This window comes from Tamandua tetradactyla, chromosome 4 (genome assembly GCF_023851605.1).
Source record: "Tamandua tetradactyla isolate mTamTet1 chromosome 4, mTamTet1.pri, whole genome shotgun sequence".
Taxonomy (NCBI): domain Eukaryota; kingdom Metazoa; phylum Chordata; class Mammalia; order Pilosa; family Myrmecophagidae; genus Tamandua; species Tamandua tetradactyla.
Genome location: NC_135330.1, coordinates 38,396,823 through 38,524,137, shown reverse-complemented (window position 1 = coordinate 38,524,137; position 127,315 = coordinate 38,396,823). Strand labels below are relative to the sequence as shown.

The 127,315-nt window shown below is 38.8% G+C and overlaps 2 protein-coding genes across 2 annotated transcripts; one reads left to right on the top strand and one right to left on the bottom strand.

Annotated features, from left to right (window-relative positions):
• Window positions 1-6,690: 6,690 nt before the first annotated feature.
• Window positions 6,691-35,351, top strand: NCF2 (neutrophil cytosolic factor 2). The gene is made up of 15 exons (XM_077157201.1): window positions 6,691-7,088; window positions 9,017-9,099; window positions 15,500-15,608; window positions 19,887-20,021; window positions 20,870-20,977; window positions 21,807-21,866; window positions 23,266-23,309; window positions 24,769-24,910; window positions 25,123-25,191; window positions 26,184-26,259; window positions 27,944-27,969; window positions 28,398-28,549; window positions 28,675-28,786; window positions 32,443-32,620; window positions 34,856-35,351. The coding sequence occupies exons 1-15, from the start codon at window positions 6,915-6,917 to the stop codon at window positions 34,966-34,968; spliced, it is 1,581 nt and encodes a 526-aa protein (XP_077013316.1). The 5' UTR covers window positions 6,691-6,914; the 3' UTR covers window positions 34,969-35,351.
• Window positions 35,352-37,709: 2,358 nt separating this feature from the next.
• SMG7 (SMG7 nonsense mediated mRNA decay factor) lies at window positions 37,710-86,980 on the bottom strand. The gene is given in 24 exon segments (XM_077157200.1): window positions 37,710-38,975; window positions 39,584-39,729; window positions 39,847-40,017; window positions 40,650-40,809; window positions 41,313-41,393; window positions 45,360-45,509; window positions 46,495-46,866; window positions 47,536-47,918; window positions 48,373-48,517; window positions 50,255-50,681; window positions 51,644-51,763; window positions 56,347-56,407; window positions 57,471-57,541; window positions 60,357-60,513; window positions 60,861-61,023; window positions 63,367-63,502; window positions 64,845-64,995; window positions 65,865-65,936; window positions 67,141-67,312; window positions 69,959-70,091; window positions 71,882-71,999; window positions 77,474-77,505; window positions 86,864-86,958; window positions 86,960-86,980. Coding segments are annotated over 24 exon segments (3,651 nt in total). The 3' UTR covers window positions 37,710-38,861.
• Between the last annotated feature and the right edge of the window lie 40,335 nt (window positions 86,981-127,315).

Sequence of the window (127,315 nt, the reverse complement as noted above, 5' to 3'; positions counted from 1 at the left end):
TAAAAGGCTCCAGTAAGCAACCCCACCTTGAATGGGTTCAGACACATCTCCATGCAAACCATCTAATCAAAAGTTACCATCCATAACTGGGTAGGTCACATCTCCATGGAAACAATTAGAAACATCCTACCCAGCAATATCAAATGAGGATTAAAGAACATGGCTTTTTGGTGGTACATAATAACTTCCAACTGGCAAACAGGGCACATATGAAAAATCCGCAGGTGACATCAGACTTAACGGTGAAATATTGAAAGCTTTCCCTCAGGAACAACAACAACAAAATATCTACTCACCACTGCTATTCAACTTTGTACTGGAAATTGGAGCCACAGCAATTAGGTAAGTGAAAGAAATAAAAGTTGTCCAAATTGGAAAGGAACAAATGACGCTTCACTCATTTTTTGATGATTTTAGACGATGTGATTCAATATTGAAAATCCTGAGAAATCCACAACGAAGCTACTAGAACTAATAAATGAATTCAGCAAAGTGACAAGATCAATGTACAAAAATCAATAATGTTTCTATACAAGAGTAATGAATAATCTAAAGAGGAAGTCAAGAAAAAACAGTCCATTTACAATAACAAGTAAAAGAATCAAATATCTAGGAATACATTTAACCAAAGATGTAAAGGACTTGTACACAGAAAACTACAAAACCTTACTAAAGGAAAACACAGAAGACCTAAATAAATGGAATGGCATTACATGTTCATCGATTAGAAGACTAAATATTGTCAAGATGTCAAGCCTACCCCAAGCAATTTACAGTTTCAATGCAATCACAATCCAAATTCCAACATCCTTCTTTGCAAAAATAGGAAGGCCAATCGTAAAATGCATATGAAGGGTAAGGGGCCCCAAAAACATCTCAAAAAAAAGAACAAGTTTGGAGGACACACATTTCCAAATTTTAAAACTTATTACAAAGCTAGAGTAATCAAAATAGCATGGTAGTGACAAAAGGACAGACCTACAACCAATGGAATTCAGTTTGAGAGGTCAGAAACAAACTTTCATATCCATGGCCAATTAATTTTTTGATAAGTGGGCCAATTCCACCGAAAGGGGGAATTCTGGTATTTAACAAATCGTCCTGGGAAAACTGGGTATCCACATGCAAAAGAATGAAGGCGGCCTCATACCTCACACCATATACAAAAAGTTATTCAAAATGGATCAAAGACCTATATATAAGAGCCAAAACTATAAAACTCCTAGAAGAAAATATAGGGGAGAATCTTCGGGACCTTGGGGTAGGCAATAGTTTAATAGACTTCACATCAAAAGTATAAGAAACAAAAGCCAAAAACAGATAAATGTATCTTCATCAAAATTAAAAACTTTTGCACATCAAAGGACTTCATCATGAAATTTGAAAGATCACCTAAAGATTGGGAGAAAATATTTGGAAACCACATATGTGAAAAAATTTTAAATATACAGAATATATAAAGAAATCCTACAATTCAACAACAAACAAACAACCAGTTAAAAATGGACAAGAAAACTTGATAGATATTTCACAGAAAAAGGTATACAAATGGCTAATAAGCACATGAAAAGTTGCTCTGCATCATCAGCTATTAGGGAAATGCAAATCAAAGCCACGGTGACATACCATTTCACATTCATAGAATGGCTGTTTTAAAAATAGGAAATGACAAGTGTTGAAGAGGATGTGGAGAAATGGAAACACTCATTCATTGTTGGGGAGAACATTAAATGATGCAGCTGCTATAGAAACAGTTTGGTGGTTTCTCAGAAAGTTAGGTATAGAATTATCATATAATGCAGTAATCACACCCAAAAGAACTGAAAGCAGGGACTCGATCAGATATTTTCACAGGGATTTTCAGAGTAGCATTATTCACAATTGCCAACACATGGAAGCAACCCAAGTGCCTAACAACAGTTGAATAGATAAACAAAACGTGGTATAGACATACAATGGAATACTATTCAGCGATAAAAAGGAATGAAATTCTGATGCATGAGACAACATGGATGAACCTCGAAGACATCATGTTGAGTTTAACAAGCTAGCACAAAAGGACAAATATTGCATGATTTCACTGATATGAAATAAACAGAATAAACAAATTCATAGAATCAGAAACTAGAATACAGGTTACTAGGGGCTGGGGTAGGGGTAGGGAATGGAGTAAGAATGCTTAATTGGTACAGAAGCTTAATTAGGGTGATGGAAAAATTTTTATAATAGATGGTGATGGTAGCACAAATTATGCTGTACTTAAGACCACTGGATTACATATCTCAATGTGATTAAAAGCGGGAAATTTTAGTTGTACATATGTTACTAGAATAAATTTTTTTTTAAAAAAGCCCACAGGACTGTCCAACACAAACAGTAAACTCTGATGTGAACTATGGACTATAGCTAACAGTACAAATGTAACACTATTCTTTCATCAATTGTAACAAAGCTGCTACATTAATGCAAAGTGGCAATAATGAGAGGAGCATATGAGAATTCTATTTTCTGCATAATTTTTCGGTAAACCTACAACTTCTCTAATGAAAAAGAAGTGTGTGCTGTTTTAGGTGGTTTGCTATACTGCAATGGGAAATGAATATAATGAAAATTCGATAGGGCTAATTTAGGATATCTTCTTGGAGAAGGAAAACTTTTAGCACTGAGGCTTCCAACCAGCATTCTTTAGCAAAATGATCCATGTTGATTTTTCTCTATCCTCTATGTGAAATCCAGGCCTCTTTTATATATAACAAATGAGGTCTCCCTGCCCACCTACTAAGGGAGTCTGTCACATACTCAATACAAGCATCAACCCGATGTTAGAGTTGTGAGCACAGAAAGTGTATATTTTTCCCTTTTATAAATAAAACTTACTTTCTGTAGCCAATGTGATACTGGAAAACTGTATAAAAGTTCATTTTTTCAAGTAGGATTCAATTTTCTCATTCTCTGATTCGTTTAATCCATCAGCACCTGCCACGTGCTTAGAATTATGTTAAAAGTGGTGAAAGACCATAATACGTGGAACCTTGAGTAGGGCATGAGGTTTTGTAGGTTTGTCCAGAGTGATGCCTCGATAAATCCCAGAGTGATCTGAACAGTGAATGAAAAAGTATTTGCAAAGTCCCCTTGGGGGAATGGTGAGAAAGGGGGAAAATTCAACTTCCCCAAGTGCAGAATTCCTGATAGTCTCACTAGCAGTGGGGACAGCCAAAGCAGTAGGCTGAGTCCCCAATCTTGGGGTCTGTTCACATGAAACTTAACCCAGCAAAGGATAGGCTAAGCCTACTTAAAATTAGGCCTAAAAATCACCCCCTTTGTTGCTCAGATGTGGTCTCTCTCTCTCAGCCAACACAACAAGCAAACTCACTGCCCTCCCCCTCTCTATGTGGGACATGACTCCCAGGGGTGTGGACCTTCCTGGCAACATGGGACAGAAATCCTGGAGTGAAGGGATTGAGAGAATCTTCTCAACCAAAAGGGGTGAGAGCGAAATAAGACAAAATAAAGTGTCAATGGCTGAGAGATTCCAAACAGAGTCAAGAAGTTATCCTGGAGGTTATTCTTACGCGTTAAGTAGTTATCACCTTTTCAGTTAAGGTGTAATGGAGAGGCTGGAGGGAACTGCCTGAAAATGTGGAGCTGTGTTCCAGTAGCCATGTTTCTTGATGGTGATTGTATAATGATATAGCTTTCACAGTGTGATTGTGTGATTGTGAAAACCTTGTGTCTGATGCTCCTTTTGTCTACCTTATCAACAGACGAGTGGAACATATGGATTGGAAATGGATACATAATGAGGGGAACAAATGTTAAAGAAAAAGAGTGGGCTAGAAAGATCAAAGGTGATGGTGGAGTTATACAGAGAAGGTAGGGTTAACAAATGAGTATGAGTGCTGAATCATTATACTGATATTTCTTTTAGTCTCTAGTACCTTAGAGCAGCTAGAAGTAAAAACTTAAAATTGTGGAATTATTATAACCCTTACCAAACTCTGAAATCTATTCTACAACTAATTGTTGTGCTGTACTTTGAAATTTATTGCTGTTTTTCTATATAGATGTTATTTTTCACACACACAAAAAAGAAATCAATTGTGATGAAAAAAATATATTTATTCCTTCTAGCCTCCTATATTCTGGAGCATCTAGAAGGAAAACTCTGAGAGGGGAAGGGCAGTGAGTAGCCCATAACAAACTCTGGGATCTGTCCTATAACTACTTGTTGAAGAGTGCTTTGAAAACTATTGCTTTTTTTCTTTCTTTGCTTTATATATATGTTATATTATACAATTTAAAAGTTTTTAAAAAATGGTGAAAGACTGAAGGAAGATTAAAACATGGATTCTATCCTTTGAGGCGCTTGAGAGAAAAGCCTCACGTACTAGAAAAAATAAAGAACAATGAAATGCTAAACTCTGATAGTTGGGATGAGGCTGAAGTTGCTGAGTGCCAAGGAATAATGAATTTTATTATTATTATTATTTTTGCCAGTTCCTTCCTCAGAGAAAAATAAGATACTGGGAATGTTCTTAGTTTCCAGCTGAGTGAATACATGCAAGGGGAGTTTGTGACCCATTATCCAGGATGCTGTAAACCCATTACCTGGTGCGCTTATTCAGGTTTTGTCATACTTCAGAAGAGCCGAAGATGAAACTTTGAGTTATCCAACCAATAGTTAAACAAAGTTTTATTAACATTATATAACAAATACTGTGTATTGAATATATATCAAGCACTGTGCTAGGAACTGAGAATATAAATGGCGTGTCTTTCAGGATGTTTTAAACTATAAATAACAGAAAACCTTATTCAAGTGGCTTACACAATAAACAGAGTGATCTCACCAAACAACTTCTGAGGCAGATCAGCTCCAAAGATTGGTTAATATAGGAGCTCATCAACATAATTAAGGATCCAGCTTCTTTTTATTTTTCGATTCTCTTTTCCTCAGGATGATGGGTTGCTCTTTGTTAATACCCCTTATGCTCACAAATGGCTGCCGTTGTTCCAGGCACCACATTTCACAATACTGTCTAGTGAAGAAATAAATACTGTTTCTTCCCATGTGTGTGTGTTTTATATCAGTAAAGAAAAATATCTTTCCCAGAAATCTTCAGTCTAAAAGGAAATCCTAAAATTCCTTATAACATCTCAACCAGAATTATCTCATGCTCATGCCTAAAGCACTGAAGCTTTTTCCAAAATGATTCCCTCTTAAAGGACTCTTCTAAGTGTCACCTTGAATGGGTGGAGACTCATCTCCATAGAAACCATCTAATCCAAAGATCCCACCCTAAAAAAACTGAATCAGGATTAAAGAACATGGCTTTTCTGGGGCAGACAACAATTTCAAACCAGCACAGATAATAATATAAGCAAGAGGGCAAAAAAGGTTTAAATAAAATCTAGCTTAACTGCAACATCACGTGATTTTCCTAGGAGAAATTAATATGTGAATCAAATTTTGATTATTTAGTCAATGAATGGAATTGCAATACCTCTTCTTGGCATCAATGCTACCTGTATGTTGTTTGCCAATGATTTCTAACTTTTTTTTGGAATGCATCCCTTCATCATTTATTGAATATTGATGCTGGGGATTCAAGAATGAAAAGGCATGTTTCCAGCTTTCAAAGGGCTTAAGAGTTAAGCAGATTAAGACAAGATGAATTGCAAGAAAATATAATGTCATATTTGGGAAGAGGTGATAAAGAAGTAGAAATACTATGAAGTATGAGGCTAAATTTTGTAGAGGTGGTGACGTTTAAATTGGGCTTTGAAGGATGTTCAAATAGGAGTTTGCCAGGCAAAAGAGTGAAAGGGTCTGTGCAAAGACATGTGCACAGCTTCTCGATTTTCATACCTTCAAGCCCTGTAGATGTACATTTTTAGCTTTTATTGTCAGGTTTTAAGGGAAGCTTGATTTCTTTCACATGCTATAGAAAGAGAGTTGACAGTTCCTACCCTGGGTATTGGAACATAATCAGCATGCATTCATACCTAATATTAACAAGTCAGGGTTTTAATAAGTCAAATTGGATATACTCCCTAGCCTGAATTATCTTTCAGGGAGGTTTTACTGATATTAATTTTCCAAGGGCAGCAAGGAAAGGAATCTTAAATCTGTTTTGTAAAGACAGGTAAATTCAGTCATCAGGGCAGGTCCCTCATCGACTTTTCACAGAAGGACAGGGACTTCATGGCTCGCAGTCATAAATGGTTCCCAATTTCGGTATTGGTGGGAAATTGGTCCCCTCCAAACTTCCTCAGTGTTCACAAAGTTATTCAGTCCCAGATGGACACCCCAAGACATCCTGTCTCAGAAATGTGTTCATTGCTAATTGTAGCTCGAGATAAAAACTAACATAGCAAGACAGTGTAGGAGGTTATGAGAGGGTGAGAAAGCAACCTTGAATGAAGAAGCATGGAAAGATGGAAAGAACTGTCCTCTCACCCAACACCTGCATTGCACAGAAGCATGGAAATGAGGCCCTGGGAGGGGCAGCGAACTGCCAAGATCGCCCTGGGCCTGGGGGCAGAGGGCTGGCCAGAAGCCACCCCAGAAGGGGGGAGAGGGAGGAGGAGGAGCCGCATGACAGAGCAGAAACGTTTTGGGGAACTGAGCCATGGCAGGCAGCATCTGATGTACTTCCTCTCTCGCACTCCGCCCCTGCTTGCCCTCTCTCTCAATCTCTTTCCCTTTCTCTCTCTTGGTCAGGTTGTGCGTCAGTTACCAAAAGGTGGGGACATTTCCTGATGCATTTGCAACACTGAGCAGTTGTCTTGAGGGAGACTGGACGCCATTCTGAGCCCCAGGCCAGGGAAGTTAAGACCAGGGGCGGCCCTGCTGGGGGAGCCGGTCCTCCCTGTCCTGTCCCTGCCTGCCCGGCCCCCGCTGCTTCCGAATCATGTCCCTGGCTGAGGCCATCAGCCTCTGGAATGAAGGGGTGGTGGCGGCCGACAAGAAGGACTGGAGGGGGGCTCTGCGTGCCTTCACCGCCGTCCAGGACCCCCACTCCAGGATCTGCTTCAACATCGGCTGCGTGCACACGATCCTGGAAAACATGCCGGAGGCGGAGAAGGTGAGTGGAGAGCCCTCCCCGCCGGCCCCCTCAAGGCCTTCGTTTAATGAGTGGTTCTCAGCCCTGGCCGCACTTTAGAACCAACCCCACCCCCACCCCCGTGCCCACACCCCATGAGTTTCAAAGTAAAACAAGAGGCCCAGCTCCCACCCCAGGAGATTGGGGTTTCATTGGTCTGGGGTGGGGCCTGAGCATCACAGTTTTGAAAAGCTCCCCAGGTGGTTGCAAAGGGCAGGCAGGGTTGCGAATCACTGGGGGCCGCTCCTTTCTTCTCCACCTACTAAATACAAATAGTTATTTCGTAGTTCTTTCACCCCTTCCCAAAGCCTCCCCTGGTTACATTTCCTTCTATGAGCTGTCGGGTGCAGGGTTCTCCATCCCAGCACTTAGCCCTGATTATAAGATGCCTCTTAGGGTTTTCGGAAAATTTCATGCGTATCTGTCTTGCCTTTCCAAGAGACTGAGGGGAAGCACTTCTGAAAAATAGGCTTTCTCTCATGTGGTGATTCTGATCAATAGTTTGAAGGATCCTGAGCCTGGCAGAAGGAAACCACTGTGACTGATGAGTGTTCTCTGCCAAGGGCATTGTATGCAGTGTCTAACCATCTTTTTCAAATATTTTTATCCCTCAAATTCCCTGGAATGGGGTTGAGCATTCTCAAGAATCCCTGTTTAAGAAAATTGGCCATGAGTTGGAATTATTGAATCCAGGTAATGGGTAACATGAGTTCATGTCTCTCTACATTTTTATATGTTTGAAATTTTCAATAATTTATTTTTAAAAATGACACCCTAGAAGAATATCTAATGACACTGAACAATGTCCACATTATACAATTTAGTGAAAATGTAGGTATGCCGCTTTTGTAAAATAAACCAAATTTGTAGAAGAGAAACATACAAATATATATAGAAAAGACTGCAAGGACTTACCCTAAATGACAAATGGTCCTATTTATGTTACAGATTGTTTCAATTTTGTTCTTTGTGTTATTATTCTTTATATTCTAGTTTTTCAATATGAATATGTTCTATTTTCACAGGGAGACAAAAAATTAAATGTTATTGGATAAGTGACTTTAAAGCAATGAAAATTAAATCACTTTTTGGACTGGCCACGGGACAGAGGAAAAGGCACAGAGTTTAGAAGCAGAAACATCTATGGTCATTCATCCCAGCTCTGCTTCTCCCTGGACCTTGGGCCTTAGGCAGGTTGCATAAACTTCTGGCCCTTAGTCTCTTTGGGGGTTAAATATGAAGATTAAGTGAGGCACCAACTATTAAAGTGCTGTGTGACCTGCCATCACTGTATAAACTTTGCCCTTTTACTACCAGTCACTGCAAGACAGCGTGGACAGGCGGCTTCCCCACGCCCGCACGGTTAAGTGCCCCCCCAGCCGGACAAGTAGATCACAGGTTGCGGCCAGCAACAAACCAGAAGGAGTATGTGAGGCCCCCACCCTCAAGGGGCCTGCCGGGGGGCTGAGCAAACAGCAGATCCTGAAGGGTGAGGGAGACGGAAGTGTCCAGGAGAGGAGACTAGTGAAGGGAGCTGCTAGTCTGGGAGCACCTTGCACTCTTCAGCTTCGGGACTTCTCTCTGCCCTTCTCTGTTTTCCTGCTTGAGCTCTGACGACCAGAACTTTATATGCATTGTCTCATTAATTTTAATCCCGCCAGGCACATATCAATATCCCCACTTAACAGAGGGGAAAACTGAGGTGCAAGGACGGTAGATCACTTGACGTCTGCCTTATAGTTAGGAAGCAGCAAGGCAGGGAGTTCAGGCCCTGTCCCTCTGATCGCTGAGTTTCCTGTCGCCTGCAAGACATCGCGTTCTCATGGCCCCTGCCTGGCCCTGGGGTGCATCTGATGACTCCTCACTGCCTCGCTCCAAGGTCTTGCTATGGCCCCTTCTTCTCTCCGCAGGCCTTTACCAAAAGCATTAACCGAGACAAGCACTTGGCGGTGGCCTACTTCCAACGAGGGATGCTCCACTACCAGATGGAGAAGTAAGTAGCCCAATGTCGCACAAGCTGGGAACGTTGCAGCAAGTCCCTGAGGGGCGCCAGAGCTGGGGGCTCAGGGCTGGAGAAGGAGCGTCCCAGGCTCAGTCAGGAAACAACAAATCAGCCCCAGGTGGATGCTTCACTGGTGAGGGGAGGCAGGCCTGTTGCACCGACTGGAAGTCAGCTGTGTGTCGGCTCACAAGGAGCCTAGGGAAACACCGCAGGCCTGGGTGCAGCCGGCCCACGCCCCCCAGCAGGGCCCTGCCCACGGTGCTGGCCGTAAAACTATGGGCTCCCCGTGGGCACACCGACACGTGTGCAGGCCGCTTCTGCCAGACAGCAAGCTGGGACAGAAAGAGGACTATCGTGAAATCACGCGAAAACCTCTGCTTAATTCCAGGAAGGCGTATTTTCAAAAGCTTGGTTTAATCCATTCAATGAAACAGAGCTCAGTCTCAAAAATGATAATAAGAACTATTGACATTGTATGTATAAGAACATATTAACACAGGTAAATAATTAGCATATATATCCACAGACAAAAATTCACAATAGATGTTACATTTTAAAAACTGATTTGGAAATGGCATGTATAGCACAATCCCATTTATGTTTTACAGAAAGAAGTCTGGGAGGCCACAGTGGTTCTCTCTTGGTGGTGGGATTACAGGGATTGCCATTTTCTTCTATCAGCCTAGTTGTATTTTTTATTCTATTTGCAAACAACATGAATCATTTGTAAAAAGATAAACACAGGGCGGGGCCACGGTGGCTCAGTGGCAGAGTTCTCGCCTGCCATGCTGGAGACCCGGGTTCGATTCCTGGTGCCTGACCATGCAAAAAAAAAAAAAAAGAGAAGATGAACACAAAATGAAAGATAATCTCAATCTCTACTCTCCCTCCTCTTCAAATACCCCAATATCAAATATACAATAAAACAATAAAATGTTTTAGGGAAAGGCAAACCAGCCCTTTGTAGAAATTGGCCTATTAGTGTGCAGAAGTTCAGGTGTTAGAGAAGGGCGGGGCTCTGATCTGTGCAAGCTTGAAAGACTTTGATCTTACTGTTGGGTCAGAAACAGAGTCTGTAAAAGGCTGTTGCTAGGGGCAACCACAAAAAGTTCAGAGGAGTTAACAAGATGTAGATGCAAAAAAATTCAATTGCCTGAACATGTAAGACTAGAATGGTCTTCCAGATAAAAAGCAACCCCCATAGATGCAATTTGGGCAGAGAAATACTGTGATTGGAGACAAGATACATGGGCATTTACACTTTAGCAGCTCCGTGCCTCTGTCTAACTGCCTCTCTCCCCTTTTTCACACCCTTTTTCTCACTCCCCCACTTCCTTCATCCCCTATTGTTTTAGTCTACCAAAGCTGCCAGAATGCAACACACCAAAGACAGATTGGCTTTTAAAAACATATAGTTCTTCAGAGGAAAGGCAGCTAACTTTCAACTGAGGTTCTTTCTTACATGGGAAGGCACAGCATAGTCTCTGCTGGTCTTCTCTCCAGGCCTCTGGGTTCCAGCAACTTTCCCTGGGGTGATTCCTTTCTGCATCTCCAAAGGCCTGGGCTGAGCTGCGAGTGCTGAGATGAGGTATGCCGAGCTGCTTGGGCTGTGCTACATTGAACACTCTCATTTAAGCACCAGCCAATTAAGTCAAACATCATTCATTGCAGCAGGCACGCTTCCTAGCCCACTGCAGATGTAATCAGCAACAGATGAGGTTCATGTACCATTGGCTCGTGTCACAAAATAAGGCACCTTCTCCTGGCCAAGTTGACCAGTAGTTAGGCTGAACCTAACTACCACACCTATGTTCTGCAGCTGTACAGAAGATTCAGGGAGACCAGAACACAAATCCTCCAGCTGACCTTAAATCTCAAACAACAAACGCTAAGGCCACCCCTTGAATAAGTGCTAACAACCCATAATGATAAGGAAGAACTGATAAAAGAGGGGAGGTTTCCCAGAGGAGGTTCCCCCTGAAAATGCTCAGAACTCGTAGTCTGGAAGGGCTCGGATTTTGGATGAGTTAGAATGAAGCTTTCCCTCAAGGTGTAGGAATAAGACCCAAGATTCAATTAATCGAAGATTGATAATGGTTGAACCCGAGGGAAATTTCTACCAAATTTTATCTTCAATTTGACAATTATCTACTGAGGAAATACTATAAGTGAGATCTTATTCTTGACTCCTTTTCTTTTGCCCAATCCACCGGCATTGGCATTACCCCCAAGATTTTGTTCATTCTTGACCCTTTTCCCCTCTTATCGCCACAGCAGTGGTTGTTAAATGGCGAAAAATTTATGGGCTCTCTCCCCAGAAACACACACACAAGCTCACATAGGTTTATATACAATTTCAGTGGGTTCAGTGTCCCCTGAAAATCTGTACGTGTACCCTTAGGGATCGATTCCTGGAAAGCTCGCCCTCTATTCCTCTGGCTCCACCCGTAGCTTGCCAGCTCCTAAGTCTGTGTCTGGGATCAACCTAAAGTTTCTCACACCCTAAACCCTATCAAGTTCACCTCTCAAATAGCTCTTAAATCTATCTAGCTCTCTCCATCCACACTAGCACTGCCCTGGTCCAGGCCCTCGTTTTTCACCTACACTGTGTACTCACTTCCTAACTGATTTCCCAGCCAGCAGTCTTGTCTCTTCCACCCCATATTCCTGAGAGCTCTTCTTAATAAATAAGAGCTTATAAATGAATAAATAAGGCCTGCTTAGGAACTTTCAGTGGTTCCTTAGGACTGAAGGATAAAGTCCAAATTCCCTTGCTGGACCCTGTGAGGTCCAGCTGCTGCTTGCCCCCTCGCTCATGCTCCATGCGTTTGTCCAGCCACACTCAACCCAGGAGGGCACCGCTCACTCTTGGGTGCCTCTCCACTCTAGGGCAGAGAATGTGTTTATTTATTTGTCTCTTCCACCACTCTGTTTCTTGAGAGAGGAAATCTTTGCTTACTTTTTTATTTTAGTATCTGGCACAGAACTCAATAAATGCTTGTTGAATCAAGTGAAAGTGAACACAACATAGTGACTGCTTTAAGGAACTTATACATTTAAAGGGGAAACAAGTCATGGACTCCAGTAAATGTAAGGCAGAAGGGGGAAAGCGCTATACAAGATATTTTTTAAAAAGGGCCATGGGGATCTTGAGAAATTAAGTCTTAGGGTGGGAACTTCCTCAGATTACAATGGGGCTTGTTTTAGGGTGATAATCTTATAGATTATGTTTTCCTCTATTTTCCGTTCTCATGTTGCCATTCTGTCTTTATAAAGTTCTGACCCAGCAAAGTCAGAGGGCATTTCTGAGCAGGCAGGTGGTGTCTCAGTGGTGACCATGGCCAAGCTGTCTCATCTCTCTGGCTGAACCCGGTCATCAGAAAGGGGAAGGGCTCTAAATTTGTTGAGAAGCCTGTGCCTTATGAATTGTAGGGCAGGATAATAATGGTGAGACTCAGGCTGTGCCTCTAGATGGAACAGGCCTAAAGGGGCAAGCAGCAAACTTCTCCCTGCTGACCTTGAACCAGGAAAGGGTGTGGACCTGAGCCCTTGCAGGCAACTGCAACATCCCGAAGGGGTCTGGCATTCTGACCCCTTTCAAGAGGCTTGCTGCAAAGCTCCATTACCCTGGATACAAGCATATGGACGGCAGGACTCCAGACTGCACGGAGTATTGTTGGGAACCTCAGTGGTTACCAAGAAGCCTTTTTTCAGGAAGTATTTTAAAAATGCTGGTTATAAAACCTCTCAAACTTAGAGTTTGTGAAAGCCAAGCCAAGGGCGCCGCTGGGGCTGGCGAACTCGTGCTTGGGGGTGAGGGGGCCGAGGATCCCGCGCGGTCAGGGCGCCCCCGCGGGGAGGCATTTGCGGGGATTCGGGAAGAAAGCACGCGCTCCGCCCCCACCCGGCAGGACCCTGCACGGAGCCGCCAGCCCCTCGGCCATCTCCTAGGGCGTGCAGCCGTGCCCAAGGCCACTGGAGAGGACTTTTTTTTGCAGAAATCGGGCGGGAGGGCTGCTAGGAGACCTGCAGCAGGAAAGCGCCCCGCGCAGGGCCTGAATGGTGTTTTGGAATTTTCGTTGTTGTTGTTACGCTTATTTATGCCCTCCACAGCAGGAAATAGGGATGCGGGTCAAAGTGGGCTCCCCCGTGGGGGCGGCTTGGGGTAAACGTGGAGAGGCTGAAGAGAGGCATGCAGCAGGTAGTGAGGGAGGCTGGGCCACCCGGCAGTTTTTACGTCCTACCGATTCTAAGCATTATATTTATCTTTATTACAAACTTTTTAAACTTAAAAATACCCTGTACCTTCAGGCAGCAACGCCCCCCTCCCTCATCAGCTGGGTAGAAGGTTTTTAGTCTTATTTTTTAAACGAGTTTAAAAATGGGACTTTGGCAGGGGTACCCCCACCGCATTTTTTAGCACAAAGATTGCACGTTAAATCATTTATCGGTTCTTTCCTGTTGCTGCCCCCGGGGCTCAGATCATTAGACATCTCGATGTGCTGGAGAATTAGGTGGAGGATTTTGCTGGGCTTATGAGCTATCACAGTACTGTGCTGGAACCTGGGACAAGCGGTGCCACTGCCCGGCTGAAATTCATCTGCTTCGCCAGCCAGCCCTGGTCAGAAGGTGTATTTGTGGATTCACGCTGAGGGCACTTAGCATGCGCCTTCAGGGGAACTTCAGCCATCTCAGGGTACCTGCATTTCGGCCTGCCAAACAGGGTACCTGCATTTCTGTCTGCCCCTGCGTCTTGGCTCAGCGAATCTGAGCCAGTCACCCAAACTTCCCACTTAAACAAAAGAAGGGCAGTGGTGCTTACCTTCTCCCCTTCGCAGTGGCAGACTGGACAGATCTGACCCCAGCCTCCTGGCCCCTGGGGTACATTTCCTCTACGACGCCACCTCTTGAGGAAACCCACCAAATTCCAAGTTCTTCTCCAGTAGAAGTCCAGGTTGGCAGCTCTGCATTGGGCACTGGCCTAAGGCCTTTTTTTTTTTTTTTTTAATATTTTTATTGTAAACAATGAGTCGACATACCAACATTCTTGACATATGAACATTCTTGACATGGTTACAATCAGTGGCTCACAATATCATCACATAGTTGTATATTCATCACCATAATCATTTTTTTGAACATTTGCATCATTCCAGAAAAAGAAAGGAAAAAGAAAGAACTCATACATGCCATACGCCTTACCACTGCCTTTCATTGACCCCTAATATTTCAATCTACTCAATTTCAAACTTTGTTTCCCCCATTATTTGTTTATTTTTAATCCATATGTTTTGCTCATCAGTCCATACTGTAGATAAAAGGAGCATCAGATACGAGGTTTTCACACGCACACGGTCACATTGCAAAAGCTATTATCATTATACAGCCATCTTCAAGAAACATGGCTACCGGAACACAGCTCCACAGTTTCATGGCCTAGGGACTTTTGATTTAGTTACCCAGATAGGAGCCACACCAGGCAGCCAAATTTGTTCTGTCAGGTGGGGGGTACAGGGCAAGAGGTGGCTTGTTTTCTGCTGCTCCCTCTGCCTGCAGCCCGACAATGGCTCACTGCCACCTGGCCCTGTGGAGGTGGGGCAGGACAAGGCCTGAGCTGGCTTCCTCAGCAGCGCGTGTCCTGGCTCTGTCTACGCCGCCCTGGGCCCAGTTCTCTGCCGCGAATCCAATGACAACAGTCCTGACACCCTTGAGCCAGTCGGCAGATGTTCCCCCAGCAAAGCGCAGGGCAGTGCCCGCAGCGGAATTAGAAAGGCTGTGTGTCTTTAGAGGTAGTTTCTCCCCACCCCATCCCACCCTTCAAAGTGGCAGGGATGGGGGCAGGATGGAGGTTAGGGGTGGGTCTAAGAAGAACAAACACCAAGAAGAAAATTGGACTCAAAAGATGCCAGATGAGGAGGCTCTGGGCAGGAGGGTGATGTCAGCAGCAGCTGTGAGAAGGGGCCCCTCAGAGCTGTGTCAGGCTGGCCTGGCCTGACACTGGAGACCCAGGTAGGGACGTGGCTGGGTTGGGAGCACGGGGAGCGCGGCCGCTGGCTCTGCTGGGAGCGCTAAAGAGAGAATAAGGGGCTCCATTTGAAAGTGGCAAGCCGGGCTTTCAGAAAGGTGGGATTTGTGTGTGCGGTCAGCAGGGAGGGCAATACTTACCCGGGGACCACCTGGCACTGAGGGGTTCGGGATTGCTGCGATGCAAAACTCCAGGGGGCACCGTTTGCACTCAGTTCTATAGAATACCGGGCTCAGTGCTGGTGGAAAACTAGAGCAGGTCAAGGGGACTTGGCAAAGCACCTGACCCAGCTCGATGGATGGGAAGGGAGAAGCAGACCCGCATTCACTTCCGCGGACGAGTGTGTGTTCTCCCTCTGCCCTGTAGGTACGACTCGGCTCTGAAAGACCTTAAGGAGGCCTTGACTCAGCTCCGTGGCAACCAGCTGATAGACTACAAGATCCTGGGGCTGCAGTTCAAGCTGTTTGCCTGCGAGGTAAGGGACAGCACGGCCTGGCAGGAGAGGGTAAAGGCTGGCCAGGCACTGGCAGCTCAGATGCACTGCTACCAACTCCCATCCTGCGCCTTTGGGCTCAGACGCTCCCTCACGAAGACACTTAGGGTAGAATTCTTCAGGCTCATCCTGGAGAGACGTCAGTTACCCGAGGGCATGCATTTTATGAGAGCCAGGCCCAAAGGACCAAGGGAAAAGGAGCCCATGGGGCTCCTAGGAAGGCAGGCTAGTCAAGCATATGCTGGCCTATGAAATATCCATAATAATTTGCCTTTTTTCTTTAGCAATCATGTTGACAAGATATTCGCTCAGCCTTATACTAACAAATCCAAAATTATGGGTTCACTATTATTCAGGAACTGCTGCAAACTTGTTCAGTTCCCAAGTTAGGGGCCACCATCGGCCACTAATTATTCTCGTCCTTTGTAGTTGGTTGAAACCCAAAGGAAGAGGTTAATTTAACACAGATCTACCCCTTCTTACTCAAAGAGCAACTCAAAGTGCAAATTTAGGTAAAGGTTTCCATAGAAGGATAACAAACTTATTTTCTGAGTTACCAAAGGGAGAAACAAAATTGATTTTGACTTAGCAGGTTCATGCACTTTTCCCAACTCGACCTCCCCTCACTGTCTCCCACCCATAAATACACATCAGTAGCTTTAAAAAGGAAAATCCCTATAAATATGGTAGATCTTTATTTAGAAGACTCTCATGAAAAAGTCTCCTTACTTTAGTTTCTCAGGCACGAGAAGCCAAGTGTTCCCAGAGTTACTTGGGGCTAATAATAGAATCTGCAGCTGCCTGGGCCCCTGGGGACACACGTCCCCGTCCCAGCCCCGTGGCAGGCTGAGCAGCTTACTTCAGTTCTCACAGCCCAGGGAGATGAGGCTTTGTGGTGGGAATTAGCTGGCAGTTGACCAGCTTCGAGAGCCTGCTTTCTCAACCTCTGCACTGTTGGCAATGGCCCAGGTCATTCTTTGCTCTGGGAAGCTGCTCTGTGCTTTGTAGGAAATTTGGCAGCATCCTGGCTTCTACCCACTGGGTGCCAGTATCATTTGTAACGACCAAAATATCTCCACACCTTGCCATTCCTCCCTGCTTGGGGACCACTTGTACGGATTAAAGGGCTGAGGGAACTGAAGGCTCTAGAGATGGGATCATGCCACGCAGCATGAAGGCAAAACACCATGGGAAGGACTTTCTCTCTGTAGCTGGGGATCAAAGTGACATAGGGCAGGAACTGTCAGCTGTATGGCCCGCTCTGCAAGTGAGACTGGGTTTTTCGGGTCTAAGCCCCTCTCAGCCTTCAGAGAAGGGACTCTCCCGTCATTTGCCTACCTAATTTTGTACGTCCCTTCCCTTTTATATCTGTGGTTTCTGAGAAATCATATTAGCCTTTTTTTTTTTTTAAAGCCTCAGGCTTTTCCAGTCATGGAGTCATACAAATCTTTGTTCCCTTTGTTGTGGGAAAGATCTTAAGAGAAGGTGGCTGGGTTTCAAAGGACTTTGGGTTCTTCTGTTTCCCTGTGCACATGTGTAGGGGCAGGTGGGAGCTCACCGGAGGCCCAGAAACAGGCCTGCAAGTGAGTCTAGACCTCCAATGCCGTGGGTTGCTCCCAGGCACCACTGTCCCCCCACCTGCTCCAACCCATATTCCAGCACCATCCACTAACCTCCAAGGAAACCCCAGTCCTGCCGCCCATCCACACTTGCCTTGATAAACTGTCTCTTTAATTTAATTTGGATATAGCCCGGGCCAAATCATGATATGGTTGGTAGACTGCCATAGGGGAGAAGGGATTTAGTTATCTATTGCTGCATAACAAATTACCTCCCCAAACAATAAGTAGTTATTATCTCACAGTTTTTGTGGGCCAGGATCTCTCATGAGGATCAGCCAAGATGTCAGCTGGGGCTGCAGTCAACTGAAGACTTGAGTAGGCCTGGGGGGTCCACTTCTGTATCTCATAAATTGAGAGTACCTGCTGGGGTCAGGTCGTAGAGGTCCTGTGGTCCCTGAGACATGGTTTCAGCTCCCAGAAGCTCAAGGTCATGTGTAACATGAAATGGTAGGGTTAGAATAAGAAACGTGCATGAGTGTGGGAGCACCCAGGAGAGACGCCTAGCTCCTGTGGCAGTTGATGCTTAGAGATAATACAGATAAACTGTCAGTCTTGTAACAGGCAGTCAGTAAATGGTATGTCTGATGATGAGTGTGATGAGGAGACTGCCTCCAACAGGCAGCACTGGTCTCCTGGAGCCCCAAGTGTTTCACACATTTTACCCTGTGCTTATAAATACAAGAATCCCCACCCAATCACCTTCCCCCAAACTATGAGGCATCATTACTTTTCCTGGAAAGGTGAACAGGATCTTGGGGGGTTGATCACCCTTCTGGGCTCAGCCTCCCCGTGGATCCCAAGATAGAACAGCAAGTAATTCTAATAATAGTGTGCTGGCTTGAAATGGTGTACCCCAGAGAAGCCATGTTCTTCTAATCCAGTCTTGTGGGTACAGATCTACTGTGGGTGGGACCTCCTGATTAGGCTGTTTCCATGGAGATCCTTTTGATTAGATGGAGTTGTGACCCTGCCTATTCAAGGTGGGTCTTCCTCTACTTACTGGAGTCCTTTATGAGAGGTACATTTTGGAGATGACACAGATGTTTGGAAATACAGACAGAAACGCTCCCATGAGATGTTAAGCTAAGAAATGAAATCCAGAGTTTGCCCCAGAGAAGCTAAGAAAGGACCCATAGATGCTTAGAGAGAGAAAGCCACTGGAATCAGAAACCAGAAGCAATGCCAGGAGCAAGCTGATGTTAGCCACACGCCTTCCCAGTTGATAGAGGCGTTCCTGATGCAGGCTGCCTTTCTTCCCAGAAGGTATCCTCTTGTTGGTGCCTTAATTTGGACATTTTCATGGCCTTACAGTTGAAGCTTGAACTTAATAAATCCCCTTATAAAAGGCAACCCATTTCTGGTATATTGCATTCCAGCAGCTTTAGCAAATAGAAATAGTATTGGATATTTATTGAGGACCCATAATATGTCAAGCCATTGAACTCAGTGCTCTATGTGAATTATTTCATTTATTTCTTGCAACAATCCTGAGGTAAGAAACATTATAGTCACCATTTCAAAGAGGATAAAACTGAGGCCTCACAGCTACCAAACAGCCTGGGAAGCCTGTACTCTTCTTAATCTCTGCACTGTCCTGCCTTCATGTGTAACAGCTCGGAAAGATGACCAACCGCCTCTCTAGCCAAGCCTTACTTGACTGTCTGTATCTCCTGTACAAGGGCCCTCGTGGCATTGCCCACCCCATCCCACGGCATCAGGCTGTGACTCCACTATCTACCGTGAAAATCCTGCAGCGGTTGATTTTCTTGCCGGCTGCCTTAGTCCATTCTCCATTCATGGTGAGGGGGAGCATAAAAACTGTGGTTAGGGAGGAAGAAAGCAACCCCCTTTTGTTAGTTGACATTTTGGTTTTCTGTTCTTCTCTATTGCTTGTCCATCTTTTCTTGAGTCTATTTAATTTCTTTCAGTCAAGTGGCTTTGGTTTTCATCTTACTGATGTATATAAAAAGTTATTTGATTATATATGTAAGTTATAAAGTAATAATAAAGCAAACATTACCACCCAACTCCAGACCTGGAACATTACAATGACCATTGAACTTGTGACACCCTCCCTGCCCAGGTGAAGCACTCACCTGTGTTCATGCTGCATTTCCAACTCAATTGGACTTTGCCCAAAGAGCTTCCTCATGCCTGTTGCTCTGTTACGGTCTTGTTAAGCCCATGTCCTAGGTGGGGTTCTGTCGGAAGAGGTCAGGACAGTGCAGGTGGAATCCTTTCTCCATGCCCTGAATCTGCCCAGTGTCTCACTAGGCTCAGGGGCAGGAGATGGATGGGAGGCTTCAGAGCTGTATTTTATTGCTGCTTTGTCTCTTCCTCTTCAAGGGACCTGGAGTAAGTTCCCTGTCTTCATACTAACTCAATGCAATAATTTTTATCCCGTCCTGATGCACATGATTGCTGAAAGAATGTACATGATACTGGATTTATGCCTTTCATACTGCTTAACATAACTCTGAGGCAAGAATAATTATACTATAATTTAGAAATTCCTAAGACAGTCAGGAAGGGAAGAGATGCCGCCAGGCAGTATTCCAGAAGTATACCGATCAGCTCTTCCCTGGTACCTAGATTTGGAGTAGTCCCAAATTTTATGTTGTGCCCTGTACTTTTTTAGGTGTTGTATAACATTGGTTTCATGTATGCCAAGAAGGAGGAATGGAAAAAGGCTGAAGAAAACTTAGCATTGGCGATGAGCATGAAGTCTGAGCCCAGGCACTCCAAAATCGACAAAGCCATGGAATGTGTCTGGGTTAGTATCTTGGTCGTGCAGGGTGCTGAGAGGGTGTCATTGGATTTTTTTTTTTTTCCGTGTATATCATGCAGATTAAGAAACAATAAAATTGTTGCTTTTAAGTTCTCTGCCTTCTGGGTAACACTGACCTTTGATATAAGATTGAGGATCTTGAGTCTGTAAAGTCTGAGAAGCTGAGCCTGTGCATTGCCCCCATCTCAGAATAGAGCTCTGTGGAAGCCCAGGGCAGGGATGGAGGACAGGATGCTGGAAGCTGGGGTAACCCTGAGTATACTCTAAGCACTGTAAAGGCAGAGATCATGTCTGTTTGCTCACTATTGAGTTAGGCACCTAAAGTCACTCAACAATGCTGTACTGATCATCTGAATGAGTGAAAATTATTCATGGCTTGTCTGAGTGGGTTTGGGAATGAAGTTAGTTTTTAACCAAGTTTTTTAAATACCAGGAAAAGGGGGTCAAGTTGGTCTCTCCAAGCCTGTGCACATCAGAAAACACCAATCCCAAGAGTGCACTGTCATAGACCTTGCTTGGGTCCCGGACAGCCCCACCTGAGCTAGGTGGAATGGCAGAGGAGTGGTTCCCCAGGGAAAAGGGGGTGCTGGACAAATAACACCAACAGATGCCCACACAGCATCTCAGCATAGTGTAATACTGAAACCAACTGTTCCTACCTTAGATGCCTTAGAATAATGATAACAAAATCAACCTTTACAAATTATAAAAAAAAAAAGTGCTTTTGTGAGGCTCTCTCTCTTGATCCTTGCAGCCATTCAGAGAGGGAGGCAGGTTAAGTATCTTTACCCCCATTTGACAGATGAGGAAATACTGCATCTTCTCTGTTACAGAAACAGAAGCTGTATGAGCCAGTGGTGATCCCCGTGGGCAGGCTTTTTCGACCAAATGAAAGACAAGTGGCTCAGTTGGCCAAGAAGGATTACCTAGGCAAGGCTACGGTAGGTGGGAGCATTCGGCTTCCCCCAAGTGCCCTGTGATATCAGCCCTGGGGAACAAGACAGGATAGACTCTTGGGCAGAGAGTCATCCCGTGATTCTGCTCCTGTGATGGCAGAAAGAGACCTGTTTACAGTGTGGAGGTCCTGCTGAAAAACAGGCAAACATAGCTGGTTAGTTCATTTTCTCCAAGCTCCTCTCATCCCTTCTCTCCAGTGAAAGCTGAGGGTTACCCACTGGACTCAGAGTCCTCGGGACTGACTCAATGGAAAAGAAAACACAGCTATAAGAGGCTCACTAAATGTGGAGAGAACATGTCAGGGAAAGGGACTAGCCTGGCATCCTTTAGTCTTGAAGCTCCTTAAAGTTTACTCTGACTGTTCTGGGGAGTCTCTCCACACCACTATGGCCCAGGGATTAGAATCCCTCTTACTTTGAATTTTTTCTGAAACCAGGTCTTAAATCCTTCCAGATGTGGCACAAAGTGAGTCAGCAGCCAGGGATATCTTTTTGGAAACTGCACTTGACTTTAACACATGGGAGGTTTAATGTCACCCACTGGCTGAGCATCTGGTTCAGGCAGGGTAGCTGAAATCAAGAGAGCCTAGCATGGGTTAGCAGGGAGGGTGAGTAGGCACTTGTTTCTTCAATTTCTGGAATTTTTAACCCAGAGGATTAGTAATCCAATCCTTAGCCACTGTCTACTTCAGGAACAAGACAGAAGTGAGAATTGACACAGGGTATGATAAAGAACAGAAGCTTGAGGAAAAACACAGAAGGGTGGGAAAATTATGCTGCAAGAGCCCTCACATACTTCCTTCCTTGATTTCAGGTTGTGGCATCTGTGGTGGATCAAGACAGCTTCTCTGGGTTTGCCCCTCTGCAACCACAGGTGAGGTAGTCTTGACCTTCTCCCTGTACCAGTTACCAGCACTCTCCATGGAGCATCTGAGCAGGACAGAATATTTGCACTGAGCTGCCTTAATTGAAGGATCCTTCAACTGACCTTTCAGTGCTTTTGAGGGCTTCTGCCTGCCCATTCTCAGCCACAAGTTCTATGACTGGCAGAGGAATAAGGCTGTTTCAGGTTTAACCTCAAGTGCTCTGAAAACAACTTCCTGCTTCCCCAAAACGTTAGTCTTCACTTCTCTATGTTCCACAGAATTGTCTGTTTACTAGCTTTCCTGAAGCATTCTCCCAGAACATTGAATGCAAGCTATGGAAAGCTTTGTAACAAAGCCTCTTATCTGGCAAAGGGGCTAGTGGGGAATCCCTTGTGTCCTGAGCTGTGGGGCCCCTGACTCCACTCATCTGCTGGACTTTGCAGGTGATTCCATCGGTGACACAGGCAGGGCACCCAGAGTGAACCCTTTTCCTTCCCAAGCCAGTGGTCCCGGATGGGCTGGATAATAGTGGGTCTAGAAATTGAAGACAGAGCTTCCTGTGAAGAGAGCAGGGCCAGAGTCTGAGAAAAGTACAAGCTCTGTCCCAGGAGAAGCAAGCACATTGGTCAGCAGCAGGAGAGTTTTCTGACCATGTTTTCTAACACACACTCTGGTCTGCACACTCACTTCTCACTCCTCCAGAGGACACTAACTACTTGCTAGTTTTCTCCAGTTGCTGCTGGTTAGAATATGGCCAACCCTGGGGATCTGGTGGGGTGGGGGGAGATCAAAGAGGAATAGAAGGAGAGCCAGCAAGAGTCTTTGGTCTGTTTCTTCACAATAAGGTTGAAGAAAGCCTGGCTGAGGACACTTGGGCTTCAGTGCAGCCAGGGGACTGTGAGAGGGGAAACCAGTCCAGATAACTGGACCCCAAATATTCATTGTAGAACAGGGAGCATGCATTGGAAAGGAGATTTTTGCTGGGTCAGTGGATTCTGAGTACATTTTAAACATCCAGAAGTATCATGTGATCCAGCAGACATTAATTATAGAACAGAGCTTTTGGAAACTGTCCTGAAAAGGAACAGCTCTCAAGGTCAAAAGCACCCCTGTGACGCCATGTTGCTCTGTGACGCCTAAACGTCTTCAGAAACCCAGTCTGGCTCAAGATTAATTGCTGTGCTGGTAAAACCTGTACCCAGGGAGCTGGTGGGAGGTGTCATTTTCCCGTGTTTAGTCAGGGTACACTGTGCCCTCTCCCTAGGCAGCCTTCTGATCAAGCCAGAAATGCATTCTTTGATTTTCTGGTTTGGAACAAAGCTCAAATTACCATTAACAGCCTGTTCTTCTCCTCTCCCCCCTCCGTCATTGTTTTTCCCTTCTTCATTTCTCCTGAATGTATAATAGGCAGCTGAGCCTCCACCCAGACCCAAAACCCCAGAGATCTTCAGGTAAGTTGGATCCAATATGCAGAAAGTCCATGTTCCAAGTCTGAACTGATGGCAGTAATGGAGGTGAAGAAGACTAAGCTGCAGTCAGGGTCTAAGTCCCACAGGATTTTCCTGGATGCTGGGCTCTTTCTGTTTTCCAGGTTAGAACAGAGTGATCTAGTAGGGATGGGAGTCTTGACTGGGTGGGCCTGGGCCCCCGGGCCCGGCTACAGTTACCTAATGACCCTGACTGTCCAGATCAAAATGCACAGCCACCCACAGAGTGAGCTACAGCTGAAGGGCGCGGTGTCCCATGGAGCCCAGCGGTCTCCGGAGGCAACTAGTCCTGAGCCCATCTTGAGTCTCTGTGATCTAAGGATCAGAGATCAATTCTGTGTATCAGTTCTGCAGCCGCTTCTGAAGAGGGGGAGGCTAGGGCTCTGGGTGTCAGGGGGGCAGAGAGTGAGAAGCTAGAATGGCATCCCCTTTCCTGTGTGGGTAGTTTTCACTCCTTATTGGCACATGTTTTCTGCAGAAGAGGAAGGACATTAGAAAAGGAAGTCATTCTTCTGTAAGACGAGAAGCAAAGAATGACATAACCTATAGCCTTCTTAAGAAGTCGCTCTAAATAAGCAGGCCTATCTCCCCCACCCAAAAAAGGAGGTTCTTTTTTTTTTTTTTTTTTTATAAGTGAAAGAAGTTCCAAAGCAACTAAAAAAAAATGAGGGGTTGGATGAGCTCATTCCTAAACTCTGTCAGCTGGAGGAATCTGTGTTCCATACATATTTAGACATGGTGTTTGGAAGCTAAAGGAAGAGCTGAGGGGAAAATAAGAGTGGGAAGAAGCGAGCCCACACTGAATGGACGGAGGGTGGGACCTGAATGCACCCTGAAGCTAGGCTTTCACCTTGCAAAGTTGATGTTGGGTGCCCAGAGCCTTGACGTGGCACAGGGGAGATGGCATTACATAACACACAGCAGGGCATCCTCATAATCCCCTCACACCTCTTCCTCTCATAGTCACAGCTCACCTCTCTCGCTCTTCCCCCCTCCCCTTCCCTGGCCTCACACAGGTGCTCCTCTTTCTGCTCCCACGTTGTGCTGGTCTCCTTCCACCCCCCACCTGACCCAGCCCATCCCAGGCTTGGGAGCTGGCCAGGCATGCCCAGGAAACTTCCTCTCTGCAAGGGAAGGGAGGGACAAGGATGCCAGCCTTCTTCATCTGCATTGCTTTTTGTTTTGTTTCTTTATTTCTTATCCTACGTGCATCTATGGTAATGGAGCACATTTACCTGCAGTTTCTTACCTAGTCCCCTCAGGAGCCCGGGCAGGCAAGGACCCTGCTCTGGGTCACATAGGCAGCTGGATAGCTTAGAGCGAGTCTCCAGGTTCCAAGTTCATCTCACTTGTTCCATAGCATGGGGCATGGGGACAGTTGAGGCTAAACAGTGGATCGGCCCCTGTGTCTTCCCCCCTGCAGGGCTCTGGAAGGGGAGGCTCACCGTGTATTGTTTGGGTTTGTGCCTGAGACATCAGAGGAGCTCCAGGTCATGCCAGGGAACATCGTCTTTGTCTTAAAGAAGGGGAATGATAACTGGGCCACGGTCATGTTCAACGGGCAGGTACTCAGAGGGTCGGGACTGGTGCTATGGGCAGTTCCTGGCAGCAAATGGCGGAACTCTCTGCAAAGCAGTACCTGCTACTTCGCACATCGTCAAGTTCTGCTTTGGTCTGCACTCCCATTGCTCCCCAGTGACTCCTGGCTGCTTTCAGTGCGCCTGCTGCTGAGTGCATCTTTATTTTCCCCCTCTGATTCTTTGATATTGTACTGCAGAAGGGGCTTGTTCCCTGCAACTACCTGGAACCTGTGGAGCTGCGGATCCATCCTCAGCAGCAGCTCCAGGTAAGGAAGTACCAAGGCCTGACCCATCCCCGGCCCACCCCCTGATTGACAGATGTGTCCCAGGAGGGGAGGAGAGTAATACGAAAGAAGCACTGTCACAACCACTGAACAAAGACTAGTCCTGAGCCCACCTTCAGCCGGCTGTCCAAACTGAACCCATCCTAGGCCCTCTCACCTGTGGGACTCCTCCTGGTCAGGGGGCACTTGGGATCCAAAGCCTATAGGATATGAGGACTAAGTTTTTCCAGATGTGTTTTCTCTACCTGGAAGAACAGTCAGTGTGTTTCCTGGTGCAGTGCCATTTGAGAGAGAGAGAGAGAGAGAGAGAGAGAGAGAGAAACTTGCTTTAGAGCATTGAATCAGAGTGGTCCTTGACAGTCAATGCCTCTGCAGCTTCTATGACACTCCACTGACCCTCGAAGGCCTGCCTGCCCCCACCCCACCCCCACCGACTGGTGCATGGCCTTTGTTTGATGTGAGCAGCCATGTAATTAATTTAATTGGAGTGAAGTCTGTCTCTCTCTGGACTGGGTAATGAGTTGTCCTCTGTGAAATAGGCCTGGCCTTCCCTGGTCAGAGTCATTTTATCCAGATGCCTTGAGAATTTTAAAATTCCATGAAAATGGGAGGTGACATTATTCCTTCAAAAGGGCAAGAGCTGTGCCCTCTGCAGCTTAGACAATATCTCTGTGCCCTATCCCATCTCCATCAGATTTCCAGTATTCCTGAAAGGGGTGACAATGTAGAAAGAAGACTTTAAGGTGGGGTTTTAGCATTCTGATGCACCGCAATTTTTGTTTTCACCAGGCTGATTCTACTTCTGCCTTTAACCAACATTTTCCTTAGCCTTCCCTGATGGTCACTACCACTCCAACTTTTAGGGAAGCATTTTTATCTGGCTCCTTTCCAAGGAGTCAAGGGTCTCTTTCCCCAGCACCACACTTGCCTGAGAACTTAGTTTGAATAAAAGTTCTGGCTGTCTTCACTCTTAGGAGGAGACCTCTCCGGAGCCTGACATCCCTGCTCCTCCCAGCTCCAGTGCTCCTGGAAAACCCCAATTGTCACCAGGTTAGTGGCCCTGAAGCATCATCCTAGGCCTGGGGTGCAGGAGCACTCCACGCTGCTTCTTGACTGAGAAGAGCTCTCCAGTCTTCCAGGAGATTCCCACTCCCTCTCATCCTGGCATGCCACTCAGCCAATGACCACAAGACCCAAAGCCCCCCTCCCCTGTGCCAGTCACCCCCTGAAACATATTCAATAGATGCTCTCCTCCCTTCCCTGCCCTAGATCACCCTCGCCATCAGGGCTTGGGTGAATGTAGCTGGTGCACTGGGTGCTGGTTTTTGAGGGGACAGTGAGTGCATCAACCTACCAGACTCCTTAGCAACATCCCTCAGTTGTTAAGTGCTGATAGGACATCCCAGGAAGTAAGGGTGAAGTAACTGCATATGTTTACCTAGAGGGGGATGGAGGGGCTGCTTTCCGATGCCTGAGGAGGATATCTGGAAAAGAAGCTGCTCTGCAGAGTCCTGAGGGATGACCAGAAGACCCATGGGCAGAGGTGATAGGGAGATTTTCTCTCTGATAAGGATTTATCCTAATGTGGCAGTAATGGGTTCTTGGTTACCAGTGCAGTTTAAGCACATTCGGTGGCTGACTTACTGTAGAGATGAAATTAAGAGTTGGTCTGTCTGGATTCTAGAGCAGTGATTGCCATGACCACTTGATCATCAGAGTCACCTAGATCACTCCGTCCTCCCCCATTTTTTTTATTTTGAAAAAATGTCAAACTTACAGAAAAGTTGAAAGTATCGTGTAAAAGACACCAGAACTTTTCACCTAAATTTGCCAGTTGTTAACATTTTGCACCATGTGCTTGTCCTGCTCACCTCTCTGTACATAGGGTTTTCTTTTCCTGAGACACTTGAAAGCAAGTTGCAAACTCAAGTCACTTTACCCCAGACATGTCAGCATGTATCTCCTAAGAATAGTAACATTCTCCGGGATAACCACAATACAGTTGTCATATCTGGCATATTTAATATTAATATGATAATAACATGTATAAATTTAAGTTGCTCCTCAAAAAGTCTGTGATAGTTTAATTTTTTTAATCCTTTCAGTCTAGGGACCAACCAAGGATCACAGATTAACCTAGGAAGATTTTAAGAATACTGATTCCTAGGCCTAAGATTTTGATGTTTTAGGCTGGCATGGGCCTTGGGGATCTGTATTTTTAGAAAAAACTTCCCAAGAGATCCATGCTCATCTGGGTTTGATATAGTGGTCTTTTTTGATCATGAACCCCCTCTACTGTATCTTTAAGAAATATAAACTAGATGTACACTACTATTTATATTAGGACACGTACACAAAAGTAAAGGATGAGGTAAAAATAAGTGGTTCTGCTCTCTCTTGTGGCCCCCTGGATCATCTTTCACACTTGCTCTTTATTGCCTTGGGGCACACTGACCAAACTGTCCCTGGGGATCCCCTGCACCCGCCTGGACTGGTGATGGCACGATGGTCCTTTGATAATTACCTAGAAACAGAGACTGCATTTGTGCACGCGTTCCTGGTTTTGCCCTTCGTGTTTCCTCCACGGAGCATTAAAGTTAATAATCATCCCAGAGATTAAAGGGGAAAACTGAGTCCCCAGCTCTAAGAGGTTTCATTCAGCATATGGTGGGGGCTGGCCTAGAGTGCTGAATCACCATTTTCTTTTATCTAACTCCTTATCTTCTCTGTTTAGGTCAGAAACAAAGAGAAGAGCCACAGGTAACATTCTTTTCTGGTACTGTGTCAAGTAGTAAGGGATGGAGGCAGGGCTCTCCACCGTGCACATGTTTCTCTGGGTTACAGAGTCTCTGAGGGAGGGGGGAGAGCCAGTCGCCACCATACACAGAGAGCACATGGGTTGGGACCCCCTCAACTCCCTCCCCCTCATCCCCCCTTCCATGCACACATTTCCTGCTGGTCCACAGCTGATGGGCTGAATCTTGCTCAGCCAGAATTCCTGCTCAAGCAAGAGTTTGGCTAAAGGACCTCTGAAGGGCCTTCCTGATATTACAAAGCCAGTTACTTATGCCTCTCTCTTCCTACATAGGGTACGCCCTGTGCCACACATAAAAAGCTATTGTGGTCCAGGAGATGTTGCCTAGAGGAAGCCTCAGACATTCATGAGTTCCCTTTGCTTCTTCTTGCAGGAAGTAAAGCTCAGTGTCCCCGTGCTCTGCATGCTGAAGGTGCACTACAAGTTCACGGTGATGATGGAGACTCGGCCAGGCCTCCCCTATATCCAGGTCCGAGACATGGTATCTAAGAAACTGGAGCTCCTGCCGGAACACACGAAGCTGAGGTGAGCTCCATGATGGCAGCAGTTAAGGGGGCAGGCAGCTAGGGACCTGGTACTGACTGGAGGACAGAGAAGAAGGAAGTTCTTTTGTGCTGATGTTTCTTGACTTGGTTCTTATACCTTCCCAGCTATCGACCTCCTGACAGCAATGAGCTGGTGCCCCTTTCAGACGAAAGCATGAAGGCTGCCTGGGGTCAAATGAAAAGCTACTGTCTGACTCTGTGGTGTGAGAACACAGTGGTGAGTGCAGGTGGGCCCAGGGCCACTTAAGGTCATGTTTCCACTGTGCCACTTATTCAGCAACACTTCAACATTTATCAAGCACCTTCTGTGTGTGCCAGGCATTCGGTACTGGGGACAAGATGGGTAATTAAACACAGTTCTGCCTCTCTTTCCTCTGCATCCTTACTCAAGCTGCAGCAGGAAGAGGGTTTCTCCAAAGAGAAAATTATGCCCAGGAGGCCCGAGAACCCAGAGAAAGTCTCCAGCCCCTTCCATTTGCTGCCATACCTGATGGTTTCATGGTTCATCCCCATCGTCAAAAGAGGTTGGAATGAAGTAACAACTTGAGGGGAAGCTCATAGCCATTCTTCACCTTTTCTTCCCATGGGGAAAACCATTTAGGGGTGGAAGACAATAGTGAGCATTCACTTCACAAAGACACGATTCTGGTAACAAATTCCTACCAATAGGAGAATTTCCCATGCGGAAGTTACCCTGCTAAATGCATTCTATGTATTAATTCTTATGATCCCAGAACTCTACAAGGTAGGTGTTATCCCCATTTTATAATTCAGGAAACAAAGATGAAGCTATGTCAAGCAACCTGAACAAGATTATACAGCTGGTCAGTAGCGGAGCCAGGATTTAGATGGCATTTGGACTCCAGAGTCTGCCTATATTCTTAACCAAGGACAGTAAAAGGACAGGCGCTCTTATTAGCCCTGATGTCTAGGAAAGAGTTACTGACTTTCCAGTAAGAATTAAGGGAGTAAGGAACAAAATCAAGGTCCAGAAGTACTAGCTGACACTCTTAACTTTGCCCATTAGTCTGCAGGGAAAAAGTAGATGTTCCTTTTTGTTGTGATGCTTTTAATCCCTTCCTCCTGCTTCCAGTTCCAAAACCCACCTGTCCGTTTTCTCTCACCACACGTTTGCCTTTTCTGAAATTTCATGTAAGTGGCTAGTACACTAGTCTTTTGCATTTCAGTATTCCTTTTTGCATTCCATTGTATGAATATATCACAATTTGTTTACCCATTCACTTGTTGATGGACATTTGTGTTGAAGTTTCCAGTGTTGGTTATTGACATTTAATCTTCGACAAATATTTGCCCAGCACCTACTGCTCTGTAGATAGGCCTTGGAGATAAAAAAAAAAAAAAAAAAAAAAAACCTAAGATGACACAGGCCTTTCTTAGGGGGAAAGATATGAACAAACAAATACTTACAAAACATCTGTTAAGTGTACTGAGATATACAAATGACATACTGTGCCGTGGAAGTCACATGGGAGGGCACCTAACGCAAAAATTATGGACTTGGGCAAGTCAGAATAGTCTTCCTGGAGAAATTCCTAAATCAAGTTTGTTGCTTAAGCCTTAAAAGGGTAAACATAAATTAGCCAGGTGGGGGAGGTCAGGATGTATTATATAGATGGAGAAAACAGAGGGGTAACAGCATAACGATCAACGTAGGGAGTGAAGGGCTCAGTGTTACTGGACATGAGGAGTGTGGGAGACAAAGTTGGAGAGACAAACAGGGGCCAGATCATGGAAGGCCTGTTTACTGCTGAACTTGGATGTGAGTGGGGGAGAAAAAAAGGCAGGTCTTGCTTTGATGATTCATGGGACATAAGAACAAGACAGGGAGATCAGCTAGAGTAGCCAATGGGCTGCTTCTCTGTGTAATCAGCTCTGCTTCCACAGTGCTGAGGTTGGAGAGAGCCCTTGATGGTCTGTAAATGAGACCAGTCTCCAGTGGACAGATGCTGTTGTTAATAGGGGATTCCCATTCGTTTCAGTTCTCTACTCACCTATTGTCTGCCTTAGCATTTTGTGGCAATTGCAGTAACATCAGTGTAAGGTGTATAAAATGAACCACTTCATACATGAATCCTTTAGAGAGCTGCTGTTTTTCACTTGCAAGGGGATTTTGAGAAATGGAAATTTCTCAAAAAAGTGGAAGTGCAAGGGGTCCCCTGAAAGTTTGAAATGTCACTCTAGGTTGACCAGGCAGGAAAGCTATTCCAGTTCTCCAGGTCTTGGGGCCACGGTAGAGATGAGAGTCCCTTCTGCAAGCCTTCCTTCCCACAGCTGGGCAGGGGTTTCTGCTTAGTTAGGGGAAGGGCTTTTTTGGTAGACTCACCCAAATCAGAGACAAATGCTTGCCGGAAAAAAAATGAGTGGGAGAGTAAAAATTAAAGAGGATAGTTTTTGCAAAGTGTTTAGAAAATTGCCTTCAGGAAGTAGAATCACTGGGGCTAAGATTCCCTCGTGCCTGAAATAAAAAGGGTCCAGGATCCTGTAAATAAAAGTGGAAGTGCAAGGGGTCCCCTGAAAGTTTGAAATGTCACTCTAGGTTTTCCAGTTGTCTTTTGGCTAATCCCTTCAAATCATTTTGATAGGATTCTGCCTAATTTTGCTCTAACGTAACCTGATTCACTTAAAAAGTGTTTTATTTTATTAAAAGTTATTTTTTTTTTTCTTTTTATGAGAGTTTCAATCTATCCAGAGGCTATTCATGGATAATCCTCCTCAAATTTCCAACACAGTCCTTTTGGAACTGTCAGCATTCACTATTGAACTCTTTTTAGTACTATCCCTTACCTTAGGAGGCAGCTAGTCAGGTAACTTTCATTCACACACTGGAAGAGAAGGAAAATGAACCAGCATTTTCTGAGCATCTGCTCTTTGGAAGAAACTCTTGTCATTAACTATGTTGAAATATTCATATATATTTAGAATAGTACTGTCTGAGTAAGTGCTCAATAAATGCCAACTATTATTCTTCTGTCATCTCACTTAATTCTTCTAGCTTCAATTTCAGGTAAGGAAACTGAGGTTCAGAGAGGTTACAGTGCTTGTTCAGGGACACACAGCTGGTAAGCAGTGGAGTTGGTTTACAGACTGGGTCTTTGTATTTCTTTGGGTCACTTCTACCTCACTGTACTGCCTGTCAATAAAAAGGATATGCCAAGATGGAGCAAACAGAACCAGGAAACTAGAACTTTTAACAGTATAGCATATTAGTATAGTGTTGTTTCTAGTTACTCGTTGAATCCTATGATTCACTTCTCTAGAAAATGCATATAGATATCACTTATCCAAGAAAAGTGGAATTTTTCATGGCCTTACACATAGTATGGTGCTGTGCAGTGGTTCTTGAACTTTACTGAGAATTAGAATTACCTAAAGAGTTTGTTAAAACAGCGGACTGTGCCCCACTTATCAGGGAATTTCTGATTCAGTAGTTAGGAGATGGTGCTGAAAATCTGCATTTCAACAAGGTCCCCTGTGTTGTGCTTCGGAAAGGGTGTTGGATTTGGAAGAAATCAGGTTTTGAATTTGGGCTCTGCCACTCACTTGTGACTAACATTTTCCACCGTATAAAAAAGAAGAATCAACAATGCCTAGTCTACCCCATTCAGGATTATTTCAAGGTTTCAGTAAATTAAAGACTATATTTGGTCCTGCTGCCCTTTTGGTTTCATTTATCTGACCATCCAATATTAATATAGTACATGCTAGGTTTATGCTACGCACCAATCACAAACTTGCTTTTTTGAGTTTATATCCCAGGTGCTTTGCTGACATTTCATTAACTGCTTCCTTTAGTGATGTACAAGGTTCACTGGCTAGGAATTTAGGAAAACTAATGGCCCTTTATTATTTCAGGGTGACCAAGGCTTTCCAGATGAACTCAAGGAAAGTGAAAAATACGATGTTAATAACCAGACAAGAGAACCTCATTTTAAGGAAGGGAGCCAAGTGATAGCACTTTTCAGTTACGAGGCTATTCAACCAGAGGACCTGGATTTTCTGGAAGGAGATAGAATCCTGGTGCTGTCAGAGGGTAAGTGCTACTCCAGGGTTATGAAATCTAACTTAAATGTCCCCAGAAACAAGATCAAGGATAGAGAGAAGAAAACAATAACCTACGGATGATATTTTAGTCAGTGGTTTCAATCTCCTTCCTAGCTTTCAGCTGGAGGGAGCAAAGCTTGGCCATTCTCTGTCTGTTGGTCTAATGGTCAAAGCAGCAACAAGTGGCCTAGTTAGATGGCTTCTTGATTACTAAAGATGGCTATGCTTTGGAAACCATGGATTCACATTCCCAGAGTTAATGTTTGAAGGTGGCTGGAATCATTTTGCTTTTGCACCAAGCCAGGTGATGCTTACCTTCTGCAAAAAGTTCTTTGAATTGATCCACTTTTCAAAGAAAAGGGAAAAGGTAAGATTTAAGAGCAAGTATTCATAATTGCTCTGTGTCTGTGGTGACTATCCTGATTATAGGACTTGACACATTTCGACACATTAAAAATCAAAACAGGAAGTTGAGAGTTCTGACTCAGCACTTCTCAAACTTCAGTATGCCTAAGCATCACTTGGGAAATTTTAGATACCTTGGTCAAAATCAGGTCTGGGCAGGCACAAAAATTTGCAGTTCTAACAAGCTGTGGGGTGATGCATGCTGATCAACTGACCACTCTGAGAAGCATCATTCTAACTCATGATTTGACGTGGTCTTATTTCTCTATGTTGAAACAGAAGATCACCATCACAAAAGCCTTGTCCACATGGCTGAAATGCTGTACATCAGCAATGCAAAGTAGTGGAAACTAATACTATTATCCATTTTAACAGAAAATCCAATGAATTAAGAAATGAGAGTGGGAGATTTTAAAGTTAACGGGTAGGAGTGTATAAGGTGTGGCAATTACCTCAAAACATGGGTAGTAAAAAATAGAAGATGCACTACTCATGTATATGTTCTAACAAGGGAGAATGTAAACATAACGGTAAGAATTGGGTTCATTAACTCCTAGTGACATTTTCTGTGTGTCAATATCAACCAACTGCCTAAACTGTCCAGTTTCTGGGGGGTGGGGTGGGGGAAGGGTAGGGAAGAGATAAAGGTGAGAGAACACAAAGGAAAAAAAAACCTTCTGCATAGATATGGAGAGAAGGCAGTGTGCTCCTACTATGATATGTACAAAAGTCTAAGTTTAACTCAGACTATCCCTGTAATACACTGAGACTTTATTGTAATGCTTAAACAACAGAATTCAACAATGGTGTGGGGTTGGGGGCGCGTCAACCACAGTCAATAGCCAAGATAATTTCATCCACAATGTATTTCTCCACCTTCAACGTGCATGTGAATCACCTGGGGACCTTGCTAAAACGCATTCCAATTACGGTCTGGGGCCAGCCGTGAAATTCTCCATTTGTGATTTGTTCCAGGAACCCAGAACAAGTAAATGCTTCTGCTTGGTCCATTACCCTCACAGTAAGTAGGAAGGATCAAGACAGTTAGTTCTTAATTAGAATTACCTAGGAACCAATAAAAAAATAAAAAATTTCTGATACACAGGCCACACCCTACAGAACTTCTAGGAGTGGGATTTAGGCACCGGTGATATCTGATCTAGGAATCATTACCCAGAAATTAGCATTATAATGAACTCCTGAACTTGGTTTTGTGCAATCTAGGCTTTGGCGTAGGGCATACTTTAGTAGTCTGATATTGGCAGAATGACTCTGAAATAAGTTATTAATCTCTCTGGGCCTCCTTTTCCTTAGTAGAATGGGGAGCTACATCTAAGCTACCATTAAGTTTGAGTGTATAAATATCCTAGCACAGTATCTATACTTTATTAAAGGCTCAAACTAGGAGCTATTAAAATCCTTATATTTTACAAACATATACTAAACCCACCCTCACCTCCAATTCTACCATGATTCATCTCTCTTTGATGAATCACAATGGCATGTCCTTTTCCTCTAGTCAAAATTAAGATCCTAATAAAGCTCACTTAAAACTCTCCTTTCTGTTAAAAAATACCTAAAGATTCATTGTTCAATTTTTTCCCTCAAGATTAGAATTCATTCTTTTGCCATTTATGCTTCCATTATCATATCTGAGCCTGAATCTGGTAAGATGGCTAATACCTCAAATCACTTTCTGACTTTTCCCTGTTATCACATTTGGAGGTAACTGAAGCACTGACAGATGTCTGAAATACCCAGATAGGAAAATTCTCCCATAACCTGTTTTAGAACTGATGTGTACTTTTTCTCTCATCAGTGAATGAAGAATGGCTGGAAGGTGAGTGCAAAGGGAAGGTCGGCATTTTCCCCAAAGCTTTTGTTGAAGAATATGCAACTGAAGATTTGGAAAGAACTCCCCGAGATGTCTAAGATGTTTCACAATCTATACATTAGAAGAAAAGGAAGCACTGTCATTTGTTTGCAAGATTTAGCATTCTTCTGCCATAAACTGTACTGAGACATTACAGTTTGGAAAAGTATTAACCTGCTTTTCCCTGTTAATGTAATTAGATGACAATGATGGTAGTGATGTAAAAACTCACCAGGATAATGGTTAACTTGGGGCGGGGGGGAATGTCTGGAAGGGGAATGAGGGATCTTATAGGGTGCTAGTGATCTGTTTCTTGCTCTGGATCTTGGCTTAACATAGGTGTGTTCACTTTGAGAACATTTCACTGAGTTGCACACTTAAGACTGGTACAGTTTTCTGTGATAACCTTAATAAAAAATTTGCCTTACAAAAATAAAACAAAGCACCGGGAGTCCAGGACCAAGAGCTAAGTATAAACCTTGGTGTTCCCATACCATTACTTTCAGAGTCTCTCAGGGTGTGAAGTAACCTTATAGGTAATTCAGAAGGCACATAACACAATTAACTTGTTTTCTCTTTACATGACAAGTTCCACTGCTTAAAAAGAACCTTCAGTATGTTAGGTTCCCATGCAAATACACAGCATTAAATTGCACAGAGAATTAAACACTAGAACTACATCCCTTTATGCCTTCTCAGAGAGGAATGGTTTTTAAGAGTTTAATAGTGAATATATGCCACTAGCACTTAAGCAATGAAAAGCTGAGTTCAGGGAGCCAGATGGTTAGTAGTATCCTATTAGTTAACACTGTATAATGTGTACTTTTACTAATATACATAATGGAATGCTAAGGTTTTATTTTGGCTATCATTTAACCAAATGGTCCACTTTTTCACTGTTGAGTGAAGGATTCCATAAACACTAGACCTCAGGACCCAGGCTTAAGCTCGCCACCCACCCCCCTACTTCTTGTATAGCATGTGTATCTTTTGCTAACAATTTCACAAATGTGTAGGTGTGTTTATAGAAAGCAGAGTTAGGAAATGAACTGTGGGTGGAATCAGTACAACGTCCCTAAGCGGAGCCCAGATAGCTCAACACCTAGAGGCAGAGCTAGCTGGTGAGTATAAAAACATACATCAGTACTATGAGACAATGCCCGTATACACTGAATGGAATATGTGGTATGTGAAGGTATCTCAATAAAATCTGCAGATTAAATAAAAACAAAAACAATGCACACACCTAGGGTAAGTTATGGCACTGGTTTCCAGAATGCTGCTGAGGGTCTAACAGGCTACCACTGGGCAATCTGGATACAACCTGAAGCAGAACAACCTCACAGCTCAGAACAATGATTACTGTCATTGCCAAACACACTTTGTGATTTTTATAGGCCAAAGGATACACTATTTCTGACTTACATAAGTAACAGCTATAATGAGAATAATAGTGGTGAGCTGTTAACTTCTTTACAGAAGCCATTCTTTCTTTCCTTCTTAAATAAAAAAATTTTGACAACCAGTTTCTTTCTGTCCATCTCTTTTTACAATAATGTATTGCTTTAGAATGCTACTGAAAGCAAATATAACCCTGAAGCGGTCTTCCTTTTTTCAAATTAGATTTTCTTTAATACTGTATTTTTTAGGAGAGGAAAGAAACAAACTATACTCAAGTCTGGTTGGAGAAAACATGGTTTAATTAAAGGCAAAGCTGATTTCAACAGCTGCAGGTCTTGCACAGACAGACCAAAACAAAACAAAACAAAAACAGGAAAACAAAACAAAAACACAAAAGAAAAGTTGACTACACAAAAGCAATTTCTGATGAAGATTTCCTCCCCCTCCCTCCTCATTACTCCACAGTGAGGATAAGGCGAGGAACCCCGCCCCAAGAGTCAGAAAACATTCCAAACACCAAATTCTCATGCAGAAATGGGGCTGTAGATGGGACCTGGGTACTATTGGGAGTGAGCTGGTGAACCTGGTTAGCTTGTCTAGGGTGCAAGAATCAGTGACAGTTCAAACACTGGAATGTTGCAGCTGCCTGACTGCAGAGCTCAAACACACAAAGTAGGTAAAGGTAGTAGAGGAGGAGGCTTTGGAAGGAGGGAATAGGAAAAAGGTGGACACAAGGAAGGGCTGGAGAGAAGCACAAACAGTTTCATATTGCCATTGGGGGTAGGGGGGCTTCACCCATTCAGAACTTTGAAAAACAAAAACAAAAAACCTCAAACACCATGTGAAATTAAAAGAGCAATAATATAAGCATACAGGGGCTCCAATCACTCTCAGAAGAGCAATGAGCATTTACCCCACCCCTTTTAATTGCTGGGGTTGCACAGACTCCAGTGACAACCTGGGTTCCTGGATGTGCTTTGCTCTGCAGCTGTTTTCCAGCTCTGAAGTCCCAAACTAATTCCACTCACTCACACACACAGTCCTTCCCACCTCCAGGAGAGCAGATGGGCATGTGTGCACACACAACCTCTCACACATAAACAAAAATGGAAAAACCTCCCAGAAAAAAACTCTACACTAGCACAGCAATTGGACATTTAGATTGTTTCCATAATTTCCCCTTAAAATATTATTTTTCCAGGAAATGACTAACAGAAATGTTGTCCTTCTGTTCCTACACAAGAAAATTTTCAGTCCTCTTTCCTCCTAATAAATATCAAATAAAAAGTTTATTTTTCTTCTTCAGCCTTTTCCATAATGGACCTCGTTGTGTTTTCTTCTGTGCATGACATGCACATGTCCATGCTGCCCTGAATTCCACTCTGAAAATGGAGGTTGGGAGGCTGCAGCTGGGCAGAGGCCTGGCCCCTGTGTGGGCTATGTAGACACTGCTGCTTCCTTCCTCTTCAGACTGTCTTTTAGGCCCCAACTCCTGGACCCCATGCTGTAACTTCTTGGTGAGATGTATACATTAGGAATAAAAACAATTACCAGCATACAGCACAGGGTAAGAAAGGGATGGAGGCAGGGGCAGGAGGTGGGCAGGGAGTAGGATGGGAGCACAAAAACCAACCAAACAAAAAATAACCACACTGAAAGCTTCTACCTATTAAAATGTATTAGGCCATGAATGGAACAGCCTGCTTTCTGAGGGACTGCCTGCTATGCTACCGTAAAATGTACAGGAATCAAAACGTTAATTTAAAATCCTACAGCAGTCACCTGCTAGTCCAGCCCAGCACCACTACCCACACTGCATCCTCGACTGGGGCTAGAGCACCTACAGAGTGAAAGGCCTATCTTGCTGGAGTCTGCAGACCAGGGGAGGGCCTACCAGAACTTTCTGAGTGAAAGGTGAGACCTTGTACTCTCCCTTATGGAACTCTTCCACTGGCTGAAGTTTCCTCAACCTGCCACCACCATCCTCTCATAGGAGCAGTGAACGGGGCTTTCCTTGCTACACACTGACTAGAAGCCCATCTGTGTATGGAAGAATTCAGTGTGATATATTACTACTGAGAATAATAACAATAATAAAAGATGTTTGGAAAAATTTCAACTACATTCTCAGTCAGCAAAGCAATCATTAATGGATTCCTATTTTATTCCCCAATGAGGAAAAAAGGACTGAGAAGTTCCCACTGGCTTCACCCATCTGCCTTTCCTTCTCAGCTTTCACTTCCCATGTGGCTGGGGACATGCACGATGGAGAAGGTGAGAGGCGGTAATATCAGGTAACTGAGTGAGACAAACAGCAGTTCCTCTCTCCCTCCGGAACACCGGGGGGACGGAGAGTTCCTGATGGTTTTTTCTTTTTGTTGCACTGCGGACATTTCGTGCACACTCAGCGGGCTGGTGGAACACTTACACCCTCTTAACAGCGAGAAAGAAAAGAGGGCTGCCACCTGCAGCGGACTGTGTGGGCCAGTCCTGCAAACCCAACATGCCATGGTTTTATGGAGCCTTCATTCCCAGGGTTGCCACTTTGGCCTCAGTGCGGAGGGTTCATGGTGCCTTGTCCCCGCTGCTGTTTTTGCTTCTGCTGCATTAACAGCTGCTCCAGAGCGGAAGGTCCAGGATGCATCATGGAACTGGACCAGATAGACTGAAAAACAGCCCAGATCTTGTCAGCAGAGGTCAAATGCCTGGTTGTCTGAAAGGGATTTGTTCTTCAATCCCAGCCAAGTATGTCCCCCAAAACCCACCCTAAACCTTAAATTCAGCTATCAGAAAAATCCATGAGAGACTGTCTTTAAGAATATTCGGTTCCCATTAAGATTATTTTAAAATAGAAAAAGTGAAATTACATTTTATATAAAGTCTTTTAACTAAAACTCAGTTCCATGTGGTTCCATAGGGTGTTTGCTATTATGGATTTTAGGCAAACAAAGTATTTCTAAAGTTAGGTACCTCTTGACTTGGTACAGAAGAGGCTTAAACATTCCAAGATGAATTCAAATTTTCTTAACCTTAGACCAAAACTAAAACCTTTATTTATGTTTCTGTTCCCATGAAGACTCCATTTTATCACCACTGAGTTAATACAATACAAAAATCGCATTCAGGAATTTTATAAGGCAAACCATGTTTTAGGACTTTTCTGTGCTATGCATCAATCAGTTCTAAGGCCTTAAGGAATAAGCATAACCATTTATGTGAGTGAAAGTGGAGGCATCTTTGTAGCTGTGGTTCTTGCTCCTCAAATGCACTCACCTTTAGGCTTTCCATGAGGACAGCAGAAGAATCCTCCATTGAGGGGCCATGACCTGCCCAGGTGGCACTTGGAGTGCCGGCCTGATGCCAACTGCTCTCAGAAGATGATGTTGATGAGAGATAATCAATGCCAAACCCACCCATGGCTAAAGGATAAAAAGAGATAAGTTTAGAAGAAGATGTTCAATCACTGCCAAAGTGCTAAATCCCAGGGAAGGATAAAGTTATTTCACTTGTGCTAGGTGATGAAACCCAGATCTCACCTGGCTTATCTGTTTTCCACCGGTCTGCAATCCTCCTATCCCTGTTATCTGGAGTCCCAATGGGTCCAAAATTGGAGAATGGAACAGAATTATGGTTGTGTGTTGGAGGAGAGCTTGGCAGGCTGCTTGGGTTAGAGGAATGAGGAGATTGGCTGGCTGGTGTTGAATGATCTATTAAATAGTAACATAGGAAATTAAATTAATGTTTCACAAACATATCAAGAACTAAGATTCTCTGTAGATATGACCACTAAGATTCAACTGAATATAACCGAGGGCTTTGGAGGAAAGGACCACCAAATGGAACACCTGCCAGATAAATTACTTTGTCTTATCATACATAATTCTTTGCCTAAAACACAAACCAAAAAACCAGTAGGCAATTTTGTCAACTGCATACACGGCCTGGCATGTCCATTTCGGGCCTTCTCTAACAGAAATGGAAGAGCCTAACTCTGAGAATTACTATAAATTAGACTTCTGAGACATGCTATCTTAAAAATTTCTATTTTAAAAAGTGCAACTTTCTATACAAATAATGAATGTCTACAAATAAAATAAAAAGAGCTGAAACCAAATACCAAGTAAGCTGAAACCCTACTTTTCTCCTTTACAAGTGTGTTGGTTAAGGAAGATATAAAGTTTTTAAAGTAGCATCTATTACATGAACCAGTTCACCAGGCTTTCTAACTTCATTCAGAAGCTATGTTAAAAATCGAATATATTTATACTTAGAAGCATACTAACTCAATCAATCTGAGTGCACAAGAAATGCAAGTTTTATATAGCTGATTAGTTAATACCTGAACTGGCAGGAAGTGAAGGAGACCACGGAGTCCCTTCAAAAAGAGAGTAGAGTGACGTTTCTTGGGGAGCCACTGAGGGATTGAGTTCTGCTTTGGAGCTGGATGTCAAGTTTTTCCCATATACCTCATTGAACACACTGTTATTTGGGTATCTTTCCTGAAAGACAATGGATAGGTAAGTTATAAACATTATTAAGAAAATACATTGATCATGGTCATGGATGTTTGATACACCTTAAGGAAACTTCTGAAGGCTTTTTCTTTTCTTTTTTTTAATTTTCCTGTCAATTCATTTTCTCTTTTGCTTTCTTTCCCCCACTCTTTATTTTCTTCTACGTAAACCACCCAGGTTAAATAAAATGTAAATTATTTCTCTGTCTGAACAACAAAGCCCTAAGGATTTCAATATTAATGAGAAGTTCAAGGGTTCAAACTCACAATGTAAGTCTCTGGTTTGTTCTAATCAGACAAAGGAGATAAAATCAAATATTGGGGAAACACCAATACGAAAAATTAAAAAAACAGAAAAATAAACATACTGAAATAGAATGGTAAAGAAAATAATTTAATTTCAAATGTGATAAGACAATTAGAATTCTCTCCCTGTTTTCTATAGCCTACAATAAAACCACAAAGCAGGATTCTTTACTGATTACCTACCTGATTTAGAGAGAATCCAGTGAGGGACAGGAAAGAGGATGAATGTGACATGAGCTCTGAGGGCTTCTCTAATAAGGATTTCTTCACAGTTGAAAAAAAAAAAAAAAGTAAATTATGCCTTCCATTGTCCTAATATTAATAATTTTAAGATACTACAGAATCAAAATAAAAAGCTACTATTTAAGCACAGTTGTGCTCATGAGGGTCCACTGTGTAAAACATAAGGCTTAGAAGATACGAATTCAAATCTGTTAATACCATGACACCAGCTATGTGCCATTTGCTATAGGTGAGTCAGAGAGAGCCCTCTTTATCTAATTTATCAGAGGTCCTAGCGGGGACCACAGATCGTGGAAAACAGCAGTTCTAGGAATTTGCTGGACAGGAACCTCAGGAACCCCCTCATTACTGGTAACATTTAAAATACTCTCAAAACAAGATGCTGAACTGTTTGGCACTGTTTTAGCCCCTGGAATCCGCCCCCCCCCTCAAAATCCCTCTCATTTTTCATTAAATGTTATTTATATTATCATGTAATAGGTTTCTTATCAAGATCTTTAAATAAATTGATTAAACATGTTAAACATTTCTCAATTTTAACTTGTATAATAAATACTGATATAAACCACAGGACTCTAATAGCATAAAACTTTCAGAGGCAAGCATAAAAATCTCAATATATTTGCTGTGATACAACATTTTACTCATTTATTCACTCTATACTGGTTTGATAAGTTGCTAGTCATTCTATTTATATCCTCTTTTTAACATGAAAGATCCACTATATTTTCCACTCTACTGTTAACATCCATTTCCCTGTACTCAAATCACATCTGTATTTCCCATTATTAAAAAATGTCTGCTACTTCCCCTAACAAACTACAATGTTTAGCAGTTTCAAATCTAAACTAGTATTAGACTCTTCCTTAGCATAAGCTTTCTAATTTAGCACTGACATATTTCCAGTACATCCTTAACTTAACTACACACTTAACTACACACACAGACATGCAAGCATGCGCTCATACCCTCCCTCACCAAGTTTCATCGCATACTACATCTTTCTCTAAATAAATATCAGTCCCAGTTCATCTGCTGATTACTGGGGTCTTTTGAAATGTAAATTCCTCATATGGGACATGAGAACGACACTCTTTATACATTTGCAGATATTTCCATATCCTCACAAATCCTTCCTTTGACTCAGCTGATAAATGGTATCTTGGTTGAGGATGAGATCTTAGGCCACTATCTTCTTTCAGAAGTTTGGACATGCTATGAAATTTTTTGTTCTTTTTAAGTAACTTATTCTTTCTGTCAGGGAACTTGTAATATTTATCTTTATCTGTAAGAGTTCAGGCATTATACCAGGATGTGCCTAGGCATATGTGTGCCTTTTCTCATCAATTCAGCCTGGAACTTGGTAAACACTCTAAAGCAGCAAATACAAGTTCCTTTTCAGCTAAGGGAAACATTCTTCTATTATTTAGTCTCTTCTCCATCTGTTCCTGCTTTTCCTTTGGGACTCTATCATTTACATGTTAAGTCTTCTGGATCTAACCTCCAAGTTTCTTAAATTTTCCCTCATAATTTTTTTTATCTTTAAACTTTTTTCTGTGCTTTAAGTATTTATTGCACTTGATGTCAGAATACAAATTTAGATCTGAATTCATCTACTTTTGATATGTTAAATTGTGGAATCATTTCTCTCTCTCTTTTTTTTTAAGATCTAGAATGTCTTATATAGGCGCTCTCCTTGAATTTCCTTAAGTACTTTTATTATTTTTTTGTATTCAAGTTATGGTCATTCTCCTCTAGCAGTTCTGTTTTGCTGAGTATGTGTGTTGTTGGCTGACACATCTTTCTCTGGTGGTAGGACCCCTTAGATAGTTTAGTGTTTTTCTTCAATGGCTCTTTGGGCAGGCTCAGCTTTGATTACTGAAGTACACAGGATATACTGACATTTTTTTCACAACTAGAAATCAAAACCTTATATTTTTGATAAACTTTAATCAGATCTAACATCTTACTACTCTATAAAAAATCATTAGAGGTCTTCCTGATTTCCTCATAATGGTCAATCATTTCCATACTTTCAAGCAGTATGTTCAATTTCTCATGTAGAAAGAGAAAGACATCACTAAGACATCACTGACAAAGTGTAAATTTTCCAGTGTGCTCTTTGTTGTTCTCTGCCATGGAAAGTTGCAATGTCAAAAGCATGGAGTCTGTACCACATGCAGTAGTTCTCTTAGAGTTACAAAGAGTGTGCCTGGTGCTTCTGAACTCTTTAATCGTGTTCAGGAGAGACTTCAGATAAAGCAGTCATCCTCTTCCATTAAGTTCTGAAGAGTCAGTGAGACACTGAATATGCAAACACTGAATGGCAGGCTGCAATGGCTGGGGGAGAAACTCCAGAGGTGTAGACTCTACAGAGGAGAGGTCGTGTCCGCTTACCCCCCACTTCACTCATATTTTAAACCACTGACATTAATGACTTCAAAAAGTCTTTCAAATCCAAATGGTTTTATGTTTCCTAAGCAGCTCTATTTGTGGAATTTATTAAAATACTTGTTAAAAGTCAAGCTTACATTTATCGGCCCTAAGAAAGTTGTTTGGAAAAAAAAAAGCTAAATTTCTAATGCTGTTATTGAACAGTTAGTCAACAAAGCATTTATTAAACATCTACTACATGCAACACACTTTCATATACATAAAATCATTAACAATGGAAGGCTAAAGTCAAGAGTTTTTTGTTTCATTTTTTCCCCTTCACTGTTTTTTAAATATGCAACAAAATAGACTGGGGAAAATAAAACACTTCTTCCACCATCAATTTCATTTCCAACAGAAAGGGCTGGAGCAACAGAAACTAGTGGACAGGGAGGTACTATAATCAGTTCCTCAAATTACCCAGCAGAAAAGCAGCAAACAAGGCGAACATGTAGAGGTAACAGTATAGCAGCTGGGTTTCTACAGCCCTTCTATCTCAGTCAAAACTATCATTTTAAAGTTTCTAGGAGACCTTTTAGTTCTACTAACTTGGGGGGAAAGTATGGGAGGCCTTTCCTGACACTCACCCAGGCCATTTATTAAGGGAGCTTCAAACTGCTAAGAGCAGCAGCCACTATCATGACAGCCACTAATCTTTTATTTCTTCCAATACCAAAAATAATGTATTTTAATCTTACGAATGTTTTCTTGCCCTTTCGTTTATGGGAAAAGAAATAGTAAGAAAGTAAAACTAAGAATAGTTTTCTGTGCTTTATTAAGATGGTGTGAGAGAGGAAGGAAAACCACAGAGGATACATCTCTTTTTTTCACCATCTTGTATACTCCACCATCCTCTTCCTTAGTAAAATGTAATCACTGATGAGTATATAGAATGACATTCTTTGAAATGCAGGCAAGATTTCAGAAGGTTATTTTTTTTTAAGATACTACTAATAAATTCTTAGGTTTTATTTTATGTCATCCTATTTATCTTTGTGATAGGAATTTATCACTCATTTTTAGCACTCAAACATGTTTATAAATATAATCTTCTTCATGTTTTATTGTTTGTGAACCAGGTTCTAAATTTAGAACAGGGCTCTTCCTGAGGTCAGTTAAGCAAAATGAAGAGTCACATACCGTTTAATAGCATCAGTAAAAAATCCAGAACACATTTCCTTTCATATTCTGAGTATATCTCAGGAAAAATCTTGCTATTTCTTAGCAAGATTATACAATCCTTGAAATTCTAGAGTGCAGATGGAAATCCACTTAAAAATTAAGTTACCTTGCCAGCAAAGTCATATCCTGCATATGACCAGTTAACCCATGCAACCAGGTTGTGACTTTAAAATCTGTGGGAGCTATGAAATCAGAAATGTTTTGCCACGTTTTACTTCCATTTTTGGGTCACTGTGGCCCATAGGTAATGTGTCTCATAATTCTACAAATATAGAAAGCCTTAGAAAGAAGAAATCATCTATTCTATTTACTATAAAATCTCAGAAAAGAAGTTGGAGTTAGAGCGAGAAGCACATTATGTCAAATACATACAAAAAGGCTTCTTCCAGGAAGAGAGGCGAGAGGCCCCAGCAGAGCTGGGTAAAGATCAGGAGGGTTAGAAAAAATCAGCTCTTCCTCTTCCTCCAAGGCAGCCAGACTCTTTAACAGGTCCGGAGGAAGCAGAGGGGAGCTCTTGGGGTCCTAGTGACAGAAAGGATTAGAGTGAGATGCAATAAGGGATGCCAAAAGAAAAGCACGAAAGAGTAGTAGCATAATGAGACTGACGAAGGCAACTAAAAGCAAGGAAAGTAATTAATAGTGAAATAGTATACAATGAAAAGGCTCACAACTCAGAAATGCAAACACAAAGTGACACAAGGACAATGGCAGAGAAAGATCAAGACTCAAAAGAAAGCAAAAATATTGATAAACATAAAGCAGAGCATATAAGGTTAATATGGCTAATGAGTAAAACAATGCAGTATAATAAAGCAATTAGCATCTCCTACACTAATAAAGAAACATCTTTTTTTTTTTTTTTTTTTTTTAAAGGAAAGACAGAGAGAAGGAAGGAAGGAAGGAAGAAAGGGAAACATTTTTTTAAACATTTTCTTGTTTTATTGTATTCTGTTTCTCCGTTTTTGTTACATGGGCTGGGGCCGGGAATCGAACCGAGGTCCTCCGGCATAGCAGGCAAGCACTTTGCCCGCTGAGCCACCGCGGCCCGCCCAAGAAACATCTTTTTAAAAGTAGACACACGTCTGTTTCTCACGAATAAAAAGGGCAAGGAAAGGGAACTCCATAATCTAAGATAATTGGCTAATGATGTTCCTCTCAGAATGTAATTTGTTTAAATTCTCAGGAAACCTACTTTTAAACTTAGATGATTCAGCCCAACTGAGAAGAGCTCTTTGTTTCAGAATTCTCTAACATATTGTGTTAGAGGTTTCTGTACATGATCTGCTAGAACAGCACAGTTCAAAATCAGTTACAGAACTCTTCACCTTGTCAAACTCAAACATATTTGCAATTCTGAAGGGGAGACCTTGAGCTGCATCAATTACTCAGCTGCATTCTGTAATACTAATGGATCAGAGTGATCTTTATAACACCTATCTAAAATTCAAAACATATGCAGCCCCAGACCTATCTCTAAAGTGCCTGGTGATTAGGTATGGACACATACCTCAAATGGCATCCTGGGCACAGGATCCTGCTCTGGACGGAAGACTCCTGGTGACCGTTTGCCCCTGCGGTCCATATTGGCTTGCTGTGCCATTACAGCTCTGTTATCAGCCATGCTGTAGGAAGAATCCCAGTAGAACTCTGGGACCTTGACTTCTGAGGGATTATGGTTATATGGCTCCATGGGAAAAGGCTTCATTTTTTTCTCTAGAGGCTGTTGCTGCATTACAGGAGGCTGCAATGACGGCTCAAACAGTTTTATGGGGTCTTGGGTCTGAAGGTAGTAGGGCTGTTTCACAGGCATGATTTTCCCTAAGGGGCCTTGAACCTGAGGGGGATTCCACAGTTGTTTGGAGGCATCTGCCTGTTGATACTGAAAAAGAGATGCCTGTCAGAAGATGAGGATGAAATGCAATGTTACTTATACTCAGGGACCACAGAATGAACCGGAGTGATCTTACAACCAAAAAGCCCTAAGCAGTGCAGCAGTTTTCTTTACACTTCGTGTGTTTTCAATAAACAGAGCTTTCTATGAACAGATTATGGACATTAAATTCATGTTTCTTTCAATCTAATTATATAAGGGGCTTAATGCATGAATGTAAATGTGTGTGTGTTTCTCTCTCAGGCTTCCAATGTTTTGGGGATGGCAATATTAAAGACTGGAACCATGTCTTACTTAGCACTTCTCTTAAGATTCTGATTCTCTAATCCACTTCTGATTCTGGGATCCCCTCTCCAGTGTGTATGTGCTTAAGTAGGAAAGAATTATTTACAGAAAATATTTTTCTATAAAGTTGACAAGCATTAACAGTAAACAATAGTAGGTAGGATCTATTATCCTTCATGAAGGTAAAAAGGAAAATAATTGAATTTTCCTCAACAACAGAGAACACATGTATTTCCACATTCATTACAAGTCATTACTTAAGCTTTGAGAATCAACACTACCTCAAAGCTTACATAATATTTTTACTTGACCATGTACTAATTTCAGCCTTTCCCCCTTCCTATTTTAGCTGAACAGCCAGCTGTAACTTACCTGCTGGAATCCAGAGTGGTGAGGAGGGCTTTTCCCCAAAGCTGGCACAGCTTTTGTAGGGGATTGCTGTTGCTGAGTTAGAGCTTGAACCTGCAACTGGCTTGTAGACTGTGCTGTTGGCTGAGCTGGTAAAGATGTAAGGGGTTGCTGGGAAGGTGGCTGTGATTGTTGAGGTCCCTGGTTCATCGGCCCTGGTCCAGAGGGCCGTTGCTGGCTGTAAGGAATGTGGGACTGTTTCCCAGCTTGCACCTGGTTTCCTGCTGGAGAGTGAGCTGTAGGCTGAAGAAAGGTTCCTGGGACAGAAACACCAGCTGGGAAGGTGTAACCTGAGCCCATAGGAAATGCCATGGAAGGGGGGATAACATATGTTGTGGGCGGGAACCCTTCAAAATAGAAGAATATAGCTTTAGTTTTAAAGAAACAGCAAAAGAAAGGAAACAAAAGCCATCTATTTTCTTGGGGGAAAAGAGGTTCTTAGGAGTAAGGGATCAACCATGATGGCAATTTTTAATATAATTTTAAGAACTAAATATAGAATACTGGCTACTTTCTTCCATCCACTGAAATAACAGGTTTTAAGCGGGGTGGGGGGGGAAGTTCTTAAATACCACGTTTAGTGACAAGAATTCCTTCATGAGAATTAACACACCCTTGTATATAAACTAGAGAAATGGCTCAAACCATTTCATAAGCATTATGGAACATAGAATTTCCCTCTACATTTTAACATTATGGCCCAGTAAGGTTACTCCAATAGAGAATAAATCATTCAATGAATGAACAGAAACTCCTGCACAGATAGAATTACACAGAAGAAATTACAAAACATGTATTTACCTGGCCGAGTGGGTAGAGGAGGGAAGGCTCCAGGGTGATGAATGGGGATGAATTGGGAGTTGTTTGCTTGACTTGGGGTTTGAGTTACAGGTGTTTTCCTGGCTTCAGACACTGGAGTCTTTCTAAGTTCTGTCTGGGATTTTACCTGTGGCCAAGAGAGGCAAAAGTATCAATAATAATCTGAAACTTAAAAGTGTCAGAAAGAATCACATACTTTAAGAACATATTTAAAAGGTCATTATGACAAAAAAAAAAGAGCATATGCTGAAGATATTCGAAATCACCTAAATTAAAAAAGGAAATAAAAAATCATTTAAATGCCACTAAAAGACATAAGGACATAGTTTTACTAATAATTACTTTGCTTTCACAATCATAAAATATTAAATATGGAAAGGATCTCAGAGATCATTTATTTTACAAATAAGACATTTAATGCCAAAGGTTATAAAATTTACCTATGATCTGAAGCCACTTGTTATGGGGCCCAAGGCCCTTTACTCTCTTAACTCATTAATTAATATACATGAATTGTGAATTAATGATGACTTTTAATGTACAGGTTTGATACCTTTCACCTTCAGTTTAATTACATGTTGGGCAGCTGCAAGTATATAAGGCAGGCATCCACTCTCCATTCTGCAATCCTACCACCCTTCAGAATAGATAAGGATACTTTGAGCATAAGGAACAGGCCCTGAGATCTGATACATAGAGTTAGAGAGGAACAGACATCCTGTGCACTATTCAAGGTGGGGCTTTTCAGTTGGGCAAGATGAGGTAAAACAGGCAGCATTTATAGCAAATAGAGGTACAGAGGGTGGTGATATATTGGTTACTATGCCTTTCTTTAATCATCTACAGGCAAATTTGAGAGGCTGCAGTACAGCCTATATTTTGGCAGGAGGCAGTTAGAGAATGGAGGCAAGCAGGAAGGAAATGCTGACTGTCTATTCCTTACACTCTGATCTTTTGGCTTCCTAGTTCATTGCATTTTTCTTTTCCTTATTCCATCACCTTTCGTTCTCCCTGTCTTTCCTCAATTTCCAAGTCTGTCTCTATTTCTCCACCTACTATTAACCTTAAAAATGGAAATAATATGTTTCTATTTCTTCTTTTCTCAGAAAACCCTATTAGGGAAATAACTGAAGGTATTACTTATTTGTAAGCACCCTTCAACAATGTAAGGTTCCTCATACCTACTACAAACAAATATATTTGCTAAAATTAACAAATCATTCAGCTACTAAGTATTCAAACATTAATGGTAATAATAAAACTAGAACAGAGTAAAAATCTTTGTTTATATGAAATCATCTGTATCTCTCTGGAAAGGTATGAAAAATTAAAGTTATGAATAACTGAACAGTGTTTATCTTTTTACAAATTTCCATGAGCCAGGTTAACATTTAAGTGATACAATGCAACTGGCTTGGATAGCATAAATGGTAAAGAAAAGAGCCTCTTATTTTTACTAAGAATGTATTTTATTATTTTCTACAGTGAATCTGAAAAAAAAACCACAACAAACTTTAGAAGTCTTAAAGTATTTATGGTTCTATGACGATCTATAAAAGACTCCAATTTCCTACTATAGTATTAACAAATGGGAAGTACAGCTTCCAAAGAAAATATAACCCTCTGTGGAAATGACTGCTTTGCAACTGCTCATTTCAAACATCCTATATTGGTTGAGATTTTTTTCACCTACATAACTTGAATTAAGCTCCTACCATAGCTTATAACATAAACTTACTATGCGCTCAAAGAATGAACTGAAATTTCCACAACAGTCAATTCTCAAGGCTTTAGGAACAAAATGAAAAATCTTGCCTTTTTGTCAGCCTTCCTCTACCTGCTTTATAGTTCAAATACAGCTTACCTGCACTGCCACATTCTGCTTTCCTGTTTCCTGTAACTTTTCTAAGGTGCATTTCTTGGTTTCAGTTTTCCTCTTGTTGTTGTCCTTCTTTCCATCATTCTTAGTTACAGTTATTCCTTTGCTATAGTCCCTTCTCACCTCTTTGGGAGGAAAGCTTCTTCCTGGGTCTCTGTTCACTTCTCGTGGTTTAACGTTCTCTTTGAAGGTAACCACTGGTTTCTCTCCTGTGTCACAGTTGTTGCTTAGATTTCGGCCTGTAGATAACACTGACTTCAAACCTGGGCTCCCGTCTGCAGACAGTGACTCTATTACAGATGTTTCTTGCAGAATGAAATTCTCTTTGGCTTCCCTGGGGTCTTCCAGTATTAACTCTGGAATTTCTGTGATAAACAACAATTTCCCTACCTCATTTTCACATTGAATCAGCCTAAAAAAGTAAAAATAAATCCACATATGAAAAACATAAACTAAAAAAAAACAGTAACAAGTGAACTGTGTATGGAACCAACAATCAACATTTTCCCAGCTTTAAAAATCATGGAAATAGCAGGATATAACTATGTGGAGACAGGTAACAAAAAGTAGTTATCTAGAAACTCAGATTCTCATCATCGCATAACACATTCACCTGTCTTTTACATATTTTCAAATAATTATAGCTACATCTACTGAGCATTTTTTAAAAACAAGGTATTGGTATAGGCCCCTGATATGTCCTACAAGGAAACTTTTTATAACTCCTATTTTACAAGGTGTGGAAATTAAAGCTCAATAGTTTGAGTTCACTCAAACAAACATTTAAATGCCTACAATATGACAGGAACCTGAATATAAAAATGGATAAAGTAGGAGTTACTGTCTTTGAAAAGTTTATAATTTATTGGAGAGATCCCAAAGATACCAACGTGGGAAATGGCAGATAATGAACTAAAATCTAACTCTAAAACCTACGTTCTTTCCACTACACCACATCTGCCTTGTATTTAAGTAGCTATTAGCACCATTGTGGTCTGTGCTAACTTAAACTGACCACTGTACTCTTGCTAACACATATCACTGTTACTCTGAACATCCAATTTTGTTAGCTGTATATAGATGCTTAAAATTAGAGCAGAAGCTCACAATAAACACAGGAGACAAGACCAATTCCTCCGATATCAGGCAGTGCAATGGGGAAAAAAGAGAATGAAGTACATACTCGGGTCATAATTTGTTGATGCGACTGAACGTGAAAAACACAGGGTTTATGTCAGGTCACTAACATACTGGCTTAAGAATTCATAATTGATAGCACTTAACCAAAGCCTAAAATATATGTGGACGGGTGTGGGTATGTGTGTATCAGAGAAGGAGAATTAAAAGGAGCAGAGCAGAAGGTGCTGGACATACCTTGGCTGATTATCAGCGATCCATTTGCCTATAGAGATCAAGCGCTGTTGTCGTATTCGTCGTTGCTGACCCTCTTTGTCTCCAGTAATACCCTGGTGGCCTTTGGAAAAATCCAAATTCCTAAAATTGACATAAGCAAATTATAGAAAATCAGATAGCTAAAGACTTTTTCCAGGCAACACAAAAAAGATATGCACCAAGGACACCTGATTAACTGCAATGACTTAAGGTATTTTCCACACAAGTCAGCTACTTGATGTAATCAACTTTTATTTATCTGAATGCTGCCAAATGATATTAAATATGACAAATTAAAAGCAGAAAAAGATAGCATACAAATTCATTACATTAATGTGATATTGTTACTTACATATCACTTTCTAATTGAGGAGTTAAATAAACCACACCCTTTATTAGCAAAGATTCTTTGGCAATTGTTAGAACAAAGTTTTAGAAAGACTTACCCTGAAATCTAAGTGATGTGCTTAAACTATGATGCTAAGGGTCTCTGAGATGCCTAGTCTAATAAATAGCAAACATCAATCCACTTTAAGGTGGTTAGATTTCTCCAAAACCAAAAACATATATATATATATATATATATAAAATAACATGAAGCACACAGAGCAAAAAATTTATGAACAGTGAAGGGGGAATCAATCACAAAAGTAAAAAATTTTCAAATCCCCTCATTAAACATAATATATATATTTTTAAGCATCTAAGAATTGCTAGGCAGTAGGCTAGATGCTAAAGACACAAAGATAAAAAGAATTAGTCCTTATATTTAAGACAAATAATTATGATTCAAACGGGTAAGTGCTTATTAGGTTGGTAGGGAAGGGGCATGGGGGAGAGGACATGTTCTAGGTATAGTATGAACAAAAGCTTAGAGGAATACAAATATAAAGTTGCTCAAGATTAGGACATAATGACTGTATATTGTGTACATATAAGTACTGCAGGGAGAGTGGTTAATAGTGGGAGAAAACAAGGCTGAAAAACGAAGAGCTGAATAGCAACAGGATTTGGATAACAAACTAAAGAGTTTGTAGCAATTGGGGGGGATAGGTAAATCAAAGTTTTTGTATTAGTCACGGAACATCATGAATTCCATACTTAAAAAAAAAATGGTCTAGAGGAGAAGGGAGGTTAATTAGAAAGCCTTTTTACATCCTAGGTAAAAGGTGATAAAAGTCTGAACTAAGGGGGAAATATATGAGAGGAGATGGCTCTAAGAGACATTTGGACATAAGATTACAAAGACCTGGTGAGAAAGATGAAGGGAAATAAGGATTTTTCAGATTGCTAGCTTGGTCGTGTTAAAAAGTTTAAAATGTATAAGGGAGGTCAGATGCTTACAAATATGGGTCTCAACTCAAAGAGAAATCAGATCTGGAAATTTGGGACCAGCCAGCCAAAGAAAAGAACACTCAAATCACTGGGATATATCTGACCATTTGGAAGAATGGAGAACGTTTGGGGAAGGAAAGGGGTAGGAGAGAATTTTAGTGTCACAGAGCTAAGGAAAAGGAGGGTATCATGAAGGAAGAGGATCAATGGACTAAGCGCTAAAGAGAGATCAAACAGGATGAAAATTATAAGGAAGTCACTGGGATTTGCTCTTCACTAGGACGGCACTGATAGTTTTAGTTGTAATAGGTTAAGAAACGACTGGGAGTCGAAGTAGTGTCAATAAGGTTGGCCCACAACCTTCCTGACAATGTGGGACAGAAATCCTAGAATAAGCTAGGACTCAACATCAAGGGATTGAGAAAACCTTCTTGACCAAAAGGGGAAAGAGTGAAATGAGACAGAATAAAGTGTCAATGGCTGAGAGATTCCAAACAGAGTTGAGAGGTTATCCTGGAGGTTATTCTTTTTATTTATTTATTTATTTAAAAAATTAACAACAAACAAAAATATTAACATATCATTCCATTCTACATATATAATCAGTAATTCTTAATATCATCACATAGTTGCATATTCATTATTTCTTAGAACATTTGCATGATTTAGAAAAAGAAATAAAAAGACAACAGAGAAAGAAAGAAAACGATAATGGAAAAAAAAAAAGATTATACATACCACACCCCTTACCCCTCGCTTTCATTTATCACTAGCATTTCAAACTAAACTTATTTTAACATTTGTTCCCCATTATTTATTTTTATTCCATCTGTTCTATTCGTCTGTTGATATGGTAGATAAAAGGAGCATCAGACACAAGTCACATTGTGAAAGCTGTATCATTGTTCAATCATCATCAAGAAACATGGCTACTAGAACACAGCTCTACATTTTCAGGCAGTTCCCTCCAGCCTCTCCACTACATCTTGAACAACAAGGTGATATCTACTTAATGCGTAAGAACAACCTCCAGGATAACCTCTCGACTCTGTTTGGAATCTCTCAGCCATTGACACAGTCTCATTTCATTCTTCCCCCTTTTGGTCGAGAAGGTTCTCTCAATCCCTTGATGTTAATTTTCAGCTCATTCTAGGGTTTTTCTCAATCCCTTGATGCTGAGTCTCAACTCATTCCAGGCTCTCTGTCCCACGTTGCCAGAAGGTCTACATCCCTGGGAGACATGTCCCATGCAGAGAAGGGAGGGTGGTGAGACTGCTCGTCGTGTTGGCTGGAGACAGAGGCCAAATCTGAGCAACAAAAGAGGCTCTCTTGGGGGTAACTCTTAGGCCTAGATTTTAAGTAGACTTGACCTATACTTTGTGGGGTTAAGTTTCATGTGAACAAACCCCAAGACTGGGGGCTCAGCCTATAGCTTTGGTTGTCCACACTGCTTGTGAGAATATCAAGAATTCAACTTGGGGAAGTTGAATTTCTCCCCGTTCTCACCAATCTCCAAAGGGGGCTTTGCAAATACTTTTCCACTCACTGACTGAATCACTCTGGGATTCATCGGGGCATCACTCTGGACAAACCAACAAAATCTCATGTCCTACCTGAGATTCCAAGTACTTATGGCGTTCAATCAAACTGTCTACATAAGTTAAAATGCACTAGTCAAAATATAAATTTTGTAACAAATAAAGATTTTTTGCTTTAGTCTTACACATAAGGCGACATTTTAAAATATTAATTACCATCTATTTTCAGCATCCTGCAATAATGACATTCCTTTGTTCTTCCTCATGCAAAAACATTTTAAAAATTTGTACACTGCACATGTCACTATTATTATACACTCTAGGCATTCCTAGATTATACCATCTCAATCTTTAACATCTATCTTTCTTTCTGATTTCATTTATGTCCCCAGCCCTCTGGAGGTTATTCTTACACATTAAATAGATACCACCTTGTTAACCAAGATGTAATGGAGAGGCTGGAGGGAACAGCCTGAAAATGGGGAGCTGTGTTCCAGTAGCCATGTTTATTGCAGATGATTATATAATGACATAGCTTTCACAATGTGACTGTGTGATTGTGAAAACCTTGTTTCTGATGCTCCTTTTATCTACCTTATCAACAGACAAGTAAAACATATGGAATAAAAATAAATAGGGGGGACAAATGTTAAAATAAACTTATATTGAAATGCTAGTGATCAATGAATGGGAGGGATAAGAGGTATGATATGTATGAATTTTTTTCTGAATTGATGCAAATGTTCTAAGAAATGATGATGTTGATGATGAATATGCAACTATGTGATGATATTGTGAATTACTGATTATATATGTAGAACGGAATGACCATATGTTAAGAATGTTGTGTTTCTTGTCATGGTTTTAAAAAAATTTTTTAAATTAATAAAAAATTAAAAAACAAAAACAAAAAAATAAGGTTGGCCCACACTACTCTTTTTGGAAGTTTGAAGATAAAGAGAAAGATAGGGCAATACTGAAAGAAAGATGGTGAAGTTTACTTTAAGACTTTTTTTTAAAGAAGGGGCATACGTGAATGTTATTAGATTACAGTGAAGTAGTGACTGATTGTAAAAAAAGATACTGGAAATAGGCAGGACTAGGGTTAAGGGTACAGATGCAAGGGTTAGACTTAAAAACGCAGCAAAATATATACTTTCCCGTCTAAAACTCTAAACTCACTAAATTTTCTATATGACTAATATTCTTAAGGTTTATATCTACTTGCTAAAAATGTTTAAGTATCATCTAATTTATATAAAACCAGCTCTGAAGAATACAGCAATTCTTACATCAACTACCACTGAGAGCTTAGTATACTTTACAGAGATCAGAGATGCAATATAGCTAAAGAGAAGTTTCCTGGCTCAATTTTTAATTATTTGAGGTGGGAGCTTTGATGCCTGTTGTGAAAGAAATGCAAAAAGACTTAATTCAGTGTTTACAATAAGCTTTGTTTCATGTGAATAATAATGATAATATCAAGCAATAACCTTTGATTTGCACTTAGTTTCCCTCTTCTAATTTCAAGAAAAGTATAAAAGGTGGAATCCAGTGAATAAACATTATTTGGGAGAAGCATTCTCTTTTCCTTTCTTATTTTTGTAAAGCACTTAGTATTACACAAGAATAAAAGGCATGACATATACAAATTCATTTATACATGAACAAACTTACACTATTAGTTGCTGTCAAGAAAAGAAGACACAGCAGGGACCAATCAAAGGTGCAACTAAACCAAAGCTTAATTTGTGTTCATTTTAATGCTGCAATCACCAGCAATGAAGTAAACCTCTTTCAGTTGCCACCCACCTGAAAGAAGGTCTCAAAGCCAAGAATCCTTGTAACTCAAATTCTTCCGGAAGTGGGGTAACTAGAGAAGGGTCGAAACCAAGATTTATAAACAGATTTTAATTAAAATATTATTGTTTGGCAGAATATGGCTCACTAAATTAAAAAATTTTTTTAAAAATCTGCTATAGAGAAAGAAACTATCTGTATGTTCATAGCTCTCTATTTGCTGAATAGTAATCCTGATAAAATAACTAATCTGTCAAAACTCTGCATATTACCTGTGGACCCGAGAAATTCCCAATACTCACCTATAGTATTCAATGCTGAGGAGTATTTTTTTTATCAGTAGTCTTAAAACTGCTTAAAACTTCACAGTCTCAGATCCAGTAATTTCAATGTTTAGATTATCTGTCCTGCTTGTAATTCAAAGTATTAAGTAACAACATTGACATCACCTGGGACCATAAGAAATGTAAAATCTTGGACACTACTTCAAACTTAGATCAGAACTGCATTTTAATAAGATCCCAGGTGATTAATTTTCAAATTAACGCTTGAGGTGCACTGATCTAGTAGAAGAAAAATAATAAGACAGGAGTCAAGTGACAGGTTGTTCAGTGCATTATATAAAATGGGAAAATTTCTAATGCAATAAGGAATGATTAAATAAATTATAGCACATCCATAGGATGAGAAAGAAAACGCTAACATTATAAGGTAAAATTTCAAAAAGCAGGTACAAGCTGTCTCTAAAACCAATCATATGTAGATGTGTATATGTACACTTAAGAAAAAGACCCAAAGAAGGTATACTAACATGTGAATAGTACAAAGTATCTCTATATAGGAGAACCATAAAGGATTTATGCCCTTTTCCCTTCTATATCTCAAATTTTCTAAATTTGAGGACATATTATTTTGACAGAGTAATGCTGTTTACATTAATTATTCCCTTTAAATAGTAAAAATTAGGAGGAAGGGAATAAGATGGAAAAAAATCTGAAGACATTACACTGCCTGGACTCCTCATGCCTATTCAAATGTAGCTAAACATTCCTCTGGCTTCAAGCCTACCATAGTGGTGGAGAACAGTACCAACAACACAAGGTTAGGATACAACAACAGTATCAACAGCAACTTACCATTAGTACTTGAAAGATCCTCTTCATGGGGATGGAAACTATTTAGAAGAGAAATTAGCCAGGGCCAAATGCTGCAAACCAAGGAGATATTTCAGACTTTATTTTTAAATGAGAGAAACCAGAACTCTGATAAGCAATGAAAATGATATATCAGACCTGAATTTGGTGTATTTTCCCTTTATTTTAGCATTTAAAGCCTATATAAGCATGATTTCCTGAAACCTATTTTCAAAGACATTTAGATAAGAACATACCAGAAGGGTCAAATTTCCATGATGGAGACACCTACTACTACAGATCATTTCCTAGGCTCCTATTTTTTTTTACATGGGCAGGCACCTAGGCTCCTATCTTTAAAAACAGTGAAAACCATTTGTCGGCTTTAAACATTGACAACTCGTATTTACTGAGAAACTTCTGTAAAGAGAAACAACATTTTATGTTTGTACAGAGCTTTCACATATATTATCAGGTGTGGAACCCACTGACAGTTCTTTAATCTGTGACAGGATATATTCAAATCACATTCTTTACTGAAAGGGACAAACAGTACCTTTTTCTTTATGATGCAAAAAAGTCCCTTACAGTTAGTTCCCTTACCGCCAAACTCTGTGTCCTAAATACACAACAATTTCTGTGGAAATCTGCACACGAAATAACAGGACATACTTGTGTTATTTTAATTGATTCCTTGGTTTCTGGGTGAGGTATGCTAACATTTCCATTACATGACTGGTAATATCACCTTACATTTAAACATTAGCACAAAAACTCTGCTATATATTTCAAATGTAAGAAAACTCCCTAAATATGACAGACTATGTACAATTGGACAAGACTCTCTTTTAAAAGGGAGGGAAATACAATTAGTTTTGAATATTTAATTGTTGGGGTAAGTGAGGGAAGTGGTGTGTGGTAGAAGTGGCAATGTCGATAACTTTTTTTTAAAGTTTTAAAGTCTGGGGCAAGGCGCTCAAGATAAAGAAATTGGATGTAGATAATCACCTCATGGAAAATGAAATTGCCATCTATTTCCGACAGTTTTACACTTTGAAATATGGGAATATCCTACTTTACAAAATATATTCTAAATACATAAAAAATACTGAAGAATAAAATGTCTGCTGCAAACCTTTGAGATACAGTAAATTACAAGAGACAGTTAAAATGGTTTTAAAAAAGAATATTAGACTGGAACAATAGACAATGTTTTTACGCAACAAATATGAGATCTAAAGAAAGGAGACTGCAATAAAAGAGCAAAGTGGTTGACTTAATTATTTTACACTACTTTGGGTTACTTAAGTTGAACTTGCTTTTAAAAAATATATGTATAACACTTCTACTTTATATATTTATTAGCTTAAGATGTTCTCAAAAAAGTACAGGGGAAAATAAACTTAGAAATTGAAAGGGTTCGGCCCAGAAGCAAGATACCGAGAATTATTTGAATATTCACGAAATTCTGAATTCACAAAAAAATAAAAGATTGTTTTTGCATTAGTTTACTGTATCAGACATATGGGGAAATTTTTCAATTTATAGAAATACTCCATATTAGTCCTTAAAATGAGTAGCAATATCATTTAATATTGAATGAAATAACTGCAAGGACATAACTCTTAACATCCTGACAAATCTGACAGGATAAAGGGGGAAGAGCAAACGAAAAGAAAGAGGGAAAAGTCTGTAAATAAAGCTACTGCTTTTGGCTGAATATTTTCTGCCATGACAAGAAAAGCAAACACACAGAATGGGCAAGAGGATCAATACACAGAAACAAACAAAACTCTCAATCCCTGCCCATAAGAATGAGAATTCTCTATAAGCGGGGGAAGAATACACAATTATTCCTTCATAGCATTACAGGTATAATTTATTGAGTTAAACACAAGGCTGAGATTTAAAGTGCACAAAGCAGAAAAACTATATAGACTGAGTTAAGAAATGAAAATTTTGTGCAAGAAAGCAATGTCAGAATGTCTAAACTACTAATACCTATACTGAATTAAAAGGAGATTGTACTGCCATATTGTACTGTTAAACTCTCTTCATGATAATGTTAAAAATGAAGGCACTTATAGTTAGTTTTGAGAGAAAAAAAGAAATAGAATTAGGAAGTATAGGGATCACCAGGTCATAAATACAGCTAGGCCATTCTCTAGGATGTAACCTTGGTCAATGTGTAGATGCTGGGCCACAAAGCAGGACTTTCAAAAGGATCCTCCTTAAATCCACCATCAAAATATGCAGGGGAAGAACTTCTTATTCACTACAAAGACTGCCTAGAAGTATTTATTCCTATAATCAAATGTAAACTGCAAGTTTTCATTTGTTACTATAAAATCAATAGTTCTTAAGAACAGTCAGAATTGTCCTGAATTGAGATTGCACAGGAAATGGTAAGAGACAAAATAACTTCTACCTTTTGTTCAGAACAAACAAATACAATTCAAATTGGGTGTTCCTGCAAGGCAATAGTTAATAGCTTATGTATAGAAAATAAAAAAAGAAATAAAAGTCTCTTTTTTTCAATTCCTAAAGAGAAAATAGGGGCATACTATGAATGGATTAAAAAAAAAACAAAAAAAAAAAACTGGTTTTATTTCTTTCATTTTGAACTGTAAAAAAAAAGCCTTTTTCCCAGGATGGCATATGGGAATAGGTGGGCATAGGGAGTCACAAATCCTTAAGACTCGTGCCTCATGAAGAATTCAAATAAATGAAAAGCACAAAAAGAGGTCCTCAGTTCAATTTTCAGAGTAAGCAGAAAATATGAAGACTTCCAACGTTCAACTGTTGAGTTTTAGGAGGCAGTCTTTACATGTCTATGAATATCAAACAAACAAAGCACATAAGCTTACATGAAAATTTCAAAATACTTACTACTGTCTTTCATCCACCACTGTCTCCTGAAAGACCCTGGGTCTGAGTCTCAGCCAGTCCATGGAGACCTTGACTGCAGGAAGGGGATAGGCATTGTCAGACTCCTCCTGAGACTCGTACTGAAGAGGACACTTGCACAGGATGCCAAGAAAAGACACTTCAAGAAAAAATGTATTCAGAGAGCATAAGATATTTGAAACTGTGTACCAGTCCAAATTAAAATATCATTATGAGCCTTCTGCTATACCCTGCATAAAGCTTAAATATCTTACACCTTCTTTCTAAAAGGGAATTTTCTTTCCCATATTAAAAATATTACAGATACAAGTGGGAGTGTCAGCAGTCAAAAGAATTCAGCTGGGGTTTATGCTTCTTTATTCAAAATCAAGAAATACAGAACACTTTTTTATATGTCACTGTGCTCTATTAAAATGATGAAAATGGCTATGATTATGCTTCTCAAAGAAAATAGCATAGAACAAAGGTAAATGATTTAATACTCACTAAAGAGAGCCAGCAACTGTGTCCAACACAGCTGCTCATCTTGGCTATAACTATGTTGCTCCGTTTCATTGCTGAAGTCACGAAGGTGATGAAGTTGAAACAGATTAATGACAGTGACATGAACTAACTGCTGAGAGTTGAAAGCTTTCTGGAATAGCAGCCTCTGAAAAACAAGATAAGAATATCATATATAATCAAGAGCAGGAGTCATCTTTACATAAGAATTAAACTGGCAGCTTTCATTTAGAGCCACAAGGGTGAAAGTAGGACTACAGAAGGGTAAATCTTAATCTTAGCATTTTAAGTGAGTTTGATGTGATCCAATAACTCAGGCTGATTCTAAATCCCACAAAGCTGTCTGAATTTAGTATTTAAAGATGAACCAAATGGAATATTGACTAGGTTAAAAAACCAGAGCCAAGTTACATAGAACAGATCTCATTAAGGAAGATTCCCCATCCCCACCCCCCATCATCATCTAGGGAGTATATCTTTCATAGAATCAGAGCTGAAGCAATCATCTAGCCCAAGCCGTTTTTTAGCAGAACTGCACCTAAACTATCCAAGAGAGATGGATAACAATCTTACTCCTAACATCTCCAAAAAGGAGAATCTACAACACCCCTCAGTCATCCCCTATAGATCTCTACTTAAAATTTGAGATTATTCATTTTAGTTCTGAACTCAAGAAAGACAATGATACATTCAGTTTTATGATCCTTCATACAGGTGAACACTTACTATGAAACAATTCAGATTTTGTTGGGTAGCTGTTGGCTGGGGGTAAACAGCCATACTGAGTCAGTCACACAGACACTCAGCACGCAACCTCAACGGTGAGTGGAAGACCTCAGCTTTATTGAGGAAGTGCATAGGCGTGCATAGGCTTACATAGGCTGGGAGCATGCAGGGACATGTGTCGGGCTGGGATTGGTCACCGTTGTTACTAGGGTAGAGGATAGATTTCTGGGATTGGTCACCGTTGTTGCTAGGGTGGAGGACAGATTTCTGGGATTGGTCACCGTTGTTGCTAGGGTGGAGGACAGATTTCTGGGATTGGTCACCGTTGTTGCTAGGGTGGAGGGCAGATTTCTGGGATTGGTCACCGTTGTTGCTAGGGTGGAGGGCAGATTTCTGGGATTGGTCACCGTTGTTGCTAGGGTGGAGGGCAGATTTCTGGGATTGGTCACCATTGTTGCTAGGGTGGAGGGCAGATTTAAGGTTAGCGCTTTTGGCACGAACCACTGCCAGTTCCCGGAAGAAAGCCGGTCGCGGGCTAGGCCTTTTTGTGTTGCCTTGCATCAGCCACGGCAGCCATATTGGCAATATTTTATGGCTTCTCCATCAAGATTTGTTTCATATTCTCCTAGACTTGTTTAGATTCTCTCCTAAGTTGAAAAAGTTAGCTGTTTTTTTCACACACTGAACCTTATAAATGATACATCATGAGCTAAGTTTAAACAGACCACTAAGAGAAGCAGAAAACAGCAAATACTGTTTCCTTTAAAATAAACTATTTATATAATTATCTAGTATAATTTATATAATTATCTAGTATAATCTCTTACCATAGAACATACCAACAAAAAATTGTCACATTGCCTATATTTGGCTAAATTGTGTCTTAAGTTCTACAACCTCTTGGAATATGAGACTTAAAATATTTATGGAAAAGCTAAAGCTGTTATAGATAACTGCTCAAACATACAGATTCCCAGACATAACCAAAAAATATAAAATGTTCCTTGAGACCATTTTTTCACTTTGATCCCAGTGCCTAAAGCAAATAATAATAATAATAAATAATATTTACAAATAATAATATTGACAAATTACAATAATATTGACAAATAATAATAGTCAAATATTTGTGGGGTAAATGAATTAAAAGTAAAGTTAATATTTACTTTTGACTCTCCTCACATTTTATATTAGTCTACATTTAAACTGCTAATTTCTTAATACACTAAAAGATCATTTTCATATACATAAACAGAACAAAGGTTACTTAATATTTTCCTTACACAAATTAGTAAAACATATTCCTGTTGAATGAAATTCCAATTCCTCTCTTTCAAACTATCACAAATCTGATAGATTAAAGAACAGTAAGAATACTCAGCTTGGTTTGCAGAATGTGAATATCTGCAAAGTAGGTAACAGAAGCTATATAAGAATATAGAGACAATAAAAAAGTACTACTTTAAAAATTGAAAAAGGAATGGGCTAGGACAGAAGGAAGGAACTATCCTTTTTCCATTTTGATACATTCTGGCAAATGGCAGCCACTCAGTGAAAACAATGCTGCTGTGTTTCTTTATATATACACTGTACCTTAGGTTAAATTAAAAGGATATATATGTAAGAATTTCACATGCGTCAAAGTTCATTTTTAACAACAGTTCATATTTAAGTAAAGATACAGAAACTGGGAGTCAGTTTCTTTCAAATCTTATACTTCCAGATTTAGATAAGATAAAAATGTTGCCTGCTATTGAAATCTAACCTTAAACTGTTCTTCCAATTTCTCTCGAAGAGGGCTCAACTTTTCCAAGCTCTTACTCAGGTACACATGACCGTGAAATTTAATAAAGGCCTTGATGAAGTCAGAAACACCCCATTTGGTTTTCACCTCATCCCGGCTGAAATGGAAAAAAAAAATCATAAATTATAAGTAGCAAAATGGCTAAAAACTATTAAAAGAGGTTTTTGTTTGTAAAAATAAGCTGCTAAAGGACCTGATGCACAAGAATATTCTGCATCTGACTAACTTTTCCACTGCAACATACCAGGATAAGTCAGCATGCAGCAGTCTGTACACACCTTTACTGTGAACAAATGAGACACTAATTAGCTGAAATTCAGTACTATACACAAACCTACTGATTTACTTATGCTTACAAATCTGCAAAAATAAGAGAAAAGAAATATGGGTAACTGGCCATTATTTCCTGTACATTAAAATTTGAGGGATTCAGAAACTGAAAAGCTCTGAAAACCAAGAGTAAAATTGAGTTTGGATTAGGGCAAAGTTTGACATGAAATGACATGAGCCCGTTTTAATTCTTTCTTAATCTCATTAAGTATGAATGCTAATAAGGTTCCCTACAGAAATATGTAATGTGTTTGATTATGGTGTGGTTTCCCAGACCCCTACTGAGCGGTTACTTAACATATGAACCATGTTATCTTTCAAAGATCTGAAAAAATTTGAAACCCAACTGGCCTCAAGATTTTTGGTAAAATATATTAAACTATATTTTCTGACTTTTACTGAGGACGATGTAGTCACAGTAAAAAAAACTTACCCCAGTCCTCATGGTTCATAGGAAATAGAACCAAGGCTCAAATAGGTTTGCCTGACTCCAGAATTTGAGTGCCTAATGCATTGTTTACTTTGAGTAAAACTGCTATATATTGAGAAACAATAAATGTTGACCTACCCACATTTTGGAGCCTGAGCAGAATGTTGATAACTTGGTAACTTCCTTTTCTTTACACCTAAGTGTAATAACTCTGAAGCATTATTTATTAATACTAAGAAAATTCTAATTTATTAATGGTCTGAGCCCAAAGTTAATTACTTAATGTCCAAACTTCTATTAACTGTGTTTTAAGTAATTAGAAGTGAACTTTAAGGTTGAGTGCAGTTATACAGTCAGCTACCATCATCAATCATTATGTACTAAAATCATGTTTTGATACCTGCATTGTGACTTTTAAGTCATACATGTGATTTTTTGCTCTCTCTTTCAATGTTAGATATCCAGAGAAAAATTAAAAATAAAAATGTATATAAAGATACTTGACAAAAAGAAAGCAAATATCTATGTTTTTACCGATTGAATTTAGTTTTTATATAAATATAAGATGGTGTTTTGCTTGGTGCTTTCTAGGACTAGAAAATATAATAATTAAAGAACAATTTTTTATAAAAAAAAAAAATTGAGGGATTAAGATTGTAAGGTTAAAAGTCAACCCTACCTTTCCAGTGCTTTAGAAAGTGCTTTCTGTAGATTAGTGGAGGCAGCTGGGAAAGGGAACTTCACAGCAATGCTTCTGCAGTAGTAGAAAATTGTGGTCAGATGGTCTCCTTTGGAAGAAGCTAAGATAGCCAACTGATTGTAAGGCTGACCTAGAAGAGAAGATTAAGATACAAAATAACCTAAGATGCACAAAGCCTTACTACCAGCATATAAAATTATCAGAATACAATAATCTTAGTTTGTAAATCTTCTTTTTCTTTTTTTGGTGCATGGTCTGGGAAATGAACCCGGATCTCCCACATGAAAGGTGAGCATTCTAGCACTGAACCACCCATGCACCCATAAATCCTCAAATTAATAATGAGGAATATTTTATAGGCTAAATCTCATGATTCTATCTCATTACAAATGGGTATAATATAAAGCAGTACACTGAAGAGACCATACATAATATAATGAAGTCATATAATTTAAAAAGTCGTATAAATTAGGGTGAAGAAACTCTGAAGTTCAAATAAGGCTTCAGAAAGGACTAGTTAGCAAATATTTTTTACTTTTTTGGACAATCATTCTCTCAAAACTATTTAACTCTGCAATTGTAGTAAAAAAAACAGTCATAAACAATATGAAATGAATGGTATGGTGACCTTTGCTTTGGACTCTCTTAAGGGGCTCCAAATATCACCATATATCTGCTTAATTTCTTTAATTCAAGAATCATTGCTAACACCTATTTTAGGGCTATCAAAAGTAATAAGAGAGATAATTATTACATGAGTAATTAAGGCAGCCAGAGTTGTAGAAATAATTAAGGGATATTCTATTTATATTGCTATACTGACAATAAAAGTCAGCATTTTATTTAAAAAAAAAAAAGTCATTTCAGTTATATGAAATACAGGTTAAGGGAAAAATATGACAATACCCAACTCAACATCTGCGCTTTCAGTTATTTTCTTTATTTCTTGTAAAAACTAAAGTGTCATACAACCAATCTCAAGTTAACAGGCCCACTCACCATTGGAGGGGACAAGCTGAGCTGCATGCCTATAGTAGGACTCTGCTTGGCTGGTCTGGTTTCTGTATCGAGCTGAGAGGAGGAGAAAGAAAATTTAGTGAAAACAAAACAAAACAAAAAAATACTAGGGCAATATTTCCAAAACAGCTATAATTTTAAATTCTAAAGATGTAGTTAATTTAAGATCATTAAAGTCAGAAATCAAATGCTTAAAAACAAAATAACTATAGGATTATGTGTGAAGTGTCCATCCGGCCTTCCCTATTTAGGACATTCAGCATGTAACCAATTTTAAAGCTTACCTAGCCCCCATTTTCAGGTCCTCCAGTGTCATGCATCACCAGCTCCCACTATGGACTATGCTGGTGACCTGGAGCCGGCCCACAAGAAGGGGTGAGTTATATGGCACTTAAAAACAAAACAAAACAAAAAACACTATACAAGATGATCTTAAAATTATGTATTTCTTCAATATCTTATAAAGTGATTCTGAAAAATGCCTCATACCTTTTGCAATATAAGTATGTGTGTGCAAAGAAAACATTTAAGGCAAAAAACAATCTAAACACACTATTCATTGAATCTCACTGCAAAACTCAGTGCTTGCTTTTATGTGATTCTTCATGGAGCCAATAATTTATGACATTAATAAACCTAAAATCTTCAAATTTAGAAGAGTAATGTTCTCCATTCTTTGTTATTTGAGGACAGTCAAAACATAATCCTATAGTTGATTTGTTTTACAACCTTTTTAGGTCACCTTGAAGGAATGAACAAAAATAAATAAGTTAAATGACATTCCCAGATAAAGTACATAAAATGGAAATATTAATTTAACTTTAAAAAAGGAAGCAAAATTTAAAGTTTTAGTGCACTGGTAGGAAGGAAATAAAGCAATCTAAGCTGTAGAAGGAATAATTTTCAAACCCCACAGTTCCAATAGAGTACTGATTTTTAATCCAGAAAATATTATGGCACCACTTTGAAAATTTTAGCTTTGTTTGCATTATTGCTGTTTATTATTGCCTAGAGCAAGTTGTTTTAAATAAAGACTGTGAATAAAATTTAAATCTTAATACGAAAGTCACTTCCTTTAAGAAATCCCAATCCCCAAACACTGAGAAATTCTAAGTTCCTTAAATATATTTTATAGTTTCCTCTTATGACAGTGTAAATTGTGTGAACATGCTCAGCTTAAAGGAAAAGAATTTCTTCCTATGACTACTCCAAACGAAAGGATGAATGTATTATCAGATCCTTCATACTAAAGGCTCACCAATGTCTCCAAGGTGGACGAGGCAGTGCTGGCAGATGTAGGAGCAGGAGCTAGACTGTGGCTTCACTATGGCACTGGTATGCGTCTGTTTATTGCTGATAATTCCCAATTGGGAAGACTTTACACGGCATGGTAAATCTACATTAAACACTGTACACAGCTCCTGTAATAACTAAAAGAAAACACAGGCAAAATTTACATAAGTCATAAGTGCTACAACAGTGAAGTTTGTACACCTTGTTTCATATACTGCTGAAATTTGTGTCAGAACGACAGGAAAATTGTATGGTAACCTTTCATAGATATGGCACAAGGATAACTGGTATTTATTTAAAAATCATGTCTTCTGAATTCTCAAGAATGAACAGGAATGGCAGCATTTTTTAAAAATTTGATTTACCTGGATAGAGTTTTCAGACACATTCAGCAAACAAAGAAAAGTAGGAAAAACCATAAAATTATTTATTTGTTGTTCCTCTTAGAAACATACAAACAAAAACCATTAAGGATTAGTGGGTTACAAATCTTTCTTAAATGTAAGCCAAAGTATTTGTCAGTCTTCAGGAGCTTCAAAAGATTTATTTTCTTAGGCCCTATGGTAGTGCACATGTCTTTGCATATACAACAGATCTCATGATTACATATCTGGAAGGGATTTTAACATTACTGAGATCATCCATTCTTACCTCCTCTCTTCTTCATTTTCAAAGGATGAGGGGTCACTTTTCCTGCTGGTTAGAGGTAACTTCCCTGCCTGTGCATGCCTGATAGTCCATTCTTTTCTGCCTCCTGACTGTCATTCCCCCTTACTCTTTCAACTGCTTTAAACTTCTCATGATTCTTTGCTATGGCCTATAAATATCCTCAAATTTCTCCCACAGTAAGCAAACAAAAACAAAACAAAACAGAATCAAACCATATTGACCCTAAAATCCTATCTAGCAACTTTCTAATATCTCTTCTTTTCAACCAAACTCCTTCAAAGGAGTCCACACCTGTCATATCTGCTTTCTCAATTCATATTCACTTCTTAATCCACTAAGATTTGGTGTCCACACAACTTCCCCTTCCCTCTTCCTACCACCACTCTATTAAAACTGCTGTCAATTAAGTCAACTGGTTATCTGATAGCCAAATACGATGGAGATTTTTCAGTTCTTACTGGACCCCTCTGCGGTATTAACACAACCAAACTTATGGTTGATCACTGAGCTTTTCTAGTACTTTGTATCTCCCCAGCCACTCCCTCTCAGTCTCCTTCATTCACAGGCCTTTTCCTCTTCCCAACCTCTTCTCCAAGGGATTCATTCTCGGCCTACATACAGTTCTTCGCACTATTTTCATTCATTCAAATATTTATGTACTAAATGGCTACTGTGGCAGAAAACCATGGTAAGCGATAGTGATATAGAGATGAATAAGAAAATTTGCATCCTTAAAGAGCTCACAGCCAAATGGGCAACACATGAACATAAAGAGAGGAAGAGAAACAGAGAGCAGGGCAGAGAAAGAACATGAGACACAGCACAAACAAATAGAATGGCACATTTAAAATAACATCTGAAACATTTATCTCACTTTAACTTCAAAATAGACTGGTAGTAATATAGAATATGTACATATAAAGTTCAATTTCTTCAGCTGAGGATGGGAAAGCAACAGTAATATCAAGTGATTTGATTATAAAGTCACAGCTTTAGAAATACCAAGATTCTATCACCACTGTTTCTATTGTGAACAATTCACAATACAAAATAAGACACCCTGAGGACCCAACTCAGAAGGATCTGAAAAGTCCAACTTTCATACTTTCTTAAAACCAGCTCCATAACTGAACATAAATTCTGTGTATCATTTCCCAAGAAGTATAGGAATTATCTACTTCATCTTTACTTGTACCAGTACATGCATAATGGGCAAGAAATTTGCTGACAAAAAAATTGCATACGTAAATTAATTCCTAGAATGACTGGAGTCAGACAATACAAAAGGCAAGTAGTAGAAGAGAGGAACAAAAATGAACAGAAACACATGACTGAGGAAGATGGCAAGAAGAAACATGAAAGAGGATAAAGAATTTTGGCACAGCTAATATATATAGCAAGAATGGTCACAAAAAGTAAATCAAACATGGTTGTAATATTATGTGGAATGCCTTGTAATAAAATTTCTGCCTGAGTCCAGGAGTTCTAAGGGGAGATAATCAGACAAAAAGGCTCTTGCTAGCTCAGGGATACTGTAAGAGTTTTAGTTAGTTTAGAAGCAGTAATAAGGTGGGACTAAAGAAGAGAAAAAGCTGTTTCATAATAAAACTATATTTGGCAATTATTCTGTTAAAAACTACATCTTCCTTTTGTGTATAGGTTGTACCCTGATGTACATAATGACTATTTCCATACTTATAAATGCACATTTGCTGCTACTTGTAAATATTTGGCAATTATTCTGTTAAAAACTACATCTTCCTTTTGTGTATAGGTTGTACCCTGATGTACATAATGACTATTTCCATACTTATAAATGCACATTTGCTGCTACTTGTAATTGAGTATCTACACTGTTTCACTAAGGTATTATTCTCATCACTCCCTTTTTTATACCTCAATGGTTAAGCAAAAATGTCAACTTTTTAGAACACAGAGGCTTTATTTTTTAGAAGTGTTAATAGTAAACAATTTGGGACATTTTTAACCATTTGAGATTATAAACTATCAACCCCTAGATGACCCACAAAGTGATTATGTAAACAAGAGATGTACAAAGAGGAGAATGTTCACCACTAAATTCAAGAAATACTGGAATATAATGCAGAACTCACCTGAGTATAGAAGCCACTAGCTGCCTCTAGGAAGAGAGAAAGGTTTGCCTGCACTTCACTCCGATTCGGGTTTGCTCGATTCTTTGCCTGGCCTTGTAGTGTTGTGATCTGATTCTTAAAGGCATGATTCCAGCTGAAAACAAAATGTAATTCTATTTGGTATAGCAGTGACTCACTGGGCAGACACTGGTCCCCCTGAGAACAAGAAAGAACTGTTTGTTATAATTATAACACACTAGATAGTAAACCTGCATTAAAGTTATTCACTTATTTAAATAACTTTATGGTGCCCTTTGATTTCTCAATATTTTATACTCCCCTTTGAACAAGACTAAATATGCAATAGAATCCAATTGGCCTTAGTAAACTTACCAAATGTTTGAATAATCAGATTGTGGTATCAGCTATTAATCTTTTAGAGCTACTACTAGAGTTAGAGCCTATTTAAGAATCCCAATACTCAATTTGAACTACAGTGGCAAGACCAAAGTGAAAATGAGTATTCAAGTTTTATTCATTGAGCCAAAAAATAATTGACTGCACCATATCAAGTGAAATGTATATGAGAAATGCACTTTCATATTAATATATATTATATATAGTATATATATTACAAAATATAATTTTATAAATATTAGGCCATATTTCTTAAGTTATTCCCTAAAAGTAATTTTCAATCACACTCAGTTTCACTTCTATTTAATGATTTATTTCTCTTGGGGTTAATATTTTCTTTAGAACTTGATCTATAAGCCACATCAATTTTGGCTCTTAAAAATAAGGAACAACACAATGCTGAAATGTGGGATACCAAAATCCTATTATAAAATATTTAAATCAAGTTACAAAGAATCAGTTTTAATCTAGGTATAGTGAAAATCACAGAGGCAAAAAATCTCAGAACAAGGATTGAGGGAAGAGATTACTGGCTTGATTAAAAGAAGCACAAAGATAAGAGGTTTACACCTACCTGGAAAGTATCTAATTCTTTACCAGGTCAACTTTTGAGACTCTAGAGAGAACTGAGTTTTTTTTTTTGTTTTTTTTTTTTTAATGATTTAGAAGGATAATAACTCCATCAGCATCTTTGATGACATTGCATTCTTGACTCTAATATCACAGATATGGATTTTCAATAGCTTGGATTTAGCTTTATTATTAGTTTTCATAAAAACATAAAGTATCTAAAGAAGGATGTAGAAGATAGGGACAGCTAATCGTACCACAACTTAGGGTAGTGGGCAATAACCAGGTAAAATATTCTTAACTCTTTAAGTTTCTATCAGGCTAATGTACCTATCCTAATTTATAAGGCAAGCTCATCCATGAAAGGCATTTATTTACTCACTTGGGAATCTGGTCATCTGCCATTTCACCCCTCATAGAAAGAATGAGTAGATTAGCCTAAATACACAAAACCTTTCTTTAACCTTATATTTTAAAAGGGGCAGGGGGGCAGGTGGTGTGATGAAAAAGAAGATGTTTGTTTAAAAGGAAGAGTTTCCTTACAAGGCAAACATACTTTTCTTTGGGAGAAATTTACAGAATTCTTTCTACCCAAGAAAAATGTTTCTAAATATCTAGACCCCACTCTTGAGTTTTTAATTTTAAATCATGGCTTAAAAGTAGGATTTAACAGAATCCAAACACTCTTAGTTTTTCTGATAAGCTCTAAAGAAGTTTCCCCAATGACTTTAATAAGATTCAACTGTAAACATTTCTCCTTACCTAAGACCGCATCTAAAATAATAACAACGACCAAGCATTTTGTTAAAAAAAGAATTTCTTTCCATTGAAAATCAGCTTACTCTGAGATACATAAAATTAAAAAAAAAGAAAAAAGGCAAAATTACAAACTGTTCTTTTCTAAATTCTTGATGAGATTCTTGATCGTATAGGAATATCCCAAATTATAATACTTACAGATCCTGTTCTACTTTCTTGTCTAAAGCGTATTCCAAATCAGTAACTAGCATTTTCTGGTACAGGTCCTGCAGAGCCTGTCTGGATGTCCAGACCTCAGCTGGACCCAGTTTAGAATCTGAGTAACAAAACAAAACAAAAACACAACAGTAGATAAAGAGTTAAGATCATTATTACCACACTGATACATTTTTTTCCCTCTCCAATTTGCTTTAAGTATACACCATAGGTAGTTTTATACTATTACATTTCAAGTAATTTTCATCTTTTAGCTAATGACTAAATCTAGTTTGAAATGTTTGTGTATTTGGTGTCTACCCTTGAAATAATACGCTTGTATGAAAAAGGTTAAAACAAATGAATGGCCCACCCTTTTCTTTTGGTTTGGATTTCTGCCTATTCATAAGTCATAGGAAGCCGTATGTCTCACAAAGTCACCCCACTGAAATGATGGACTGCCAAGTTGCTGTGTACCCTCATAACTTCATCTCTTTGTCCAAAGCAGCTTTTTTCTTTTAATTTTGAATCATTCTCACAAGTGTTCTTACAGAATTCTCAGCTCACCATCCAGAAGTTGCTTGGGCATTCTATAGTCACTCCTACTCTACAAATGTCAACCCAATAAAGCTATGATTTAGCAATACTTTAATGACTGGTAGGACTGCTTTCCAGGACACTTTTGTGAGCGGCGCACACTTCCATTTAATGTAAAGGAGGTAACAGATGGTGATTAAAGTGCTCAGGAGGCCAGATGAGAGATCTGGTACAAGATGAAATAAGAGCCAAAAAAAGTATGCCAAATTAGGGCCCTACTGTCTGCTCAAGTGCGGCAAAGCATATTAACCATTTCAATTGCAATGTTTATGAGTACAGTAAGCTATCTCAGAATTCTTTTTAATTTTTTTATAGTGAAATATAACATATACAAAAAAGCAATAAATTTCCAACTACATTTTAACAAGGACTTATAGAACAGATTTTAAAGCCTGGTATGGGTTTCAGTACTACGATTCTTTGTTTTTTTTATTCTAGTTGCTCCAAGACACTGGAGGCCAACAGAAATATCAATATAATGATTCAGCAGTCATACTCATTTGTTAAATCCTATCTTCTCTGTTATACTCCTCCCTCTCTTTAAATACCATATATACATATAAAAGCAATAAATTTCAAATTACATCACAAAAATTAGTTGTAGAACAGGTTTCAGAGTTTGGAATGGGTTACAATTCCACAATTTTAGGTTTTTATTTCTAGCTGCTCTAAGGTACTGGAGACTAAAAGAGATATTAGTATATTAGTATATTCAGCACTCATACTCATTTGTTAAACCCTACTTTCTCTGTATAACTTCACCATCATCTTTGATCTTTCTCCCACTCCTAAGGGGTATTTGGGTTATGCCCATTCTAACATTTTCATGTTGGAATGGGCTGTTGATAATATGAGACGGGGGATGGAAATAATTGCTCTGGAAAGGCTGGCTGCATTTTAGGACTTATCTGGTCTAGGGACCCATCTAGAGGTTGTAGGTTGTGAAAAGTTACCCTAGTGCATAGAATGTTTGTAGACTCATATAATGCCCTAGGTTTTCTTTAGGATTGGCAGGAATGGTTTTGGTTGGGGTTTGGCAACTTATAACAGGTAGCAATGTCTAATGGAAGCATGTGTAGAGTGACCTTCAGTGTAGTCTCTCAACTCTACTTGAACTCTCTCAGCCACTGTTATCTTATTTGTTGCACTTCTTTTCCCCTCTTTTGTCAAGATGACATTGTTAATTCATGGTGCCAAGGCCAGGCTCATCCCTGGGAGTCATCTCCCACGCCATTAGGGAGACTTCCACCCCTGGATGTCATGTCCTACACAGAGCAGAGGGCAATGGTTTCACCTGCAGAGTTGGAGAGAGAGAGAGGTCACATCTGAGCAACAAAAGAGGTCCTCCCGAGGTGACTCTTGGGCATTTCTATAGGTAGGCTAAGCTTCTCTGCTACATACATAAGCTTCTCAGTGGAACTTAATAATGGAATTTTTTCTTTTTTGGCATGGGTAGGCTCTGGGAATTGAACCCAGGTCTCCAGCTGGAATTTTCAATGATGTATTTCCAGTAGTTAAAATACCTGGTAGCATTTAGGATTTTGCTGTTGCATAGGCACAATTTTCAGTCTTTGTTAGGTTTGCTATTAATATTGATAGTCACCATAATCCCACTCTTGTACACCAAATCTTCTGGATATTTGCGCTAATGTTCACAAGACTTTGCAGGACTGTAAGAAGAGAGCTTCTCAGTCTCTTTTTAAGTTTTTAATCACTGAATAAATGTTAAGTTTTTAATCACAATAAATTTATTCAACCCTGCTTCAATTCACTATTGGCAGGGAAGGGACTGTAAGGGATCATTAGCTCTAATACATCAGGTAGACTGTTATTAAAATAAGTAGACTAAATATTTTAACATCTTTAAGAAGCTAAATGTCCCTAATAAAATTACATCCTAAATCTACTTACTGATATTTATGGAAAAAGTAAGCAGTACTGATAGCTTGACGTTTCTCCATGCACTGTATTGTCTACACAACACAGATTACATTTATGTTGCCAATACAAGGGCACAGAACAATTACTCCAAACTGACACTGATATTCATAGTATGGAAGATGATGACAATTCTGTTCATGACAGGAAGAACTGAGGTGGCATAAAAGTAAACCTATAGCATGAGATCTTCCTGATTTGTACAGGTTAGAGTTTTGCCCTGATACATACCAGAGTAATTTAGACAGAGAATAAAAAAGTATTTGCAAAGTTCCCTTGGGGGACTGGGAAGAAAGGAGGAAATATTAAACTTCCCTATCTGTGGGATTCCTGATATTCTTGCAAGCAGTGGGGGCAACCAATTCAATAGGCTGAGCCCTCAATCTTGAGGCTCACCCCTATGAAGCTTATTCCTGTAAATGAGAAGTTAAGGCTACTGATAACTGTGCCTAAGAGTCACCCTCCAGAGAACCTCTTTTGTTGCTCAGATGTGGCCCCCCCCCCCTCTAAGCCAACCTGACAGATTAATTTACTGCACTCCCCCTTACATGGGACATGACTCCCAGGGGCGCAAATCTCCTTGGCAATGTGGGTCAGGACTACCAGGGATGAGCTGGGAGCTGGCATCATGGGATTGAGAAAGCCTTCTTGACCAAAAAAGGGAAGAGAAAAATGAGAAAAAAATAAAGTTTCAGTGGCTGAGAGATTTCAGAGTTGAGAGGTTATCCTGGAGATTTTTCTTATGCATTACATAGATATCCCTTTTTACTTTACGATGTACTGGAGTGGCTGGAGGAAGGTATCTGAAACCGTAGAGCTGTGTGTGTGCTTCAGTAACCTTTTTTTTTTTAAGTATTTTTACTGACAAAACAACATACAAACACATTCTTAACATATGAACATTCCATATGGTGTACAATCAATGGCTCATAATAGCATCACATACTTGTATATGCATCACCATGATCATTTCTTAGTCTAGTAGCCTTGATTCTTGAACATGACTTGTACAAAGATGTAACTTTTACAATGTGACTATTTGACTGTAAAAACCTGTGTCTGATGCTCCTTTTATCCAGGGTATAGACAGATAAGTGAAAAATATAAGGATATAAAAAATAAATAATAGAGGGAATGTGCTGGTTTGAAAGGAAGTATGTACCCTAGAAAAGCCATGCTTTAATCAAAATCCCATTTCGTAAAGGCAGAATAATCCCTATTCAATACTGTTATGTTTGAATCTGTAATTAGACCATCTTCCTGGAGATGTAACCCAATCAAGAGCGGTTGTTAAACTGGATTAGGTGACAACATGTCTCCACCCATTTGGGTGGGTCTTGATAAGTTTCTGGAGTCCTATAAAAGAGGAAACATTTTGGAGAATGGAAGAGATTCGGAGAGTGCAGAGAATGCTGCAGCATCACGAAGCAGAGAGTTCACAAGCCAGCGACCTTTGGAGATAAAGAAGGAAAACAGCTTCCAGGGAGCTTCATGAAACTGGAAGCCAGAAGAGAAAGCTAGCATATGACACCATGTTCGCCATGTGCACTTCCAGATGAGAGAGAAGCCCTGACTGTGTTAGTCATGCACCTTCTCACTTGAGAGAGAAACCCTGAACTTCATCAGTCTTTTTGAACCAAGGTATCTTTCCCTGGATGTATGTCTTTGATTGAACATGTCTATAGACTTGTTTTTATTGGGACATTTTCTTAGAACTGTAAACTAGCAACTAATTAAATTCCCCTTTTTAAAAGCCATTCTGTTTTGGTATATTATATTCTGGCAGCTAGCAAACTAGAACAGGGGATAAGAGGTAAAAGAAATTTAGTAGATGGAAATACTAGTGGTCAATGAGAGGGAGGGGTAAGGGGTATGGGATATATGGCTTTTACTTTTTTATTTTTATTTCTTTTTCTGGAGATGCAAATGTTCGAAAAAAATAATCATGGTAATGAATACACAACTATGTGACGATACTGTGAGGCACTAATTGTACACCATATATGGACTGTATGTGTGGAAGATATGTCAATAAATACATTTTAAAAAGTAAAACAAATAATAAGGGGAGATAAAGGGTAAAAATTGGGTAGACTGAAATATGTTGGGTCAATGAGAGGGAGGTCTAAACGGTATGGGATGTATGAGTTCTGTTTTTCTCCTTTTATTTCTTTTCCTGGAGTGATGCAAATGTTCTAAAAATGATCATGGTGAAGAATATACAACTATGTGATGAGAAAAAAAGTAAACCTATAATAAGCCTTTTAAACCCTTTTCCTTGAATAGGATGACAATAGTCACCCATGAACTCTTAGACATTAGCCTAAGTTGAAAAAAAGACATCAACATTTCTACCTTGATTATAAATCTTGGCAGATACGCTGGCTACCATAGCAGTTTACCTCTTCATGGATTTCACTATGGAGCTAAAGCGTCTCAAAAATTAGAAAAAGATTCATTATCATATAACACTTTTATATTTTAGGATGGCATATTGCCATGTAGTCCTACTTTTGGAGTTAAAATCATCTGTTACTTTCAGTGACTAAGTCCAGTTATACTTCCAAAATACTTCAGTTATTATTTATTCAAAGGTATGAAGATGTGAGAGAAAAGAAAGGTGGCAAGGTAATTTTCTCAATTTCAAGAACTTTTAGCAGAGTTTTCCTGAAAATGTTTTAAGGTATACCAATCTATTCATGTTTGGGTAATCATAAAAAGGAAAATAACATTTTCCTTGGAAGATACCAATCTAAGGATGCCATATATTTGTTTTGCACGGTGCTTGTTGACTAATTCCCCTAAATTTAGTGGTTACACGCATTAAATTAGTTAATATTTACTTTAATATAGTGCAGATTATATAAAGCTCTTAATTTTAAATTAGTAACTTTAAGAACTTTAAGTGTAAAAACAAATATTTAAAGCAAATAGTAAATTATCATCACCTTTTGTAGCTTGTGCTACAAGAAATATATCTATAATATTTATACATAAAAATATATATATTATATTTAATGGTATAAAGTAAGTTGTGAAAAACTGACAAACCACCAATACCTGTCATGTCAGCCTTCAGGACTTCTGCCTGCCTAGAAAAGGGAAAAAAAAAAAAATCAGAAACAAGCTAGGCCTATTCTATATAAATAATATTCAACCTTTAGTGAAATCATATATCACAGTAAGGAAGTATTGCAGCCATATTTGTAGTACTGTAGTAGTGTTTCTGCTTTAACATCCAGGGTAACACTAGGTCTTGGCAAACTGATGCCCATTAGTAAAAAGTTTACACAGTAATCAATGACCTCTTCTGCTAAGGAGAGCTCACCTTCTTGCTGCATTCTTCTAGCTGATTTAAGTTAACATTAAATGATATTCAAAATGAAAAACTTTCCCTCAATGCTGCCAGAATTCCTACTCCTTTACTCAACTCACTAGCCACCATGCCTATTTCAAATCTCCACTCTCTCTAAACTGTTGGTTCCCAATCTCCCTCCTCAGCCACAATGCCTGTCAGCAAAAGGCAATCCCATACCTCAGGGAAAACAATTCCCGCTTAAACTAAATGCCTGCCTACATTTACACAACCCTCTTCTTACCTTCTCCGGTTAAAACACTAGAGGTATTGCACCTCTTATGTAAGTCTAGTAATTATACTTTAATATGCTCTTAATGCTGTCTTTCTAGACTTTTTTAAAGACTTTACTGATAACCCTCCCCCATTTCAACAATTTTCAAAACTTTCCAGTCTGTTGGGTCCTTCCTTTTTTTCAGCTTTTAAACATGCCCTCCTTGCAGCCTCTTTTCTCTGCCAAATTGTTCAAGCTTTGCCTATATTCAAGAGGTTCAAAAGTCTCAACCTTGCTTGTATTTTTGTTTTCTACCTTAACAAATGGCAATCACAGCTTTCCAGTTGTAAAAGACAAACCTGGAAGTCATCCATGACTTTTCCCTAACTCCTAGTATCTAGCTCATCAACTCCAGAGAATTTTACCTACTAAATATATTGTGCATCTATTGATTTCCCTCTACTTCTTCAGCTATTCTCATCCAAGTTACCACCATCCCTTGCCAGGACTACTGTAAAGTCACCAAATTATTTTCTCCACTGATTTCTTGTCCCATTTCATTCTGTTTTCCTTATTGCCGTTAGAAGGATCTCTTAAACAATGCAAATGTGTTCTTATCAATTGTCCATTTAGAACACCCTAATGATTTCCTGCTGCTCTTAGGGTAAAACAAAATCTTCATTAAGATATCTGGCAAAGTCCTACAGTCTCTGAACTCCACTTCCACCATTATTCTGTTCTCTCCTTGATCTCTGCTTCAGTCACTAGACTTCTGGTTTCTCCAGCATCTTCTGCCCTTTCACACTCAGGACTTTTTAAAGGACAGTACCTTTGTCAGGAACACCTTCTTTCTCTTTCATTAATTATAACACATCCTCTGAATGAGTTAAAATATTACTTCCTCAGGAAGCCTTACTTGAATCCCATTTGTATTAACGATATTTCCATTAGGTACTCTCAAAGCACTTATATTTTTTCTTTATAGTACACAGTTTTAAGAAGTTACACAGTTTTAAGAATGCGCACATCACAACCCTGTGCCTAGCATAAAGTACCTTGCATGCAGCAGGCACTCAAAAATTTTTTAAATGAAAGGAAAAATACAATCATGTTCATATACTCTATTTAAAAGATAAGTACATAAAAAGTAAATTTCCATTTTTAAAAACAGATTTTTGACAAAAGCTAGAGAATATTCAGGTGTTCTGAAATTTAATGATTATTTTACATAATTTATTATGCACCTAATATTGATTGCAAATTTTAGCTGCATCAAAACATGAAGTGAATCATCTCATTTTCCTAGCTAAGAAGATATTTAGGAGTTTTTTTTAAGCTTTCAAATAATAAACTCAGATAAGGTGCTACAGAGGTAAACACAAACCACATGAAAACTACCAGTATAAATGAACAATACTAAATAAAGAGTAATGCTTAGTCCTAAATGTAACATCACATCAAATCCTGTTATCCATTCAACCTAGGTTTACTGTTCATTTTGGTAGTTAACTTTTGCTATTTAAACAAATAAAAACTTATAGGGCTATTGGCTTATGCTCTTAAAATCTAAAACTCATACAACTTAAAAGAAAGCATACCATATACCCTATCCTACCAATTTCACAACAATCCTCCCTACTGGAGTAATAATTTATATAACTTCTGCTAAGAAACCCAGGGTAAATAACGACCTTTTATTAGATTCAATGATGTTTCATTCTGTCCCTGAGCAACAATGTTTGAAAGGATGTATTCTGCCATGCTTTCATATGTTAGCTAAATTAAAAATTCATACTCCAGTATACATGGGATATCTTATACTTAGGACCATATATCAAAAAACTGCTTTCTCATTCCAAACGAGATATGTTTGTAAAAATGAACAAGTATTTTGGTACGCTTACATGCCCCAAGAAGGATACCAATTTCCAGTCAAACAATGATTAAATTGAACACATAACAGGAGCAACTACAAATAATGTAATTAGTGGGCCATATCAGTTAGTTGATAATAACTATAATTCTAGCAGCCTCTGAAGTAAGATTCTACTGATAGTCAAAGATTGAAATTCCACTCGACATACATATACGGAAAAAATATAAAACTAAAAATTCAAGCACTAACAAAAGTGCAAAAATGCCACCAAAACTGTAGCTGACATGAATTTTAACACATTTTGAAATTCTAGATTTGATTTCTCAGTATCACAAGAGTGGAGGTACTCATGTCTATACACAATTCTTTTCCTAGGTTTCAAAAAAATTACATATTAATGACTAAAATACCTTGCTAAACTGAATTGAAGAAAATACAGTTAAATGGAAAATATAATAATCTTGGCAATAGTTACTATTATTTCAGTTTTATAAATGAGGAAACTGAATCTCAGAGAGAAAAGATAATTTGTCTTCAGTCACAAGACAATCATCAGGTACAAACTTAGTTCTTTCCATCTCCAAAGTCCAAGTTATTTCTATTTCTTTCAAATTAGGAATGACCAAATTCTACGCTACAAAGAGCTAACATGGGCTTATCTAAGTTCAGTCTTGTGCTGTCAATGAAATCAACTAGCCTAAATTAAAATATGTTCCTAGCAGAACATAAAGATCTGAAATTTCTATCAGAAAGTCCAACCACAAGAGGTAAATTTCATATTTTAACGCAACAGTCAGCCTGTGCGTGAACTTCTCTCCCTCTCTCTAGGCCTATTTATTTATTTTAACATTTTTTTAAATTGTGAAATATAACATATATACAAAAAAGTAATAAATTTCCAAGTACATTTTGACAAGCAGTCATAGAACAGCTTTTAAAGTTTGGTTTGGGTTACAGTTTCACGTTTTTTCATTTCTTCTTCTAGCTGCTCCAAGACACTGGAGATTAACAAAAACATCAATATAATGATTCAGCAGTCATGGTCATTTGTTAAATTCTATCTTCTCTGTTATACCCCTCCTTCTCTTTAAATACCATATATACATAAAAGCAGTAAATTTCAAAATACATCGCAACAACTGGTGTAGAACAGATTTCAGAGTCTGGTATGGGTTACAATTCCACAATTTTAGGTTTTTATTTCTAGGTGCTCTAAGGTACTGGAGGGTAAAAGAAATATCAGCAAAATGACTCAGCACTCATACTCATTTGTTAACCCAATCTTTTCTGTATAATTTCATGCTCACTTTTGATCTTTCTCCCATACTTTGCAGTATTTGGGCTATTTCCATTCTAAATTTTTCAGGTTGGAAGGGGCTGCTGATAATACAGGATATGGGGATGGAACTGGTTGATGTTCTGGAAAGGCTGGCCCCTCTGCATTTCACCTATGCCTATTTTTGTAAACAGGTTTATTGGAATACTGCCATACCTGTTCATTTGTGTATTGCCTCTGGCAGAGATAGGTAGTTGAGATAGAGACCAAATGATCCACCAAGCCTAAAAATATTTGCGCTCTGGCCCTTTTGCAGAAAAAAACATGCCATCTCCTGCTCTAATAAGTGAATACTTATTTCAAAATATGGGAATTAAAATGTCTGTGAGTTCCCAAATCAAACAGTTTTTCTGTAAGAGGAACCACTAATAATAACTATAATTTCTTCAAAGTAGGTTTGTTTTTATTAGTTAATATCTTAATCCTGTCATAAAAAGGACTACATTGAAAAATCCAGTCTCATGTAACTGGGAAGCTAGTACTTTAAAGGCCATACTATATTTTTGAAGGAAATGGTTCTGCAAACTCATTAAAAGCAAAGTTTGGCTTCTACACTGTTAGCCATCCACTCCTCCTTTTCTCTGTGTCATAAAATATCCATTTAGAAAGGTGGGAGGGTTAACCTAAGAGTTATTACCTCTCACAAGAGGAGGAAACCTCATCCACCCATTCTTACACAAATATATATATATATATATTTTTTTTAACTAGTGTACAATGTCCAAGAAATCAACAAATATGTGATCTTATATCAACTGCATCATAAAGACTCCCACAAAATTGGCTATTTGATTATTTTACTTTATAAACAAAAAGTACCTAAAATGTACAGTCAAGGCTTATATAAAGAAACAAGAATTCTAAAATGTTTATTCTTGCTAGAGAATGTGGCAATATGTATTCTTTTTTATTCTCACTTAAGGTGAAGGAATTAATGAAATGAAACAAGAATCCAAGAATTAAAATCACTGCCTTCAGTAATAAAATAGCAATGTTAAATATAGTTATAAAATACAAAACTTTCAAAATAATAGATCTATTATTTTAGTTCTTAAATTACAAGAGAAACTAAGGCAATAAAATAGAAAAAGATATGAAAAGGCTGAGTAAAATCTGAGACAGACATTTTAATGGTAGTCAATGCAGAAAGTTTATCTAAAACAATAAATACTCTCAGAGAAAACATGCTCATCAAAATCTAGAAATACATTTTAATGCATTCTAATTCACCAGGCACTGTAATAGCTTAAAATAGATAACATTTACAATTGCCAGACACTGTTCTAAGGTTTTACATAAAATTATCATTTAATCTACACTATTTTATTGCCTCCACTTTATAGTTGAAGAAATCCAAGGAAAGAGAGATTAGGTAACACGTTACTGAGTCACTGAGTTAGTAAATTTAGTGGCAGTTGAACTCATTTGGTTTGACTCTGGAGTCCTACTCCTAACTATAACATAGTTCCTGTTTTATAAAGGATTATAAGAAAAATAATCTGGAATGTTTAATAATAAGTAAAACATCATTAATAAAAATAATGCCACTAGAGGAAAAAAACTAATTTTATGGTTACCCTTTTTAACAAATATATAGCACTTAGATAACAATGCAAGGTAACATTGCAAAATAATCTCTCACATTGCAAAATAATCTCTCAAACAGTTTAAAGATGTATGGTTCAAAAATATAAGGTATTTCCAAATCAGAGGTAGATAACAATGGGAGATTCTGTCTGCTCTGAATTTCCAACCCCTATTTTCTCCCTCTATGAGCAGAATTCAGGAAAATAAGTCAGTATCTTCTAAACTCACAGCTGCTAAGGAAAGGTGATTTTTTATTTTGAGAGAAGAGGCTACAGCACATTTTTTGATATTTAATGACAGGTTTAATTCAAGTTAATTTGCTTACTTATTTCATAGGGTACTAAGTAAATATTTGGAAACACAGTATTCATCAATTATAAACATACATATAATAAACTATTTGTGCTAAATAACAAACCAGACAGTATAAAGTATGGGCACATGCAAGCAAACATATATACATACAATCTACACTCCTCTAATGGTACCCATCATAGAAAAATAAATCATATTACTCTACTGTTGATTTTCAAGTAGAAATGAGGATTTGAAGAAGGTACTGCTCCTAAAGGAGCTCTTATCTTACTATGAGAATAAAAATACTTAATTTGCTTTTTCTCTATGGTACCTCAATTTGTCATGTATTTTCAAACCTCCTGATAGTCCAGTGCTCTATAATACCAAAATATTCACTCTACAATCTACATTATTTGAAAATGTATATATAGTTTTACTAAGGGACCTACTCTGCTCCGGGGATTTCAAGGATGAGAAGGAGTTATTCTTTCAGGTAGAGGAAATAGCCTAACAACAGAAGCAAAGCTAAGGCAGCAAGTGGGGTAGAATGGAACAGGAAACTCAAGGTAAGAAGCTAAGGAGAGGAAGCTGGAGATAAAGGTAGAGGGCAGATTCTGAGAGGCCTTGTATGAATGTCAAGATATAGATTTTGTCCTTTAAATAATATGGAAACTAGTGCTGGATTTAAAGTGGGGGCATGGGATTTCAGACTTACTTTTTAAAAAGATTACTACAAGATATATGGATGACAAATTTTAAAAGGGCAAAACTGGAGGTGAGGAAGTGGTAAAAGAGACAGACAGTAAAGTCCAGATTCAAGAATTATCTATAAGTGAAATCAACAGAAGGGAAAATAAAACAGAAATAGTCTAAAATCATTCCCAGATTGTTAGCTTGAACAACTGAGTAAATGATAAAACAGAGGTGTCTAAGCAGGCATTTAGACATGAGGATTAAACACAAAGCAGACACTGAGACTAGGCATACACCTCTAGTGTGGTCAAGACATTGATGGCAGTTAAAACCATCATGCAAATGCCCAGAAAAGTAGATCGGGGCAAACAGTTATTTTCATTTTTGAGGAGAAATTAAAAGACAGTAAAGAACACCAAGAAACTGTTAAATGGGAAGGCAAGAGGAGACGTATGTGAAAAATAAGAATAAAAATGAAGCAGGAAAGTTCTATAAGATAAAGACTCCAAAGTTTCCTTTTGGATTTGGTGAAATAAGGGTTAAGGATAGTTTTGCAAGAGAAGAATCAAGGTCAGATAGCAGGAGGACAAAGAACAAGTAAGTTGGGAAAAATGAAGTCAATTCTTAAAAAACTTCGTTATGAAGAGAAAGAGAAGGGAGGCCATGGGTAAAGAGAAGTCTTTTTTTTCTTTCTTTCTTTCTTCAGCGGGAGAGATTTGAGTAAGTTTAGAATGAAGAAAAGAAGCTAGGGGAAAGGAACAGGTTAAATATATTGGAAAGTCAGAACAAACCTGAAAGGGCATGGTTCTAGAAGAGGTGGAAGAAAATGAGAATAGCAGGAGCCAAACTGACCTTAAAACAGGCAGGATGAAATAGAAAGGAGGTAAGGTGGGATATTGCTGTATATAACATGTTTGGAGATTTTGGGAGTAGTGGGGGACGGGAAGATGTCAAGATAATTTACAACTACATCACCTCAATCAGGCCAGTGTCTAAAAATACGAGGGATATGTGCTGAGGAGAATGGGTGAAATTTTGGAATAATTACAAAATAGGAAAGCAAGCCTTATTAACATCAAAGAAATAAGAAAAAGTGATGAGAGCCATATGGATTAGAAATTATGAAAAATAATATGAGATATATTAAGATATCTACAGGTAAATGGGCAGGGGATCAAACATAATTTTTTTAAAAAAGGAAATAAAACTAGTAAGTACACATTAAATCAAGTTACCAGTGTTTACTCTTAGATAATCAAAATGATAATACTTATTCTAACCCTAAGGATGGCTGGTACCATTTTCAAGGAACTCATAGTAGAGTGGAAGATACAGAGGCACATACAGATAATTTTGATAAAATAAAGCACAAGGACAAAGATATATGCCTAGAGTACACGTAGAGAAAGAGAAAGGCCACTGGGAGTGAAGGAGTAAATAGCATTCAGGGATATAACCCTAGCACTTAGCATATGTCTGGCATATAAATTAATGAATGGCAGAATGTATATTATACAGGAGTCAGTTTTATGTAATGGAAAATATTATAGACTTTGGTCTGAATCTGGACTGTCCTATATATTAGTAATGTTACACTGGAGGCTCTTTCCAAGAAGACTCAGTTTCCTCATCTGCAAAATAAGGATACAAATAGCCTTCAGAGTTGCTATACATAATAAATAAGTAACTTACAAAAAAAGAAAACTAAGTGATCACTCAAAGAGGTAAGAGGATGAACTAAATGTGACAGGAATATTTCAATGACCACCAAATTACTTTAGTTAATCTGGTTATTGACTGGCTAATCAAGTGCCCCTTTCCTCCCATCTACTTGTTGGAATCGCTTTTGAAATGGCACAAAGGGTTGAAAAAGACAACATTCCAAGGCGAAGGTTAAAAAAAAAAAATCCTAGATCCTTTATAACCACGTAATGCTGTTTGAATGTCACAATGACTACATATTTAGCATGCATAGAAAATGAAATTAGGCAAACATACAAAAATTACTAAAGAAATGAATTGGGATTTTTTTTCTTCAAACTTGAGTTTTGATTACATTCTATAATTTAACAAATATATTTTAAAAATTGGTTCTAACATATTAAGTCAATTATAAATTATAGAAATGCTAAACTTATTGATTACAGACTCCAAACATACGTTAAGAATTAACTAGTCAAATAATAACAGTTTTGATTACTTACTATTTGTCAGGTCCTGTTTAACAAATGGCATCAATTAAAACTTTAACCTCTGCAACAATTCTAACAGGGGGGTAAGTAATATTATCCCCATTTTGCAGATGAGGAAACTGAGGCACAGAGTGGTTAATAACTTGCCTAAGGTCACACAATTAGGCAGAGGTTGGATTCCACCCTGCAGCTGGTGCCAGAGCCAGCACTCATAAGCACCACATAGTAAAGCAGGTCTTCTGGAATGGCCTAGCTGTAAGTGTCACTACTGTGCTATCAACTTTCAGGGACACCTATCACCTCTCAGTTAAAAAGTCACTTCTCTGAGATCAAGCATCTTCACATGTTCTGTCTTAACTGAGGAAGGCTCCTATTACAAGACTTAACTAATTTAACATTTATAAGAGGGCTTCTCTAGCACACTATCACATACCTATTACTATAGGTGCCTAGGAGGCTTGACTGCATTCATGCTGACAGAAACAACTGAGAGCTGATGCTTCCTGCATTCTAAAACGAGTTGCTCTCCATGTAACTGAAAACAAAGGAATTTTCATTCCAAAGGATAATCTACAAGCTGGACCACGTTCCTATGTTTATCATACTTATTCAGAGATCACATATATAAAGATGGAATTTTCTTAAATCTACTTCAGTAAATGTTCAAAAAAATTTCCTTGGTCTTATAAGATGAAAATGCTCATGACAAAGTAAACATATGCCAAAGTTCTCATAAAGCGACATAAATTTTTTTAAATGCATTCCCTCCCACCTTTTGGCTAATATTAAATACTTCAGAAAGATCTGAATTCTATTAGTTGCTCATAGAAAATGAACACTTTATATACATCTCTAAAAGAAACAAAAGTATGTAGAAATCCCTTGTAATTTTTATCCTACCTAATATTACTTGATTTCAGATGCTCCTCTGATTTCAAGTTTCCGGTCCTCATCTGGGACTTATATGAAACGTTCTCTCCCACAATGACTATCTGGCAAGAACATCCAATTTCTCATAGGGTAGAATGGTTTAAGACATTCTAGATAGAGGAGAGGAGGAAAATATGAGTTAACTCACAGTAACAGAGAACCCCTTTAAGAAAACTGAATTATTTCTCTTTATTTGAAATTTTTTTTAAAGTGAAAGATAAGGAAAAATATCTAAGCTCTTTTTCCCTGTTTTGTTTCTTAGAATACATTTGAAAATTGTTTCATATATTTCTAACCAATATATATACATATCCAATTTTAGACTGAAATGTTATCCTAATCTTCTAATCACTGTCTGAAGAAATGAGTCATCTTTATAGGACAAACAGACACCTGTTATCTAGCAGGTTTCTCCTAGTACTACGGTGAGAGTATCCCGTAGAAAACAGTAGCAAATGATTTGTTCCATCGGACTTCTTATTGAAGGGGGAAAAAACATGTAAAACTATTAAACCACAATTTTAAGTGGTGTGAATAATGCTTAAATTCTAAGATCAGATGAAAATATTCTCACAAAACAGGAGTTTAGAATAGTAGATAAGTATCTTGGATCCAGACTGCCTGAGTCAACCCAAGTTCTGCCATTTACTAACTGTGTAACCTTACACTTCTCAATGCCTCGGTTTCATTAGAATTAAGCTGGAGATGACGAAAGTACCTACCTCAATGAGTTGTTTTGAGGATAAATGAGGCTAACAGAAGTTACGCACTTAAAGTTCCTCAATAAGTTCTCAAAAAAATTATTGGCTATTATATTATCATTGCCATTTTATCATTGTAGTTATTATTTTTACTTTTTCCGACAATCCTAAGAGTTATATGCTACTATTATTCCCACTCTATAAACAGAAAATTAAAACAAAGAACTCACAATAATCAATTCTAGAATAGAACACAAAGCTTTTCATAATTTTTAACATAACCCATATCATAAAAGCAATTTCAAACATGCAGCAGGCCTGTGTGGACCTTGCGTCCATACTTCCAAAATATGTATTCAATCTCCATTAACTTTAGCTGTACTTTGGTGGAAAAGACTGAGTAAAAACATCTCAATTATACTTTATGATCCAATAAAAGTAAATTAGTTTTAGTTCTTTGCAATTTTGCCCCTCAGTATCCTTGTTCACGCTTTCACCCAACTTGGAATGCCCTCTTCATAACCCCTTCTCATATTTTAAGATTCAGCAACTTCTTTAAGAGAGTCTTTTCTTGGCCAAGTACTCCCAGTACATTCTTAACGTCCACTTCTATTATAGCATTCAATAAATGATTTTTTTTTTTAAAGGTCTCCTCCACTAAAGAATAGCTGTGTTTTATTCAACCATGTATATCCAGTACCTAACACAGTGCCTGCCATACCAAATAGTTGCTCAAATAAACTTGCACTAATTTGGCCTAAATGGTCTCTCAATACAAGGCCAAAAAAAAAAAAAAATTCACATACCTCCTTTTAAGTCAGTCAATTACATAAGACCAAAATTATTTATTTGGTCATCTGAAATTCAGATTTTGTTTTCTTCATATTATAATCTAATATTTAGTATACATATAGTACACTAAGTATTTCTACAGAAATACAAAATCTGAAACTTCAAGCAGAACATGGATAAGTCCAACAACCCAAATGAATTAAATAAGAAATTAAGATTAAGCTACCAACTGGAAAGCTATTTCCCCCATCTCAATTTTCACATTAGATGAAATATGCCAGAATGTTGTTTTTCAGTCCCATCAGAGTCAATGCTTTTCTCTTATAATTCATATCTTGTAATATCTCATTTACCTTCTTCGAATACAGATATAATATAAACTTATTTACACATTTAAAGAATGAATGAATAAATGCCTTAAGGATAATAAGAGAGGAGGAATAAAAGGAAAGTAATTTTAATAAAATCAGTAGCTCAATATATAAATGTTCAAGCAAGACTACCCTAGAAAACAATGAAATAATCAGGGTTTGCACAAACTTATAGTAGATAAGAGAAATAGGCAATCAGAATTTCAAACAAGGACAGGAAAACAAAAGCAAAAATATGAGTAGTCAATATAAAACTAGTGTTAATACAAACAATAACAGACCAGGTTTATTTGTAAATAGTAATAAAGAAAACTAAATTTGACACAGGGATCATGTGGAGAATTCCTGGTATTTTCACAAGCAGCAGGGACAACCAAAGCAATAGGCTGAGCCCCCAATTTTGGGGTATGTTCACATGAGACTTATCCCTGCAAAGGACAGGCTAAGCCTACTTAAAATTACATCTAAGAGTCACCCCCAGAGAACCTCTTTGTTGCGCAGATGTGGCTTCTCTCTTTCAGCCAACACGACAAGCAGACTCATTGCCCTCCCCGTCACTCTACATGTAAACCTTCCTGGCAACATGGGACAGAAATCCTAAAATGATATGGGACTCAGCATTAAGGGACTGAGGAAACCTTCTAGACCAAAAGGGGGAAGAGAGAAATGTGACAAAATAAAGTGTTAATGGCTGAGGGATTTCAGAGTCGAGAAGTTACCCTGGAGGTTATTCTTACGCATTATATAGATATCACCATTTTAGTTAAGGTATAATGGAGAGGCTGGAGGGAAGTGCCTGAAAATGTAGCGCTGTGATCCAGTAGCCATGTTTCCTGAAGATGATTGCATAATGACATAGCTTTCGCAATGTGGCTGTATGATTATGAAAACTTTGTGTCTGATGCTCCTTTTATCTACCTTATGGACAGACGAGTAAAACACATGGATTAAAAATAAATAAATAATAGGGGAAACAAATATTAAAATAAATTTAGTAGATTGAAATGCTAGTGATCAACGAAAGCAAGGGGTATGGTATGTATGAATTTTTTTTTCTTTTTATTTCTTTTTCTGAACTGATACAAATGTTCTTAGAAATGATCATGATAATGAACATACAACTATGTGATGACATCGTGAATTACTGATTATATACCAAGAATGGAATGATCGTATGGTAAAAACATTCGTTGTTTGTATGTCATGTTTAAAAAATACTTAAAAATTAAAAAAGAAAAAATTGACATGGGGACAACATGACAAGACCAAGTACAAAGAATTGATAGGAAGAAAACAAGGATGTGATGATATCCTTTTATAAACAACAAGGAACAGAAATTAGATTGGAAAAAGAAACAGCAATACTGAGGCTTTAGAGAAGGTGATTGATTGATAGATCTCTGGAACAATATTATATTAAGACTGAAAAACAACATGCAACTTCAAAATAAATAAACCATTTCAAAATATAATTTTCATAATTTAATTTGCCACAGTAGTAAAACAACTGAAAATAATCTTTATTAATAAAATTTAATGAGAATCTGTGATTTCTCTAATAACAGCATTTCATTCTACATCTGTTTTGAGGTCTCAAATCTTTGCTGCTGCATATGTGAAATTAGTTTTGTTTTTGTAGCAAGTGAACCACTGCCCCCAAATCCTTTTAACAGATTGGCCAAGGGGAAAAAAAAGTTTTTAAAATTCAGAGGAGGAGAGGGAGAAGGTTTGGGGATATTTTTTGGTAAAACAAAATAAATATCAGCCAAGTTTATGGATCATTTGCATACTTTTTCCTTAAAAAACCACGCGATTTCTACACTTATCTTCTATAACTTTTTCTTCTACTTCACTAGTCTACTCTTTACATTTTCTTATTGACTCCTTTTTAATTCTTTTTGTATGCTGTATGGTGGGGGTCACATTTCATTCTTTTCCTGTGTGACTATCCTGTTGTTGCAGCACCATTTAATTAATTTTTGGAGGGGGAAGTGCATGGGCCAGGAATCGAACCCAGGTTTCCCACATGGCAGGCGAGAATTCTACCACTGAACTACCCTTGCACTCTTACTGAACTTAAGTCTTACTTAACATAAGATTTCAACAAAAGAAGAAAATATGAATCTCCTCCAGGCCGATGTTCTCATAAGGAATAAAACCTATAAAAGTGGTATAGTGCAATATGGTTACGTGAGATGGTTCAAGTACGAACTGCCCAAGTCTAATCCTTGATCTTTCTTCCTCTTACTAGCTATCTCTAACCATGAACAATCAATCCGAATTTAAAATTTCCTTTTTGGTAAAATGAGATATTGATTATAAAACTTACTCTAATGCCTGAAACCTAGTAAAGACCAATTAAGGGATGTTACTGCTGTTCTATACAGCATGGCTCATGTGTCTTTCTCTCTCCCTCCTGTATTTTACAACCCAATTCCTATTTCTGGTCCTAGTTATTGTACTATACCCTATCTTTATCACATTGTCCCAAAATTATTCCTTGAAATTAATTCCACGTTTTTGACAAAACTACCCTACACAGCTACTATAAAATGCTCTTCTTTTGAGACTTCCAAAGACATTCAGCCTCTGCATTAGATCACATCTAATGTTCTTATCCTGGATTAAAGACATTTCTTGCTCCAGGCAGTAGTTTTTGTTTTGCTTTGTTTTTTTTTTTGCATGGGCAGGCACCAGGAATTGAACCCGGATCTCCAGCATGGCAGGAGAGAACTCTACTTACTGAGCCACCGTGGCCAGCCCAGACAGTTTTAATCCTGATAAAACCAGTGCCTACTTTCTCTGCACTACTTTCTAACCTCTACAACACAAATCTCACTATTAAACTCCCTTTCTTAATTACGGCCCTGTCAAGCATCCTTTTTGTTTGCAGACCCTTACCTATTTGTTGTGAGATGCAAAGAAAGATAGAGCAGATGAGATGTATTCAGATGGATAAATAAGGTTTTACTTTTTCTTAATATTTTTTAACACCTATTCTTCCCTAAGAAGCTGAATAAATGAAGTGACAACTCTTTAATTACAATTATCTCCTCATGTAATTCCGAACAGTTCAGTGCCCCAAACACAAAGATTAAAACAGAGGGCATATATCATTAATCTCTGGTGGAGGCTGACTGGAATAAGTAAAAAAATAATTCTATATGGCAAAAAAATGAGCAAAACCACCAGTGTTCCAATTTAAATGTAACTAATTCCCAATTAGCAATAACTATCAACCAAATGGTATTTTAAAGTAGAGGTTTAAGAGCTAGTATTTATTCTTATAATATTCAATTTAAAATTCTTACCACAGGGGTGAGGGGAATAACCTAAATGCACCTTTTTCTTTGCTACTCCATGCATTATACAGAAAACAGAATTCTGAAATTTATCATTATGAATCAGCTGTTTAAGGAATCTGAAACTAAAGGATGAAAATGGGGGTGTTAAAAATTACAAAGAAATCAAAAGCCTTTAGAATATCTAAAATTTATCACTATTTTTTTTCAGTTCTGCTGAAATAAGAGAACATGATGTAGTTGAGTTCTAAAAACAACTCCCCAAATTATACCTTGCTTACTTACTCTTTGTGATAATAAAATTGATTCTCTATTAAAAAGTCATTCAGAAATAGTGATGGGCAAATCTGAACACCAACTTGATGATAGAAATATTACTACTTGCCCAATATAGCCCTTATGACCATTTCATTTATTAAATGGGATAATATACATGAATATATAAATGAAAATCCTTTATTTTCATATAAATATAAATTAGGGAACTACAAAGGACAACATCCCAATTTGGAGGAAGGGGGTAATATGGGAGATAAGTTAACTCAAATAGCTTAGCAATAATATTTGAGACAGTTAATCTCCTTCATTACAAGAACCTGTAAATTATTATGGCCATATAATATATTCCCTTATTTTAGGCAGTCTCTGAAATTAAAAAAACAAAAAAGATAAATAAGAGTCAAATCTGAACCCCTTCCACTGGAGAACCACTATTTAGCTCATACTTCTAGAAATCAGTTTTATTAAATCTGGTTCCTTCTTTATTACTTCCCTATCTGACTAAAGAAAAGGGTACTGTATTATAATAAAATAATTAAATAAATTAAACCTTGATACAGACAATATAGAACCTGTGGTAATTGATATATTAATGGCTCCTAATGAATCACATACCTATTGGCAACCACACCCTTGTGGAACTACCTTCACAACATTGACTCTGGGCTTTGTCATGTTACTTGGTTTGGTCAAATGGACTTACATTTAAGCAAATGTGATGCAATCAGAGGCCTGATAAGTACTTGGGTACTTGAGCATGCTCTTTTGTAACAACAAAAACATGTTATGAATCCCTGAAGATGAGAGACCACATGAAAGAGAGGCCCAGTTTTCCCAGCTGCCACAATCATTTCAGCTGAGGCCCCAGACATTTGAGTGAGGCTGTACTGGCCCATCAAGGTCAGGTTGAGCCACTGAACGACTACAGCTGCAGTTCAGGGGAGACTCAGCTGGGTAGTTCCGCTGATCTCACATGACTTTAGCTATGGTCACTTGTCCTGGATTTTCTGAGGGATGGGAACTCTTTGGAGGCTTTGTGCAAAGATGTGGTATAAAAAATTTTAACAGGTTTCAACCTGTTGAGAATTGACTGGCTTGGATCTGTATAGCAGTAGTGGAAATGGAAATGACTGATGAGACTCTGACCAACAGCATTTGCCAATGGGCTAAATTTTGAGTAGGGAGTGGTGGGGAAGGGAGAGGAGAAATCAAACATGATTACAAGGTTTTTAACCTGAACAACTAGAGCAGATTTGCCTTCTATTAACATGAAGAAAACTACAGAAGTCAGTTTAGGAAGAGGAGTCTGTTTTTAATCAATAATGACTGGCACATGTTAAGTATTATATAGGAACTTACTAATGCCTAAGGTTATATACGCATTACTTTCAGTAATGATGATGATAAGTCTGAGATGAGTAGACAGCCAAGTAAATGTAAATCAGCAGTTTGTTGAAGTGCCTGGGGTTTACAGGAAAGGTCTGGGTCTATCTATTTAGCACTCATCAGCATATAGCTATTATTTAAAACCCATTTGAGAAAGGATGAGATTACCAAGGAGTGTTGGCTTATTAGAAGCCTGAGGAACACCAATACTTAAAGGCTTGAAATGAGAAGGAAACAGTCAAGAAGACTGAGAACTAAGGGCCACAGAAGTAGGAGGAAAATTTGTTGAATGCGGTATTTAGAAATGAAACGAACAGTTTCAAGAAGGAATCAATAAATGCTGACTTAAAGAAAAATGAGGCCTGAGAACTGACCGTTGGATTTAATTAAATGGTGGCCACTTCACTGAGGATCTTAATAATAATCTTGGTAATGAAGTGAGAGCAAAAGCCTATAGACTACTTCAAAACAGAATGAGAGGAGAAAAAAGAGAGAATGAGAGGACAGAAAATGTGGAGAAAGAGATATACCTATTCACTGTTGGTAGGAAAGCTGAGAAATGCATCCTCTCAGCAGTGTGGTGATTCCACAGGAGGCTAGGGGTAGGGTTGCCATATGATCCTGCAACCCCATGGTTAGGTATATACCTGAAGGAAATAAGAGTGGGGACACGAATGGACACTTGTGCATGGGTGTTTATGGGAGGATGAAGCTGTGAGGCATCCAACTAGGTGAACGAACCCTGAAGACAATATGTTGAATGAAATGTCAGAAACAAAAAGACAAATATTATACCGCACTCATATGGACTAAGTGTAATATACAAACTTGGAGAATTGAAGTCAACAGCATGGGTTATCAGGCTGGGGTCTATTCTACAGGGTCTTAGGTTGTAAGCTCTTACAGCAGTCACATATATTCAGGAGTTCTAACTTATTTCTAAACTGTGAAATACTGAGCTATTTGTGCATAATCTGGTCACTCTCTGAAACTCTGGGTATTTATGTGACACTTGAGACTCAGAATTAGAGCACTAAAGCTATGAAAGTCAGCATTATCCCACACAGGAACTGTTTAAAAAGTTGAAAAAGTCATCAGACTTCGGCTAGAGATACAAATGAAGCTGATATGGATAGAAGTAAGGTAAATCAGAGTACAGGGTAAAAGACGATATGGCCCATATTTTAAAACTTCAACATCTGTGTGATATCAAAGGGAGAGATGTTTATTTGGTGTAAAATTCATATTTTGGGTAGAATATTACCTAATTTAACTTGTATGGTCAGTTATGTTAAACACCATAATTACATGGGATCTTGAATAGGGAGTGAGATTTTGTTGTTTTGTACAGGTTAGTGTGATGCCCTGATAAATCCCAGAGTAATTTGGGTAGAGAATAAAAAAATATTTGCAAAGTCCTCTTGTAGAACTGGGGAAAAGGGAGGAAATACTGAACTTCCCCATCTCGGGAATTCCTGATATTCTTGTGAGCAGTGGGGATAACTGATTCAATAAGCTGGGCCCTCGATCTTGATTTTGCCCCTATAAAGCTTAATCCTGCAAAGGATAGGCTAAGTTTACTTATAATTATGCCTGAGAGTCACACCCAGAGAACTTTTTTATGCTTCTCTCTCTAAGTCAACTCTGCACCTAAGTTCACTGCCCTCCCCCCTTTGTGGGACATGACTCCCAGGGGTGTAAATCTCCCTGGCAACATGGGACAGGACTCCCAGGATGAGCTGCAACCTGGCATCATGGGATTGAGAAAGCCTTCTTGATCAAAAAAGGGAAGAGAGAACCGAGACAAAATATAATTTCAGTGGCTGAGAGATTTCAAACAGAGTTGAGAGGTTATCCTGGAGGTTATTCTTCTGCATTATATAGACATCCCTTATTAGTTTATGGTGTATTGGAGTGGCTAGAGGGAAGTACCCGGAACTGTTCAACCGTTTTCCAGGAGCCTTGATTCTTGATGATTGTATAACTATGTACCTTTTGCAATGTGACCACGTGACTGGGAAACTTTGGGTCTGACGCTCCTTTTATCCACGGTATAGACACATGAGTAAAAAAAAAAAATAAGGATAAACATAAATAATAGGTCCGGATAAGGCATAAAAAAACTAGGTAGATTTTCAATTTTGTTCTTTTTCAAGACACCTCTGGCTATTCAGGGTCTCTTATCCTTCAAATAAATTTGATAGTAGCCCTTTCCATTTCTGCAAAGTAGGTATTTGGAACTTTAACTGGGATTGAATTGAATTTGTAAACATTTGGGTAGAATTGACATCCTAACAATATTTAATCTTCCAATCTATGAACAAGGAATGTCCTTCTTTGATTTCTTCTAGCAATGTTTTATGGTTTTCTGTGTGTAAGTCCTTTACTTCTTGGTTAAATTTATTCCTAGATACATGATTTTTCCTATTATTCATTCCCCTTACGCATATTTCCTTCATATCCTTGAACTGATTTAGGAGATTTATTTCAATACCTTTTATTAGTTGTTGATAACTTATGTCCTCTTAAGTTTTAATTTGTTCCCTTGACTGAGCCCTATTTTTCTATTTCTTAGTATGGCTTGTGTTTTTTGCTGATGTCTAGGCACTTGCTTATCATGATGTGTTAACTGTGAAGGTCCACTTCTCCCCCTTGTCCAGGGTTTTATTGTTGTTTGGCTCTGTGTTAAGGTTCTTTTTTGACTCTTGGTCTAACTTATTTAAGACCTTTAAAACTGCTCATTTTGTTTAACTGGCTCAGATTTTCTCAAGTCTTCTTTAGCTGATTTGTTTCCTGGATCTGCAGTACAATTTTTAAGACTGCACTTTGTGCAACTATTTCATCTCTAGGAGAGTTTCCTTTCTTCTATAGCTTCTCCAGGAATCTTGATCTGCTCTGCTTTAGTGTAACTTTTATCCTCAGTTCCTATGATTTGTTTAAATTCTCTCCCTCACTCCATGTCCCATTTTCCTTACACTTTTCATTTCTGGGACACATCCTATCTCACAGTAGTTCAATTTATCCCTGTCTTAAATTTTTTTCCATGAGGCTTTCCTGTCTCCAGATTCTTCTTTGTTAGGGTATCCCTACCTGGGATGCTAGATGGGATTAATCCAGAAAGGCAGGTCACTTCAAAAAGTCCATTTTGCCTTTAGGTGGTTGTTCTAGTTTGCTAGCTGCTGGAATGCAACATACCAGAGACGGATTGGCTTTTAATAAAAGCATATTTATTTTGTTAGTTCTTCAGAGGAAAGGCAGCCAACTTTCAACTGAGGTTCTTTCTTACATGGGAAGGCACAGGATGGTCTCTGCTGGCCTTCCCTCCAGGCCTCTGGGTTCCAACAACTTTCCCTGGGGTGACTTCTTTCAGCATCTCCAAAGGCCTGGGCTGAGCTGCAAGTGCTGAGATGAGGTATGCTGAGCTGCTTGTGCTGTGCTACGTTGTGCTCTCTCATTTAAGCACCAGCCAATTAAGTCAAACCTCATTCATTGCAGCAGGCAGCCTCCTAGCCGACTGCAGATGTAGATCAGCAACAGATGAGGTTCAGGTACCATTGGCTCATGTCCACAGCAACAGAACTAGGTGCCTTCACCTGGCCAAGTTGACAACTGAATCTAAATCACAGTGGTCCACCCAATTGAAACTGGATTGAGTGAGGTCACAATAATTCTCCCAGTTTCTCTATGGCAGTCTCTCTGATTATTTTCTCCCTGGGTTACTCAGCAGCTTGTGTTCTGCATTGGGTCTCTGAGGACTTATGTGCCCATGCGCAGATATATGTGAAGTTCTATCTTGCTGCTATTAGTCAGTCTACATTATCTGGCCCCTGTGAGAGGGAGCTGGTCTGTGCTGCCTGTGTGAATCCCAAGATAGGATTGAATGAGGACTGAGTGAGAGGGAGGCAAACAGGAAGCTACTGGCAGTATGGGACAAATTTTTCTACCTGAGATTTTTCTATTTCTTTGATTCAGTGTTTGTGGATTCATTCTCCAGTGTCTACCATCCTCCAGAGATCTAAGAAAGTAGAATTTGCCCTTTTATTCTCTCATCCTCTGGGGATGCTTTTTCCTGGGATGTCTCATATCAACATGTTGATGATATTATTATGTACTATTACCTCATCTACTGAGGAGTCAGTAGATTAGAGATACTAAGTTATTGGCCTACGGCACAGACAGAAACAGAGGCAGAATTCACAACCAGGTCTCTATTAACAACTTATTTAGCCCTCTGCTCTTCCTTGCTGACCACTTCTCATTTGCTGATTCCTCTCCTGCTTGCTATCTCTCTCCTACTGTTTTAAAGTTGTTCTCTCTTGACCTTGGCATTTGCCCTGTTACCACAACCTTTTAACTGTATTTCATAGTTCTGAGGAAGATGGCTCTCAGTTTTTGCTAGCTGTTCAAAAATTCTGTCAGGGAATGGAAGGAACTCTGGAGCATCTTATCTTGCCATCTGGGTTGACCAGAATTGCATTATTCCATGATGCACGACAGACCTCAGTTTTCAACAGTTCATACATTCAAACCTAAATTCTGAGTGTTTTTATAGCTTATGATCTGTTCAGAGTTTACCTTTTTAACAAGGTAATAAGACCCACCCCCACATTCCTTTTCCCTTAAACCTAAAGAATTCTTCTACAGAAAATTTCTGTTTTTATCCTCTAGCATAGGTTCTTTCCCAGAAGGTTTCTATAGCTGTTCTTCCCACTGTCACTTCATCACAGTGCAAAACATACATTCTAATTTTTAGACATTTTGGTTAAAAAACAATTAACAGATAAGCACAGGTTTTACCATATTTTCTTGCATTAATTACCCAACAGAAATAAACATCTACAGACTTCACTGGTAAGAGATCATGCCTTGAAGTGACTGTAAGTCATCATTTCAAGTGGTTTTCAATATGGCTTAGGACTAAAACTGTGGCTCTGTTTTACTCTGCTAGGCCGTCAAAATGCAATATACAGGAATGGGCTGTTTTGTTGTTTTTTTAGTGATAATAATAGCTAGCAGTTATTAGGCTGAGAGTTTTACGTGGTGTTTTAGTTTCCCAAGCTGCTCCAGAAAATACCATGAAATGGATTATCTTCAACAACAGAAACTTACTTGTTTACAGTTTTGAGGCTCTGAAAATGTCCAAATCAAGGCATCATTAAAGCAATGCTTTCTTCCCAAAGACCGGCTGTTGGCATCCTTTGCTCCTCTGTCACATGGCAAGACACATTATGGCATCTGCTAGTCTATTCCAGGTTTCGCTGATTTCAGCTTCTTGTTTCCTTGGCTATCTCTCGCCATATGAATTACATTCTCTTATAAAGGACCCCAGTAAGAGGATTAGGGCATATCTTGAATGAGGTGGGTCACACCTTAACTGAAGCAGCCTCATCAAAAGGTCCTACTTACAATGGACCCACATCCATAGGAATGGATTAAATTTAAGGACATGCTTTTCTGGGGATACATATAGTTTCAAACCACCACACATGGATTACTTCATTTGATATTAAAACAAATCTTTAAAGTAGGTGCTATTATTTTACACCTATTTTACAAATGAGGGAGGTAAGGCCTGGTAAGGTTACACAGCCAGCTTAACAAGTGTCAGTGTGGGCATCTGGAAAATGCCTTCTAACAAAAGCCTTTTATCGAATTCCATGCTGTTTACAGAGCTCTCGAATACTAACCAATCCATCAATATGTCCTATCAGTTCAACTTCAAAACATAACTCTCATAATCAGTTACGTCTCACTTCACAGTTCCACCCCAGCCCAGTCACCATGATTATACATCTGAACTATTATAGATATCTCATAACTGGTTCCCCACTGCCACTCTTGTTTCTGTACAATCCATTCTCACATAATAGCCTGAGTGATCTTTTAAGTTTTAAATATGTTAATATCCTGCTTGTTTCCCAAAAAGGCTTCCCAACACAAGGTCTTAAGTGTGTTGGCCCTTCCCTACCTCTGCAACCTTGTCTTTTCCCACTCGCTCCTGCCTCATGAAGTTTCAGTCATATGAACTTCATTCTGGAGTGGGAACAAGACAAGCTCATGTTCCACCCTAGAGCTTTTCCATAGCTATTTTCTCTATTTCAGACATGTTCTTTTTTGAATCTTCCAATGACTGTCTCCTTCTCATCCTTTAGCCCTCTGCTCAAATACAACACTTCCCCCTTTGATTAACTTTGAACTTATTCTGGAAGGGGTGGGGATATGTGTGCATATGTGAATACGAGGAGGAGGCAACTTGCTTTTATGTCTCCTCAGCCATGTAATTGTATATTTTATTATTCTTTAGGGCTGGTCATTTCTAATTTCTTCTGTTATATTTGAATTTTTCATAATATCAATCTCTCAAGATAGCTTTTCTCAAAACACTGTTACCTCGCCACACTGACCATCATTATTCCTCCACTTTGACAATGAAGCTGAAATAAAAAGAATTATCCAAAATCATTAAGTTAATAAGTGGCAAGGCTGAAACTTAAAATTCCAAGTTTCAGTCAGTGCTTTTTCACTCATTGCTCACAGCTGTTTGTAAGCAGTTCAGTAAGGGCCAAGTTATATATAAATTTCAAGATCAAGTTTACCGATTTTTATATTTATAAAGCACTGTTCAAAAGAATCTCTTAAAAGCAATTTTACATCTATTTTCTCACTTTTTTCATATAAATATCCAGGTAGGTAACAGGTTAAATTACTTTCATCTTATAGATGAAAGGGGCACAAAGATGTTAAGGGACTGACTGAAAACATAGGTCTTGAGTTCTAGTTGTAATATTTTCCCATTAAACCAGTCTACCTAGTTAACCAAATAACAATATTCAAATAAACTATCAATACACAAAACACCTAGGATGAATTCGAACAGTTAACAAAAGTGTAATTACATTATACTTAGGCTTATTTGTTTAAGGGTCTGTCATAAGGAAACAGCATATATATTAGGATTCCCTTGTTCAAAAAGGATAAGAACAAAAAGGAACATACCAGAATCACAAAATTTAAAAAATCACAGATAAAGGAAAACCTAGATCAAGGAAGCACTTTAAAAAGAGACAGACGTGGCTATTACCAAAATTGGAATATATCTAATCTTTAAAATGAATGCTAACGAGGCTGACATGACATTCCACAATGATGGAATCTTGGAATAGATGGAATACAGATGTGAGCATCAGCTCTATATTCTTAAGATTGAGGCAAAAGATTTAAACAGTTATCCAATAATTTAGTGTAAACCAATTTGTATTCTTTTTATATTCCGAAAGCAGGATTTTTTAACATATGAAATTACTATACACAGGAATCCACACCAAGCTTAAGAGGCTGCTTCATTCACTTTATTAGGGGTTGATTTTGTCTTTCAGAGAACAATCATTAAAATTTATCTTCTCTCTCACAAGATTTTTAAAAAATCAAGCATTATGTAGAAATACAGAAAATCTTATATCAAGTAATACATGAAAAATAGGAGTCAAAATGATACATGTACACTGACAACAAGTACACTGGTATACTCTGTACCAAATGACACTATCGAGTTTACAAACTCTGTAAACTGGTGACAGTAGTTTCCAAGGATACTCTCAGGTACTCTAGAAACCTGTATTTTAAACAAAAGGCCCAATGATACAAGGTTTTAAAACTATGGTTTAAGAAAAGCAATTCTAACCTTACCTTACCATGTGTCAGATTAAATATACAATAAAATTAAATTACAAATCATGTAATAGAACAATAACAACAAAACAATTTCTCTCTACAAAGTATTAACAGATATCTAAATACAATATGGTTTAAAGTTTCATTTCAGAAAATGAAATTGTGTATATTGTAGTTGTATTCCTAAAGTATGCTAACCAAAAACTATACAACAATGTAAAACATAATGGCAAATCCAATCACAAAAGAAGATGTTACTCTGAATTCAAGTTTCATTGAGCATCAAGAAACCACCTATCTTTTAGTCCTTTTCTTGTACATTATTCTGTATTTACATTCTCTGCCTCTGATTGGATCCCTGAATTTTATTTCATTTTCTGTGTGACAGTCTCCACAGATATAGATCATTGGCTCCTACTTTGGGGACCGTTAGTTCGTAGCACAGAGAAATCTGCCTGGGCTGGCTTTTAAATAATGGGAATTAATTAGTTTGCAAACTTTGCAAACAAGTTCTGAGACCATGAAAATGTCCAAATCAAGGTATCAAGGTATCAGATGATACCTTCTTTCTGAAGACAGGCCACTGGAGATCCATCTCCTCCATCAGATGGTTATGGCTAGGGTCATGTCTGCTGGTCTCTCCCTTCTCTTCTGGGTTTCACTGCTTCAAGCTTCTGGTTTCAGTGGCTTCCTCTCTATTTTCATAATCTTCTCTCTCAGCTTCTGTTTCTTTCTCGCTCTGTTTTTCTCTCAGTATTCATCCCATTTATAGAAAACCCACCCTGGGCCATGCCTCGACTGGAGTAACCTAATAAAAAAGTCCCACCTGGCTCTCTACTCCTCTCTATTCAGCAGAGAGCCTCATCTTTTTGTGCAGTGCTAGCCACATCTCTGAGGCACAATGGTGAAGGTTGGAATAAACTTATTTGGCAGTATTAGGCGCCTGGTCACCAGGGCTGCAGTAAACTCTAGCAAACTGCAGACTACTGCCATCAATAACCCCTTCATTGACCTCAACTACTTGGTCTCTTTGTTCCAGAAAGATTCCACCCATGACAAGTTCAAAGGCACTGTCAAGGTTGAGAATGGGAAGCTTGTCATCATTGGGAATCCTATTACTGTCTTTCAGGAGTGAAATCCAATCAATATCAAATGGGGGTGATGCTGGTGTTGAATAGGTTGTGGTGTCAACTGATGTCTTCATAACCATGGAGAAGGTTGGGGCTCACTTGAAGGGTGGTGCCAAGAGTCATCATCTCTGCCCCTTAGGCCGATGCCCCCATGTTTGTGATGTGTGTGAACCACGAGAAGTATGAGAACTCCCCCAAGATCGTCAACAATGATTTCTGCACCACCAACTGACTGGCCCCCCTGACCAAGGTCATCCATGACAACTTTGGCTTTGTGGAGGGACTCATAACCACTGTCCACACCATCACTGCCACCCACAAGACTGCGGATGGCCCCTTTGATAAAATGTGGCATGACACATTCTGGCTGCCCAGAATATCATCCCTGCATTTACCAGTGCTACCAAGGCAGTAGGCAAGGTCACCCTGGAGTGGAGTGTCTAACTCTCTGGCATGGCCTTCTGCATCCCCATCCTCAATGTGTCCATTGTGGATCTGACCTGTCCACTGGAGAAAGCACCCAAGCACGATGACAACAAGAAGGTGGTGAAGCAGGTGTCACAGGGCCCCCTAAAGGGCTCCCTACAGGGCATCCTGGGCTAAACTGAGGATCAAGTTGTCTCCTGCAACTTTTTTTTTAGTTGCATAGTCATCATTTCTTAGAACATCTGCATCAATTCAGAAAAAGAAATAAAAAGGCAATAGAAAAAGAAATAAAACGAAAACAGAAAAGGAAAAAAAAAGATTACACCTACCATACCCCTTACCCCTCGCCTTCATTGATCACCAGCATTTCAAACTAAATTTATTTTAGCATTCGTTCCCCCTATTATTCACTATTATTCCATATGTTCTACTCGTTTGTTGACAAAGTAGATAAAAGGAGCATCAGACACAAGGTTTTCACAATCACACAGTCACATTGTGAAAGCTACATCATTATTCAATCATCCTCAAGAAACATGGCTACTGGAACACATTTTCAGGCAGTTCCCTCCAGCCTCTTCATTACATCTTGAATAACAAGGTGATATCTACTTAATGCGTGAGAATAACCTCCAGGATAACCTCTCGACTCTGTTTGGAATCTCTCAGCCATTGCTACTTTGTCTCATTTCACTTTTCCCCCTTTTGGTCGAGGAAGGTTTTCTCAATCCCTTGATGCTGGGTCTCAGCTCATTCTAGGGTTTTTCTCAATCCCTTGATGCTTAGTCTCAGCTCATCCTAGGATTTCTGTCTCACGTTGCCATGAAGGTCCACATCCCTGGGAGTCATGTCCCATGTACACAGGGGGAGGGTGGTGAGATTGCTTGTTGTGTTGGCTGGAGAGAGAGGCTACATCTAAGCAACAAAAGAGGTTCCCTTGGGGGTGACTCTTAGGCCTAAATTTTAAGTAGACTTGACCTATCCTTTGTGGGGTTAAGTTTCAGATGAACAAACCCCAAGACTGGGGCTCAGTCTATAGCTTTGGTTGTCCACACTGCTTGTGAGAATATCAAGAATTCAACTTGGGGAAGTTGAATATCTCCCTGTTCTCACCATTCCCCGAAGGGGGCTTTGCAAATACATTTCCACTCACTGATCGAAACACTCTGGGACTCATCGGGGCATCACTCTGGACAAACCAACAAAATCTCATGTCCTACCTGAGATCCCAAGTACTGATGGTGTTCAATCAAACTATCTACATAAGTTATATTAGGAAATGCACTAGTCAAAATATAAATTTTGTACCACATAAACATTTTTTGCTTTAGCCTCACACATAAAGTGACATTTTAAAATATTAATTACCATCTATTTTCAGCACCCTGCAATAATGACATTCCTTTGTTCTTTCTCATGCAAAAGCATTTTTAAAATCTGTACATTTAGTCACTATTATTATACACTCTAGGCATTCCTAGATTATACCATCTCAATCTTTAACATCTATCTTTCTTTCTGATTTCATTTGTGTCCCCAGCCCTCCTCCCTCTATCATTCTCACATGCAGCTTCATTCAGCGTTTCAACATAATTACATTACAGTTAGGTAGTACTGTGCTGTCCATTTCTGAGTTTTTATATTCAGTCCTCTGTCTCCTGCAACTTTAACAGTGATACCCACTCTTCCACTTTTGATGCTGGGGCTGGCACTGCCCTCAATGACCGCTCCGCTAAATTTATTTCCTGTTATGACAATGAATCTGGCTACAGCAAAAGGATGAACCTTATGGTCTACATGGCATCCAAGGAATAAGAGCCTCTAGACCACCCCCAGTGACATGAGAGGAAGACAGAGGCTGTTAGCTGCTAGGAGTCCTGGCCCCAACTCAATTCTCCAGTACTGAGAATTGCCCATCCTCCACAGCTTCCATCCCAGACCCCCTGAAGAAGGGGAGGGACTGAGAGTCCTACCTTGTCAGGTACCATCATTAAAGTACATCCAGCCAAAAAAAAATCCCACCCATAGTAGGTTCACACCCACAGAAATGGATCAACTCTAAGAATTTTAAGAATATAATCTTCAGGAATCCATAAAGCCTTCCAATCATCACAGGAAAAGTTCTTGAAAAAGGGGAGTGGATATCTTTTTGAGCAAATCTCCATGCTTTACAACTTTCTTAAACTGCATCTAAGACATGAAGATCAAACAAATTCTACTATACTCTCCCACCCTGCTCCTCAAATGCAAAAATAAAGCTTAGCTTCTCTGTGATCCCAACATCAGTCAAAATTCAGTTATTCTATGCTAAAAAAGGAACAGAAAAATTATATACCATGCAAGCACTAAACACTAAAAAGCTGAAATGGACACATCAGTATCAGAAAAATTAGGCTCCAGGACAAGAAATATTTCCATAGATAGGATAGTACATAATAATTAAAGGGTACAGTCATCAAGGAAATACAAGCATAAAAGTACATACATTTAATAAGAGGTTCAGAACACAGAGAAAAAACTACAGAAACAGAGAGAAGAAAATTCAGTAAATCTATAATTTGGAGATATCAAAACTCCTCTCTCAGTAATTGACAGAACAAATAGGAAAAAAAACCCAGCAAGGTTCAACCAACACTATCAACCAAACAGTTTGACTGACATTCTATCTAACAAAATAATACACATGCACATTCACTAAGATAGACTATACGTTGGGACCATAAAACAAGGCTCAAGCAATTTAAAAGACATAAAATCACTGAACTATATATCAACACAGAAAGCAAGCTGAAAATTCTCCCAATATTTTGAAATGAAATAATACATTTTAAAATAATGATAGGGTAAAAAATAAATCACCAGGGAATTTAGAAAATATTTTTAACTGAGAAAAACTGAAAACACACATAATACGTAGAATGCAATTAAAGCAGTACTCAGAGATATTTATAACCTTAAATGCTTATATTAAAATAGAAAGGTCTAACAGCATTGCTGTAAGCTTGTATCTTAAGTGATAAAAAGAACATATTAAACCCAAATTAAGTAGAAATAAGGAACTAATGAAGAACAAAAAAGCAAACACATAAAAAATGAATAAATAAAAGTTTCAGCTGATTCTTTGAAAAGACCCACAAATTGATCTATAGTTATTATACAATTTCAGCAGACTATTTTTAACAGAAAATGATAGATTAATTTGGAAATTAATCTGGAAATGCAAGAACCTAGCACAGCCAAAACAATTTTCAAAAAGAATAAAGCAGGAGAACTCATACTAACTAAGTACTTTCAAGACTTATTCTAGAGTTGCAGCAATTAAAACAGTATAGTATTGCTATAAGTACAGACATGTGATCAATGGAACAGAATTGTGTCCTGAAATAGACTCGTGTATTTATGTACATATGTGTGCGTGTATGTCTTTGTGTGTGTAGAGAGGACTGATTTTTTACAAAGGCACCAAGGTAGTTTAATGAGGAAAAATAATCTTTTCAACAAATGGTACTGGAACAACTGGATAAAAATATAAAATTTGCAAAAATTTAACTTCGATTACATCACAGAATTTTATTCAAAATGAGCCACAGACTTAAATCTATAAAATTCCAAGAAGCAACTAAGGAGAAAATATTCAGAGTTACAAGGTGGATAAAGACATTTTAGCAGGCCACGGTGGCTCAGCAGGCATAGTTTTTGCCTGCCATGCCAGAGAGCCTGGGTTCAATTCCCAGTGCCTGCTTGTGGCAAAAAAAAAAAAAAAGACATTTTAGATAAGATTCAAAAAGGGCTCACCATAAAAGAAAAAAATGGATACATCTGGTACATCAACATGTAAAACTTATGCTCTTCAAATGACACCATCAAGAAACTGCATGTGTGGGTGTATGCATAATATGTATATATGTATATGACAAAGGGCTTACATAAAAAATATACAAAGTAAAAGCAATAATAACACATTTCAATTTTTAAAATGGGCTAAAGATCTGGACACTTTACAAAAGAAGGTGCACTAATGGCCAATAAGCACATGAAAACTCAATATCTTTAGTTACCTAGGAAATTTAAATTAAACCACAATGGGATGTCAGTTTAAATCCACCAAAACAGCTAAAATTAAAAAAGGTAGACAATACCAAGTGTTGATCCAGGTGCTGAATAACTGGATCCTCATATACTGCTGGTGGAGGTATAAAATGTTACAATCATTTTGATAAACAATTTGAAAAAGTTTTGTAAAGTTATACATACACGTACTATAAGATCCAGAAAGTCCACTCCTAGGTATTTACCAAGAGAAATGAAAACTTATATTCCCGAAAAGACTTTTACATAAATGTTTCCAGAAGCTTTATGCACAACAGTATAAAATTAGAAACTAGCCAAATGTTCATCAAAAGATGGACAGATAAGGGGTATGGTATGTATGAATTTTCTTGTTTTCTTTTTATTTCTTTTTCTGAATTGATGCAAATGTTCTAAGAAATGATCATGATGAATATACAATTATGTGATGATATTGAGAGTTACCGATTATACTTGTAGAATGGAATGATCATATGGTAACAATGTTTGTTTTTGTGTGTTGGTATACTTAACAAAAAAAAAATGATTTTTCACCAAAAAAAAAAAAGATGGACAGATAAACAAATAGTGGTATATTTATGCATGGAATACTGCTAAGCATTAAACAGGAATGATCTACTGATGCATGCAACAATGTGGATTAATCTCAGAAAAAAAAATTATGCGAACAAAAGAACACAGACATAAAAGAATCTATACTGTATTATTCCATTTATGAAGTTAGGGAGAAGCAAAAGTAACCCACAGTGACTGTGATTAGCCATACAAATAGAAAAAAACATTAAAAAGTAATTTCATGAACTAATACAAATGTGCAACACTATTACAAAGAGTTAATAATGGGGAGATATTATAGGAAAAAATGTATCTATTGAAAACTATGGACTAGTTAACAGTGACATTTTAATATTCTTTCATCAACAATAACAAATGTACCATACCAATACTATTGGGTCAACAATAAAGGAGGATAAGGGTTATGGGAGGATGTGGTTTTTCTTTTTTATTTCTTTTCTGGAGTAATGAAAATGTTCTAAAATTGATTATGGGGATTATGCACAACTATGTGATGGTACTATGAGCCATTGACTGTATACTTCGGTGGCTGATATGGTGTATGAATATATCTCAATAAAATTGCAAAAAAAATTAATAATGTGCTGGTTAAAAGGATTATGCACTCTAGAAAAGTCATGTTTTAATCCTAATCAAATCTTAGGGGAGCAACCATTTCTTTTAAGCCCTATTTAATGAAGTAGACTGGACTCTTGATTAGATTATTTCCATGGAGTGAGGTGCCCAATTGTGGGTATTAACCTTTGATTATAGGGAGATGTGACTCCACTCATTCCAGGTGAGTCTTGACTAGCTTACTGGAATCTTTTAAAAGAGGAAGCATTTTGGAAAGAACACAAAGCCACAAGAGGAGAGCACCATGAGAACCATGAGAGCCCATACTGCCAGAGACCTTTGGAGATGAAGAAGGAATATGCCCCCAGGGGAGCTTCATGAAACAAGAAGCCCTGAGAGAAAGCTAGCAGGCATTGCCATGTTCACCATGTGCCTTTCCAGTTGAGAGAGAAAACCCTTAACTTCATCAGCCTTTCTTGAGTGAAGGCAACCTCTTGTTGGTGCCTTAGTTTGGACATTTCTATAGCTCACTTTAACTGGGACATTTTCATGGCCTTAGAACTATAAACTTGCAACTTCATAAACCTCACATTCCAATTGCTTACTTTGAAAAGTCATTCTGTTTCTGGTATATGGCATTCCAGCAGCTAGCAAACTAGAACAGTAATCCATAGTGATAAAAATCAAATTGATGCTTGCCTGAGGGTAAGAGTGTCAAGCAGAGGTAGGTGAGATTGACTGCAAAAGGACCTGAGAAGACTTTTGGGGGATTTAGAAATGTTTTGTATTTTGATTAGAGGGCAGTACAGTATAGATTTGTCAAAATTCAATCATACACCAAAATAAAAACAGTATATGCTGTATGATCATATTCTGATTAAAATACATATCTATATATGTACAAAATGCATATTCTATATTGATAAAAAGACTTGAAGTTATTAACAATGGTGACAGCAATTAATGTCATAAAATTTTTAACTCTAAGTTCCGATTTTATTCAATGCACATTTTTTTAACAATAAAGGGCTGTTAAAAATATCAGTCTCCTATAAGCCAATTTTTAAGTATTTTATAGTTAGAATGCTTTTTTAATAGAAAAACTTCAGAGAAAAGACCATTTCTATAAAGTACATGTCTTTTTCCATTAAGTCTACTGAAGCTCTAAGTAGTCCAGTGCTTCCAATCTAATAAAGTTTTCCTTGATCATGTGATCCCTAGGCAACCATCCTTCTCATTGAGTCTAAACTTTATGAAAAGATAACATATACCGAATACATTCACTTCTGATCACCTGATACCTCTAAATTTGCTATTAGATCTCCATCCTTACCACTGTAGTAAAGTAAATTTTCTCAAGGGCTAACAATGGCCTTACCTGCTTTTTCCAGCCTTCTTATTTTCTAAATTCTTAGTTTTTCCAAACTTTAGCCCATACAAGAACCACCTGAAGAGCTTGTGAAAACAATTACTGGGCTTTGTCCTCACAGTTTTTGATTCAGAAGGTCTGAGATGGATTTCGAGAATTTCTATTTCTAACAAGTTCCCAGATGCTGCTGCTGCTGCTGGTCTAGGGACCACACTGAGAAGTGCATATAAGCAACCGCTTCATTAAAACTTTCTGTTCCCCTTTGATAATCATTTCTTATTTATTCTTTCTTATTTCAGACACAGTAAGAACAAAAAAAAAGGCATTAAGTGCGGAAACTGACCTTTAACATATCTAGGACCTGTTTCTTTCCTAAGAATTTGGTGCTAATACCCTATGCTTTCATGATTTCTTCCTAGTTTGTGGACTCAAGTCTTACTACTCTCATTGAGGACAATCCCAAACTCAATTATTTCCAGCCCAGCTCATGAAATCCTCACATTCCAATTGCCTACTGGGCATCTCAGTATGGATATTCATTAAATATGGCCTTCAACATTCATACCTTTTGTTCATTATTTTCAGTTAAAGTGCTACCTGCCATTTCTTTAGGGCCAACCTCAATTACCATCACTGATTCTCCCTCTCCCTTCATATATAAACAGTTACTAAAGTTCCAATGATTACACCCATCTGATATCCCTCATAGATGTTTCCCAGAATCCTGATTAAGTCTGTCATTGTCTCTTATGTAGATTTTGGCAAAGTTTCCCTAAATGATCTCCATGACTTTACCTGTACAGTTTCCAAATTTATCATACCAAACAATTCTAAACACATCAATTTCCAGCTCACATATATAAAATGAATTTCCAATATCTATAGATAAAGCCCAAACTAAGTAACCTGAGTATTTAATATCCCCAAATTTGGCTTCTAACCTTGTTTCTTTCTGCCTCTCTTTATAAAATATGCTGCAGACACTTCTGACTCTTCTTGTGTCTTTTTTAAAAAACTGCTATTTCTCTACCTGGAACAAAATTCTCCCTACTTTTAGGGAGTAATACACACTTCATAAAATCTTCCCAGATCTTTTTATAAAGTTCCCAAACTTCAACTTGTAACTCTCTTAGGGCACATGCTACATCCTAAATGTTATTTTTTTCCTCAATTAATCTCTGAAAATGCAATTCATACTGTAACTCCCAAAACAGCTGGGGAGAGTGCTTCATTAAATAAACATTTAATATTTACTTCATGAATAAATATGTTGAATGAATGAAGCTTTTAGCTAATTAAGATATGTGTGTATTTAAATAGCATATGTTAAATAAAAACTAACAGTAACAATACAATTTCACAAAAAATGTTTTTACATTTAGTAAAAGTAATTCTTCGAGGGACACTTCTTATGGTATATACTACCACTGTCCAACTGAAATATAATGTGAACCATATATGTATTTTAAATATTCTAGTAGTCATATTTTAAAAGGTGAAAAGAAACAGGTAAAATTAATAATTTATTTTAACCTAAAAATCCAAATATTATAATTTCAACATATATTCAATATAAAAATTATTAGAGATCTAAATTCTTTTTGTTTTTCATAAATCATGAACAAACATGGGGTCTATTAAGCTCCTTTACATTCAGCAGCTAAATTGTATCCAAAATACTTGATGCTTTCATGCTAATCAGATATACATTTTTAACTTTAAATTAATTAAAATTAAGTAAATTTAAAATTCAGTTACTCATTCACACCAGCCACATGTTAAGTGCTCAACTGTTGTATGAGGCTAGTAGCGGCTGTACTGGACAATTCAGGCATAAGGAAGCAAGCAGGAAGATGGACAAAATATTTAAGTGCTAAAAAGAAATTAAATGCCAATCAAGAATTTTATATCCAGTGAGACTTTCTTTCAAAAATGAGGGAGAGATTAATACATTCCTAGATTAAAAAGACCTGTCCTACAAGAAGTGCTAAAGGAAGTTCTTAAGACTGAAAGAAAAGGATAGTAGGCAGTCAACTGAAGAAACATAAAAGCTAACCATATGGGCAATTATAAATATCAACACTATTGTCATTTGGCATGTAACTCCAATTTTTATTTTTACAGGATCTAAAGATGAAATGCATAGAAAGTAAAGATGAAACTATGGTCTTGGACATAAAATGTATAATGATATAATTTGTAACAACTGCAAAAAAGAGGTAGGAGGAGGAAGAGGTTTAAGGACTGTGTATTTACGTGCTATTTAAGTTAAGGTGGTATTAACCAAATGTGATTCTTATAGATTTAGGATGCCAAATTTAAGACACATGGTAGCCATAAAAAAATATGAAAAATACATACAGAAAAAAAATGAGAAAGAACTCAAAACTTATACTACAAACCAACAAATAAATATGAAAGTAGGTATCAAAGGAAGAACTGAGGAGCAAAAGACTTCAGACATATAAAGACCAAGCAGGAAAATGGCAGGAAAAAGTACTGCATTATCAGAAGTTGTTAAAAATGTGAATGGCTTAAAACTCTGCAGTCAAAAGACAAGATATTGGCAGAATGGATAAAACATGACTCAACTCTATGCTGTTTAAAAGACTCACCTTAAATTCAAAGACAAGAGTAGGCTGAAAGTGAAAGGACAGAAAAAAATACACCATTCAAATAGTAACGAAAAGAGAGCCCAGGAAGCTATACTACAGAAAATAGATTTTAAGTCAAAAACTATCACAAGGGACAAAGAAGGTCATATATTGGTAAAGAGGTCAATTCAACAAAAAGATACAATCATAAATATATATGAACCTAATGGCAGAAGCCAATATATATGAAGCAAATATTGACAGATTTGAAGGGATAGATGGCTCTACATTAATGGCAGAAGAATTCAATATGCCACTTTCAATAACAGATAGAACATCTAGCAGAAGATCACACAACCGCAGCAGAATATACATTCTTTTCTAGCGCACATGGATCATTCTCCAGATTGACCATATGTTAAGTCACAAAATAAGTCTCAATAAATTCCTGAGCTCTCTCTTGGTTACTACTGCATTACCACTCTTAGCAGATGGCCTTGACAACAAATCCAAAGCCTTTTGAAGCAACTGGACTGCTTCCTGATCTCTTTTCCACTAGTTCTTGCCTCTGCCCCTCTTCTCAGAAAAAGGTTCCTGACTTCCTTTTTTATAGTTTTCTTTTTGTTCACTCTAGATTTCACAGTCTCCCTTTTTTAACCTCTTTCTCTTTACTGAAACATTGCATTAATATTTAAATAAGCTCCCCCTAACCTATCATCCTTTTTTAGTAATGTCTATCATTTCTATTCCCCAAGTATGACCTACCTATATTGACTGTTCTTCTTAAGCCCATGGCTTTGTGGTTTTTGCCCTCACCACTTCACTGACATTACTCTTGCTCAGGTAACTGAGGACCTCCCAACTTCTAAATCGATGGACTCTTTCTCTCATCACCGTTCTGACTTTGCAGCCGCATGGATAACAACTTCCTTCTGTCTCCTACATCCACAAATTAAATTAACAGTCCTTATACTGTGCTCCTTCCTAAGGACTACACAACAGTGTCTGGAACACACTGGAAACTAAGCATCTATTTGCTGAATAGACATTCAAAAAAACGTATCAACATACTTCAAGTTACTAATGTCCATATGACATTTAGCTCCAGCCTTGATTATGTTTTCTTGTGTTTTGTTGCTTTATTATTATTATTACTTTTTGGTTTTGTCCAATATTTTTCTTATTATGTTCAGAATGATTATTTGGAAAACTGTTGTCTTCTGATTTACCTTAACAATTTGTTACTATCCTTCATTATCACTATTATTATTCTAATAATGTATATGTACAACCTAAAATTTCCCAGTTTAACCGCATGCAAACATGTAATTCATTTATATCAATTACATTCACAATGTCATGCTACTATCACCATCATTCACTACTAAAACTTTTCTAACATTCCAAACAAACTCTGTACCAATTAAGTATTTATTTGTTGGTGGACACACAGGTTGGCTTTGTCTTTTGGCAACTGTGAATAATACCGTTATGCACAACAGTGAGGAAATATTTGTTTTGAGTCCCTGCTTTCAATTCTTTGGGGGTATATACCTAAAAGGGTCATATGATAGTTCTTTACTTTCTGAGGAACAGCCAACTGTCTTTCACAGTGAATGCATCATTTTACATTCACATCAACAATGAATTAGTGTTCCTATTTCTTCACATCCTCTCCAACACATTATTATTGTTTCTTAATAGTAGCCATTCTAGTGGGTGTGAAATAGGTACCTCATTGTTGTTTTGACTTTTTCCTAATGTTTAATGATGTTGAGCATCTTTTCATGTGCTTTTTGGCTATCTATATATCTTCTTCGGATAAATGTTTATTTAAGCCTTTGCCCACTTAGCTTCAGTGTGGTACCTTTGTCAGAATTGATGAAAAAACATTAAGATGTTACTTTTTTAAAATTTAATTTAATTTAATTTAATTTTTTTACTGCAATCTACAGTTTGCACTAGGTAAATTTTTTCCCATATATATCCTATTATTAACATCTTGTAGTTGTGACATACATTTGTTCTAATTCATGGAAGAGCATTCTTGTATTTGTGTTATTAACCATCTTCATCATCCACAACAGGGTTCACTATATTATACACTCTCTTGTTTCACCTATAGTTTTTTTTCTAGTGAAACATCCAACCCTGAACTTCCCTTTCAATTGCAGTCACAAGTGCAATTCAGTGCTGTTATTTATACACATGATAATGTGCTATCATCACTTCTATCCATTTCCAAACATTTAAAATCTAACTTATTACAAAATTCTGCACAAATTAAGCATCAGTTCCCCACTCTCTATCCTAATAGAGCAGAAAAAGGATGAATATTGCATGACTTCACTATATGAAATAATTAAAATAAGCAAACTCCTACAGTCGGAATTTAGAATATGGGTTACCAGCAGGTGTAGGAAATAAGGCATTAATGCTTAAATTGTACAGTTTCTATTTGGGCTGACTGTAAAGTTTTGGTAATGAATGGTGGTGAAGACAGCAAAACACTGTGATCGTGATTAACAGCACTGGTTATATACATGTGAATGTGGTTAAAAGTGTAAATTTTAGGTTGTATATATGCTTCTAGAAATAAATAACAAGTATAGGACAGTACAACAAGAACAATGAACCTTATCGTAAACAATGCACTACAGTTAATAGAACAATCAGTAAATGAATTGTAACAAATGTACCACATTAATGCAAGGTGCTAATAGTAAGGGGGTATATAGAAATTCTGTATTTTATGCAAAATTTTTCTGTAAACCTACAATTCTGTAATAAAAAAAAGAAATAAAAAGGATTAGGAGAATACTACGAACTGTACGCAAACAAATTAGCAAAAAATGGACAAAATCCTACAACCACACAAATCACCTAAAGTGACTCAAGAAGAAGCAGAAAACTTCAGCAGGACCTATTCTAAGTGGAGACTGAATCATTAATCAAAAATATCCCACGGAATTATAGAACCAGAAGATTTCACTGATGAAGTGTAACAAACATTTACATAAGAATTAACACCAATCCTTTGAAAACTCTTCTCCCCCCCCGCCCCCCAAAATAGAAGAGAACATTTAACACATTCTGTAAGGCCAGCACAGCATATCTATCTAAATCAGATAAATACATCAAGAGAAAATTACTAATCAGTATCCTTTATGATGTAAAGATGCTCAACAAAATACTAGCAAACCAAATCCAACAGGATATATATATAAAAGGATTATACACCTGACCAAGCTAGATTTATCCCAGGAATGCAAGGGTGGTTTAACATAAGAAAATAAATACATATCACCACAACAATGAAAACCAGAGGGGAAAAAAGCCATATCTTGGCTGATGCAGGAAAAGTTACTTGACAAAATTCAACATCTCTTCTTGATAAAAACACTCAAAAACTAGGAATACAAGGAAACTTCCTCAGCAGGATAAAAGACATATATATATATGTGCCTCCATTCCAAAACTCCTTATCTCAATAAGTGAGGATTCCATAAAGTCCTATCAAACGAAAATTGTCTCCAGAATTATATTTATTCACTAAACTCTCATTGTCTCCCACACATTACTGATAATGTTCCAAACAACTAATTTTACCTAAAATGAGTCTACTTTCAAAGAGAAAATCTAAGCCCGTATGTATCCCAAAGGAAGTATTATAGGCATTGCATAAGTATCTTTTGCTGATATCTCTCTATTCCCATAGGAATGTATACAATAAACATGAGCTATTTAAATATAAGTTCTTCTTGCGAGATTAATGACCAGGTTTGTTGCAAGAAAACCTAAGGCTCCCAAAGGAAACTCAGAATTAGTTAGGGACTAATCTCGTTAATTTTTATGATATAATCTGATTTCAGTCTAATCTGATCATTATATTTACATCAACCAAACTCTCACCTATTCCCAATACAAAACTTGTTAGAATTTCTCTGGGCCTTTACTCATTTTCCTCTGCCTGCCACACTCTTCCCTTCTTTCTTCACCTGGCTAATCCTACTCACCCTTTAAGACCAAGCTTAGGCACTAGGACTTGGTTTTTCTCATGTTCGGTCTAGCTAGCTGCAGATACAAATCATATATTAAGAAATCATAAATGCCAAATGACTAAGAGTCAGGGAATGCTGCAGGGTTCAAATTATGCAGAACTCATCAAGGTAGACAAGGAAGTACTCAGAGACGGTAAGGCTTAAACTAAGGTAGTAGAGAATGGTACCTCCTTCCTATAAGGGAAATGGCCTGGGAAGAGAGATTAAAGTGGGAACAGATACGTCATGTTTAGGGAACAATGAGCAGATGATTACACTGGCTATAGCAGTTGGTTCCTATGAAAGGATAACGTGATATCATGTGGCAGAAGTAGATGAGGGTCATTTAATAAGAAGGCCAAGAACGCCAACTACGGTGTTTAAGCAAGTAAGACCCATATAAAACGCTTTTACAGGAATATTAATAAAGAAAGAGTACAAAATATTAATTGGCAGAGGGGAGGGGGAGAGGGGTGGAGAAAGAAAAACAGAATTTGTTCAACATATAAAAACCTTTGTCATTTTATTTAACCCTGACAGCGATTTTAAGAGATCAATGTTTCATTTTAGAGATGAAGAAATCAAGACTCAGAGAAGTTAAATTAGCCCAAAGCCAGAGAAAGCAGTAGGTTGTGTTATGTGCAGAAGAAATGCAGGCAAGGTAACAGTTTGGCAACTATTTCAACAGTGTGGGTATAAAGTTGACCACATTGGCAAAGAAGAAGAGAAAATAGGATGGTGATATTTCTAAGACAATACCATGTGGAAGAGGGTGGAGAAACTGGGAGAACTCAAATATGACTGCAAGGTTTTGAACCTGTATTGGGGGAGATGTGTGTGTGTGGTGCTATGAGGTGGAAACACTAACAAGGAAAACAGCAAACATGGGGAATGGGGTAGAAGAAGAAGAAGGGAAGGACAGAATTGACTTTTAAAAGTGCTGAGTTTAATATGACAGTAAGACTTCAAAATGAGAAATGTACAGAAGGCAGAGGTACAAAATGATCACTGGCAGAGATATAAAGTTTTCAGGTGTTACATATAGATAAAACTTACATAGCTTTACTATGTGCCAGGATTATTCCAAGTACTTTATACATGCTAACTCACTTGATCTTCGTAACTATGAGGTAGCTACTATTATTATATACATTTTACAGATGGGGAAAATGAGGCACAAAGTTTAAGTAACTTGCCCAAGGTTTTAACACACAGCTGTGGAGCTGTGATCTGAATTGAGGCATTCTGCTCCAGAGACAATTCTCTCAATCACTATACTATATTTTGTTATATATTATTTTATTTTATCCTTATTTCATGAAATAGTGAAATCAATTCTCTGAATGGCTGATATACCAGTTTGTTTCACCAGAACATAGCACAGCAATTTGTACTAAGTAGATGCTTAAAAGATTTTAAATAGTGATGATGTGGTGACAGTAAAAATACTGTGAGTGAATGTGCTAGCTGAGGAAAAGAAATATTGACAGAAAAGCAGGGAAAATAGAGGAACAGGGTTACAACTTTCTTCTAACCTGAGGTGGGGCAGAAAGATTACATAAGAGGCAGGATAATCACAATTCTTGAATCTCAATGCTGAAAGCAACAGGGCTCAGGAACTTCTTATAAGATCCTTGTGTGTATATAACAGCACACATAATTTATACTTACTTTACTTGTCAGTCTGGTAAAACTACTTGAGGATATAATCACTTTTAATCCCCAGGGACCTGGGATACACCTTGGACCACACTAAGTATTTACTAGTAGGATGGGTAAATGGATGGGCAGATGGATGGACATGAGAGGAAGAGACAGAAAGTAAAACAAAAATGTGAGCCATGAGAGAGAAAGGAAAACAAGCAGTGGATGAATTTGGCCATGGAGGTCGTTGGTATCTTTGGAAATATCAATTCTAATAAAATACTGAGAAAATATAACTGGACTAAAAAGATTAAGGGAAAGTAACTGGTAAATACAAGGAAAAGAATAATATAGAGCAAACCTGAAATGATTAGTCATAAAAGAAATATAAGGAAGGACAAGAGCTTATACAGAAAATGAGAAGAAAATTTTTGGAGGACAACTGACATCGGTTCACAGAAGACAAGATTAGCAAAGGGGAATAACTAAAAAGACTAAAAGTAGAGAGAGAGTACAACTGAAATAAGTTCCTGGAGCAATAGTACACAACCAAGAGCAAAGGTAAAGGAAGGGACTGTGTAGGAACTTACATCAGTAAGTTGTTTTTTTCTCCTTTTCAAGGCCGATTCCAGCCATCACTCTTTAGCACTACACTTACACATCTATACTTCTCTGTCCATAAACCTATTTTATTCAAGGAAAACTTAGGCCTGTTACGAATATTAATTTCATATATGAAATGGGACAGAACAAATATTTTAAATGTATTTGAAATAAAGGAGTCATGAAATGTTCCCTCTGCCTACAATGTCCATTTATCCAATATCCACTTTTAAAGTTCCACTTCTCTCTCATGACCCAGATTAAATCTCTTCTCCAAGAAGCCCTCCTTCTCCCACCTCTACCTGTTAGGATAAATCCCTTCTTCCCTAGACTCACATTGTACCTTTGTTCCTTATCATAACACTTATCTGTTCACATGCAATTACAGTTACTTAAATGCCTTTCCCCAGCATCTATGAGTTTCCTTTTAGCAAAGCCCCTATAATTATGCTGTACACATAGTAAACATTCAATAATTACAATTAAGATAGAACAGATTTTTAAATATATATATATTTAAAATATGTCTAAGTGTTCACGGGTAAAGTCTAAACATAGCAATTAGTTTATTACTACTCAGAGACAACTGATAAGCACAAGAAGTAATCTGTGCTTGGAGGAGAAAACAAGAATATGAACCTACCCCGTGCATATACAATACATCTTTTCTATATGCATTAGTGGTTTTCAGCTGAGGGTGAATTTGCCACCCAGGGAACATTTGGCAATGTGTGGAGACATTTTTGGTTGTTACACTGTCATACGGGAGTAACACTGCATCTAGAGGCTAGGGATGTTGTTAAACATCCTACAATGCACAGAACAGAGCCCATAACAAAGAATTGTCCAGCCCAGAATGTCAATAAGTACCAGTTCAGTAGCTCTGTTCTAAACAAAGCAGAAATGAAAAAAGTCCAAAGTTGCTATATGTTTTTTTCAACAACTGAGTCACCTCCTCAGTTTAGTTTCCACTGACTAAAAACCCGATCTATAGGAGAGAAAAAACTACCTCTTACCAGCTCTACTTTCATGCTAACAAGAAAGGAGTTGGTTACAAGTTCTCACTATGTCACATGTTTGCTCAAATTCCATCTCTGTATTTTCCTGTAACTGCTGATTAGCCCTCCTAGTTACAAACTCCCAGACCACTGATAAGTGCACAACAATATAATAACTAACTTAAAAACTATCCTGATTGTGAAACTTATATGGCAGATGATATATGATGACCACTATAAACATATATACCTACATACAGATGAACAGCCCACTGTGAGTGAGACAACATATCCTTAGAACAAGATTAGTGAGTTAAATTAACCCATCTGAACTTTCAGGCACTCATTTATGCAACCAATAAAAAAAATCTGAAAGCTTAGCAAGGGTTAAAGATGTAGCTGGAGACTGCAAACAATTTTTTTTCCAGTATACACCAAGCTAACTTCTTTAAAGACCGAACCACTCTCCACCCCAAAGCTAACCAAAACTTGCTACACTAGTGGGCCACATCTTACTATAACATATCCATGCAAAAACAATAAATCAACAACTGCTTCATCAACCATGAAAACAGAACCCAAGAGCTGTTAGAAAGTAAGGAAATGAAATATAAGCTAGGAAAGGAAGTATAAATTTTGAATCCAATTGAAACCACAAGGGAAGCAGAAATTAACTGTCAAAATAATTTAGCCACCGTTATAACAAATAATAGACTTACAAGCCTCAAAAGACAGTCCCTTTATTTCAAGTGAAATCTTGGCTGATTTTCTAGGACCAAAGCTACTTTACATCTTATGAGATAGGAAAGACAGGAGCCAGGGCAGGAGGAAGGAGTTATGATATGGATCATGTATATTAATGCTAGCATGTACTATAGGACAATTACGTGAAATACTCAGACACAGTGAATATATGGCCCAGCACTATCAGAGATTCTTCTAGAACCTGGACTTCCATCCTTTTTAGTGTACATATTCCTCCAAAGGTTCCCACTAACTTCATTGTCCCTCTTCCCAAGCTAGGATAGGCACTGTTTGCTACTTTTACCCAGTTTTATCCCCTCCCTTTGTCTCCGTCTACCCCAAGATTTACAGTGACAAATTCAACCTTGCAACATGTTGGGTATTTTAATTAGCATTTACAAGACAATCACTTTTTTTTTGCTGTCTTGGGAAACAATCTTATGGTTGTTATATATTTCCACCTCTGGTAACAAAGTTTCTAACACAGAAGTGTGTCAATGGAAAGCAGCCTCTTCACTAATAAAGGTACTATACAAAACAACACTAACAATAAAAACTAACAATACAATTTGTGGCCCTTTCCCTTAAAAGTTAGTGGATCTCGCTGGAAATTCCAGTCAACAGCATTAGAAGAAATTAAAAATAAAAAGAGACCAGTGAAGGAATAAAAGGAAGAAAGTTGGAAAGAGTACACAGTATAAAAAGAACCGCCTGCAACAACAGCAGATGTCATTCAGGGGCACCTCTGCAACCTCTTATAACAGGATGTGATTTTTTGTCTGGTTTTTCTACTTGCTCATCTTCCAAAATAACTTTGATGATGTCTTCCCTGTCTGGTACTTCAATATATCCCCCACCCCTGCTTTTCCAACTTATTGATATGTTAATTTCCATATTTTCATTCTTTCAAAATATTATTCTTCTAAAAGCATGATATTATGCCTCACCTACTCTCTCATCTACAACCTATCCTCACCCTTCTCCACCCCCATCAAATGAACAATGTTCACTATATCTTTCCCTACTACTCAACAGAGGCGTCAGTCTCTGCATTTTGTCATAATAAAAAAAAAACTTTGAATTTTTCTTCAATTTGTGAAATAAATTACCAATCTTATTGAGTCTAGATCCCCCACATCCAAGACTATTTATTCTTTCTATATAAGAAAGTATTGTTCTTATCCTTTCATTAAATAACACTTCTCAATGTATTCATTTGGATAGGAATTTTGTTGGCTTGCTAGTCACAAAAATGACACTTTCTTTTCAGAAAAAAAAAACAAAAAACTCATCATCTTTTCCTTTCCAGAATATCATCCTTTCCCATAGAGGTCAGGTTTTCTTCATCTCTTTACTCTATGTCTACAAGTTGAAATTAATCCAGTCCCCTTGATATTTAATTCCTTCTCTTCTTGCCTCATATCCTCATTTCCCACTCTTGAAACTGCCAGCTTGCTCCCTGGATTCCCACCATTTCAATGCCAAGCTACCCTAGTTCATTTACTCTAGCAAATTAAAATTCAGCTGAGACAAAACTAATTTTCATCTACATGAAGAAGGATCTGTAGCTATGCAGTTTAAAAACTGTCCAGTCATGGTACTACACCACTGACAAAGATAGGCAACAAAACTCTTCCTACGTCAAGGTCAAAAAGGGTGACTGCTATACCCCCAACATAGAGCCACCCTATTCAGCAATACTCAGCATCTTCCCTGAGCTGTCTATAAAAACCAGCAGTTTCGCATTTATTAAAGAAAAGAAAATGAACGTAAAGACATTCACTAGTCTTTCCAGAGCAGATATTAAATGGGGTGATATTTAAAGAAGGAAAAACTGGGCTGGGGTAAGTCTTTCTTTATTTCCTGCCCCCATTTCAGCCCCAGACTCCTAACAACCCTAAGACTTGCTTCATTTACTTAGGACAGATGCAAAAGATTGAGAAAAGATCGGCATCCAAGAAATCTTTAAGAGACTCCAGGTCCTGTGCCTCCTCTATTGCCCATTCAACTTCAGCTGGAAAACAGATTAAACGGTGTTTTCATTCTTACTCTTTCTTCCCTTCTTCAAAAACTCATCTCAGCTGTCTACCATTGATTCTACAACCTAAGAACAAGTCTTTCCTACCATGTCAATTTATAAAACAGGATACATTAACATAGAAGTCTCAAAACTAATTGACCTTCCCATAAAATCAACACCACTCTCTCAATCTCTTTTTCCTTATACTTTTCTAGTCCCACTGTTGCCCACTGTTACACTATACAAACAGATTCATTTTAACAATACAAAGATGTGAGCAGGTGAATGCCCTTCTAAACAAATTATCTAGGACTCTCTACTGTCCACATGTTTTAATTACGAACTACTGTCAGGGTATTCAATACCCTCTCAAATATGGTCATCTTACCAAATAGGCTCTCCCTGACCATGCTGTCTAAACAAAACAACACATGGCTATCCTATTTTTTAATCCTAATACCTGTTACCATCTAATACATATTTATATGTTCACATGTTTATTAACTACCTTCTACAAATATACTCTCCTATGCTCAAGTTTGTTATCACTGTATCCTCTGCACCTAGAATATGGTAAACTCTCAATAAATATTTGTTGAATGAATGAACCCAAACATTCCGCACAACATAACTGACATGGAATTAGAAGACATATGAGTTACAAAGTTTCCACAAACCAGCTATATAATCTTCAACATTTTTAACTTTTGGGGTTCTACTTTCTTCATCTGTTAAAAAGGGTAAAACTTGACAATCTATAAAACTTTGTCTAAGCCTTTCCAGCTGTATAACCCTACATTCTTGTACAACTGGACCCTTGTCCTCATAACATTCCCCACCTTCTTATTTGCATATCTGTTCACACTTTCCTTCCATCTGGAATATCCTCTTCTCAATCTACAGGTCAGAACATTGTTCATTCTTCAAAGTTCATTTTAAGTGTCACTTTTTCCTTGAAGCCTAGAAAACTATAAGCTCTATAAAAGCAGGGTGGGGTTCTTATTTTTCTATTCTCAGCAGTTAGTACAATGCCTCCCATACTGCAGGTGATCAACAAAACGTCTGATGAATCATGAGTGTATGAACAAGCAAATAAACAAAGGAAGTCTTTCCTGATCAGCCAATCCTGCCTTTGGATTCATAACACTTGGTATCTTTAACTGTACTTATCATATCCTACTTTGTGCTGTTATTTATTTACTAGCCTGATATATATTAAACTGCAAATTCCTTACGATTAAGATGATCCTGATAGTTTTTGTATCCTTCTACAGGCCCACAAATCTTTAATGTTGTTATATTTATTAAGTTTATCTGTTATATTAAACAACAGGAGAAAAAAGGGTCTCAATATACAGATAATCTACCTATCCTATATTCACTGGGCACATGTGTGGATCCTGTTCCTGTTAAACTCTAGCATTCAACCACAGCTCAAAGAGTTCATCATTACCTCTTCACCATACTCCCCTTAATAAAAAATTACTACTTTCAAAAGTAGAATAGGCATTCTATGTATTACTGAATACCTTCTCTTGCAACAGACATAAAAGAATCCACTCACACTTCAGTATTTTCACTTCATTAAAAAGCTGGTAACATTTCCGCTCATTTCAGGCTTTTACCCCCACCAATTCCCTCCTCTGCAAGATATGAAACCACTTTTTTCACATCTTCCCCTAAGGCTTGCCTTTTTTAGTTCTGCTCCAGAAAGACAAAAAGGACCCGTTTGAAGGTCTTCCTTCCCCTTTCCTAAGCAGTAGCAACTACCCAATTAATCTCAGGGTCTAGAAATCTTATTATACTCCACCATTAGGATTTTTTACTCCTGTTTCTCTACCTCTAAACCCTTTCTGCTTTTACAGACCTTTGCTGATACTCAACTGCTGGTACCTTTCCATTCAATATGCTCTCACCATAGTGCACTAAGTTCCAATATTTCTGCATCTTCCCCCTCCTAAAATGTGTAGCAATTGCCACCCTCCCCCCACTCGAGACACACATCACACACACCTATCCATGCGTCACTCTACCTCCCCAGTTCCTTACACCACTCTTAATATGAACGCTCACAACACTCGGGGCATCTACCAACTACACTAACTCAAACCCAGTTTCTTCTGGGTAACCTAACCTCTCTTCTTCCTCACTCCTCCATCCGTTCCCCCTCTTTATAGCGCCCACCCCCACCCCGCCAACTAATTAGAGATGACACTAATTCTTAGTATTCCCAATCCAAGAAACAAGCACTAGCTCCCGTTTCCTGCGGTCTCCCTCTAGCCCCACACCCCTACCCCAGGTAAGACTTCCACCTTAACCTCTTCTCAAGAATGATTCCAACCAATTCCACGCCAAAACATGTTTGCCCCGCCACAGGGATCAGACCCCTTCTACACCCCCCTTCTACTCTCGGGTGCCGCCGCCTCCCAAGCGCCCCCACCCCACCCCCACCCCTCGCTAGCGAGCCCGCGAGCGCGCGTGCACACACATTCTCACGCTTCCCCAACATCCCGCATCGCGACAAGCCGGCTTCTCTGGAGCTCAGCCCGGCCGGTGGGGGCCAGGCACCTATATGGGCATGTGTGTGCCCGCTCCGCCCCCTCCCGAGGATCCTCGCAGAGCCCCCGCCTCCCAGTCCTGGAAGGAGAGAATACAGCAACACCCGTGCCACCCCAGACATAGTACCTCTGTGTCTGTTGCTCACACTCCAATCTTTGGCCCGTTCCCAGTACACACCGGGTCGGCCTCGGCACTCACCGGAGATACTGCGCGCTCTGCAGGCTCATCCTCCGCCGCCACGTCTTCCCGCGAAACGTCCGTGGATCTCTCAGGCTCCTCGGAGCGGCCCCGCGGCCCCGCGGGTGCTGGCGGCCGCCGCCATCTTCCTCTCCTCCGGCTCCTCCTCGCTTCGCGCGGGGGTGGGGGTGAGTGAGGCAAGGGGGAGGGAGCGGGGAAGCTCTCGTTGCTGCTCCGGCCGGTGGGGCGCAGGGACACTCCGACCCGGGAGGGGGCAGAGGGAGGGAGAAGGAAAGGGGGCGGAGGAAAGAGAAGGCTGAAGCAGAGGAAGGAAGTGGAGGTCCTTCTCGCGATATTTCAGCGGCGCCGAGCCCACGATGTGATTTCCGCCTTTCTGTGGCGCCCTCTTTTGGGATCAGCGAGCGGTGTGGCCTTTGTGCAGCTGCTGCTCAGCGACCTGCTGGTGGTGCTTGGTTGCTTCCTGCTAATCCACTCCTCTCCTCTCGCGTGAGGAGGTAACCCCAGCCTCACCGGTAACATCGAGCCCAAATCAACCAAGAGTTACACGAAAAGTCTTCCCCCGTCTTTCCACTCCACCCAAGTTCTCTCTTCCTTTTTCCACTCTCCCACTCTTCCCCGCCGGAAACACCGCCCCTGCCTCCGACAGTTCCGCCCGTCGGTCCCTCGACTCTAGTCTTCCCTCGTGCGCTAGAGAGTGACGTGAAGTACCCTCCTCTTTTCCGCGGCCCCTCCCCGTGCAAGCAGAGAGTCTGTTGGAGGGGATAGGGCGGAGCCCAGGGAGGAAGAGAAAGGAAATCCACGGATTGGCTAGCAGCTCCCATGGCAACTGGAGGCTGGGGTTGTATTGTCATAGTAACCAGTGTGTGCGGACGCGTGACCCTCCCCGAGGTGAACAGGTTCCCGGGAAACCGCCCAGGATTCCCCTTTGGCTTCCCCTCCATCCAAAGGCTTTCCCCAGCCTGGAAATCGGGGTAGTTCTCTATCTCCGGGCCGTGATACCCATTTCCTCCTCCCTTCCCCCTTCCTGCAGCAACAGGGAGAGACCCTAAGACATTCACCGCGGGCTTTCCCAGCCGCCCGTGGGCGGGAACCACCTCCATGGTTTCCTCTCAGCGCCGAGCTTGGAAAGGACCCGACTACGTGAAGAAGATGCTGGGCCTGGAGGCTGGCGGGCGGCGGGCTGTAGTGGGAAGCGCGAGGCGGCGACGCAGGGCGGCGAGCAAGGCCAGGGCTTTCCCCACGACTGCCTCGGGCTCTGGGAGGCGGGATCCCGCCCGTACGGGGTCCCTGAGGGAGGAGAGCGGCACCCGACAGCCACACTCTCTCTCTTACTGACTGAAACACACGACTGACTCAGACGGGTCGACACCTCCGCGAGATCCGTTTGCCCCCCTCTCTTCACCCCGTATACTCTCGACTACCGATCCTCCTCGGAGCTTCCTGAACGGCCTCCCCGAGCCACCGTCCGCTGCGAGGAGGCCGCAATGAGGGTAGAACAAGTTCTAGAAGACCAAAAAGCGCTTTCCAAGCATCTAGAGTCAGGGACTAGGCAAAACGCTGACTACTGTCATCCCTCTTAGAGGTACCCCCCAGTGGGGGTCCCTCTTGATTAAAGGCATGCCTCAGGACTCCTCCCTCCCCTGCACCCTTCCTCCTCCTCTCTGGAGTCTGCAGTGATTTCGAGCTTGCCGCTGTATCTTTTGGCTGAGAGAGGAAAACGTCAGTAAAATAATATCAAGGAGAACCTAGGATGTGTGCGTGAAGTTCCGATGAACGTCAAGAAGAGCGATTTGTATTCACAGAGAAAATCAAACTTTTGAATGCCAATCATGTATATTTTGTATCAGGTTTGTAGCCTAAAAAGCAGAAGTAAAAATGGAGTCAATACTAGTGACTGAGAAGTAGCTAGAGAAGTCATCGTCCTAATTTAAATTTGAAGAAATGGTTTGGCATTTTACAAATTTTCCAATTCGCAGAGTGTTGTGGAATCATTTAAGCAACTATCTCGAAATACTTTGGCATATGAAATAGCAGTACAGAGTCCCCCAGGACTGCAGCCCTCATTGGATCGTTAAAATCAAAATTTTAATGGTCTCTTTTGGTTTGGTTTGGATTGGTTTGGGTGCCTGAATGTTGCTGTCTTCCGGGCCAGCTGAAAAAGCCACTTTCAAGAAAATGTTTTTTTGGCACCTCATGTGTACGTTTGAAGGAAATGAAAGTACAGCCTACTTTGAAATAAATCCCCAGGATAGATTTCCACGAACGAAATAGAAACGGAAGCACGCGCCTCGTGCTCCAAGGTCCGGGCGTGGCGCACGGTGACCGCGCGGGGACTGCGGCCGCACAATGGCCCTGAGCACCCCGCGCCGCGGGAG

What these genes read in the sequence shown, in the direction of transcription:
- NCF2 (XM_077157201.1), top strand. Translation starts at nt 6,915, where the DNA reads ATGTCCCTGGCTGAGGCCATCAGCCTCTGGAATGAAGGGGTGGTGGCG. An exon ending in ATTACCTAGGCAAGGCTACG is followed by an intron (nt 20,978 to 21,806) that starts GTAGGTGGGAGC and finishes CCTTGATTTCAG; the next exon opens with GTTGTGGCATCTGTGGTGGA. An exon ending in AACAAAGAGAAGAGCCACAG is followed by an intron (nt 27,970 to 28,397) that starts GTAACATTCTTT and finishes TTCTTCTTGCAG; the next exon opens with GAAGTAAAGCTCAGTGTCCC.